This window comes from Protomyctophum bolini (assembly GCF_963924005.1).
Source record: "Protomyctophum bolini genome assembly, chromosome: 17".
In the NCBI taxonomy this organism is placed as follows: Eukaryota; Metazoa; Chordata; class Actinopteri; order Myctophiformes; family Myctophidae; genus Protomyctophum; species Protomyctophum bolini.
In genome coordinates, this window is record NC_137878.1 from 43,014,015 (window position 1) to 43,158,193 (window position 144,179).

Sequence of the window (144,179 nt, forward strand, 5' to 3'; positions counted from 1 at the left end):
GTAAAACATAGTCGACTGACAGCCTGTATGAACATACTATCTGGAAGACATTCATTATGTTAATGTTTTGTTCATGAAGACAACTTGTTTTTTGTCATTTCTGTACCACCTGACTGGTGTATATATATGTATAACACATATCTGTATAATACTTTATATAATGTCTTGTATACTTTAAGAATCAGTCCAGGTACACCAAGCTGACCTTTAACAGTCAATGTGATGTATTTTATGAATTATCAGAAATGTCAGATTCAGATTCAGATACCTTTATTAGCCATTTGTGTATACACACATAGGAATTTGTTTTGACATAACATGAGTGCATTCGATTCTTTTCAGTCCCATTCTTTTCCCATACTGGCAGCAAGAACCAACTGCATGCATCTACATTTCATCATTTTATTGATGGTGCAGGTACTGTATATACTGTACAGTGTACAGTATAATTAGAAAATAAACTCCCAGTATTACATTTTGTAATATTAAACATTTACCCTATATTTAATTTGAATAACTACCAGTGGAGCATTTCTCCAGTCAATAAATAATACAATATTTAATACAACTTTGAATATTTGCCATATTCGTCATCAAAAGGCGTCAATATGGTCACATAAAATATCTTTGAACACATTATTCTGACATTCATAATAGTATTTAATTTAGGGTAGTTTGAATAAACATAAATCATATTTTTAGGGTAGTTTTATAAACATCGTTCCATTCTACCAGTAGCTTCATCCAGCCTGTCATGAATCATGATGGCCACTAGGTGTCAGTATAACCCCATGGTACCAGTGCCGTCCTCCACTAATCCAAACAGATCTGTGGTATTGCGTTTACATAATGAAGGAGCCATTTTTGCCTGTGTGTGCCTTTAACCCGTTTGATGGGCGGGTTCACCATGGGGGGTGTGTGTCACACACGATTGGCATATAGAACACAGGTGCAACAAGCCAGGTTGAATGGTTTGGAAGGTATGGGCACAGAAGGCTAGAGATCACACGGTTTTTACCGTATCATTTTATATTTGCATTATGAAAACTGCTGTATGACAAAAGTGTACAATAAATGGGAACATCTCCCTACAGCAGTCAATGCCTGGACAATATATTACTACGCGTCAAAAACGATTTCTGTATAATGCATGTGCCCAGCCGAGAGGCAAAGTATAGTTTGAGCTTGCCTCTACACAAGTAAAAACCCGATCTTGTGGACAAAGGAAGACAATCCTGTCTCATCTCGTCTCATCTGGAGATTCTGATCTGGAGATCCTGCTCACGACCGCTGAACAACAACAACAACCCTGGATGGAAGAAGAGCTTTGGATCGTTCCCGAACTGGACAACTTCAACATTTGCTCATCTGAGAACGGCGTCTCCCCGGGCCGCCCCCCCCCCTGGGCCCTGTGTGAAAGAAACGGAGCGCACCGATCGTCGACACATGCAAAATGCTGCAGGCTATCGCTGGTTAGTGCATATTCACTCACACATTTATTTTTGTTTGGAGCGGCATCGCGCCGTAAAATGACTTGGATCACGGCCGCTGTTTGATGAACAAACAACTCCCCCCCCCTTCTGCCATACACGCGCACACCAAGACCACAAGAGTGCGTGTCTCTGACAAAACGGCACAACGCACTAACGCAGCATCTTTGCACAATATCCGCACACACACACACATGCCTAACTGGTTCTTATTGTTTGGTTGCAAATGAAAACACTGCATAAGGTCTTATTGTTGTTTGCAAACGAAACTACACTGTTTAAAGGTCTTATCAGAGCCGAAGAGTTCTGATGATCCTCATGGGGGCTCCCCCCAGCGATACGGATGAATGAACGCGCAGAGCGCGACATTTAATGTGAATTGGAATTAATTGATGTCGCAATTAAGCAAGCTTTGTGCAACGCTAAGTTTGGATCTGGAAAATAAGCGCTGCTGTTGTATTCTAAATACGGACGTCACGTCACGTTTTACTGATGTCTGTAAATGAAGCGGATGAATTACTCCAGTATGAAAGAGGCCTGTCCGTGTGTTTGCTAATACAAAAACAGCTTAATTGATATAAGCATCAAAGCAATATTTTAAGTACTTTTTATTAGCAAGTGCATTCCATAGCGCTGGGCCACACATGGACATCATAAACCTGCAGTTCCTATGTAGTAAAAGATTATATGAAAGAAATAAAATATTGAACTGGTTTATATTTTACAATTTTAGTTATAGATGGCAAGTATAATGTTAAGGACTATTTGTCTTATTAGCCAGAGATCCTTTTAAAATGTTCTATTACTGTGAGTGATATGGTCAGCTTCTGATGTCTTTCTTTCTTTCTAGATGTAGATGGAGATGACCGTAGATGCTGCTGGAACACTGAACCTGGTCTCCTGTGTGAACCACCCCATCCTGACTGCTAAGATGTCCATGTGGACATTATGAGCGTTTGTATAGAGAGAAGCATGGCTGAAGAGCTTTGCATATCAGTCGTTTCTTGCTGCTGCCAAAGTCAAATTGTGATATCTGTAGTGTTTAGTTCATGGCCGCTTATGAGATGTAGATATAAGTACACCTGACTGGTGGAATAGCCTTGTGATACATAGCCTACTGGGTGTGCTCTTTGGTCAAAAAACAAAAAAACAAACAAAAGCTTCACAAAATGCCACAAACTCACTAATATCTGCACAAAAATCACACAAATCAAGGGATGTCCGACAGTCAGTGTTGGATATTGTCCAACTCCTAATTGCCGATATCAACAGATACCGATATATATATATTATATGCAGGCTTTTTCCAGTGGTGGAAACATAACTCAAACTTTTTACTTAAATAAAAGTAGGCAATACTGCAATATAGAAATACTCCGTTACAATTCAACATGTACTCGAGTAAAGGTACAAAGGTTTTGGTATAAAATGTACTTAAAATACCAAAAGTAATTATTAATAATTACTCATTATGCAAAATGTCTCATCTAAAATGATCTAAGTTTTCAAATGTATAAAAATATTTTGAAAATAGCAGATCTACAAGCTCACATGTGTCTTATTGTATTGTGAGCTTGTAGATGTTTTTAATGTAAAATAATAAATAAAGTAAAATTAAGGGTTAGGGTATACATTTTATAAAATATCGGACATCCCTAACAAAAACATATATCAAATGTGTCAATACATTTCAAAGAATGCCACAAGTGGCACTAAAACTTCACCAATAAATAAAGAAACATCCACATGTTCCATAAATTAAATGCCACAAAGGTTTCACCATTCGGTGGCCGGTATTTGGGGCAAATGGTCATTACGTGTTCCACAGTCTGTAGTGGATCCTCGCATTCACAGTGGGCACTGTCCGAGATGTCCCACTTCTGCTTTGAGGGTTGTCCACTCCTTGCAGGGGAGGTGCTGGCAAAGAACATATTTGCGGTCCTCGATGTATTCCACTGGTCCCTCAGTTTTGCCTTCACCCAGGATGCCTTGGAGGTGTCAGCTGGTGTTGTGTGGAGCAGTTCCTGGGCCTGTGTGGCAAAGGGGCACAGTGACTTGAGGCACGTGTGCTGTGGCAAAGGTCGCCGTGACTTTGTGTGTGTGTGTGTGTGTGTGTGTGTGTGTGTTGTGGCAAAGGGCACCGTGACTTGAGGCACGTGTGCTGTGGTGTCTCTGACGACCTTGTGGAGGAGATGGCTGGGATTCACTCAGCTGTGCCTTCTCAGTGAGGGCCAGCGTGGCTGCTTCTCGTCTGACCTCTGTTGGATTGATTCCAGCGAGAACAGGCAGGCAGTTTGTTTGGGGTGGCCCATCCGGTGTTGAGGGCAGCATCCAGCTTCTTGACATGAGAGCTACGGCTCCAGACTGGGACACAGTACTCGGGTCGTCTGCATAGCCATACTTCATTGATGTTGTTGCAGGGAGGTCATGGATGTAGCTGTTAGTGTTGAACAGCAGTTACTGGTGTGGAACCGAAAAGCTTCACAAACATGCCAAAAAATTCTAGTTTTGAACCTTTTTAATCTAGTTTATTTTCAAATAAATTTGTTTTTACTGTTTTGTGAAGCAACTTTGGGTACCTTGAAAAGTGCTATATAAATTGTATGTATTATAAAAAAACAGACACACAGCAATTGTCGCCACACAGACATCACAAATTCCTATTGGCAGCAGCAAGTGAGTGATGTGCAAACCATTCATAGACTATAACCACCATGTTTACCTTCCAGATGCTGCGAGGCTCAACCGGAGCCCCTACAGGTGGACATCTGCAGTTCTCGCTGAAGGCGGCTCAAAGTAAGAAACCACTTAGACTTTTCTATTACTGCGAGTGGTATGGTCGGCTTCTGTTTTAAATGTTCTCTATACATTTTGTGTATGATGTGAAAGGACACAATGTACGTATATCTGGCTCTTGGTCACTTAAATTAATCTTTCGTTCTTTCTTTCTTAGGGTGGATGGGTCGTGGTAGACGTCGTGGAAGGACAGAGATCCGTTCCTCTGAGGACTTCTGATGAGCTGTGAGTAGGAATATTTCTTGTTGGGATGGATATCTGTTGTACTGTTATGGTACGAAGTATAGCATGGCAGTATGATTCCTCCTAGTGGCACTGGTTGAATGTCTGTCAGCTCTCCAAGCTAATCAAAGTCTTAATGACACTTTTTTTTAACTACTTCAACCCCAGCATCTCTATTCTGGGGGGAGCGTTCAGCCAAATTAGCAGATCTACAAGCTCACACCGCATTGCAACGTGTTGTGAGCTTGTAGATCTGCTATGTTTGGCAAATCAATTTGTGTAGAGTGAAATCGGAGCATATACCAAATGCTCTCTTTAAAGGTCTGTTTTATCAAATCTATAGAGGGTTTAAGTGGTTCTGAATATGCAGCTCAACAAAACAAAAGCTAATTTAGTCCTTACTTCTTTCTTTCTTAGGACGGAGATCTGTGTAGATGCCGGAGGACTTCGGACCTGGGCCTGCCCGGTGAGGAACCGCACAGTAAGAACCACTCTAGGCCTTTCACGATTATGAGGTTTCTTTTTACTGGACGATTATACGTCTAGGAATTTCAACAATTTAGGCAGTTCTCACATCCAGAGTGACTTACAGTAAGCAACAACACATAGTAATGCATCAAATTCATAAACAATTGTCATCAAGAATAAGAAGTATAGACTATCCAGACTATTGACAGCAACAACAAGGGAGTGATGTGCGAAGCTCTTTTCTATGAAGCCATTCATAGACGATAACGGCCATGTCTTTCTTCCAGATGTACTGCAGGTCTCTCCAGGAATCTGCATTCCTCTGAAGACGACTCAAAGTAAGACCCTGTTAGGGTAAACAACTTCTATAAATAAAAGTTTTATGTATATATGTTGTGACAGGATAGAATATATATCTGGCTCTTGGTCACTCTAATCAATCTTTCTTTGTTAGGATGAAGATCGCGGTAGACGTCGCTGGAACGCGGCTGCTGGACAGGGAGTGCACACACACACACACACACACACACACACACACACACACACACACACACACACACACACACACAGAAAGGCTAAGGCTGTTTTTTTTTCTTTGTTAGAATGGAGATATCGATAGACGATCTGATGTTCCCTGGACAGAGATCCGTTCCAAAGCTCCCCCCCCCGGGGGCTTCCTCAGAGGACTCTGATGAGCTGTGAGTAGAAATAGTTCTTGCTTGTTTCTGAGGATGGATAACTGCTTTTGTACTGTTATGGTACGAAGAATGGCATCATTTACAGTAATCCAAATGTTTTAAATATTTTAGGATAAATCTAAATCTGCACAATAGTTTGAGAGTCAATATCTCATATCATGAGCGTGCCTCTTGGTCTTTGTAACAACTTGAATACAAATTACAAAAGATGTTGAGGACTGTAATGTGTTGATGCCTCCTAGTGGCACTCTGGTTGAATGTCTGTCAGCTTTCCAAGCTAATCAAAGTCTTTGACACTTTTGTTAACCACTTCAACCCCAGCATCCCTATTCCGTTCAGCAAAAATAGCAGATCTACAAGCTCACACTGCAACGTGTTGTGAGCTTGTAGAGCTAATGGTTTCTTTCTCTCTCAGGATGGAGATCATAGACACAGCTGGAGGCTGGAGCCTCTAGAGATGGAGATCTGCAGGTCTGTCCATGGATGGGAGGACGGAGGACGGAGATCTGGGTAGACGCTGGAGGACTTCGGACCTGGGCCTGGATGGATGGGAGGACGGAGGACGGAGATCTGGGTAGACGCTGGAGGACTTCGGACCTGGGCCTGGATGGATGGGAGGACGGAGGACGGAGATCTGGGTAGACGCTGGAGGACTTCGGACCTGGGCCTTCTCAGTGAGGAACTCAACGGTACGAACCGCTTTAGGGTTAGGGCTTTTTTAGGCTTCGTAAAAAGCCAATAATCGTCCGTTGCCGATAATTGGTCGATCCCTATTCTTAAACGTTACTGTAAGTGCATGTGTATGTTGTGACAGGACACGCGCACACACACAGCAAAGCTAATTTGGGCTGTGTTCTTTCGTTCTTTGTTAGAATGGACACATTTAGAGCTTGTAGATCGGTTGCTTGCATTATTTCTTTAAAATGTTTGACAATATATGAACATTTTCAACATGGAGACGATTATGACTCTAAAAAAGTATCTCAAATACTTGGCGATTAGGTAATTGTGACAGGCCTAAATCCTTCTAGTTGTGTTTTTTTATATCATGTTCTGTAATCGGTTAGGGTTGACTATAGACTTTTTTTATGAATCATCATGGAATCATCATTTTTTTAGGATCATCATGCCGGTGAAGAGCACGTTTCTAGCCGATGGAGCAACTATTTCTGATCACCTTTGGAGTTACATCACAGCAAGGTAACTATACAACACATGCACACACACTATGATCATGACATGACATCAGCTTAGTGACTGCAACTTGTTCCTGTTGGCAGATGACTCGGCACTGCTAGTCTCGGACAGGAACAAACTGCAGGTTGAAAAGGCCCTCAGCTCTGAACTCGGTAGAATCTGCACCTGGCTCGCTGATAACAAACTAAGTATCTTTACACCTGGGAAAAACTGAATCCATTCTCTTTGGATCTAATAGTAATCTCAGCAAGGCAAATGGCTTCTTGGTTAGAGTTGGTGACAATGTTATCACACGTAAAGATGAAATTACCTACCTAGGTTCCATCCTGGAGGCTAATCTTTCCGGTGATAAAATGGCCACCAACGTAATCAAAAAAGTCAACCAAAGAACAAGATTCCTTTGCAGGAAATCCTCACTGGTCAACAAAAACACCTTGAAGACCTTAACAGGAGCCCTCGTACAAGGTTTCTTTGACTATGCTTCGATACACCACCAAGATACCCATGTACCTGTCTAGATACTTCCTTTATGTTAACGAAGTCCACACCCACAACACCAGAGGGAGTGCAACGAACCATGTACAACCCAGATTCGGCACAAACAAGGGACTAAATTATTTTCACTCCTATGCCACCAAAATGTGGAACGCCCTACCAACCGTCATTAAGACATGTGAATCCCTTGACTCCCTTTTTCCCCTCACTGTATAAGTTTATTTTCCCTTTTTACCTCCTTTATGATGAATTCCTGTTCTGTTCTTTGACTATATAGAAGTGTCTTATTTGTACGTCTCTAAATGTTTTGATAAATTGAACATGGTGGACCCTCTTGTAAACAAGTGTAATGCTTAATTGGGTCGTCCACTTACAGTTAACAGTCTTTGTATTGAGTTTGTGCTTGACATGTACTGTAATTCTGCAAACTGTTAATAAATATTTCAATCAATATTGTTTTATGAACAAAGTAGTAATGAGCATTTCTTTCTTTTCTTTAGGACGTTGCTGGTCTCCTGTGTGGCTCCATCTGGAGGTCACCAGGGTTCTGAGTCACTCAGATCCTGACTGGTAGTGGTGATATGTAGATGTGATCAATCAGGGCTCTAAACAATAAAATAATAAACCAATATAAATAACTAGATAATAATATAAATAAATGGATAAAACGAACGATAAAAAAATAGATTATAGTAAAATAAAAGTCAATTAAAATAGTAAAATAAAAGTAAATAAAAATTAGTAATACATCAAATAAAATTAGTAATAGCATAATAATGGATAAAATAAATATAATTAGTAATATAGACAATAATACATAAAATAAATTTAATTATCAATATAGTAATGCATAAAATTAGTAATAACAGTAATACATAAAATAAATAAATGCATAAAAAATAAAATTAGTAATAACAGTAATACATAAAACAAATACAATTTTTAATGCATGAAGTAAAATTAGTCATAACATAGTAATACATCAAATAAATACAATTAGTAATATAGTTATACATAAAATTAGTAATAACATAGTAATATATAAAATACAATTAATACATAAAATAAATTCAATTACTTTGTGTTGTTATAGAATGACTTAAAAAAACAAACAAAAAATATCAATCACATCTACATATCACAACCAGGCTATTGCCAGCAGGCAGGTGGACTGTAGACTCACTACAGCTGTCACAATGTGGTATACTTTGTTTTGACCCAACTGGCCTCCAAGGAGAGGCGAGCATGGAGCCGGACATCTGATGATGCACGAGAGAAGACGCCATAGTAAAAAAAAATGTAATAAAAGTAATATGTTTCATGTTGATTGTAATTTATGCATGATGCCATATATCTGTAAATATTCATTATTTTCTTGTTAATAAATTATTGCATTTATACCCGGGTGTCCGTTATGTGTCCATTACCCTTAGATCGCGCTGCCGTGGATTTATTTATTTCCCAAATGGTCTAATGGACAGCAACTGATTAGCCTATTTTGGACGATATGGGTCTTTTCTCGAGTCGGTGTGTAGTCTCACTATAGTCTGTGTAGATTACCCGGCGGTGTTGCTGCCCCTCCCGGGAGTCGCGGCTCATGGCTCTTCACAGACGGCACAGAGACAGCAGTCACTCCGCTGAACGTGTCAGTGTTGCTGCAGTGGTGTGAACCGTGAACCGTGCGGGCACTGGTGGTGGTGCTGAGTTCTGACAGCCGAGTCACAGCTTCTTCTTCTGAATTACTTTATCTTTGCCTTGGAAAATACATTTTGCGTTTTGCTGTTTCCCAAAACAAACCAGCGCGCGCTACTGTTTGCTACAAAGCGACTGGAAGCGGACGAGGTTTACAGACATACCAATAGTAGCCAATCATATGCTGATTAGGCCAGTTGCTGTATAGCCTACCTACCCGATCACCAGGGAGCAGCAACAACACACACACACACACACACACACACACACACTACACACACAATAGCCTTCTATATAATGCTGCGCACATATATTATATATATTTAAAAAAATACCCAGCATAATTTTTGGGAAGGCTAAGCCTTCCCTAGCCTTACACACCCGCCGCCTATGGGCACTGTACTGTAGGCATATAATACCTGGCTAGGTGAAAACAAAAGAAACCTGATTAGCATTTGAGTACTTTTAACACCTCTGAACAGCCGGCGGAGAGGTTCACATTTTCTGAATTTTGCGACAGAGTCACAGAGGTTCAATAATTCCCAGAAAACCTGTAATGTTAATATAAAATGTCCACGAAAATCTTCATGGGGGCTAAAAGGGGCTATTTAATTCTTCATGGGGGCTACAGCCCCATAGCCCCCACAGACTCGACGTCGTATATATATATATATATATATATATATATATGGTGCCCAGGTCTCGTGACATCACGTGACATCAGTGATGAAGATCCCAGATGTCATAGTAAATGTGACCTGCTGTCGCAATTAAGCCCATATATGGAGATCCCTGATGTCATCAATATTTACATTCTCAACAGGTCCGAAAATTAAGGCCCGGCCCTACCTGGGCCCTCATCAAACCCTGTACACTCAAGACTGGCCTCGCTGTCACCCTTAGATCTCCATATATGTAGCTGACCTGTTCTGACATTATGTTGATCTGACCTCATCAAACCCTGTACACTCAAGACACGCTCCTTATATGGCCAGTACAGAATGATCTGACCCCCATTCCAAAGCGCCCCCATTCCAAAGCGCATTCCCAGGCGGATGCGTGCATGCGACCTCGCCCTTTAGGGCCCTCAGGCGACTTAAGGCTCATTCATAGTCTGGCTTGTCGGTGGTGAGCTGAAATAACGTTGAGCGGTGGTGAGTAAAAACAGAGAGAAGGGCTGGGGCGGTGGCGGTGCTTTGCTCTTCACCGCGGCTTGTGATGTCATGTTGTAGTTCTGTGGTCGCCTCAGTGATGTCATGTTGTAGTTCGGTGGTCGCCCCAACACCGAAAATCCAGACTATATGAATGAGCCTTTACTGGTTAGATATAGACAGTGTCTTTTTTGAGTGGTGCAACCACTCCAAGGAACAGCAATGTCAGTGTTCACCTATGTGTTCGCCTATATGTGTCCGCCTATGTATGAGCACCAGAATGACTATTAGTACCAGTAGGGGCCCTGTTTGCCAGAAACAGAGAGAGAGATAGTGCTGCACGTGCTGCACTGTTGCCTTAATGCCTGCTAATGAGAGAGAGAGAGAGAGAGAGAGAGAGAGAGAGAGAAGGGGGGGGGGGAGTTGCACCACTCAGTTCACAGGGGTGTGATTTTTACTGGGACTAGTTTCGAATTGCAGCCAGACTTTCACGCGGGAGACCCGAGGTTGAATCCTGGGCGTTACACACCTTGTATAAAGCCATGCTTGGAGATTGTCCTAAATACATCTGATCTTTTCTGAAGTGGTTTCCCCAAATTCAAGGTATCAAAAGTTAACTCTGAACTTGGTAGATCTGCTTTTGGCTTCTGTGGCCCTAATGCATGGAATGACCTGCAAACTACATTGAAACTGATCACATGGTACCCTTTAGTCGGTCAGCATATACAGACCCCCACAATATGTAACTGTTATTAGATCATTTTGAAATGTGTTTTATAGCTTTTTGTTTTGTCATGTGTTTTTCTATATGATATTGTATTATACTCGACGACACTGAAAATGAGTTTAATTACTCGGTGTAATTTCGAGAATAGACTAAACTTGAATTAATTAATCCCGGAGGAAAATCTTTCCGGTGATAAAATGGCCACCAAAGTAATCAAAAAAGTCAACCAAAGAACAAGATTCCTATACAGGATGTCTCAAAAAGCAGGAGCCCTTGTACAAAGTTTCTACGATGCATGCACCTCTTGGTACCACCGCACCTCAAAGGCCCTTAAACTCACCCCTATACCCACATTGACAGGCTGGAACGGCTTAGGGTTGATGACCGAGAACAGCATCTTGCAATGGGTCACTCTGGTCCACAAGATTCATACCTCTTCACTAATGTCAACGAAGTCCACACCCACAACACCAGAGGGAGTGCAACAAACCGGTGGCCGAACGGTTTGCGGAGCGGTCTTGATATCGGAAGGTCGCTATACCGGTAGTTCGTATCCCCGGACCGGCACATTAAAATTACCACCGCTGAAGTGCCCTTGAGCAAGGCATTGAACCTCTACCATGAAATGTTCTATGAGCAGGGCCTGGCTGTAAACAAGTTACTGAGCTTAGTCCAGTTACCCTGGGTAAACATAGTACCTTTCCTTTCCTTAGTCCAGTTACCCTGGGTAAACATAGTACCTTTCCTTTCCTTAGTCCAGTTACCCTGGGTAAACATGGTACCTTTCCTTTCCTTAGTCCAGTTACCCTGGGTAAACATGGTACCTTTCCTTTCCTTAGTCCAGTTACCCTGGGTAAACATGGTACCTTTCCTTTCCTTAGTCCAGTTACCCTGGGTAAACATAGTACCTTTCCTTTCCTTAGTCCAGTTACCCTGGGTAAACAATAAACATAGTACCTTTCCTTTCCTTAGTCCAGTTACCCTGGGTAAACATAGTAGGCCTAACTTTCCTTTCCTTTATGTGCAACCCAGATTCGGCACAAACAAAGGACTAAATTAATTTCACTCCTATGCCACCAAAATGTGGAACTCCAGTTCCTACTAACTGTCATTAAGAAATGCAAATCCCTTGACTCCTTCAAAACCACTCTCAAAGGGCGCCACCTGCAATTCGAAACTGGCCCCCGTAAAATCTGAACCCCCCCCCCCTCCCTTTCCCCCTCACTGTAGCCTATATGTTTTTGGTTGTTTTCCCCCCTTTTACCTCCTTTATGATGATTTCCTGTTTTGGGCTATAGAAGTTTATATTCGTGTACGTCTCTAAATGTTATGATGAATTGAACATGGTGGACCCTGTTGTAAACAAGTGTAATGCTTTATGGTCCACTCACAGTTAACAGTTTTTGTATTGAGTTGTGCTTGAATGTACTGTAATTCTGCAAACTGTACATACTTCAATCAATCAATCAATCAATCAATCAATCAATCAATCAATCAATCAATCAAAAGCATTACACACTGTACCATTTCATTGTACACTCTCAGAGTTACAGACCTGTAAGGGTTAAGGGTTAACCTGGGGAGAGCCCCGAACTGAGCTCATACTGTGTGTTAAAACTAAACTCAATACAATGTCAAATATTTACAAATCAGCATTTATTGCACTTATATTTAGTGTTGTAGTTAAGAAGATGGAGCTATGAAACTACGTATCCCATCATGCAAGTCGTTCCACGTGACTCTTACGGACCAATCAGCTGGTTGCATGGAGGGCGAGTCGTTCATAAATAGACCGACAGGTCGTCTGGTTTTTCCTCTTCACTTCTCTCTCCTGATCGCTTCGGTTGGTCCACCCTGAGTACCGACCGACCGGTACCGACTCTACGCTCTGATGTCTCTCCTTCACTTCAACAGTTCCTCCCCTGAGACACACGGTACGAGATTACCATTATCCTACTATAATATAACTATTATTATTATTATTATCCTCAACAGTTACTCCTCAAGACAATTATCCTACTATAATATAATGTATAACTATTATTACTTTTCTCGTCAACAGTTCCTCATCTGTGCTTAGTAAGCACAGACGTTAGTAAGCAGTAAGCACTGCTTACTGTAAGCAGTAAGCTTACTGCTTACTGTAAGCACTGCTTACTGCTTACTAACGTCTAAAATATTAATGAGGTATAATACGTTAGTTACACTTGTCTGTCACATTCCTAAAGGACTGTATTAAAGTATTTCTAATGAAGTAACGATTCTGATCTTTAGATCATAAACTTATTATTAATGTTCATTTCCACCATGATTAGGCTACAGTGTAGATGCTTTCAATGAACTAAAATAATACACGTTTTCAAGCATGGAAGCTATTCATAACTGTACTGTGAAATATAAGCTATTCATATCATATTAACTACACTATGTAATATTTCTGCACATGACGGCAGGCTGAATCATTGTTACCGGTACTTTAATTCAGTTAGAAGTTAGAACTGAACTGGTCAGTGTTGCTAAGCTGGGGTCATACGTTCCCTCAGCCCTATGTTCCCAACACGTGGTTCACATGTGGCTCTGAAGTGGGCTAGCATTATGCTAACTACATTATCTAGCTGCAGGATGCTAACGGCAGGATGCCAGTTACAGGGTGCTAGCTGCATGCACGATGCTAGCTGCAGTGTGCTAGCTGCAGCCTGCAGGAATCAGGATGCTAGCTGCATTCACACCAGCAGTGAACGCACAACTATAAATGTTGGCTGTGTCTTTGTATCTCAATGTGGCTGCCATTGATGATGAATGGTAGCCTGTCTGTAGCTTCCAATGTGAACTCAGTAGTTAATTTGTTAATACATAATGAATGGTAGCCTGTCTGTAACTGACAGTGAGAACATTAGTTCATGTTATAATGACTGGTAGCCTGTCTGTAGCTTCCAATGTGAACACTAGTTAATGTTATAATGACTGGTAGCCTGTTTGTAGCTGACAGTGAGAACATTAGTTCATGTTATAATGAATGGTAGCCTGTCTGTAGCTTCCAGTGTGAACACTAGTTAATGTTATATAATGTCTGTTTGTAGCTTCCAATGTGAACACTAGTTAATGTTATAATGACTGGTAGCCTGTCTGTAGCTGACAGTGTGAACACTAGTTGATGTTATAATGACTGGTAGCCTGTCTGTAGCTGACAGTGTGAACACTAGTTAATGTTATATAATGTCTGTTTGTAGCTTCCAATGTGAACTCTGTAGTTGATATGTTAATACATAATGAGACTCTCGTCTCCTAACCAGTGTGAGGTCAGTTGTTGATGAGCTGAATATTTGTGGTTTTTAGCTACTTGGAATCAGTTGACTGACTGACCGCTGTCCATTTCTGTTTCAGGTTGTGGTCTTACCATGTTTTGGACGTCATCTCTTCAGATGTCTTCGTCCTCAGCATGGAGAAAGAAGCTGTGTTCCTGTCTTGACCCCTGAGAACCTGGGGACCCCTCTGATGCGACCCCTGAGAACCTGGGGACCCCTCTGATGAGACCCCTGAGAGACCGCCTGGGGGCCCCTCTGATGCGACTCCTCGGCCCCTGAGAGACCCCTCTGATGAGACCCCTGAGAGACTGCCTGGGGGCCCCTCTGATGCGACCCCTGAGAGACAGCCTGGGGGCTCCTCTGATGTGACCCCTCGGCCCCTGAGAGCACATCACATTCAGGTAAATCAGTGTGTCATTCTCAGCTAGACCATTTGTCATCATGAGGGGAAATCGTGTTTTTAGAGGCTATGGAAAGAGTGAGGGAATATCATGTTTTTGTTTTTTTTAGAGGCTATGGAAGGAGTGAGGGAATATCATGTTTTTAAGACTCATTTGATGAGTGAGGGAAAATCGTGTTTTTAGAGGCTCCTATCGAAGCCGTTCTTTCTCCTATGTAGAAACGAGCGGTCAAAAAGGACGCCTAGAGAAACCCTTTCACCGACGGTCGCTGGTCAGTTCAAAACGTAACTGTTTCAGCAACATTAAGGGGAAGAACAGACTTTACTCTTACAGCAACATTAAGGGGAAGAACAGACTGTCTGTTTCAGCAACATTAAGGGGAAGAACAGACTGACTGTTTCAGCAACATTAAGGGGTTAATGACGTTTGAGCTAATATTTTATATCGTCCTTAAATTGGTTCAACATTGAGCACGCTATGGCTAAATCACACCCATGTGAAGTGAGGGCCGCTCACACCATCATACAACACACTAACTGTTGCCATTAATCCACCATATTGTGTCTGGTCTTCTAGGCATGTCCAAGATGAAGGTGATTCAGGACCAGATGAACGCTTGACTGGTAATTATTTATTTCATCCATGTCACCAATGATAATAAAACATGGCTATGATGATAAACTTGCCCTCACTGAATATGTAATGATCGACTTATTTTACTGAGCCTCGAGGTCTACTGTCAGAACTGTTCTGGCAACATGTTAAGGTCATGTGACCAACATGTTAAGTTTTAAATGTTAATGTTTTTAAACTTTATTTCCAGGTGAGCCGTGGCGATGGAGGCGGTTTCCGTGTCAGGACGAGCTGAACACTTGACCGGTAATTATTTATTTCATCCATGTCACCAATGATAATAAAACATGGCTATGATGATAAACTTGCCCTCACTGAATATGTAATGATCGACTTATTTTACTGAGCCTCGTGTTTTAATGTCTGAACTGTTCTGGCAACATGCTAAGGTCACATGACCCAACGTTAAGTTTTAAATCTTCATTCCAGGTGATCCGTGGTTATGATGGTTGCCATGGCGAGTGACGGGTTGCCATGTCTGAACCACCATGTGAACAACAGGTAAAGTAGACTTTAATTGTCCTACCGCAGTTAATATGTAAATTCTTGCTCTAAATTATTTTCCGATTATTGATAAATGTTATATTAATTAGCATAAAGATGGAGTTTCTTCTGATCGGTGATGAATCATTTTCTAGTGACTGTTTGGATGAAACTAGCGGATATGGGACTGAGATCAGAACCTCCTTAACGTTACCGTTTAAAAGTTATCTTTAATGTAAGTTGCACTAATGTGACGTCTCTGTTCCCATAGGTGGAGAGGAGCTTTTCTGCATCCAGACCCCATTCCACTGAATGACGTTGATCCATTCCGGGAAGGAGTCCAGTTGGACCTTGGGGTTTGTGATAGGTTGGAGTCGCCGGCCACTAAGATGGGGCGTGTCGGTATCCGTGACCACGATTCAATAAAAGCTTTAAATTGACTTCCTTGGATTTTCTCATTCCTCTAATGGACTGTACCTCTATTTATATTAGACTAGATTAAGATGTTTTTATTAACTAATGGACTGTACTCTTATTTATAAAAGACTAGATTAAGATGTTTTTATTAACTAATGGACTATTTATAAAAGACTCTTAAGATGTTTTTATTAGACTAGATTAAGATGTTTATATTAAAGACTAGATTAAGATTCTGTTTTTATTAAAGACTAAATTAACACACTGTATCTATAACAACGTATTTTGCATTGTTCTGGTAAAGAGCTTTATTGGCATGAATATAAAAATCAAAAATATAATAAACCGGTTGAAATGGGGACAGTATATACAGTTTAGCAGCATTTTGTAAACCGCTCTGTTGCATTGCATTATATATTCATACAGGGTATAAAGCTTTTTGAAACTAATGGCACCAATCTTTAAAAGTAGTTTTGATACAAAAAGCTATTTAACCCATTTAGGCCTGAAAAAAATGTCTTCTAAATCCTGACAGTTTTCTGAAATACCTATGTTTCTAGGCCTATATCACTCAATATTTCATGTCAAGGACCCCAAAAATGATCTGTAATTGGCCTCTGACCCCCAGAAGCAAAGATTTGAGTTAAAAACGTTTGTTCTGAAAAAATATATTCCAAATTTGAAGCACATTTTCACGATTAAAAAAAAATAGCAGACCTACAAGCTTGTAGCGCGTGCTATGAACTTGTAGATCTGCTATTTTCAATAGCTAAATTATAATATAATGTTTAAAACGCCAAAAGCGGTGCCCTCCCAAAATGGGTTAAATGGTATACCTTTTTTTTGGCCTCATGTATATGTAGCAGCTGTTTACATGTGTAGTAGGTCTAGGTTATTGTTCCTGTAAATTGCTCTGTGTTAAGAGCGTCTGGAAAATGCCTACACTTTCTAGCAGTCTACTTGGTATGTTGTGATCATCTGTCTCGTGTGTGTGTACTGTATATAGATAGCTAGATAGTCTTGTAGCCTATAGACTAGATAGAGCAACAGGAGTTTCTAAATTAATACATGGAATCTGCCCCAAAAAGGAGTTGTGGATCAGGTCAGCAGTGGTGTGTTGCTGCCCTCTGGTGGAGGAATGTGTGTGCCGGTTTGAGACGTTGCATTATTTCTTTTGTCTTGTGTTTTTTTTATGTGATTGCATTAATTATTTAGAAGGATGCGTTTATATTATTATGCTGATCTGATGAATGAACTGCAGGACATGATGTTCTGTTACTGGACACTAAAGAAATAATACGGTTTAAATTAAAACCAGTGGAATGGTTGTCGTGCCCCCCCCCCCCCACACACACACACACACACACACACACCGTGGTACGACGGGATAGATTATAGAAACCAGACGTCAAAACCGAAAGCGGCTTCAATCACAAGATCAGCTTCTCTGTCGCGTCCGCCATTATTATTATTATATATTATTAGGCTTTTCATTTTTAATAATTAAACACCAGCCGCTCTATCGGCGCAGGAGAGGAGAGCTTACATGGTGTTTAATACAGCTAGAGGAGAGAGGAGAGAAGATGATGGAGGCTTTTGTTTCTCCACAGAAAGACATCGTTTCATCACAATGTTTTCATCCTTAGAATAACATGCTGGTGAGTCTCATATGGATAGATGGATAGGCCTATATCCATTAACTGTATCCGTTCAGAATCCTCCTCGGAGACTCCAGATAGATGCAGTATAGCCTATATTTAGTATAGATAATATAAATAGATCGATCATGGACATATTGTGGCAGTATCAGTTCAGAATCATCCTCCTCGGAGACTCCACGGTAGGGAAGTCTTCTCTCCTCAAACGCTTCACGGATGGAATCTACAGCGACGCGGCAGATCCAACGGTCGGAGTGGATTTCTATGCCCGCTCTGTGGACATCGAACCCGGCGTGAAGATCAAGCTGCAGCTGTGGGACACGGCGGGCCAGGAGAGGTTCAGGTATTATAATTATATTAACATTATGATTATATCATTATTAATAAATATAACCGCTGTGGGACACAGAGGTTCAGGTATAAGATAGCCTACATTACATAGCCTGCCTAATCCTACTTTAGAATGATATTAGACATTATCTATGATTATATTAACAATATAACAGCTGGGGCACCCGCTGGCCTAACGGTCCAGGCGCATGCCATATACTCGCGTGTTCGAGTCCCGTTCATGGCGACCTTTTGCTGCATGCATGTCTCTCCTATGGACCAGAGCTAGTCTCTCAGGGGCTCTGGTCCATAGCTCTAGAGCTATGGATCAGAGCTAGTCTCTCAGGGGCTCTGGTCCATAGCTAGCTCTGGTCCATAGCTCTAGAGCTATGGACCAGAGCTAGTCTCTCAGGGCTCTGTTCCATAGCTCTAATGCCGTTCAGCATTAGAGCTATGGACAGAGCTAGTCTCTCCCTCCTTCCTGTCTGTCTTCACTAACTATCAATAATCAATAAAGGCAGAAAAACAATATAACAGCTGCAGGTATTTCAAAATAACATTATATTAATAGCATTATTATAGGCTACTAATCAATATAACCTCGGGGGGACACGGCAGGACAGGAGAGGTTCAGTACATTAAATCCTGTAGAACTACAATATGACGGGTTCAGTACATTAAATCCTGTAGAACTACAATATGACATGATCTATATGATTATATTAACACTAACATAATAATCCTGCAAAGAAGGCTTTAATAATGAAGAATGCGATGCAACATTTTTGTAATGTAAAGAATTCCAACTGCATTAATTGTTGCAATCTTTTAAGTTGAATCAATGTTACAATATTACGGTGCATTATTGCAATGCAGCATAACAATAATCTATTATGATGTTGCATAACAACTGCTAGCAGCAGGCCTCTTTGTGGGTGTGCGCGTGTGCGTGTGCGTGCATGTGTATGTGTGTGTGGGCGGGCTTGTTTCTAAAGTGTAGTTTATTTCAGATTGTTTCTAAAGTGTAGTTGTTTATTTGGGCTTGTTTCTAAAGTGTAGTTGTTTATTTGGTCTTGTTTCTAAAGTGTAGTTGTTTATTTGGTCTTGTTTCTAAAGTGTAGTTGTTTATTTGGTCTTGTTTCTAAAGTGTAGTTGTTTATTTGGTCTTGTTTCTAAATTGTAGTTGTTTATTTGGTCTTGTTTCTAAATTGTAGTTGTTTATTTCAGCTTGTTTCTAAAGTTATCCATCGACAGATCCATTAACAAATAATCTTTATTGATCCATCAACAGATGATTTAATAACAATCATTTCTATTGGTCCTTGGACAGATCAATCACCACATCGTACTATCGTAACTCTGTGGGCGGGCTCCTGGTGTTCGATCTGACCAATCGCAAGACGTTTGACCACGTGAGGGAGTGGCATAAGGAGGTGAGCCAGCACATCCTGCCTCATCGCATGGTCTTCATCCTGATTGGCCACAAGAGCGACCTGGGCGGAGCCGAGCGCAAGGTGACTAAGTACATTAATATACTTAATTGCAATGTGTAGGTATTTGGCCTCCTGTGTGTGTGTGTGTGTGTGTGTGTGTGTGTGTGTGTGTGTGTATTTGTACTTTACTTAACTTAACTTTGTCTGTTGAAAAATAGGTGAAAATGTGGCTCAAATAATTTCATAGGTTTCCTAGGTTAGTATAGGTTAGTAGGTTACTAGGGTCTCAGGTCTTAACCCATTCTGACCTGAGATCAGATTCTAAAAAAGGTCTGTTTGAAAATGACAGTTTTCTGAAAAAGCTATGTTTCTACGTCAGTCGTTCTTCGATTTTTCAAAAATAGCAGACCTGCAAGCTCGTAGCGCGCCACTCGGTGGCGCGCTACGAGCTTGTAGATCTGCTATTTTTAAATAGCTAAACCATAACGTATAACCATGCACTAACAATGGGTTAACGGGTCAATGTCTCGCCCAGGTGTCCCGCGACGAGGCGGAGTGCCTGGCGGCCGACCTGGGCGTCCGCTACGTGGAGACGTCGGCCAAGTGCAACGTGAACGTGGAGCGGGCGTTCGAGCTGCTGACCCGAGACGTCTACGAGCTGATGAGGATCGGACACATCACGACCCGCGACGGCTGGGACGGCGTGAAGAGCGGCCTGACCGCCAAGGCGCTCTACCCCCACGACCCCCACGACCCCGATGACCTCCTGGTGGCCGCCACGCCCGAGAGGGGGCTCTGTCACTGCTGAGCCCGACTGACCCCTGACCCCTCTGTTTCTACCCCAACGACCAGGATGAGAACGATTTAGTGTCCGCTACGCCGACTGACCCCGACCCCTAAACCCTAAAGCCCTGGACCCCCTCTAATGACCCCTAACCCCTAACCTCTAATGACCTCTAATGACCCCTAACCCCTAACCTTGACCGCCAAGGTCCTCGACCCCAGAGTGTAGAGTAGGAGAGTAGTATAACCTATGGGCTATAGTTCCACACATTCTATCCCATTGAGACAAAGCGGGGTGCTATGGGCTATAGTTCCACACATTCTATCCCATTGAGACAAAGCGGGGTGCTATGGGCTATAGTTCCACACATTCTATCCCATTGAGACAAAGCGGGGTGCTATGGGCTATAGTTCCACACATTCTATCCCATTGAGACAAAGCGGGTGCTATGGGCTATAGTTCCACACATTCTATCCCATTGAGACAAAGCGGGTGCTATGGGCTATAGTTCCACACATTGGAACTATCCCATTGAGACAAAGCGGGGTGCCTATGGGCTATAGTTCCACACATTGGAACTATCCCATTGAGACAAAGCGGGGTGCCTATGGGCTATAGTTCCACACATTGGAACTATCCCATTGAGACAAAGCGGGGTGCTTATGGGCTATAGTTCCACACATTGGAACTATCCCATTGAGACAATGCGGGGTGCTTATGGGCTATAGTTCCACACATTGGAACTATCCCATTGAGACAAAGCGGGGTGCCTATGGGCTATAGTTCCACACATTGCTCCTATGGCTGGAACTATCCCATTGAGATAGAATGAGCACTTCCGCATTCCATTGTTACAATGGGAGTCAACGCTAGTGTCGCCACTCTCTTATTCGATTACTCTGCTTTACCGCAACGACCCCATGTGACCCTGATGACCTAGAGAGGGGGCTCTGTCACTGCTGACTGAGTCTGACCCTAAACCCTGACCATGACCCTGTCCTTTGTTCCTGTCTGTCTGTCCTTCTGTCTGTCTGTCCCACAACCAGCTCCCTGTCTCTCTGTGGTAAAAGTCAGGGTCTCTGAGGTGACTTCACTCCCTCTCCTTGTGCATTGTTGTAGATTCATACTCCTATTTTAGAGCCGAATACAAGTCGGTTCGGCCTACAATGTGACGTCATTTGAAGTTCGGGGTGGGGGGGGGGGGGAGTCTGACCCTAAGCTCCGGTAAAGGTCTATTCATATATAGTCCAGTTTTAGGTGAAGAGATGACCAGTCTGACCACTGAAAATGACAACATGACGTCACTGAGCCGCAGTGATGTCACTGAGCCACGTTTGAGTAAATACGTGCTGTGATTGGCCACCCCCCCCGAAGTGCAACTTAAGCCCCACCCCCTTTGACACTTGCGTATATGAAGCGTCAGAGGACTCAGACTGACGGCTCGAGCAGATCTTGTAGATCTGCTATTTTTCAACAGATGGAGTTTAAAATAATGGTTAAAGAGGTGAAAAGCTACCACTGTGTCTCACAGGTCTAAATGGCCTAAAAGGCACTGTGAAGTGCTTTTGACACGTTGTCAAACTAATTGTCTGATATGTTTTAGTTGTGACTGTACATGACCCCTGACCTCTAACCCTGGCTCTGCACATGACCCCTCCTGACCTCTAACCCTGGCACTGTACATGACCTCTAACCCTGGCTCTGTAAATTATGTATAGAATGTCTTGAACTCGCATTATGTCGCTTTTGAACAGTTGCAGAGAAGAAAAGAATCACGCGATGGAGAGTCAGCCAGTCAGTGAACGGAGGGTGGGTTCACGCCTCTCTCTCATTCAGGATCCTGTTTTAACCCATTTTGTGCGCGAACCCCTTAAGGTGTTAGCATTATATGTTATGCTTTAGCTATTGAAAAATAGCAGTTCTACAAGCTCATAGCGCGCCACCGAGTGGCGCGCTACGAGCTTGTAGGTCTGCTATTTTTTTACACTGTCTACAGTACACTCTCATTCAGGATCCTAGCAGCTGTTTTAGAAGTCCCTACACTCAGCCTCTACAACACTGTCTGCGCTGTCTGCTCTGTCTGCGCTGTCTGTATTCTGCTCTGTCGGTATTCTGCTCTGTCTGCACTGCACTGTCTGCGCTGTCTGCTCTGTCTGCAGGCTCTTGCTCTCCCCCAGTGCGTATTGCGTTGATCATGGACGTTCGATCGGTGAATATATTTCCAAGTCAAACAATAGAAGAAACGGACGAGGAAAGACTAGTGGACAACAATACCAGTGACATCAAACACGTCCATTCACACATTGAGCCCAGAGCCGTTTAGATGAGAGAGTTGAGACAACTCTGTTCACTTCATGGCGCTTCAGTCCAATGGAGGCTCTCCTACATAGACTTCTATTGGCTTCAGTCCAATGGAGGCTCTCCTACATAGACTTCTATTGGCTTCAGTCCAATGGAGGCTCTTCTACATAGACTTCTATTGGCTTCAGTCCAATGGAGGCTCTCCTACATAGACTTCTATTGGCTTCAGTCCAATGGAGGCTCTCCTACATAGACTTCTATTGGCTTCAGTCCAATGGAGGCTCTCCTAGACTTCTATTGGCTTCAGTCCAATGGAGGCTCTCCTACATAGACTTCTATTGGCTTCAGTCCAATGGAGGCTCTCCTACATAGACTTCTATTGGCGAAGAGTGACAAAGTCCTGGACCGGAAGTAGGCAGAAATGCACTGGAAATGCAATGATCTTAAATCCCTTTATTTTAGATTGTTTTTTAGCAATAGTACAACATAAACATTACAGAGACTAATCTGTACTCTGTGTAATCTGAACACTCTTCCTGAGGGCCCCGACGGGCCAGTTGGGCCCAGAGGCCCCTAAACACTCCCCCTGAGGGCCCTAAACACTCCCCCTGAGGCCCCTAACAACTCCTCCTGAGGGCCCTAAACACTCCCCCTGAGGCTCCTATACACTCCCCCTGAGGGCCCTAACCACTCCCCCTGAGGGCCCTAACCACTCCTCCTGAGTGCCCTAACAGGCCTGTTGGGCCCCGGGCCCCTAACCACTCCCCCTGAGGGCCCTAACCACTCCTCCTGAGTGCCCTAACAGGCCTGTTGGGCCCGGGCCCCTAACCACTCCCCCTGAGGGCCCTAACCACTCCTCCTGAGTGCCCTAACAGGCCTGTTGGGCCCCTAACCACTCCCCCTGCTACTGTAATCTGTACTCTGTATGTATTCCGTACTGTACGTGCACTCATGCCAAAATGACTCAAACTGTACATGGTACAAGTAACTGTACATGGTACATGTAACTGTACATGTAACTGTACATGGTACAAGTAACTGTACATTGTACAAGTAACTGTACATGTAACTGTACATGGTACAAGTAACTGTACATGGTACATGTAACTGTACATGGTTGTGTGAAAAGATTATGTCATGTTTTTGTAAAAGAAATATATGTTATTTCTAGTTATTTAAGATTTATAGAATACGGATATAGAACTAGTTATGTAAGGTACCGACAGAGTGTCTAGTCTAAAGTCCAAACCACACCAAAGGGTCGGGTCAACTCATTGGTGTGGTTTACTTTAAAAAACGTTTTGTCCCGACCCGACCATGGTTTTGGGTTTAAGACTAGTTAACCATGAACTAGCATCCCAGCAGAAGATTCATATTAATTATTGCTATTATAATTATGCACCGTAAGTATTAAGTGTTACACTCGCATCTCAGCCGCAGACTTCTTGCCATGGCGATGAATCACGTTCACCTTGATGTCACGAAAGGAATAAAAACTAAATGAAAACACTTGTATATAGTTTTAAACATGTTTTATCATTTTAACCACTTGACAAATGTCATCAGATGGTGGTCCGTGACTCAAATGTGTCTGAGAGGCTATTGTTTCTCTTATCGGGGTCAACTTTGTATGTATTTATAACTTATAAGCCACTATTTAAAGATGCACTGAGTGATATTTGTTTGTTAGAATTACTTGTTTTAGTTTAAGGGTTAGGTTTACATTACTGTATGTTTGCGTAAAGGGGTGGAGCCTACTTTACTGTATGTTTGGTTTGCGTAAAGGGGAGGAGCTACAAATCTACCTTTCACAAATGTCTGTCATCCGAGCAGGTTGACGTTACGTTACGTATGTGTGCTTTAAACAGGTTGACGTTACGTATGTGTGCTTTAAACATTAACTACGGAACTAGTTCTAGAACCAAAGTTATTTTGGTGTGAAAGGGTCTGTAAAATAAAAACACCCTTAAGGGTACATTTGGTTCCATTTGTACACTCAGATTTCAGAGTTGTATAATGTAGATTGGGGGCTGCAGAGACAAGGGTCCATTTGGTTCAGAGTTGTATAATGTAGATTGGGGGCTGCAGAGACAAGGGTCCATTTGGTTCAGAGTTGTATAATGTAGATTGGGGGCTGCAGAGACAAGGGTCCATTTGGTTCAGAGTTGTATAATGTAGATTGGGGGCTGCAGAGACAAGGGTCCATTTGGTTCAGAGTTGTATAATGGGGGCTGCAGAGTATAGTAAATTATATCACATGGGGGTCCCCAGATGATTAGTTTAATGTGCAACATTGCTTTCTCACTCAACAGTTAAAAATAACTATAAGTGTGTATGCAGAGTGAACCCTAACAGACTACTAACTAACTACTAACTAACCCTAAGAGAGTAAATTACTTTTCAGCCCAAGCTGATCCCACAAGTGTTCTGGTTCGGGTTGGTCAGGTCTCCATTGTCCAGAGTTACAGACCCATAAGGGTCCATTTGGTTCCTAACTGTCATTTAGTTGGAGACCCCCTGGAACTATCTCAAGGACCCCTGGGGGTCCCCGGACCCCACTTTGGAAAATAATCATATGTGAACTGGGGACCATCCAAAATAATCACATGTGAACTGGGGACCATCCAAAATGACAAGCACTTTGAATTGAATTGTATGTAGGATTTGAGACATTCTTTTTTTTTTACACCTCAATGTGAAATACAGGCAAAATATAGGCTTTTCTGCCACCTTGTGGTGACAATGGGCAATTACAGAATGCGTCAACATGTCCAGACTGACACTAGTCCAGAAAACAAGATAATAGTTTATAAACACATTTATATTATAACTACAAATAATAATGATAACCAATAATAAATGATGTCTTAAACATGATTAGTTTTATTATATAACGTATATTGTTCATTCATAATGAATCCTACTGGTGTTTTTAAATTATATTAAACCAATAATAAATTAACTTATTGTTCATATTTATATATATATATATATATATATATATATATATATATATATATATATATATATATATATATATATATATTAACAATGAATCATAATGATAGCTAATAATGTTTAAGACATAATAAATTATAGATCGTAAAATAGATTTAAACTCAACGTGTGTCAATGTATTATTTATCATGTACACAACGGGCACGCGCGCCGAAAATAACCGATGCGAGAGCTTGTAGATCGGTTATTTTCGATGACTGCGCAGCCGCAGTACAGTTTAACACACCGGAAGTCTCTATTTCATAACGTGACCGTGGCGTGTTTACATCCGCTAGCCAGCTAGTCACCTAGCTAGCTAGCTTGTCAGATGTAGTAAAACAGAAAAAAATAAGACTGTATTTGTTGTAAAACATTTTTTATTTAATCGACAGCTTGTGTTAATAATCTTCTGTCCTTTAGAACAACATTAAAACATGTAACACGTATTAATATGAATGAAGATCAAATAAAGCTACCAATAGTTAAAGCTAACGCAAGCTGCCACGTTTTAATTTGAAGAGAAAGCGGAAATTCTGCGTTTTACGTCAGAATTCTGATGCTTTTTAACTTGACAAGTAGAACCGTTTTATTTTGAAGAGAAAGCGGAAATGCAGCGTTTTACGTCGGAATTTCAACGCTTTAACTGGACAACGCACATTACCAAAATAACCACCAGATGGCGCTTTTACCCACATTTCACTCATTTTGCATCACAGTGCAGCTCAAAGCAGTGAAGGTTTCGTTGCATCCGCGACGCCCTGTGGGCTTGTAGATCTGCTATTTTCGGCGCTCTGCTCCGTCATACGACGGTTCATAAATGTACCGGGCGAAAGTAAATATTATAAAATTATGTTAATGAATCTATTCTTTTAAATTAGTTAGTTAATTCGTTATTTAGCTATTAGTTTATTAGATGAAAAAACAAAAAGTGAGACACTCAAAGGATAACAGATTGTTTCCTGTTGTGGTCCTATTATTCAATTCATCAATAGACCATACGCGGTAACATAATTTTGATTGATTGATTGATTGATTGAAATATTTATTAACAGTACATTTCAAGCACAAACTCAATACAAAGACTGTTAACTGTGAGTGGACGACTGCATTACACTTGTTTACAACAGGGTCCACCATTCAATTCATCAAAACATTTAGAGACGTACAAATAGACACTTCTATATAGTTAAAGAACAGAACAGGAATTCATCATAAAGGAAGCAAAAAGGGAAAAGAAACATATACAGTGATGGAAGGTTTTGAAGGAGTCATGGGATTCGCATGTCTTAATGACTGTTGGTAGGGCGTTCCACATTTTGGTGGCATAGGAGCGAAAATAATTCAGTCCCTTGTTTGTGCCGAATCTGGGTTGTACATGGTTTGTTGCACTCCCTCTGGTGTTGTGGGTGTGGACTTCGTTTACATTAAGGAAGTATCTAGACAGGTATGGGTATCTTGGTGAAGTATTTAGACAGGTACATATTTAGACAGGTACATGGGTATCTTGGTGGTGTAGTGAATCTTGTGGACCAGACCCATTGCAATATGCTGTACTCTGTCGTCGACCCTAAGCCATCCCAGCCTGTCAAAGTGGGCAGGGGTGAGGTGGGTTCTGACCAGTTTGTTTTGGGAGGTCTGGAGCCTAGTTTTAAGGGCCTTTGAGGTGCTGTGGTACCAGGAGGTGCATGCATAGTCAAATAAACCTTGTACGAGGGCTCCTGTCATACATCCATACTACTACTACTACTAATAATAATAATAATAATAATAATAATAATAATAATAATAATAATAATAATAATAATAATAATAATAATAATAATAATAATAATAATAAGTCAAACAAAGGACAATATTCCTGTAGTGTACAGGATCTTCTCCTCACTGGTAAAAAAACAAACACCTTGAAGTGTGCGTAGGCCTGAGTATATACTCTAAGGCTTAGAGTACATATACTCTAAGGCGTTGGGGACGTTTCACGGTGATAATAAAAAGATCCATGTATAGTTTCTATACTGGTAAAAATAATAAAATGTGTGATAAATAAATATGAAAAAGCTACTCTTGTGGAAGGAAGGTTATCATATATTAATGTACTTATATTGACCCTATAAACTATTCAATCTATGGTTATCATATATAAACCGTTTATATGGCTTTGCCACTCATTTGATAATCATATTCAATATTATTATTTTTGGATATATTTGTTTATATAAACATGTTTTTTCCACTCATTTTAAATGACAGCTCGTTTTATTACATTACTTAATTTCATGTATATTATAATATAAATCACTGCTCATTTTATTACATTATTATTATTTATTTATTTATTTTATGTATTACTTGATATCATATATATTTTAAATAAACATGTTTTCATATATATTCATATCATATATATTTTAAATAAACATGTTTTCATATATATTTTTATCAGGTATTTTAATATAAATCACGGTAACACGGTCGGTGTCGCGCGCCTACAGTTCTCTTAAAGGGACAGGAGAACACCGCAGACCTACAAGCTCTCAGCGCGTCGCTCCTCGACGCGCTGAGAGGTTGTAGATCTGCTGCCTCCTCTAGGCAGGAAGTGTGAACGTCCTACACACAGTGCGCATGCGCTTCAGCCCGTGTGTTGCTGTCCAAGAAGTAAACGGTAAGAAGACGATATTCTTAGAACGATAATAACATTATTTATCTGTTCATACTCATGCACGTCCCACAGCACGCTTCTGACCTAGTGTGCGTGTGTGAGTGCGTGCGTGCGTGACGTGTGCGTGAGGAGGAGGGGGGGGGGGGAGTAGGATAACGGCGTTTTGACGTTAGGGCTGTGTTTTTACGTGCATCACGCAGCACGCACGCACGCCCGCGCACACGAGACGTCGAGACGACTGGCACGTACACACGCACGCACGCACGTAAATACCAGTGGTGGAAAGTAACTAATTACATTTACTCAAGTACTGTTTACTGTTGTGATGAATTGAACATGGTGTACCCTGTCTGTTGTAAACCAGTGTGATGCTCTATCAGTGTGTCGACCAACAGTATTGAGTTGTGCTTGAAATGTGAAATGAACCCATTCTGAAAACTGTTAATCAATACTGTACTGTACTGTACTGTACTGTACTGAGTGGAATAGAGAGTGGCGACACGCGACAAGTGTTCTCAGGAATCGAAATCGAATGTAGTTTTATGATGAGGTTGAATCTAATGTAGTTTTATGATCAAGATTCAAGAGGCTTCAACTTTTTCATGTCAAGGACCCCCAAATTGACACTACTTAGCCTGTGGACCCCCATTTGAAAAGATATGCCAGGGACCCCCATAAGAGAAGACGTACACATTTAGACGTCTACATTTAGACGTCTGTATACATTTAGACGTCTGTATACATTTAGACGTATACATTTAGACGTATACATTTAGACAGTGTCCCCCCGAGTGCCTCCCCAATGCCTCCCCAGTGTGCCCCCCGAGTGCCTTCCCAGTGCCTCCCCAGTGTGCCCCTGAGTGCCTCCCCAGTGTCTCCCCAGTGCCTCCTCAGTGCCTGCCCAGTGTCCCCCAGTGTCCTCCCAGTGTCTCCAATAGCAATACAAGAGCAATAATACAAATTAATCTTAATGTATTAATCTTATTAATTAATGAATCAAATTAATTAATTCATCAAAATTGCGGCCTGTGCCCAGCACCATGCCAAAGCTTTTTCCTGCAGGAAACACTGCTTGTGGTTGTAAATATATTGTTATCCGTGTTGCGAGGATGAGGGGGTACCTGGAAAAATATCTACCCCAAAAGGGGTACCTGGTCCAAAAAAGTTTGGGAACACCTGGTGTAGATGTCCAGCGGTGATGAGGTCATGTTATTATGTTTAGTAACAGACGCAGTGATTGGTTGTGTAGATGTCCAGCGGTGATGAGGTCAGTGTGTCGGTTGGTCAGATGGTGATGATGAAGACTGAGGACGAAGGTGACCCCGGTGACCCTGATGACCCTGATGACCCCGATGACCCCGATGACCCCAACAAGAACCAAGTCATCCTCCAGCTGCAGCCAATCACTGGGTTAGTATTATTATTATTATTATTACTGTTATCGTAAAGTTGTTTTAACAGTTCTAGCAGTTCTGTTAGGGTTCTGTGCCAATCGTTCTTCACTGAATTCAGCAACATGGTATAGACTATACCAGTAAGACGCGCAAACGCGGGAAGCGAACGCAGCTGAGACCCTGCAGATCATGTCTGTCTGTCTGTCTGTCTGTCTGTGTGTCTGTCCCGCTGTTACTGTATATGTGGACCTGGCCCCTTTTGTGCCCATATATGGAGCTGAGTGATTCGTTTGTTGATGCAACACTTTTGAGCTGAGTGATTGTGTTGATGCAACACACTCCATATTTGGACGTATAGCGGGACAGACAGACAGACAGACACACACAGACAGACATGATCTGCTAGGTCTCATAGTAAGTGCTCACTGCATTCGCAACCACACCACTTTACACTGCACTGCACTGCGCTGCACTGCACTGCACTGCACTGCACTGCACTGCACTGCACTGCACTGCAGGTGAAGGTCCATTCATTCATACATTGGGAGGTGAAGTGGTGAACAGTCAACGCCAGCGTCCTCACTTCCCACATTCACACACCGACGGTGGTGAGCTCACCCCACTGGAGGCCAGGTGGGGTTAGGTGTCTTGCCCAAGGACACTCACCCCACTGGAGGCCAGGTGGGGTTAGGTGTCTTGCCCAAGAACACTTTGATTTGAATCCCCCACCCACCCCTTTTCCCCTCACTGTATATTATGTTTATTTTCCCTTTTGACCTTTTTCCCCATTTCTCTAATTGTTTTGATGAATAGAAAATGGTGGACCCTCTTGTAAACAAGTGTAATGCTTTATGGTGTCGTCCACTCACAGTTAACAGTTGTTGTATTGAGTTGTACTGTATTTCTGCAAACTGTTAATAAATCAATCAATCAATCAAATCGACATTGAAAGGAGAAATTAGTTCATATGTCCATTAAATATGACATACATATATGACGTACGTACATGTGTGGAAACACAAACATTAAATATGACGTACATGTGTGGAAACACAAACATTAAATATGACGTACATGTGTGGCAACACAAACATTAAATGCCATTATTGACAAATTGACAATGAAGGGAAAATGTACGTCATGTAGACGAGCTAATCGCCTAACCAATCACATACATTCAGTTATATGTTAAATCCATTGAAGCTAATAATAATAATAATAATAATAATAATAATCTGTGTACAGGAATGAAGCAGAAACAGACGCAGCAGTGATGACCGTTGAATCACATGCAGGTGAGACTTGTATTAATACTGTTGATATAAATATCTACTATATATATCTGCTATATATCTACTATCTATCTACTACAGGTTATACTGTAATAAGGTGAGAATGGACTTTTATTATGTTATTATATTATATCATGTATTAGAATTCATTATAGCCTGGAAACACTAGATCACACAGACCTGCTTCTCTGGAAGGTAACGTGTTACCATGGTAACATGTGATGTGTGTTCTAGAGACCCCATCCCTGGGAGGTATAAACATGTTACCATGGTAACATGTGATGTGTGTTCTAGAGACCCCATCCCTGGGAGGTATAAACATGTTACCATGGTAACATGTGATGTGTGTTCTAGAGACCCCATCCCTGGAAGGAGACGACGTAGAGATCGGTTACCCAATCACGTGTGGAGACAGCAAAGCTCTGCTGCTCGCCAAGAAGTTTGTCTGTCCTGGAATCAACGTCAAGTGTGTGAAGGTACAAACACGCACGCACGTGTGCGCGCACACACACACACACGCACGCACGCACGCATGCACGCACGCTAATGATCCACAGCTGTTCTCAGACGCAAATGTGAATCTGCGTCGCAATCATCAATTTGTAATTAAAGAAAGCTTCTGCAGTCTGAACACACATGTACAACAACAACAACGCCACAGCCAGGGGCCTATTTCACGAATCTTGGATTAACTAATCCAGGATATAGGCCAAAGCGAGGCTTTTTAAATCCTGATCTTTACAGCCTGGTTTATTCCGTTCCACTAAAGCCAAGCGAGGCTCAGAATTGGCGGATTTGGCGAGCCGGGCTCAGCAAGCCTCGCTTACAAGCGCGTGCACGCATTCCTTGAAAAGCCATGATGCCGATCATAGATTTCTTGAGCGAGACCAATCATGAGCGAGGCGAGCAAATCTGCAGGGAGAGCTGCGGCTTTCACCGATGAGGAGCAAGAAAATCTTATGATATACTACGAGGAAGCCATGGAAAAAAGGAAAAAAAAGGGAAATACAAGCGCCATTAACAAGGCGAGGGAGAGAGCGTGGCAAAATATTGCCGACAGATTGAACGCGTAAATTGTAAAGCATATTATATATATATAGGCCTATAGTCGAAGTCCATAAATATATAATTCAGTGAACCTATAGCCCCGAGTTGTGGAGGGTGAGCTATAGTTCCAAACGAGCTTAAACTTTAAGGGCACTTTCTCGAAATAGCGCACTGAGCTCATTTGTGCAATGCAAACGCCAAACTAATAGGCGAGTGCGCTCCGGATTCGGTACGGTATGGAATTATATCCTACTAATCTACATGTATTGTGCGCCATGAAATGTTACATTACATTAAGTCTGTCTGTCTATCTGTCTGCATGCACTGTAGTGTCACGATTGCATGGCATGGCAATACCGATTTTTCAGAATGTATTATTCCATCATAATTTGAGCCTATAAATGAATGGGGTTTCTAGGTGTAAGTATGTAGGACTATGGGTGAAACGTTATAATGGTAATATGTTGTAAAACAATGAGTAATGGTAATATTTAGTGGTTTTCACTTTTACAAAAAAAATAAAAGATAATAATTCTTCTTAACCGTGCACTTGCACGACAGCAAACCTATTCATGGGGAACATTCACCAAAAGCAGCTGATCTACAAGCTCACAAGCTGTCATGATGTTGTGCAGCCTATATATTTTGGTTATTTGATTTTATATAGTGCTTAAATTAGTCCTTTAATGCAGACCGATACAAATAAGGCAACATAAACCCATAATAATTGAATAAATCTGGAAAACATCATTGGTTTGTGATCAGTTTGACTGCTTAATGAACAGTAAAGACATCAGGATTAGGTTAAACCTGGCTGTTAGCCTGGTCCGGAGCAGGCTAAATCCAAAGCATAAATTCCCATGGTAACTTATGTAGCATCCCTTTCATGAAACCGAATCAAGCCTCAACATATCCAGGTTAACTGGTTAAATTAATCTGGCAAGATCAACCAGCTTTCATGAAACCGGTTAAGCACTGATCCAGGATATATTAAGCCAGGATATGTGTTAAAGCCCGGCTTAATCTCTAATCCAAGTTTCGTGAAATAGGCCCCAGGTCTACTGCTTGTGTTTAAAGTCGTTTTCAACCGTTTGACAACTTTCCACAGCCAGCTTTCCTTCTCTCTCTCTCTCTCTCTCTCTCTCTCTCTCTCTCTCTCTCTGCTGTTCTCTGGGATAGAGGCCTCATTTATATTCTGCAGCACGCCTAAAATTGCAGATCCACAAGATCCACGAGTTTGTGGATCTGCATCTACTATGTATTTAAAACGTTTTGGCTAATAATTGCATAATACTGGATTATTTTCATATTATAATAATACAGGCCAGGGTCTTCAATGTTTTTCAGGTCAAGCCAAGGACCCCTTAGCTGAGAGAGAGAGAGAACAAGCAGGGACCCCCCCCCCCCCACACACACTATACATATAGGCTATTATATTATAAAACTGTGTTGCAAATTAAACTAGACATAGCCTATCAGTGTAACCTGTTTTGTTTATTTGTTTCTTTTCTATTTATATGTTAGTAACATTAATCGATGAATGATATTTAATCTATTAAACCTCATATTGACCGTTGAGGTATACAGTATATAATTATATACTATACAAGTAAGACGCGCAAACGCGGGAAGCGAACGCAACGTAGTTATACTTGTTCGTTGGCATGTTCCAGCTTGTTGTGCATTCGAAGCAGGGCCTTGTCCACGTTCCTGCGTTCATCATGGCCCTTGGCTTTGTTGATTTTTTCAAACCGGGTCCATGTGTTGGCCTGAATGTCTGCCGGTCGCAGGCACACGCCATCACACTCATGTCACCATGGCTCAGTTATAACCATATAAGGAGTCCCCAAAGCAGCTCCATATATGGGCACAAAAGCGTGACACACAGACACACGGACACACAGACAGACATGTTCTGCTAGGTCTCATAGTTAGTGCGCAGTGCGTTTGCAATTATGATTAGTAATCTAACAATTCCACAGTAACCAGCAGAGAGCAGCAGAGAGCAGACCCTTTGTTTACTTACAGAATTGTATAAGTTGGGTTGTTTGAGATGCAGAGCTATAATACTAACCTACAGTAACAACAAATTGCTTTGAATTTAATGCATTTTTACATGTTTTAGGGAAATTAACAGAGCTTTAATATAAATCCTTTCTATTGTGTTGAATCGTCATCAAATTGCATCGTATCGCGCAAACACGGTTGGTTAGATAGATCTTTATTTGTCATTGCAACGTGTACAACGGAATTAAAAGTGCCAACCAATCAGTGCATCATATCACAAAACATACAAGCTAAAACAAAAACCACATGACTTCTTGTTATTGCACAACCCCTGCAGCACTAATGCACAAACATGTAATTTGAGCTGTTATCGCACAACAAACCCTTATTGCACTTAAGATAGCAGAAAAAACTAAAATGTGCCGCAGCAACAGATCATTTTTTAGCAGCATTGAGTGCAATTAACTACCGCTGTGGGATAAAAGCTGTTACTGAATCTGTTGGTCTTGATCACTCTGTAGCGTCTGCCTGATGGCAACAGTTCAAACAGTGAGTGAGCGGGGTGGGAAGTGTCTTTCATAATGTTCAGAGTTTTTTTTATGACAGCGGTCTCTGTGTAGTTCTTCCAGTGTGGGGAGAGGGCAGCCAACCATCTTCTGTGCTGTATTTATGACACTCTGGAGCCACTGTACAGCTGGTGTACCACACACATATACAGTATTGTTGTGGCTGATAATAATTACCAATAAATTATTCATGCCGGCAGGCTAAACCTGGGAGCTAAAACAAACTGTAATGACGCGCGATAAAACAATGATAAAATGATTCATATCCAAACAAGCTCAAAGTTTTAAATGTTTATATAGTTCAGTGCACCAAATATTACAATACAATAAATATATATGCAATAAATATGTGCAAAGAATCTAATAAATAACAATCAAAACAGTGAGCAAACAAAACGTGAATGAATCAAACTAATCAAAGTATATGTGCGGTCAACAAAGTGTATCCTCCCAGCTCACCCTGCCTCCAAGTTCAAACAGCCTTAGGAGTGAGCTGGTTCAGACACCCGTATTTGTTGACTACAGGGTCCAACCAAGTGACAATTACTGTAGCTAAGCATTCTTACTGTATTTGTAATTACTGTAGATAAGCATTCTTACTGTATTTGTAATTACTGTAGCTAAGCATTCTTACTGTATTTGTAATTACTGTAGATAAGCATTCTTACTGTATTTGTAATTACTGTAGATAAGCATTCTGTGGCTCCTACAAGTATGTCAATATGCTCTCTATGGAGCACTGATAGAAGGACACCAGCTTCCCCCTGAGCACCCTCAGGGGGAAGATAGGTTGAAGATCAGCTGATCACTGTTCTCTTGTCTGATAGTTGAAGAATGATCATCACATGACCATCATTCTCCCCTCTGATAGGTCGATGATCAGCTGATCAGTCCCAAGCAGTTCGTCCACATGTCGGGTAAAGCTACTCTGAAGGACTGGAAGAGAGCCATACGGATGGGCGGAGTCATGCTCAGGTTAGTGAGGTCACTGTGATGTCACTATAGGAGGAGGCATGATGTCACTTTGATGTCACTATGGGAGGAGTCATGCTCAGGTTAGTGATGTCACTGTGATAGGGCACCGGATTTGCATTAAGGTGGATTTCTCCTCCATCCACTTGCATTAAGACTGCCCTAATTTATCCCAGGCATTCTTCTCATTTGCCGGAAATTCCAAAGAACTTTGAAGACCCATTGCATATTATTTCATAATGTGACAATATCACGAAATGTCTCAAATGAAAGAGGAATCTTTCCTCTTTACTCAGGAAAAATAATTATGTTTGTAGCATTCTTTAGATACAGGCAGTTTTATACAGCTCGGTTTCACTAGGAAAATGCTTTGGTAGTTGGTAGTTATCTTCATTTGTTTGCAGCACACTTCTATTATGCCCATAACATATTCTCTATTATAGTGACAGAGACATATCATATATCAAATGAAAGCTGTAACACTCTACTTTCACCAGGAACAGAGATACAGTTTGTTAGTTTTCAAAATGTACCCATTTGAATGAGCACTTTTCAGTCTCTCGTTTTTGATCATTCATATTACAAGACACATATCATTATGCTGTGTTATATAATACAATACCATGTCATACATCAAATGAAAGCTAGAATCCTCTACTTTCACCAGGAAAAGAGATAACATTTCTATCGTTTTCAGTTTTCAAAATATAGGCTTTTGAATGAGTCCAACACTTTAGAAAAACATCTCAAAGTTTTGACCAGTCACATTTATATACTCATAGCATATTTCTGTAATAATGTGAACATGTCACGGAATGTTATCAGATTCTGTAGAAAGTAACACACACCAAAAATAAGATTTATTGACGTATAATCGTACACACACACACACACACACACACACACACACACACACACACACACACACACACACACACACACACACACACACACAACCACAAAATAAGCTTTATTGATGTATAATCGTTCAACATACGTGTATAGAAACATACACTCATTCAATGATTAGCTTTATCACACACACACACACACACACACACACACACACACACACACGTTCTCTCTGTGTGGCGGTGGCGAGCGACACGACTTTATGATGATCCTCGTTCCACTGCGTCGTGGTTCCCTCGCTCGAGCAGTTTCGGTTTGTGATAACGGGTAGATCGCTCGCCGGCCCCCAAACGGTGAGAGATCTACCCATTATCACCCATTACCGTTTTTGCTGAGTTTATATATATATATATATTTTATGTATAAATATTAAATAAATGTATTGTATTAACAGGAAGATGATGGACTCGGGGCAGCTTGATTTCTACCACCACACGTCCCTGTGCACCAACACGTGTCGAAGCACCAAGTTTGACCTTCTGATCAATAACACACGCTTCCCCCCCGACGGCACCGGGACCGAAACCACACCCACTTCCTGTCCAGGTACTGAAACCACACCCCCTTTCTCTGAAACCACACCCACTAATTCAAACCCCTTAAAATCCATTGTCAATTCTCAACTACCGCTCCAATTGACAGACAGACAGACAGACAGATTGTCTGTCTGTCTGTCTGTCTGTCTGTCTGTCTGTCTGTCTGTCTGTCTGTCTGTCTGTCTGTCTGTCTGTCTGTCTGTCTGTCTGTCTGTCTGCCTGCCTGCCTGCCTGCCTGTCTGCCTGCCTGCCTGTCTGCCTGCCTGCCTGTCTGTCTGCCTGTCTACTCGACAGAGAGCATTTCTAGTTACTTGCGCAAGCAGAGCGCGCAAGTAATAATTTCGCTCGGTCTCTTCAACGTGACAGCGTCAACCACTTTTCTGTGTAAGTAAATCTGTGCCTGGTTTGCTGGGACCAGATTACACAGATGACCATTTCTGACCACGTCATCACTGAGAGCTAGTCATACATATACACACCATGTACTCTGGTCCCAGCTCTCAACGATGACGTAATGTGTAATCTGGTCCCAGCAAACCAGGCACAGATTTGCATACACAAAAAAATGGTTGACGCTGTCACTTTCTGGCACCAAGTAACCACAGTATACTGCTAATCAAATTACAACTACATACAGATATATGTAGTTGTAATTTGAAATTTGTAATTTGTAAATCTGTGCCTGGTTTGCTGGGACCAGATTACACAGATGACCATTTCTCTTACGTAAAAAAGTAGGTAGGTAGCAAATAGTTACACCTAATGATTATACATTTCAAACGTTCCTTCACAGAGATACTGAGATGTGACAGTTTACAGCGGTCGAAAGTACTTGCGCGCTCTGCTTGCGCACTAGTTGGCCATTTATGGCCTACTAGTGTGCAACAAGCAAGTATGCACTCGGCAGAGTGCAGTTCTAGTTATTATTATTATTGTTCTTATTCTTCTAGTGGTTTATTATTATTATCATTATTGTTATTATTCTTCCAGTGGTTTATTATTATTATTGTTCTTATTCTTCCAGTGGTTTCCGGGGGTAACATCTCTCAGACAGATGCAGGAAGCATGGAGTGGAGCTCCACAGCGCCCCTAGAGGCTGCAGAGAAGAAAGACACCTGTGACATCTCAGGTCAGTTCACTGTATCATTACTACACAGACATCTCCATATATGGCCATGTCCCTAGAGGTCACTGTATCATTACTACACAGACATCTCCATATATGGAGCAGTAAATGGCCATTTATGATGATGTACAATAAGAGCGCCCCTCATTTCACATGGGTGTGATTTTTTTTTACTTTCTACTTGCATGCTTGAGACGTTTCCTTTCCCAGTTGAAAACTATGTTTTTGTTTAAGTTACAAGTTATGTAAATACTAGCATTTTATTTTAATAATGAGAACATTAGAGGTAGCTCTCTTAGTTGTTCTTCGATACGGAGGACCCTGGAGGTGCCACTTTCACAACCTACATGGCACGCTGCTTACTATGAGCATGAGATGAGTGAGACAACCATTAAACAACCACGTTCTGAAAACACAATAACAAGCCAACCAGTGATTATATTGTTGAGACTTGGCAGCCTGGCAGGCATTGATGTGTGCACGTTCACTTTGTGGTTCAACGGTGTCGACTCGTGTGCCGAAAACAGACGATCCACAAGCTCACGGCACATCGCCCAAGCGTTCTGAACTTCAGAAGCATGACACATTCTGGGCGCAACACCGCCTTAGAGCCGATTCATACTCCTATTTTACCGCTGTTTCGGTCAGAAATTTTCAGTAGCACCGAAGAGTCGACTTTAGGACGGTACCCGCCCCCCCCCGAACCTAAAATGATGTCACATTGTAGGCTCTACAGCGCCGAACCCACTTTTATTCGGCTCTAAAATAGGAGTATGAATCGGCCCTTACGATGCAGCATCTTAACACACCTTTTAAGTTAACTTTATTGGCGAGGCGGGTTAGAGCGGGTTAAATAAAGCAATAAAGCATAATGGGATTTAACTTGTCCTCCTGCGAGGAAGTTTGGTAATCATGCGCCTACCGTGTTGTGGAGCTGCATGCTCAGCTGGGCTTCATTATTCACCGACGCTGTTGTCATCAATAAATCCAAAAAGCTGACATTTTGGCATATGATTCAAGATTCAATAATTTATTTGCCATGTCAACAAGTTGATAGGAATTTGTCTTGGTTCATACTCAACATATACACAAACAAGAAGGACAGTACAATACAAAAAACCAGCAGCATATGAAATTACATTCAGTTTTTTTAAAGTGCTATATGCATATACTGTACTAGGAGTTCAGATGTCTAATGGCTACTGGGTAAGTGCTATCCCTGAAGCGACATGTGGAGCTCTGGATACTTCTATATCTCCTGCCTGATGGGAGGAGATTGAAGAGGTTGTGCAGGATGGGAGTTGTCTGCAATGATTTTATTTGCCTTCCTAATTATTCTGGTGGAATAGAGTGAGGAAAGTGTAGGGAGGCTGCATCCTATGTTTTTTGATGCGCGACGTACTACTCTTTCCAGCTTTGATTTGTCTTGAGAGGTTGTGTGACCAAACCAGACAAGCATGGAGAAGGTGAGAACACTTTCAATAGTGGCCCTATAGAAGTGAGTCATGGCTGCTTGGCTGACTTTGAACTTCTTAAGCTGCCGCAGGAAATAGAGACGCTGGTGTGATTTGCTTATTATGAGACTGGTGTTAAGATCCCATGATAAGGATTCATGGATGGTGGTCCCTAGGAACCGGAAGGAGGAAACTCTTTCTACCTCTTCCCCATTGATGAAGAGGGGGGGGAGGGGACACGATTTCTTTTTCCTGAAATCTATGAACATCTCTTTGGTTTTAGAGATGTTTAGGATTAAGTTGTAACTCTCACACCATCTCACCAGCTCCTCTACTGCTCTGCGGTAGTCGGTTTCCACCTCGTTGGTAATAAGACCTACTAAGGATGTGTCATCAGCAAACTTATACATCATAACTGTACTAAAGTGAGATTGACAGAAATGAGTGTATAAAGAGTACAGAAGTGGAGAAAGGACGCACCCCTGGGGGGCCCCAGTGTTTAGGAGCCTCGACAGCGAGACGAGATCACCTATTTTGACCACCTGTTTCCTGTCACATAGAAAATTAAAGATCCATTTACATAGAGGTGTACTGACGCCTAGCTCCTGTAGGGTTGAAATCAGCTTCCCAGGCACTATTGTGTTAAATGCGGAGCTAAAATCAACAAAAAGTACACGAGCATAGGTGGATCTGGATTCTAGATGTTGAGTGATATTGTGCAGACAGAGGGACACTGCATCATCTACACTCCTATTTGCTCTGTAGGCAAATTGGTGGGGATCTAGTGCTATGCTGGACAGGTGTTTACATACCAGTCGCTCAAAGACTTTCATAATGACAGATGTTAGGGCAACAGGCCTATAGTCATTAAGACAGGTGATATTATTTTTCTTTGGGACAGGAATGATAACCGCAGATTTAAAGCAAGCAGGCACAGTACAGAGTTCAAGTGACCAGTTGAAAATGGAAGTGAGGACAGGTGCAAGTTGGTCGGCACAGTGCTTTAGTGTGGCAGATGACACGCCATCAGGCCCTGCCGCCTTTCTGGGGTTTTGCTGACGGAGCAACAGTCTGACATCATACATGTTCATGTATGTTGGGTGGAGAGTCACCCTGCTCTCTTGGAAAAGAGGGGGACTGATGGTCTTCACTGTCGAACCGACAATAAAAATCATTAAGCCTCCCAGGAAGGGAGGGGTCCAGATCTGGAACATGGTGCTTGGTTTTATAGTCAGTGATGTCCTGCAAACCCTGCCATACACCTTTGATGTCATTTGCTTGCAGTTTGTTTTCAAGCTTCACTTTGTAGGAGGCCTTAGCCTTAGACACGGCACGCTGAAATTCATATTTCAGTCTCTTATAATTCCCCATATCTCCACGTTTATAAGCAGCATGTGAGGGGGGGGGGGGGGGGTGAAGGAAGGAAGACAGGTTCTCAACCACACGCAATTCACGTGCACAGTTGACGTGCACTGTGAGAATACATGGGCTTCAAAATATAAGCAATGCGGTTTTAGTCCACCCATATGATGAAATAACATTTCATCATGTCAGCACTCGGTGAGTAATTGCTAATAATATTAACATTGTTAAGGTTAGGTTTAAGGTTTAAGGCAGCACAGTGATCAGTGTAGCACACAGCCGCTCATTGTTAAGGTTAGGTTTAAGGTTTAAGGCAGCACAGTGATCAGTGTAGCACACAGCCGCTCATTGTTAAGGTTAGGTTTAAGGTTTAAGGCAGCACAGTGATCAGTGTAGCACACAGCCGCTCATTGTTAAGGTTAGGTTTAAGGTTTAAGGCAGCACAGTGATCAGTGTAGCACACAGCCGCTCATTGTTAAGGTTAGGTTTAAGGTTTAAGGCAGCACAGTGATCAGTGTAGCACACAGCCGCTCATTGTTAAGGTTAGGTTTAAGGTTTAAGGCAGCACAGTGATCAGTGTAGCACACAGCCGCTCATTGTTAAGGTTAGGTTTAAGGTTTAAGGCAGCACAGTGATCAGTGTAGCACACAGCCGCTCATTGTTAAGGTTAGGTTTAAGGTTTAAGGCAGCACAGTGATCAGTGTAGCACACAGCCGCTCATTGTTAAGGTTAGGTTTAAGGTTTAAGGCAGCACAGTGATCAGTGTAGCACACAGCCGCTCATTGTTAAGGTTAGGTTTAAGGTTTAAGGCAGCACAGTTATCAGTGTAGCACACAGCCGCTCATTGTTAAGGTTAGGTTTAAGGTTTAAGGCAGCACAGTGATCAGTGTAGCACACAGCCGCTCATTGTTAAGGTTAGGTTTAAGGTTTAAGGCAGCACAGTTATCAGTGTAGCACACAGCCGCTCATTGTTAAGGTTAGGTTTAAGGTTTAAGGCAGCACAGTTATCAGTGTAGCACACAGCCGCTCATTGTTAAGGTTAGGTTTAAGGTTTAAGGCAGCACAGTGATCAGTGTAGCACACAGCCGCTCATTGTTAAGGTTAGGTTTAAGGTTTAAGGCAGCACAGTTATCAGTGTAGCACACAGCCGCTCATTGTTAAGGTTAGGTTTAAGGTTTAAGGCAGCACAGTGATCAGTGTAGCACACAGCCGCTCATTGTTAAGGTTAGGTTTAAGGTTTAAGGCAGCACAGTGATCAGTGTAGCACACAGCCGCTCATTGTTAAGGTTAGGTTTAAGGTTTAAGGCAGCACAGTGATCAGTGTAGCACACAGCCGCTCATTGTTAAGGTTAGGTTTAAGGTTTAAGGCAGCACAGTGATCAGTGTAGCACACAGCCGCTCATTGTTAAGGTTAGGTTTAAGGTTTAAGGCAGCACAGTGATCAGTGTAGCACACAGCCGCTCATTGTTAAGGTTAGGTTTAAGGTTTAAGGCAGCACAGTGATCAGTGTAGCACACAGCCGCTCATTGTTAAGGTTAGGTTTAAGGTTTAAGGCAGCACAGTGATCAGTGTAGCACACAGCCGCTCATTGTTAAGGTTAGGTTTAAGGTTTAAGGCAGCACAGTTATCAGTGTAGCACACAGCCGCTCATTGTTAAGGTTAGGTTTAAGGTTTAAGGCAGCACAGTGATCAGTGTAGCACACAGCCGCTCATTGTTAAGGTTAGGTTTAAGGTTTAAGGCAGCACAGTGATCGGTGTAGCACACAGCCGCTCATTGTTAAGGTTAGGTTTAAGGTTTAAGGCAGCACAGTGATCAGTGTAGCACACAGCCGCTCATTGTTAAGGTTAGGTTTAAGGTTTAAGGCAGCACAGTGATCAGGGGCGGCGGTGGCTCAGGGGTAGAGTGCCTGGATGGGAACCGCAAGGTTGCCAGTTCGAACCCGGGCTCCCCCAGAGTTACTGTCGAAGTGTCCTTGAGCAAGACACTGAACCCCTAATTGCTCCTGATGTGCTAGTTGGTGCCTTGCATGGTTACCGCTGCCATCGGTGTACATCGGTGCACAATCTATGTAAAGCGCCTTGGATAAAGGCGCTTTATGATTTTTTTGAACTGCTGCCATCAGGCAGACGGTACAGAGTGATCAAGTCCAAGACCAACAGATTCAGTAATAGCTTCTATCCCACAGCGGTAGTTGCACTCAACGCTGCTAAAAAATGATCTGTTACTGCGACACTTTTAGTTTTTTTTATCTGCTATCTTAAAGTACAATAAGGGTTTGTTGTTGTGCGATAATAGATGGAATTACATGTTTGTGCATTATGCTGCTGGGGTTGTACAATAACAAGAAGTCATGTGTGTTTTGTTTTAGCTTGTATAGGTTGTTTGTGATATAATGCACTGATTGGTTGGCACTTTTAATTTCGTTGTACACGTTGCAATGACAAATAAAGATCTATCTATATAAATGCACCATTTACCATTTACCATCAGTGTAGCACACAGCCGCTCATTGTTAAGGTTAGGTTTAAGGTTTAAGGCAGCACAGTGATCAGTGTAGCACACAGCACAGTGATCAGTGTAGCACAGCACAGTGATCAGTGTAGCACAGCACAGTGATCAGTGTAGCACAGCACAGTGATCAGTGTAGCACAGCACAGTGATCAGTGTAGCACAGCACAGTGATCAGTGTAGCACACAGCCGCTCACAAGTCACAAACCAAACGACTCAGGGATCAGTCTATGGACTGTTTGTTTATGGTACTACAAACAGTGAGGCAAGTACAGTGGGCACAGTACAGTGGGCACAGTACAGTGGGCACAGTACAGTGGGCACAGTACAGTGGGACGTCATTAATCTAATCACCATCAAGGTCAGACCTGGGCATTGTACGGCCCGCGGGCCGGTCAGAGTTAGCCGGCGGGGCTGTACAATTTACTCTTATTATTTACTAAATATGTACTCTATTTCTACTTAATGTGTTGTTGTTGTTCTGGGAGAGACGTGGGTTTAACCCTATTCACAGACGTCTGATGACCCTGACCTTTACCTTTAACCTCTGACCTGTTCTATCTAGAGGAGACCTTGTCCTTCTGGAAGGGCATCGCTGACGTGGGTCTGATGGGGGAAGTGGTGACCAACATCAGCACTGAACTGCTGCAGCTGCTGACCGGAGTCCAGCTCCGCACCGAGCAGTCTGCCGCCCAGGACTCTGGTACGTTACCCTAACCCTAACCCTTATACTTAAACCCTAACCCTAATACTTAACCCCTAACCCTAATACTTAACCCCTAAACCTAAACCTAACACTTATACTTAACCCCTAACCCTAACCCTGACAGGAGTCCAGCTCTTCACCGAGCAGTCTGCTGCCCAGGACTCCTCATGTATCAACGGAAGTGGAAGTGATGGAAGTGGCTGTTCTATATTTATCTACATGTATCTATATCTATAGAATGCCTGGTGGAAGTGGCTGTTCTCAGTAACTGATATGTTTATCTACATGTATCTATATCTATAGAATGCCTGGTGGAAGTGGCTGTTCTCAGTAACTGATATGTTTATCTACATGTATCTATATCTATAGAATGCCTGGTGGAAGTGGCTGTTCTCAGTAACTGATATGTTTATCTACATGTATCTATATCTATAGAATGCCTGGTGGAAGTGGCTGTTCTCAGTAACTGATATGTTTATCTACATGTATCTATATCTATAGAATGCCTGGTGGAAGTGGCTGTTCTCAGTAACCTGGCTCAGGTCTTTGGTCTTCTGGATTCTGTCAAGAAGATCCTGGAGAGAAGAAAACTGCAGATAAACCCTGGACAGGAAGACTTCCTGAGCACGCTCAATAGTGAGTACTAAACACTAGTGAACAAACATCCTCAATAGTGAGTACCGGTAGTCACATATAAAAATATATGATCACATATAAAACGTGTTTATTATCACATATAAAACACGTATATTATCACATATAAAACACGTATATTATCACATATAAAACACGTTTATTATCACATATAAAACACGTTTATTATCACATATAAAACACGTTTATTATCACATATAAAACACGTTTATTATCACATATAAAACATGTTTATTATCACATATAAAACATGTATATTATCACATATAAAACACGTATATGATCACATATAAAACGTGTTTATTATCACATATAAAACACGTATATTATCACATATAAAACACGTTTATTATCACATATAAAACACGTTTATTATCACATATAAAACACGTTTATTATCACATATAAAACATGTTTATTATCACATATAAAACATGTATATTATCACATATAAAACATGTATATTATCACATATAAAACACGTTTATTATCACATATAAAACACGTTTATTATCACATATAAAACATGTATATTATCACATATAAAACATACATATATAGATCTAATGCATCATAAACGCTGTGGTCTTACAGATCTAGAGGAACAGCTGGAGGAACAGAGCCGGCAGCAGCAGGTCCGAGCGGTGCTCTCCTCGAACCCTCAGCCGGTCGTTAAGAACAAACCAACAGCCAATAAGAGGCAGCAGACCAAGAGGCCACGCCTCCAGAGGCCGGCCTCCACCACCGCGCTGCTCAACCAGCAGGTGGCGCTACAGACACAGCAGCAGCAGTTCACCGTTCTGTCGCCCATATCTCTGTCTTCTATGGGGCAGTCCTTCACGTCTATGGGGCAGTCCTTCACGTCTATGGGGCAGACCTACACCCTGGTCCAACAGCCACAGGTAACCCTGAACCTATCCCTAAACCTTCCCCATATCTCTGTCTTCTATGGGACAGTCCTTCACTTGTGTTTATTGTCATGATTTGTCACGACAAGATGGATGAGTTGTCTTTGTCCGCGGTGTAACCGTCTTTAAATAAATACTTTTTAAAAAGTCTATGAGGAAAATTAACGGGGAATTCTTTCCCCGGTCTCTCGAGGGGGCGGGACTGCGACGCTCTATACCAGGGTTCCCCAATTAATTTTCCTTAAGGGCCATATTTTGACTACGGTACCAGGCTGGGGGCCGAGTCGGTACCAGGCTGGGGGCCGAGTCGGTACCAGGCTGGGGGCCCAGTCGGTACCAGGCTGGGGGCCGAGTCGGTACCAGGCTGGGGGCCGAGTCGGTACCAGGCTGGGGGCCGAGTCGGTACCAGGCTGGGGGCCGAGTCGGTACCAGGCTGGGGGCCGAGTCGGCACGCGCGAGGTCGAGGTCTTGCCCTGAAATTAATGTTCAGGGCAAAAGACCCCATTTGAAAAGGACCCCCAGTTTGACATGCAGAGGCTACTGACCCCCATTTAATGCCATTTATATCTAGTACCCCAAAATGGGCCCGCGGGCCGGTCTGATGTTGACACCGATGGTTTAGGTAAACATGCTTAACCCATTCTGACCTGAGATCAGATTCTAAAAGTGTCTTCGATTTTTCAAAAAGAGCAGACCTACAAGCTCATAGCGCGCCACTCGGTGGCCCGCTATGAGCTTGTAGAACTGCTATTTTTCAATAGCTAAAGCATAACATAATGCTAACACTAAAACACATTAAGCATTGACCTCCAGTAACCTCAGAGGTTAATACGCCAGACTAAATCTAAATATAAGATTTAGAAACTGTTAGTAATTCTAGTAAGACTAAATCATATTGGCCCAGACTCTTCTTCAACAAACGAAAGCAAACATTATTTGTTCTGTACTTATACATACCATTGTATGGTACAAAACACTGAAGTCCTTACACCAGAAACCTAAACTAAAATACTATGTTTTTGTTGTGTGGAATTTAGCAATTTTAAGAAGACAAAATAAAAAGAGGGGTTTAATTACTTAGTTCAATATGTATTGTCCAGAGAATCACTGTTTACTTATTTATATCCAAACCTGCACTATCCACATGTTTCACACAGATATAACTTGATTTGATTTGATTTATTTAGAAAAGCAATCATAAAACAATTATAATCAGCGATTCAAGGATTACACATAAAGTCCAAAGACTTATTTCCACTGGGGTCCTCTCACACTGAACAATACTTTAAAATACATCACAAATACATAACAGTACATATACATTACATACACAACACAACAAGTACATCCCTATCCATCCCTCTAAGATGACCCTTTATAGGGGAACCTTTTCCAGTAGCCATTTTTTAGTCTTCTGTTTAAATGTCCTCAAATTGGAGGTCAGTTTAACACTGGATTCCAGGTTATTCCACTGTGTGGCTCCTATATAAATGAATGAGCCTTTGCCCACTTTACTTTTAAAAGCAGGGAGCACCACATCTGCAATACTGGCTCTGGTGAAATGGTTGTGTACCTCGTTTACCTGAAACATGTTCTTAAAACTTCTGGGACCTCTCCGTATTTAATTGTATGGACCATGTTTAGTCTAGCCATTGTAACCTTTGATTCTACTGGGAGCCAGTTCAGCTCTCTGAACTGGTTCCTTCCTATATGGGTTCTGGGTTCCATCCCTAGTGTAACCCTGATCAGTCTATTTTGAGCTGACTGTAGCTTTGTTTTAAAAGACTTAATCAAGCCCTCGAACCACGATGTACACGCAAAATCAAAGTGGCACAGGATAAGGGAGTTGGCCAACACTCATTTTGTCTCCCTATCCATGTATCTTGCTGTTCGAGCTAGAAACTTAGTCAGTCCGGAGACCTTGTTTAGCACCTTGCTTACTAGGACCTGCAACTTCTTTGCTAAATAGTTACTGTATCGATTTTAAATCATTGAATCGTGTTGCTCCGTCATAAAACGATGCATCGACTCAACTTCAATTTACAATTTAGGCATTTAGCAGACGCTCTTAATCCAGAGCGACTTACATTAAGCATGAACAAAAAACCATGGGAATACATCACATAAAAAGCATTTATCATGAAACATGCATAAGCTAAGAACGTAACAGTGGAATAACTATATAATGAAACTATACATATAAACTATACATATATACTACTATGCTATACATATGTACATATGTACTATGACGTGCTATGACTACATACAATGGAATTTTAGTGCTGTCTACATAACATGCTATAAGTCTGTATCAAATTCTATCTAAGTCTACAGAAATGCTATCTAAGGGGGTAGGGTAAGTGCTATGGGCCATGATGGAGTCTGAAAAGGTGGGTTTTCAGACTACAGAGGAAGATTGGGAGTGATGCTGCAGTTCTGACTGCATTCCACAGTTTTGGAGCCAGAAGGGAGAATAGTTTGGGAGGTGTGGAGCGTTGTCCCGGCGTTTTTAGTGAGGGTACTTCCAGCTTCCCTGCGTTGGCTGATCTGAGTGCGCGGGAGGGTTTGTAGGGTTCAATGATACAAATTCAATTCAAATTCAATTCAAATTCAAATTCATACAAATTCAATCATTGAGAGCTGGGACCAGAGTACATGGTGTGTAGTGTATATGTATGACTAGCTCTCAATGATGACGTAAGAGAAATGGTCATCTGTGTAATCTGGTCCCAGCAAACCAGGCACAGATTTGCTTACACAGAAAAGTGGTTGACGGCTGTCACGTTGAAGAGACCGGGCGAAATGATTACTTGCGCGCTCTGCTTGCGCAAGTAATTATAATAATACTGTAGCTTCTCTGCCTCTGCAGTGATTGACAGGTGCTAACTGACAGTGATGACAGTGGTCATCTGTCGACATAGTTGATAACTTCAAATTCCTGGGCATACACATCACAGACACATTCACACGGTCACTCAACATCATACACATCACAGACACATTCACATGGTCACTCAACACCATACACATCACAGACACATTCACATGGTCACTCAACACCATACACATCACAGACACATTCACACGGTCACTCAACACCATACACATCACAGACACATTCACATGGTCACTCAACACCATACACATCACAGACACATTCACACGGTCACTCAACATCATACACATCACAGACACATTCACATGGTCACTCAACACCATACACATCACAGACACATTCACATGGTCACTCAACACCATACACATCACAGACACATTCACATGGTCACTCAACACCATACACATCACAGACACATTCACACGGTCACTCAACACCATACACATCACAGACACATTCACATGGTCACTCAACATCATACACATCACAGACACATTCACACGGTCACTCAACACCATACACATCACAGACACATTCACACGGTCACTCAACACCATACACATCACAGACACATTCACATGGTCACTCAACACCATACACATCACAGACACATTCACACGGTCACTCAACACCATACACATCACAGACACATTCACATGGTCACTCAACAACGAGTACATCCTCAAGAAGGCACAGCAGCGACTGTACTTTCTGAGGCGCCTTAAAAAATTAGTACAAAACACTAGTGAACTTTTATCGCTGTATAATTGAAAGTGTCTTAACTGGCTGTATCACAGTGTGGTACGGTAACACAACCGCTCAGGACTGCAACAGGTTGCAGAGGACCGTTAAAACAGCAGCTAAAATCATCGGCAGCACAGAATGACCCAGTCTCCATAACATCTACACCACTCGCTGTATGAAAAAAGCCCACAACATCATGGAAGACACCAGCCACCCCGCGCAAATACCCTGTTCAAACCACTCCCTTCCAAAGAACGCTACCAGAGCATAAAATCTCGCACCACCGTCTCAGTAACAGTTTCTACCCCCAGGGGGCAGTCAGGCTGCTGAACAGCTGACCTTGAACTGTATTGCACTGTTTTGTCACTTGCAGTTTTTTTGTATTTTTCTTGCACTATAGATGTTGTTTATGTCCTGTGTATGTAAGACTGAGAGTGCTCTAAGCAAAATAATTTTCATTGTATTTATACTCTGTATCTACACAAATGACAAATAAACCTGAACCTGATTAATTGACAGCTTGTCTGCCTCTGCAGTGATTGACAGGTGCTAACTGACAGTGATTGATTGACAGCTTGTCTGCCTCTGCAGTGATTGACAGGTGCTAACTGACAGTGATTGATTGACAGCTTGTCTGCCTCTGCAGTGATTGACAGGTGCTAACTGACAGTGATTGATTGACAGGTGTTCACGCTCCACCCGTCGTCAGGCCTGACCCTGGTTGACCCCACGATGACCTCCATGACCCTGGTTGACCCCATGATGACCTCTATGGAGCTGGTGCAGCTCAGCCAGCAGAATGAGGCCCAGGTAAACTCCTCCCACATTATGACATCATCTGTGAGGGCCACGGTAAACTCCTCCCACATTATGACATCATATGTGAGGGCCAGGTAAACTCCTCCCACATTATGACATATGTGAGGGCCAGGTAAACTCCTCCCACATTATGACATAATCTGTGAGGGCCAGGTAAACTCCTCCCACATTATGACATAATCTGTGAGGGCCAGGTAAACTCCTCCCACATTATTTCATTTCATATTTATTTATTTCAGTTATGGTTTTACATGATTATATTCATTTTACTTTGTACTTACTTTTTTACATATTCCATAGCAGAAAAGAAAAGGAGCAGGAAGAAGATAAATCTTATTTATACCTGCCCCTATCATTGAAAACAACATCTAAATGATGCTGCTACCAACCATACATTTTATATCACCATGATTACATCAAATAAAAAAGAAAGAAAACAACAGAGACAAAAGAACAACAAGAGAACAAACAAACCCAATGCTGAGGGAACAAAATAACACTTATATCTAACCTTCTAATTCATATTTTATCATTTTTTCCTTTTTAAACACTTTCTTAAACTGAAACCCTGTTGTACAACTCTTCAACTTCTGGTTTTGTGAATTCCATAACTTTATACCTGTAACAGAAGTGCACATTTGTTTTAGTGTAGTCCGAGCGAACAGATGTTTAAAATCATGTCTTCTTCTATGGTCCTCATCCTCTGAGCTAAACACAAATGACTTCTGTAACTGTGTTGGTAATGATCTGTTTTTCGCTCTGAACACCACCAATAATGTTCGTAATTCAACACCTGATAACATAAAAAGCCTATTGGTGTGTGCTCTGAAATCTTCTTTATACATGATTCTTAACGCTCTTTTATGTAACATAATCAAGGGAGTCATATTACTCTTGAATGAGTTGCCCCATACTTCCAAACAGTAAATAAAATATGGTAAAACCAGTGTACAATACAACATCCTCAATAAATTCGTATCCAAATCATATTTTACTTTGTTCAAAATAAAAATACTTTTTGCCACCTTGGCTTTAATATATGCTATATGATTTTTCCATGATAATTTCTCATCTAATATAACACCCAAAAACCTAAATTCATTCACTCTTTCAATATTCACTCCATCTATAGAGAGAATAATTTCATCCTAGCTTTTCATATTAGAGAAAATCATAAACTTGTTTTATTTTTTCAAATTCAATGATAACTTATTTTTATTAAACCATATTTTTAATTTATCCATTTAATTTGTAATGCTTTCTGCTACACTTTATGACATCATCTGTGAGGGCCAGGTAAACTCCTCCCACTTTATGACATGATCTGTGAGGCCCAAGGTCTTTTTAGAGAGGTCTGAAAGCCAAGACGCACACACACACACACACACACTTATTATTGATTCTTTCTGCTCACTAGAACCGATTATGAGAACTTCTGTCTTATCCTCATCCAGCATTTGATGCTAGACAGACAGACAGACAGACAGACAGACAGGTCAACAGCGGGTCTAAAGCACAGGGATCATCTATATAGCAGAGGTTACTATGGTTACCAAGGTGCTCTGTGTTAAACCCCCCCCCCCCCCCCAGGTGATGGATGGTACAGTGCTGGTGCACCAGGAAGTGATGTCAGAAGGTCAGACGGAGGCGGGACAGGAGCACACGGTCATCCAGATAGACCCCGCCCCCATGGGAGGAGGGGGAGGAGTCATCCAGATAGACTCCGCCCCCATGGGAGGGGGAGGGGTGAAGGAGGAGCCGGAGGGGGTGGAGCTCCATCAGGTATGTTAATTAAGTCTTTGGCGTTCGATGAGTTTGACAACAACAACAAATCATGTTCACATGCTTTATCTTCACCAGGACGGGTTGGAGATGACTGTGGAGGAGGCAGAGGGCAGAGGAGGTCAGGAGGAGCAGCAGGAGACACAGGACCAGGAGGAGCAGGAGATTCAGGAGGTTCAGGAGGAGAACATGCACACGGAGGAGGTACAGGCAAACCAGGAGATCCAGGAGATCCAGGAGGTTCAGGGACTGACGCTGGACGCCAGCGGACATATTTCTGGAGTTCAGATCGTTGTGATGGAGGAGAGTTCCGTAGTCCCTAACCCCTAATTCCTAGTAGCCAACCCCTAGCCCCTAAATCCTAGTCCCTAACCCTAACTCCTACCCCCTAACTCCTGCCCCTAACTCCTGGCCCCTAATTCCTAGTCCTTTACTTTGCTCAGTCTTTGCTAAATGTGTTCAAGGAAATGCTTTTCCGTTCATTGTTCTTACTTTATTGTGTGAAAAACCTTCAATGTAAATAATAATAATAATTATTATTATTCTTTATTGTGTGAAAAACCTTCAATGTAAATAATAAAGACAGATTAGATCAGTCTACCCCCCCCCCATCATTTCTTCAGAATGCAGGCACGAAAAGAAACATAACATACAGTAGGCGTGTGCGTGTGTGTGTGTGTGTGTGTGTGTGTGTGTGTGTGTGTGTGTTATTAGATATTTAACTCTTGATTGTGTAAAATGTTGTTAAACATCTGCATTACTTAATTTACCACAATGATGGGTACAGTTTAAACCATTTTTAAATGATGGGTACAGTTTAAACCATTTTTAAATGATGGGTACAATTTCAACCATTTTACAATGATGGGTGCAGTTTCAACCATTTTAAAATGATGGGTACAATTTCAACCATTTTAAAATGATTAGTACAGTTTCAAACCATTAAGATGCTAAATGTAAGCCTACAGAAATGTATTTGATGACTGAAGCAAATCAAGCAATGTAAGACACTGGGGGTTCTGGCACAGGGTCTCAATGTGAACACTGATGCCTGTCAGTCACAATGTGGGACAGACAGGGTCTCAATGTGAACACTGATGCCTGTCAGTCACAATGTGATTTAAAGACGTTTACGCTGCGGACAAAGACAACTGGAGTTGTGACAAATCATGACAACAAACACAATGTTTTGGGCCGAACAAATAATTAGTAAGAAGAAAAAATGGCAGGTTGTTTTGTTATCTTACAAATTATTTGATCGGCCCAAAACATTGTGTTTATTGTCATGTACACCCCTCGGTTGACATCATTGGCCACAATTAGGAGACTCAAATGGCGCTTACAGTAGATAAAACTAATAGGAGATATAACAGATCTACATCTAGATGTATGCTATGTATGTCCATAGATAAAACTAATAGGAGAGATATCAGATAATGTATGGTGAGACATCTAGATATGTGATATACTGTATAATGTTCCCAGACTAATAGGAGAGATAACAGATCTACATCTAGATGGATGCTATGTATGTAAATCTAGATAAAATGTGTATAATGTGATATAGCTCAAGGACTGATAAGATAATAGAGGGTATGCACGCCATGTGACATCATCATCATAACTGTAAGTTATGCAGGAATGCCCACTGCCCCACTGAGTGGCAAAAAACTACTTTCTGGCCTTGACAGCCCATACATCCAAACAGAAAAGTCCTATTTGATTGCATTAAATAACTTTAAACAACATTAAATTAACTTTGTCACTCAATTTTCCACTCTATTTGCCATTCACTTTATGCATGTGCATACCCTCTATAAGAGATAGTGGGCAAACTTTGATCAAAATAACAATTCACTTCTTGTAAATGGACTTGCAGAAATGCAGACACATACACATTCAATTAATCTTAATGTATTAATCTTATTAATTAATGAATCAAATTAATTAATTAATCAAAATTGCGGCCTGTGCCCAGCACCATGCCAAAGCTTTTTTCCTGCAGGAAACACTGCTTGTGGTTGTAAATATATTGTTATCCGTGTTGCGAGGATGAGGGGGTACCTGGACAAATATCTACCCCAAAAGGGGTACCTGGTCCAAAAAAGTTTGGGAACACCTGGACTAGATAATGCCTGTCTGTTTGTTTGTGTCAGACTCTTCTTATCTAAACCAACCAATCATGGATTTCTTTCCAGGGATTTTTTTCCCCCACAAAACTTTATTTAACAGTCAATTTGTAACTTTTGTAGCTTTTGTTGAAAGCTACGTCACTACTTGGGTCTAAAAATAGCTACACTACAAAAAACGCTACTTGGTTCAAAAGGAGTGAAGCTACCATCAAGCTACTGATAAATGTAGTAAGCTATGTAGCTTCGCTACTTGTAGCTAGCTACTGCCCAACACTGGCAATACTTAACTTTAACGATGAATCTACAGCTTTTATAATGAGAGAAAATGAACGTTATAATGTTTATAGTTTTATAAGTTCCTAAACATCATCGATAATCGGTATTTTAAATGTTTTATAAGTTATTAAAAGCAGTAACGCTGTTGTACCGTAAACCTCCTCAGACAGACAGAAGCAGACATTGGAGTAGGAACTGATCTGTTTCAAGTGTTTCCGTCCGGGCCTCTTTTAAACGCTGCACACCGGATGCTGACGGCTTGTGGTGGAAAAACTTTAGCAAAGACATTGATTTTGCTGTTAATAATAAATGATACCGTAGCAGGAAATATGTTACATATATTGAACCGAGTCGTCTTGTCTGAACGAGCGGGTCCATTTGGTTCCATTGCCAAAGTTAAATTACGTTACGTGTCTCTACAGCCAGCAGCGAAACTAAAGGGACTTTTCATGTTATTTTTACCACCAACGCTGTTCTGAGAATGGAACGACTGGAAGTGTTAACAGTCTTAAGGTCAGTTTACACCTCATTCACACACACACACACACACACACACACACACACACACACACACACACACACACACACACACACACACACACAGAGAGACCATTCCATTCAGGTCAGTTTACAATTTACAATTTAGGCATTTAGCAGACGCTCTTAATCCAGAGCGATTTACATTAAGCAAGAACAAAAAAGCATGGGAATACATCACATAAAAAGCATTTATCATGAAACATGCGTAAGCTAAGAAAGTAACAGTGGAATATATATATAATGAAACTATACATATAAACTATACATATATACTATACTATGCTATACATATGTACTATGACGTGCTATGACTACGTACAGTGCAATTATAGTGCTGTCTTCATAACATGCTATAAGTCTGTATCAAATGCTATCTAAGGGGGTGGGGTAAGTGCTATGGGCCATGATGGAGTCTGAAAAGGTGGGTTTATCTCAAAATACCCCACTTTATCTCTGAATGAGTCACATGTTCAGTCAGTGACTGAATGAACAGTGAATTAATTATCTATCATCTCTGAGTGTGAAATTAATACAGTATGTTCTGTCAACAATGAGTAGTAGCCTATGAATGATTATACAGACTGTGTGTGTGTGTGTGTGTGTGTGTGTGTTACCCTTTTACAGTCTATATCAGTCTGAGCAAGTAGGCAAGGCAATTTTATTTATATACCACCTTTCATACACGTTCAAACATTCAAAGTACAGTACAGCTCATTTAAAGCCCAGATTATACCAGGCTATCTATCAAGCCTAGTTGATAGACTAGCAGCAATTTGCAACTCTAGATTTTTTTATAATGGGATGAATCTAGAGTTGCAATACCCTCCATTGACTCCCCATTCATCCAATTTGCGTTTGCGATCTGCTTGTCTTAAACGACATTAAACTCACCAACATTGCAGCTGTAGGCCAAGCTTGAATTATCCTCTTTCAATCTGCCGAGCTTGTGTGTCATAAAAATCCACCGTAGACATGTTGTTATTGTTAATATGAGCTACTTTCTGTCAAGACATTTTTTCTAAGTGTTGCAGTTTGGAAGCACTCGTTTTTATTAACGGGGCGCACTGCTGCCTCCTGCATTATGTGCAAATTCGAAACAGGTGGTGCGCAGGGTGACTTTGACGTGCGCTTCCAAACTCCTGCACATAATTTCTTGACGGAAAGTATTATTGTACAAGTACATTGTCTTACTGTCCTGCTGTCTCTCCTCCTGCAGATAAACCAAGATGGGAGCGTAGTCGGCGTACAAATACATGCAGGAGTTGTGGCGCAAGAAGCAGTCGGACGTGATGCGTTTCCTGCTGCAGTACCGCCAGCTGTCCAACCTCTACAGAGCCCCCCGACCCACCAGGCCCGACAAGGACCGCAGGCCTAGCAGGGTGAGTGTTTACTGGGTCTGTAGGCTGGGCTACAAGGCCTAGCAGGGTGAGTGTTTACTGGGTCTGTAGGGTCTGTAGGCTGGGCTACAGGCGGCTTGTGTTATTACTAGAAAGCCTACTTTCCACTCTGAGCTCCCCACCACTTGTATAAAATGCATTTATTTTGGCCAGAAAGGGATTTTTTTATATCTGCAGGGGCGCAGTGGAGTAACAAAGTATTTTTTATTTCCGGTAGGAAAAAGATTCCTTTCTGGCCAAAACATGCATTTTCTACGTGTGATGAGGGGCTGATCCAAACGATATCCTCTCCCTGAAGACGGGGAGGAACTGTGATCATCTCCGTGCAATCAGTACATTGGCCCCCTTCAGTCTGCATACCAGGTTTGATGATGTCATCTATTCTACATGCTAAACAAGGCATTCACACACTTTGACACCCTGGGCAATACAGTTAGAATCATGCTGTTTTTAAACTTCTCCAGTGTCTTCAAAACTATCCGGTCACAACTGCTTGCAGAAGCTTGTGTTGAAGGGGGGGGGGGCATGGTTTGGTGGCATGGATCTAAGATCCAAGAACCTCTGGGGCAGACTGCAGTATGTGAGACTGCAGGGTTGTCTGTTCGGAGGTGCTGGTGTACATCACAGGCACTCCCCAGGGCTCAGTGCTGTCACCTTTCCTGCTCACCCTATAAACATCTGACATCCGCTTCAACTACAAGACATGCAGTGGTCAGCTGATCCCTCCATCTCAGGGCACAGCACTGTGTGTATGTTTCAGTGTGCTGGGTGCCATTTACGTTAGTTGAAGCGTTTTTCTTTTTTTACAAATGTGCTACATTTCATGATCTAGATCAGGGGTAACCAACCTGGGGTTCGCGATCTACCAGTAGCTCGCGGGAACCTTTCGAGTCGATCGCGAAGTGCTCAGACCCATTGGAATAATGTCAGTGCCGCTCGTCACATACAAATTAATTTTGAGCAGAGCGCTGTGGCTCTGAGTTTGAGAATAGACCCCATCGTCCAAGGGTGTGTGTGTGTGTGCGTGTGTGTGGTGGGGGGGTGGTATCTTAGCAACACTGAATGATCTGTCCCATTGGTCGTGTGCTCGTATCATGAGCCAATGGCTGCAGCTCTGAGCTTCCCAGACCCAGGTTCCCATTACGTCATGCCGTAAAGAGAACTGACAGCCACACGGCTGCTACCATATTAGCAGCTGTGAGCGCTCTTCTCTTCTCGTGAAGAAAGCAGGACAGAGTGGTCAAATAAATCCCGCCGTCATTCATACTGTATTTATTCTCCGACCCGACATTAAAATACGGAACAACGTGCTCACGGGGCCTCGTGACAGGCTGCAGACACTTCGAGTTGGGACTACTAGCCGATAGCGCCGCTGCTCCTTCAGTTTTCGTTGTTCGTTGTTATATTTTTTATTATTGGGATTTGATCATTGATGCAAATTCTAAACATATGGATGCAGCTGCAGAAGTTGTGTTGCTTAAAGGAATGCATAGTCTCGTTCTCCTCAAACAAAAATATAAAAATGAGACAAATATACTGAATATACCAGTCTGCAATGCAAACTAATAGGCGAGTGCACTCCAGGGCATATGCAAAGGGAAAGAAATAAAGAATGACTTCTGTCCGTGACAATAATCAATGCTACAGTTTGAAATCTGTACACACGCACACATAGAGCAAAAGATATGATAAATATGAAATATGAAAACTTGTTGAAGTACAACGCATGAGTCAAGTAGCTGCTTTTGTATCAAATCCTATTTACTGAGCCTACTGTCATTGAACTGCTGTCCGATACTTATGTGAAATGGCCTTTTCACAAATGAAAATAATAAAATCCAAGTTTAGAACTCGTATGACTGACTCACATCTTAATGACACCCTCAGACTGGCAATCACTAAATATGAACCAGATTTCAAAACGCTTGCAGATAACACAGCAGTCTCATTAAAGGTGGGCTGACCCTGAGAGTATGTCACCATATCTGTGCAAATATATATGGTCATGTTATGCCTATGTCATTTGAACATCTGCCAATGTGAATATTCATTGAAATGAGAAACAAAATATTTCTAATACTAATTATTTCTAATTTGTCTTAATATTATTTGACATTGATAATATAACAAACTTACTATAAGTATTTATTCTAATTTAAGCTTTAGTCTTTGTGTGGATGTGTGCACATGCATTGAGTCTGTCAGAAATAGCAAAAAAACAAGTGTTTTTTCTAACACGTTTTAGTGGTAGATCTTGGCTTACAATTGGGAATAAAATGGGCTCTTGGGCTTGAAAAGGTTGGTTACCACTGATCTAGATTAACGTATGAGTAAACTAAGGCACCAGTACTTGTTTTAGATGTTAGGTATATGTAAGATGTTAGGTATATGTATTTATGACATTTGAGAAAGATTTTGTGTTGCCGAAATCAATATAACACATTTTACAAGCAAAAACAGCAGCACTGTGTTCTATTCCAACAGGCTACGTCATTAGCGTATGTTTACGTCATTATCATATCTTTTTTTGTTTCAACAGGCTACGTCATCTATCGTATCCGTGTGCGGCGTGATGGTCGTGAACGCCCCGTACCGAAGGGAGCCACCTACGGAAAGCCCGTTCACCACGGAGTCAACCAGATCATGTTCGCCCTGCAGCCTGCAGTCCACCGCTGAGGTGAGTCCGACCCTAACCTGGGATAGTGTACAGTAGTAGTGTGGACTAGGGCTGACCCAAAAAAATTGATTAATCGACGTTCAATTGATACGCACGGGAATCGATTTTAACATTTTGAATCGAATAGTCATTAAAAAAGCGTCCGCTTTTGGTCCGAGACGGCCCCATGCTTGCGCCTCGCAGCACCTCGCAACGCCTCCTCTTTCCCCGTGTTAACAAGGAAGTCAACTGAACAAGTGCAGCTGCAGTCCCAGGAGCCAGGAAAAATAAATCGAAAGTGTGGTTGCATTTTAAAATACCCTATTTGAATAAAGGTTGTAGGCTACACGAGAGTGAAAATGACCGCTGGGAAAATCCCTAATTGAGAGTGTAGGCAAGCGCACCACAGCTCAGTGGACATTAAATATAGGCTACCATGTTTGATAAGTCATATAAAAACATTACTTACACCCAAATGAAAATATAAACTCACAGATTATAGATCACTTGGAATTATAACAATCTGTTGAGTATTGCCTGAATAATGCCACTATAAAATCCCAACTTTTATCGATGCGCCATTGCGCTGAGAACCTTGTGGAGCCTGGCGGTGTACATTATACTTGTGCGCGCACCGGAAATTCGAAGATCTGCAATATCATGCGCTGCGTTGTGCATATTGGCTGAGAGTATAATGGCACAAATGAAACTAGGCCTATATTTTTATTTTGGCGATGCAGAGAATTGATTTTGCCGTTGCCAGCGATATCTTTTTTTTTTCTTGTCTGAAGACTGACCTGTTCCATCACTGTGAACTCCCATGCAGCAGAGCAGCTCCTACATACCCAGACCAAAACACCTTTTCTCTTTGGCATTTAATTGCACCTGATCATATTATTGTAATTATGTAGCCTATACTATTTGCCTGTGTTTTTTCTTTTAATTATGCTTTTTTTTGTGCTCCACTTGTTTCAGCCTGTAGGCCTACAGCAATTTGGTCAGCTTTTATTGTTTTAAATGTGCTATATAAATAAAGTTCGATTTAGGCCTTTATTGGAGCAGGTGCTGGCAAATAACTAATTACTGTAATGCCATGCAGTGAAGTTGCGCAAATGTCAACTCAATTAGCAAGCGGAGCTGCTCTCATGCAGCACAATGACTGCAGATCTCTTCTTAATGTTTACTTATTATGGTTTACTTTCAACCATAAACCATAATATGATTGACAAACCTTGGATTATAATTCTTCATCGGTAATTTAACTATGTGGGATTTCTCCATCGGCATCGCATGTCGATAAAAAATGGGATTTCACCAGTGGCATTATTCAGGCAATACTCAACAGATTGTTATAATTCCAAGTGATCTATAATCTGTGAAGTTTATATATTTTTCCCATACACACACTCACAGTCACGTTAACTTTATGATCAATCAAATCAACCGTGGTTGATTTTATTTCTGACAAGTGTCTTGAAGAGTTCATTCATGTTACCGTTCGTTTACAATTGACAGAGGAGTTTGGATTATATATATTTTTATTTGATGGAGAGGTAATGCCTGGTTCAGGCGCTGTTTAATTGTTAAATAAAAGACCAATCCAATATGCGCTCCTCTATCTTCTGCAGCTATATCGCCGTTTTATTTTAAGCCAAATTCATTGTGCGTCAGCGTCACTGCTCGTCTCGCGCCCCCACCCAGTTTATAAGATGCCCCACAACTTTTGTAAAAAGCCTCTTTATATTGAATCTTTCACTGATAGACATCTCAGGGGCAGGTACTGTAGACACAGTAATGATCATCATCTCAGATCCCAGTCCTTAAGTAACATGACATATTAAAGCTAATACAAAAGATTCTATTTTTGAGGGGCGCTGGCCCCTCCTATGTTTAATTTAATTAAGTTTGTCTTGTCTAGACAAACATTCAAAACGCCATTGACAATGGACAGAGTTTAATGTTTGTCTTGTCCATTGACAATGGACAGAGTTTAATGTTTGTTTTGTCACTAACACAAACATTTAATGCCATTAACACCCGAGCGGCAAGGACGGAGTTCTCCGTCCTATCAATTAGTAACACTCGTCGCCCAGGACTGAGATCAATAAAAGGACGGTGATGTATTGATATCAAAACCCATCGCATCGCTCCACAGGCTGGCGTGAATCTAAATCTAAATAATTCCGTCCAATTCTAAGCAAAGATTATGTGTTAGACGGCCCACCGCTAGTCGCGTTAGAATTAATCATACCTCCTGTTGTTGTCGATCTATAGTATGTCAGTGGTGCTCAACTTTCTTCATGTCAAGGACCTCCAGAATTATCTGTATTTGGCCGCGGGACCCCTATCTGTTCCAGAGACCCCCCAGAAGCAAAGATTGAAGTTAAAAACGTCCACAGGGAAAGAATATATATTCAAAGATTCACGCCACATTTTCACAATTTTTCTACAAGCTCGTAGCGCGGCACTTAGTGCCGCACTATGAGCTTGTAAATCTGCTATTTTTCAATAGCTAAAGCATAACATAATCCCAAAAGGGGTTCCCGTCCTTGAATGGGTTAATGTAATAAATACCCCCGGGCGTTTAACTTAACAATGAACAGTGTCTGTTTTGTCTGTCACTGAGCAAATCGACATATATATGTTATGTTATGATATCGTCATGATGTGAGATGATAAGGGTTGGTAAAAAGCCCCTCACTTCACACAGGAGTGATTTTTTTCAAACAATGCGATGCTGCCTCATCAGAGTTTGTGTATATATTGTCAGTTACTTGCATTAGAGGAGCTAACTTTCTGTTTCTATATCTCAGACACGAGGAGCTGCCATGTGGATGAAACAGCAGACGCAGGACATCGACTCTGCTTCGGACACAGAGAGCAAAGACCTGCAGCCGCCGTCTGCGTCTGTGAGCCATCACCAACACCACTGAGGGGAGGAGATTGTGTTTTCAGCCAGGTTGGCATTTAATGCTCCTCCCACCTCCGGTGAACTCTCACATTTCTGACATTGAGGCACAGGAACACTTTGGTCACTTTTTTTATTTTTTATATGAAGTATATTTAATGGTTTTTCACTTGGGTGACTTTGTGAGTGTGTGTTGGTGTTTCTCGCTTATCAAATCCAGAATTGATTGATTGATTGAAATATTTATTAACAGTTTGCATTACACTTGTTTACAACAGGGTCCACCATGTTCAATTCATCAAAACATTTAGAGACGTACAAATAGACACTTCTATATAGTTAAAGAACAGAACAGGAATTAATCATAAAGGAAGCAAAAATGGAAAAGAAACGTATACAGTGAGGGGAAAAATGGGGGAAGCAAATATGAGTTAAAAATGTTCCCTCTGAAAGAATATATATTCAAAGATTTGTGCCACATTTTCACGATTTTTCAAAAATATCAGACCTACAAGCTTGTAGTGTGGCACTCGGTGCTGCGCTATGAGCTTTAGATCTGCTATTTTTCAACAGCTAAAGCATGACAATGCTTAAAACACCAAAATGGGTTCCCGCCCAAAATGGGTTAAATATTGGCTGTGATGCGTGGTCCGGGTTGCACAGCTCACGGGACATACAATTTAATTTCAGCTATGAACATTTGTTATTTTAAATAATAAATGTTTTATGTATTTAAATTAAATACATATTTTATTGTTTGAATTAAAGAATATAACATTATTTGATACAACTATAATACATTTCAACATTTTATTGTTGAACTAAATGATAGAACATTATTTATATAAATAATGAGCATTTTTAAGCACAAGATAAATTGGGCTACAGTACCGTTCAGTGACGAGCACTTTGTTATTTTAGTTTGCTTTAAGCACAAGATAAATTGGGCTACAGTACCGTTCAGTGACGAGCACTTTGTTATTTTAGTTTGCTTTAAGCACAAGATAAATTGGGCTACAGTACCGTTCAGTGACGAGCACTTTGTTATTTTATTTTGCTTTCCATTCAGTCTTGTGTCGAAGCACTTCAATCTATATTTGCTTCATATTTAATATTGTAAGGCAGTGATTCGCCACCAGTGGTCCGGTTCCAGGTGGTCCCCATACAGCTAAATGATATCAGTTGGTAACCAAATGGACCCTTATTAGATCTTCAAGTCTTGAGAGTGTAAAATGAAGGCAATCGGCATCAAATGAAGCACAGCTTGACACTGACAAAAATGAACCGATCTACAAGCTCACAGCGTGCTGCAGAGTAAGGGCCGATTCATACTCCTATTTTTACCGCTGTTTCGGCGCTGTAGTGCCGAAATGATTTCGGCTCGTCAGAAATTTTCAGTAGCACCGAAGAGCCGACTTTAGGACGGTACCCGCCCCACCCCCCCCGAACCTCAAATGACGTCAAATTGTAGGCTCTACAGAGCCGAACCGACTTTTATTCGGCTCTAAAATAGGAGTATGAATCGGCCCTTATCCTATGTCCTAGGAGAGGTGGTGTAGAAAAACATTAGGCAACATTTGGAATAGAATGATCCGATCATACCGTTCTATAGTCTATGCTTTATTGTTGCTACACTGCCTGTCTTTGGGCATTGTTGCACATAGGAGTAAGAGACTCATCATTGCACTGAATTGTTATATTCCTGGAAATTGGGTTCTGTAAATTCATTGGTAAAAATGTGTGGGAATCCTGTGAAGCGATCATAGTGCCCTTAAATTATTTGATCTGTGTTTATTACTGCAGTCGAGTGCTGATGTTTTATCCAGTGTTTTATTGTCCACTAATTGTCTACCACATCAGTAGATTAGTGTAATGTTTTTTTTAACTTGTAGTCAGCTCAATGAATGAACTGGTTGGTGGTGACGTGTGATAAGTCTGTCAGGGACACCTATGGGTGTAGTGGTGAAATATTAAAGTTCCTCTCCACCTGTAAACAAGTCCAAATACACTATTTCCACAGCTATTGTTTGGTGAAAGCGCTCCTTGGCGTTGCTGAAATGGTGAATATTTTCAGCTCCATCCATAGTTTTAAAGAATTAAATGTTTCTTCTGTATTCTCTTTTTTTCATAGCTTGTTGTGCAGAGTCTGGTGTTCATAAGAAAATAATAACAACATGCTTCTTTCTCTGTTGGTGTCAACAAACACAAGAAACAAGCAGCCTAAATTGCAATGGGTTCAATATGAACTAACCTTCAGTAATTAAATATTGTAACTATAACTCATGGGTTAATTATTATCCATTTTAAGTTATTTCAAAGTACATTGTGTGGTCTGTTATATATTTATGTTATAGATATTTTTTTAACCCTATTTTCAAATATAACTTTACTCAACTCAACCCTACAAAAGGTAATTCATTTAAGGCAGCAGAGGAAACATACTGTGGTTCTAGGCCTGTTACTGATTTTGTCCACTTGAGGGCGACAGAGACCGTAGAATAAAAACGGATTCAGCTCTGTTGAGGCTGAGCTGCGGTGGGATCCATAATAACGCACGTGCATGTATTTAAGTCATCAGGTCGTGCGTGCCACCTCTTGCACACCACCACCACACACAGTCACTGACACGCCCAAACAAGCACGCTGCTAGTGTTTGTTACAAGACGTTTGTTTTAATATTAAACACCTCGGAATGTAACTTTCATTGACATGAACAGTGTTTTTTACCAGCTGGCGGAAAACTAAAACAAAGAAGCACTATATAGTCTTAGTCTTAGTCAAATACATTTTAGGTTTGAACATGCAATACAGACATATATTTAGTTTTAATATGAAAAATGTCTCATTTTATTTTTAGTAACAAAACAATGTACATCATGACCATGATCGTATCATGGTCTGCCCTACTCTCCCTGAAAAGTGCATGACTAACAGTGCATACTGCAGATATGACATTCATTCAATTACAATGTTCATGGAAACTAAAGGGATGGAGACTAGAGGAATGGAGTTAATCAATGATAATATTTTATTTGTGGATATAAATTATATATTTCCCCTCAAATATCTTAGTTTTACCAACATTGTTAATGTGAAATAGTTTCTATATGCTTATTTATTTAGATTGTGTAAATTGCTATAGCTATTGGAGCTCTGGTGGTCCCAGACAGACAGGGGACGTAAAGAGGAAATTATGCCCGGGTAGAAGGCTTCATGACTGGGGGAGACTGGGAGGAGTGACTGGTGTTGACATCGCGGATCGTCTGACTCTGCCAAAATGGAACAGTTGCCATTAAAAAAAACACATCCATTCAGTTTCATTGTAACAAAGATTTTCGATCATAATTCATATTTTTGGTGGTGTTACAGCGTGACAGACAGACAGACACACAGACAGACAGACATGTTCTGCTAGGTCTCATAGTTAGTGCTCACTGCGTTCGCAAAAAGAAAGACAAAGTGTAGTGTGCCTGCACACAACACCATGCGTTGATGCCATGTGTGCATATGTGCAGGCACCCAACACCACGTCCATGGCACCACTCAGTTCACACGGGTGTGATTTTTTTTTTTTTATAATTAATGAAAATATGTACATCTTTCATGCACAGGAAATACTCTCCTGTCAAACCAGCAATTTATCAATATTTATTTTGTCATAAGGTTTGCATTTTATAGCTTAATTTAGGCTACAGCTAATAATATTATCCATGTCATGTTGTGTTTGACCTCCTCCAGGAGGCGCTATGCCATTATATAATATTATCCATGTCATGTTGTGTTCCTCCTCCAGGAGGCGCTATGCCATTATGAGACAGAGTCTGATCCAGTTCCGTTCAACGGTCAACATGTATGTCAACCGCAAAAGATACTGCAAGGTACAGTACAGTACAGTACAGTACGCTATTTTGATCCTTTTATTAACTGGATATTTCACTTTCAAACATGCTCGGGGTCATTTGATCATATTAGGCCTACTCAGGCTTTTGAGAGCACGGCCACACCGTTTATACATTTCTTGTTTCAATTAGATATTTGATATTCCTTTTATCAGACTTTATCCCTTTCCTATTAAAGAAAAGCTTTATTAAAAATACATGAAAAAAGTAATTGAAAAAAACACTCATTAGAAGGCCTGTTTTCAATGAATCTAACATGGTTAAAATGGAGTTTGAAGTTACAATGGGTTTATAGAGGAATTTAATATCAAATGAATACTGAATGAAACAACTTAAAAACTGTCTTGGGTGCTCACAATGCCCAAATAGACTTTAAAATGTCCACAACACCAACGAGGTTTTTATTGATTGATTGAAATATGTATTAACAGTTTGTAGAATTACAGTACATTTCAAGCACAAACTCAATACAGAGACTGTTAACTGTGAGTGGACGACCCAATTAAGCATTACACTTGTTTACAACAGGGTCAACATTGTTCAATTCATCAAAACATATACAGACATACAAATAGACACTTCTATGTAGTTAAAGAACAGAACAGGAATTCATCATATATAAGCAAAAAAGGGAAAAGATCCCTTTTGAAGGAGATTTTAAAATGTTGCATATACAGTACCTCAACCCTCTTCCACCAATTCTCCCTTTTGACCATAAGAAACAACAGTAAACACGATGATTCAATGCCGGTTTTCAAAGCAACATACAGCCTAGCTTTCCTTACTTGTGCTTATCCAAGGGCCATTTTTTGGGGTTCACGATAGTTCTTCTACAGTGATGTTACAGTTATTTTAAATTGTTGTTTGCTGTTTACAGGTGCGTTGGGATGACCGCAGGCGAAGAGACAGGGTAAGGATCAAACCTTTGTGTCATCTGTGCATACTGTAAATACTGTACATACATACACAGACCAACAGATGGAAGCTAAACCCTAATACTTGTGTCATCTGTGCATACATACACAGACCAACACATGGAAGCTAAACTAAACCAAAAGACAAGATACATGTCGTCACTGCCGTACCTAACCCTATAGCCTGCCCTGTATGGAATCACGGCACTCCATCTTTAAATAGCTCTACCGTACCACCTAATCCCTACAGCCCATCATCACTGCTACTGGGGATGCATTTGAAATTGTTCTGTAATGCATTTGTGTATTCTATGTACAGTAATGATGTTTTTATTGTTCTATACTGACTGACAGTGTGCCAAAGCAGGTCATGATGGACACAGTGTTCTCAGGATTTTGCTGGAAATGGAAAATAACCTCCCTTTTTCTTACAAAAACAGGGACTCACACACTTTCAGGCACGCACACACACACACACACACACACACACACACACACACACACACACACACACACACACACACACACACACACACACACACACACACACATTGATGTTCTCTCTCTCTCTCTTCCAGGAGCTGATGAAGAGAGAGGTGGTGAATGTCACACACCTGGTGATTCCTGCCGAGCTGGGAGCCTTACTGCAGACCGCACTAAGTCAGTGGCCGCGGTTACATCATGAGGGCTTTTCATTCAGAATAAAACCTTCAGATTAAAATAATTCGGAAGTAATGTCTCTCTCTCTCCCCCCCACTCTCTCTCTCTCTCTCTCTCCCTCTCTCTCTCTCTCCCTCTCCCTCCCTCCCTCTCTCTCTCTCTCTCTCCCTCTCTCTCTCTCCCCCCCACTCTCTCTCTCCCTCTCTCTCTCCCCCCTCCCTCTCTCTCTCCAGGTGGTAAGGTGTTGCATTCTGACTGCCTGGCCATGCTCCAGGCTCCTCACATCAGGGAGGAGGCTCAGCACACTCTGCCTCTGGACATCAACAACTACCCCTTCTACCGCTACGCACAGGCCTACTTTCAGGGTCCGTTACACCTTATTATAGAACACCCTTCTACCGCTACGCACAGGCCTACTTCAGGGTCCGTTACACCTTATTATAGAACACCCTTCTACCGCTACGCACAGGCCTACTTCAGGGTCCGTTACACCTTATTATAGAACACCCTTCTACCGCTACGCACAGGCCTACTTCAGGGTCCGTTACACCTTATTATAGTACACCCTTCTACCGCTACGCACAGGCCTACTTCAGGGTCCGTTACACCTTATTATAGTACACTAACATATCCTTCTACCGCTACGCACAGGCCTACTTCAGGGTCCGTTACACCTTATTATAGAACACCCTTCTACCGCTACGCACAGGCCTACTTCAGGGTCCGTTACACCTTATTATAGAACACCCTTCTACCGCTACGCACAGGCCTACTTCAGGGTCCGTTACACCTTATTATAGTACACTAACATATCCTTCTACCGCTATGCACAGGCCTACTTCAGGGTCCGTTACACCTTATTATAGAACACCCTTCTACCGCTACGCACAGGCCTACTTCAGGGTCCGTTACACCTTATTATAGAACACCCTTCTACCGCTACGCACAGGCCTACTTCAGGGTCCGTTACACCTTATTATAGTGCACTAACATATCCTTCTACCGCTACGCACAGGCCTACTTCAGGGTCCGTTACACCTTATTATAGAACACCCTTCTACCGCTACGCACAGGCCTACTTCAGGGTCCGTTACACCATATTATAGTACACTAACATATCCTTCTAGTGCCTTCTATGTTGGTTTTCTCTTGCATTTGGTGGTGAGTGTGGGAAAGAAGGGCCAGGTCAAATGGCATCCAGTGGACACCTTGGACACAGTTAGATGACCTTGATTTTGCTGACGCTCTATTTGGGTGTACGGTTAATAAGATGTACCTCCTCTTGTACCTCTCCCTATCCATGTAGGAACCAAAGTTTGGAATGCTGATGGTTCCTATTGAGGCGCCACTGACCCGGATAGACGAGGACCTCCGAGAAGAAGCCCTGGGACTTTTCATCATGGTGGGACCTCATCTGTGCTCTCACTTCCTCCTCTTGTGAACTAGTGTTCCAAAAGGCCTTTGTTTCGTCTGTGAACCTGTCCCTTGACCCCGTTATGTTTGTCATCTTCTAAAAGAGTTACAGATACAAAGCCTGATTTGTTGACTCTGTTTAGATTCATTGAGGTTAGAGTCTAACATCAGCTGTGGATGAGCTGTGCAAACGTTTGAAATAAGCCTGGCATTCATCATGAAGCTATATAGAGGGTATGCACATCATGCATATATATTTTTTTAAACATATGTTTATTCAATTTCTTTACAGTACAAATAAGTATATTCAAAACAATTGACATATATTTTTTACCCCCCCCCACATCCCCATGGCAGCACAAATACAAACAAAATCTCATCACAAAATGTTTTGACAATAAATACAGAACAAAAATAAATAAATAATGACAAAACGAAAAATAAAACGAAAATAAAACACATTACATACAGTTAAACAAACAAAATACACAATGTCCGTCACAGTTCCCTACCCCCACCCCACTCAGTTCATCATGCATAGTTTGAGTGTCAAATCGAGTGGCAGGGTGAGTTGCAAAGTGAGTTTAACCTTGTTTAATGCAATTCAATTCAAAGGGCTTTATTGGCATGAGAAAACATACGTTTACATTGCCAAAGCAGAAAGAACAATACAACAATACAGCAATACAATCAAAACAAAGATTATGTACTTTGAAGGTCAGAATCATCAATAGATCAACTTCTGTGTACCAAGATCACTCAATGCAGGTATAGTGCAGGAATATACACAATGATTAGTCTTTAGGGTGGTTGTGTTCCATTTGATATCCTTCTCCTATCACAGCAACTCACAAATCTTGCTGCTGTGTTTGCACATTGTTGTACTTCAGCCCAGCAGATATGGGAGTATTTTGTCATTGGTCATGTTTTCAAAATCTCCGTGTGTGGTTGTAATCTGTGGGAAGTATGTGTCTCTGATGTCTTGGTACAATGGACAGATGGTTAGGAAGTGTAGCTCGGTTTCCACTTAATGCAACCACACAGGACTTTTCTGTTTGGATGTATGTAGGATGATGATGTCACACGCATACCCTCTATATTGGCCAGTCTTACACCAAGATAAGACCTTTATGGCTTCCGCTGTTGAAAATCAGGCGCCAAAGACAGTACAGTAATTAAACGAGCCTCATCTCACCCAAGCACGGTGAAATAACAAGGACTGGCAAAACTCCCCCACAACATTATCTACGATAGTACCTTTCCTTTCCTTAGTCCAGTTACCCTGGGTAAACATAGTACATTTCCTTTCCTTAGTCCAGTTACCCTGGGTAAACATAGTACATTTCCTTTCCTTAGTCTGGTTACCCTGGGTAAACATAGTACCTTTCCTTTCCTTAGTCCAGTTACCCTGGGTAAACATAGTACCTTTCCTTTCCTTAGTCCAGTTACCCTGGGTAAACATAGTACCTTTCCTTTCTTTAGTCCAGTTACCCTGGGTAAACATAGTACCTTTCCTTTCCTTAGTCCAGTTACCCTGGGTAAACATAGTACCTTTCCTTTCCTTAGTCCAGTTACCCTGGGTAAACATAGTACCTTTCCTTTCCTTAGTCCGGTTACCCTGGGTAAACATAGTACCTTTCCTTTCCTTAGTCCAGTTACCCTGGGTAAACATAGTACCTTTCCTTTCCTTAGTCCAGTTACCCTGGGTAAACATAGTATCTTTCCTTTCCTTAGTCCAGTTACCCTGGGTAAACATAGTACCTTTCCTTTCCTTAGTCCAGTTACCCTGGGTAAACATAGTACCTTTCTTTTCCTTTCCCTGTAGGTGTTGAGGTTCATGGGCGACCCCCACCTGAACGGCGCTCCCGAGAACCTGTTCGGGAACTACATCATCCAGCGCGGCCTCTCCTCGCCGGGCTTGAGGGACGAGATCATGTCCCAGGTGGCCAATCAGGTGTGGCGGAACTTCAACCCCCACAACGCCGACCGGGGCTGGCTGCTGCTGCTGGCCTGCGCCTGCGCCTTCGCACCGTCGCCCAAGCTGGAGAAACACCTGCTGAAGTGAGTGTTACGGCGCGCATGCATGCGCGCCGCGGGCACACAGACTGAATAACTCTTCCTATTAGGGCTGGGACTAATTGCGATTAATTTAGATTAATTAACTACAGAAAAAATTATTGCGATTAACTACAGATAAATTAATCGCACCTTTTTTTTCACCGCGGAACGTTTCTCACTGGGCGCTTTACTATAGTACTGAAAACTGGAAATAATAAAAAGTCACCCCATTTTGTGTTGCCTAGAACTGGAGGTCTGACAAAAAACAGTAACAATATGAAGTAAGTACAGCTTTGTGATGTCACTGAGATGTACTTGTTACTGTTACTATTTTTTTTCAGACCTCCAGTTCTAGGCAACACAGAATGGGGTGACTTTTTATTATTATTTCCACAACAGGTATATTAATGACAGTAAAATGTTGAAAATGAGTGGTATCCTGTAGTCACTAATTCATTGATTCACTGGGATATCAAAAAACATTAAAAAAGGTTTCTCGCTGTTCTCAGGTTGAATTTTGATATGCGATTAAAATGCGATTAATCTAGATTAATTAACTACAAAGCCTCTGATTAATTAGATTTTTTTTTTTAATCGAGTCCCATCTCTACTTCCTACTAATGACACTCGTCTCACGTTACCAGGCGGTTGCCTCTCGCAAATTTCCAAATGCTTCCGTCATACAGTCTGGAGCAACGGAAGAGCTATTCATGAGTAAGCGATAAAGCGGAAGTGGAGCCTCCTCCCCACTTCCGTTTCGTCTTTACAGTCGCGCACATTTATTTTAATCATCTAAGCATAATATAGCTTGTTGCTTAGCATCTTATAAGGATATTTTTTTTAATATATTTTCGTGAATGGAAATGGCAGCTTCCTTACTCGGCTTATGGGGGCTATTTTTTCGGCTTAGGTCTTGAGGTTGTGTCTTTGTTTTGTTATTATATTATACTTGTTGTGTTCTATTGTATTGTGTGTGTGTGTGTGTGTGTGTGTGTGTGTGTGTGTGTGTGTTTGTCGTCTGTTGTGGTGTGTGTGTGTGTGTGTGTGTGTGTCTGTTGTAGTGTGTGTGTGTCTTGTAACACTGTATGCGGTAAGTAACAAATATGGCATGCAATGAGTGAGGACATTCAAAGGCATCATAATGATCTACTTGACCTTACTTAACTACTGAATAAATCTAATGCTTCCCTTGACCCTTGACCTGTGTCTCTACAGGTTTGTGTCTGACCATGCCCCCGTTGGTTGCCAGGCGCTGCTGCAACACAGACTCATCCAGGCCAATCAGAAGTCCCAGTTGAGTGCAGGCCCCGCCCTCGAGACCGCACGGACCTACCCGCTGTCCCTGCTGGAGTGGACGGCCAATAGGAAGAAGGCTAACATGGTGCTGCAGGTGTATTGCTTAGACGGTGAGCTTCTCTCTCTCTCTAGGAGATTTAGGTCACATTCTCACCTGATACTTCGGTAGACTTGATGCGTATGGGCGGGGAAATTGAACCAAAAGTGTCAAATAATGTTTTATGAGCTGTTTCTCAACAACCAAAAGTGTCAAATAATGTTTTAGGAGCTGTTTCTCAACAACCAAAAGTGTCAAATAATGTTTTAGGAGCTGTTTCTCAACAACCAAAAGTGTCAAAAGTTGACAAAATAATTTGACAAAATAATTTGACAAAATAATTTGACAAAATAATTTGACAAAATAATTTGACAAAATAATTTGACAAAATAATTTGACAAAATAATTTGACAAAATAATTTGACAAAATAATTTGACAAAATAATTTGACAAAATAATTTGACAAAATAATTTGACAAAATAATTTGACAAAATAATTTGACAAAATAATTTGACAAAATAATTTGACAAAATAATTTGACAAAATAATTTGACAAAATAATTTGACAAAATAATTTGACAAAATAATTTGACAAAATAATTTGACAAAATAATTTGACAAAATAATTTGACAAAATAATTTGACAAAATAATTTGACAAAATAATTTGACAAAATAATTTGACAAAAAGTATTTGACAAAAAGTATTTGACAAAAAGTATTTGACAAAAAGTATTTTGTAAAAAGTATTTTGTAAAAAGTATTTTGTAAAAAGTATTTTGTAAAAAGTATTTTGTAAAAAGTATTTTGTAAAAAGTATTTTGTAAAAAGTATTTTGTCAAATTTGACAAAAAATTTGACAATAATTTGCCTGCAAAATAATTTGCCTGCAAAATAATTTGCCTGCAAAATAATTTGCCTGCAAAATAATTTGCCAAAACCCTAATTTGCCAAAACCCTAATTTGCCTGCAAAATAATTTGCCTGCAAAATAATTTGCCTGCAAAATAATTTGCCTGCAAAATAATTTGACAAAATAATTTGACAAAATAATTTGACAAAATAATTTGACAAAATAATTTGACAAAGTATTTTGTAAAAAGTATTTTGTAAAAAGTATTTTGTAAAAAGTATTTTGTAAAAAGTATTTTGTAAAAAGTATTTTGTAAAAAGTATTATATTATAATATAAATAATTTGACAAAATAATTTGACAAAATAATTTGACAAAATAATTTGACAAAATAATTTGACAAAATAATTTGACAAAATAATTTGACAAAATAATTTGACAAAATAATTTGACAAAATAATTTGACAAAATAATTTGACAAAATAATTTGACAAAATAATTTGACAAAATAATTTGACAAAATAATTTGACAAAATAATTTGACAAAATAATTTGACAAAATAATTTGACAAAATAATTTGACAAAATAATTTGACAAAATAATTTGACAAAATAATTTGACAAAATAATTTGACAAAATAATTTGACAAAATAATTTGACAAAATAATTTGACAAAATAATTTGACAAAATAATTTGACAAAATAATTTGACAAAATAATTTGACAAAATAATTTGACAAAATAATTTGACAAAATAATTTGACAAAATAATTTGACAAAATAATTTGACAAAATAATTTGACAAAATAATTTGACAAAATAATTTGACAAAATAATTTGACAAAATAATTTGACAAAATAATTTGACAAAATAATTTGACAAAATAATTTGACAAAATAATTTGACAAAATAATTTGACAAAATAATTTGACAAAATAATTTGACAAAATAATTTGACAAAATAATTTGCCCCCCAAAATAATTTGACAAAATAATTTGACAAAATAATTTGACAAAATAATTTGACAAAATAATTTGACAAAATAATTTGACAAAATAATTTGACAAAATAATTTGACAAAATAATTTGACAAAATAATTTGACAAAATAATTTGACAAAATAATTTGACAAAATAATTTGACAAAATAATTTGACAAAATAATTTGACAAAATAATTTGACAAAATAATTTGACAAAATAATTTGACAAAATAATTTGACAAAATAATTTGACAAAATAATTTGACAAAATAATTTGACAAAATAATTTGACAAAATAATTTGACAAAATAATTTGACAAAATAATTTGACAAAATAATTTGACAAAATAATTTGACAAAATAATTTGACAAAATAATTTGACAAAATAATTTGACAAAATAATTTGACAAAATAATTTGACAAAATAATTTGACAAAATAATTTGACAAAATAAAGGGTTTTTTCAAAATAATTTGACAAAATAATTTGACAAAATAATTTGACAAAATAATTTGACAAAAAGTATTTGACAAAAAGTATTTGACAAAAAGTATTTTGTAAAATATTTTGTAAAAAGTATTTTGTAAAAAGTATTTTGTAAAAAGTATTTTGTAAAAAGTATTTTGTAAAGTATTTTGTCAAATTTGACAAAAAAATTGACAAAATAATTTGCCTGCAAAATAATTTGCCTGCAAAATAATTTGCCTGCAAAATAATTTGCCTGCTAAATAATTTGCCTGCTAAATAATTTGCCTGCTAAATAATTTGCCAAAACCCTAATTTGCCAAAACCCTAATTTGCCAAAACCCTAATTTGCCTGCAAAATAATTTGCCTGCTAAATAATTTGCCTGCTAAATAATTTGCCTGCTAAATAATTTGCCTGCAAAATAATTTGCCAAAACCCTAATTTGCCAAAACCCTAATTTGCCTGCAAAATAATTTGTTCCCACTTTGTTCCCACTTTTTACAAAATACTTTTTACAAAATACTTTTTACAAAATACTTTTTACAAAATACTTTTTACAAAATAATTTGACAAAATAATTTGACAAAATAATTTGACAAAAAGTATTTTGTAAAAAGTATTTTGTGAAAAGTATTTTGTAAAAAGTATTTTGTAAAAAGTATTTTGTAAAAAGTATTTTGTAAAAACACTTATTTTGCCAAAACCCTAATTTGCCAAAACCCTAATTTGCCAAAACCCTAATTTGCCTGCAAAATAATTTGCCTGCAAAATAATTTGCCTGCTAAATAATTTGCCTGCTAAATAATTTGCCAAAACCCTAATTTGCCAAAACCCTAATTTGCCTGCAAAATAATTTGTTCCCACTTTGTTCCCACTTTTTACAAAATACTTTTTACAAAATACTTTTTACAAAATACTTTTTACAAAATACTTTTTACAAAATAATTTGACAAAATAATTTGACAAAATAATTTGACAAAAAGTATTTTGTAAAAAGTATTTTGTGAAAAGTATTTTGTGAAAAGTATTTTGTAAAAAGTATTTTGTAAAAAGTATTTTGTAAAAAGTATTTTGTAAAAAGTATTTTGTAAAAAGTATTTTGTAAAAAGTATTTTGTAAAAAGTATTTTGTAAAAAGTATTTTGTAAAAAGTATTTTGTAAAATTTGACAAAATAATTTGACAAAACCCTAATAATTTGCCTAACCCTAACCCTAACCCTAACCCTGCAAAATAATTTGCCTGCAAAATAATTTGCCTGCAAAATAATTTACCTGCAAAATAATTTGCCTGCTAAATAATTTGCCAAAACCCTAATTTGCCAAAACCCTAATTTGCCTGCAAAATAATTTGCCTGCAAAATAATTTGCCTGCAAAATAATTTGCCTGCTAAATAATTTGCCTGCTAAATAATTTGCCTGCAAAATAATTTGCCAAAACCCTAATTTGCCTGCAAAATAATTTGCCTGCAAAATAATTTGCCTGCTAAATAATTTGCCTGCTAAATAATTTGCCTGCAAAATAATTTGTTCCCACTTTGTTCCCACTTTTTACAAAATACTCTTTACAAAATACTTTTTACAAAATACTTTTTACAAAATACTTTTTACAAAATAATTTGACAAAATAATTTGACAAAACCCTAATTTGACAAAACCCTAATTTGACAAAACCCTAATTTGCCTGCAAAATAATTTGCCTGCAAAATAATTTGCCTGCAAAATAATTTGCCTGCAAAATAATTTGCCTGCTAAATAATTTGCCTGCAAAATGATTTGCCTGCTAAATAATTTGCCAAAACCCTAATTTGCCAAAACCCTAATTTGCCAAAACCCTAATTTGCCAAAACCCTAATTTGCCTGCAAAATAATTTGCCTGCAAAATAATTTGCCTGCAAAATAATTTGCCCCCCAAAATAATTTGACAAAATAATTTGACAAAATAATTTGACAAAATAATTTGACAAAAAGTATTTGACAAAAAGTATTTTGTAAAAAGTATTTTGTAAAATATTTTGTAAAAAGTATTTTGTAAAAAGTATTTTGTAAAAAGTATTTTGTAAAAAGTATTTTGTAAAAAGTATTTTGTAAAAAGTATTTTGTCAAATTTGACAAAAAAATTGACAAAATAATTTGCCTGCAAAATAATTTGCCTGCAAAATAATTTGCCTGCTAAATAATTTGCCTGCTAAATAATTTGCCAAAACCCTAATTTGCCAAAACCCTAATTTGCCTGCAAAATAATTTGCCTGCTAAATAATTTGCCTGCTAAATAATTTGCCAAAACCCTAATTTGCCAAAACCCTAATTTGCCTGCAAAATAATTTGCCTGCAAAATAATTTGCCTGCAAAATAATTTGCCTGCAAAATAATTTGCCTGCTAAATAATTTGCCTGCAAAATAATTTGCCTGCTAAATAATTTGCCTGCAAAATGATTTGCCTGCTAAATAATTTGCCAAAACCCTAATTTGCCAAAACCCTAATTTGCCAAAACCCTAATTTGCCTGCAAAATAATTTTCCTGCAAAATAATTTTCCTGCAAAATAATTTTCCTGCAAAATAATTTGCCTGCAAAATAATTTGCCTGCTAAATAATTTGCCTGCAAAACAATTTGCCTGCAAAATAATTTGCCTGCAAAATAATTTGCCTGCAAAATAATTTGCCAAAACCCTAATTTGCCTGCAAAATAATTTGCCTGCAAAATAATTTGCCTGCTAAATAATTTGCCTGCAAAATAATTTGCCTGCTAAATAATTTGCCAAAACCCTAATTTGCCAAAACCCTAATTTGCCAAAACCCTAATTTGCCAAAACCCTAATTTGCCTGCAAAATAATTTTCCTGCAAAATAATTTTCCTGCAAAATAATTTTCCTGCTAAATAATTTGCCTGCTAAATAATTTGCCTGCAAAACAATTTGCCTGCAAAACAATTTGCCTGCAAAACAATTTGCCTGCAAAACAATTTGCCTGCAAAATAATTTGCCTGCAAAATAATTTGCCAAAACCCTAATTTGCCTGCAAAATTATTTGCCTGCAAAATTATTTGCCTGCAAAATAATTTTCCAAAACCCTAATTTGCCAAAACCCTAATTTGCCAAAACCCTAATTTGCCTGCAAAATAATTTGCCCCCCAAAATAATTTGACAAAATAATTTGACAAATACAAAATATTTTACAAAATACTTTTTACAAAATACTTTTTGTCAAATACTTTTTGTCAAATTATTTTGTCAAATTATTTTGTCAAATTACAAAATAATTTGACAAAATAATTTGACAAAAAGTATTTTTGACCTAACCCTAAGCCTAACCCTAACCCTATATGGGCTATAGACCACGGTCCAAAATGATGAGAAACGAGGCTAACTTTTTTTTTCAAAATTTCAAAAAACATGGGCTATAACCCACCGTTTTTTTCATTTTTCATTTTTTTCAAATCCTCAAAAATGATGAAAAACGGCGTGCCATAGTATGCCGTACGATATGGGCTATAGCCCACGGTCCAAAATGATGAGAAACGAGGCTAACTTTTTTTTTCAAAATTTCAAAAAACATGGGCTATAACCCACCGTTTTTTTAATTTTTAATTTTTTTCAAATCCTCAAAAATGATGAAAAACGGCGTGCCATAGTATGCCGTACGATATGGGCTATAGCCCACGGTCCAAAATGATGAGAAACGAGGCTAACTTTTTTTTTCAAAATTTCAAAAAACATGGGCTATAACCCACCGTTTTTTTCATTTTTCATTTTTTTCAAATCCTCAAAAATGATGAAAAACGGCGTGCCATAGTATGCCGTACGATATGGGCTATAGCCCACGGTCCAAAATGATGAGAAACGAGGCTAACTTTTTTTTCCAAAATTTCAAAAAACATGGGCTATAACCCACCGTTTTTTTCATTTTTAATTTTTTTCAAATCCTCAAAAATGATGAAAAACGGCGTGCCATAGTATGCCGTACGATATGGGCTATAGCCCACGGTCCAAAATGATGAGAAACGAGGCTAACTTTTTTTTTCAAAATTTCAAAAGACATGGGCTATAACCCACCGTTTTTTTCATTTTTATTTTTTTTCAAATCCTCAAAAATGATGAAAAACGGCGTGCCATAGTATGCCGTACGATATGGGCTATAGCCCACGGTCCAAAATGATGAGAAACGAGGCTAACTTTTTTTTTCAAAATTTCAAAAAACATGGGCTATAACCCACCGTTTTTTTCATTTTTCATTTTTTTCAAATCCTCAAAAATGATGAAAAACGGAGTGCCATAGTATGCCGTACGATATGGGCTATAGCCCACGGTCCAAAATGATGAGAAACGAGGCTAACTTTTTTTTCCAACATTTCAAAAAACATGGGCTATAACCCACCGTTTTTTTCATTTTTAATTTTTTTCAAATCCTCAAAAATGATGAAAAACGGCGTGCCATAGTATGCCGTACGATATGGGCTATAGCCCACGGTCCAAAATGATGAGAAACGAGGCTAACTTTTTTTTTCAAAATTAAAAAAAACATGGGCTATAACCCACCGTTTTTTTCATTTTTCATTTTTTTCAAATCCTCAAAAATGATGAAAAACGGCGTGCCATAGTATGCCGTACGATATGGGCTATAGCCCACGGTCCAAAATGATGAGAAACGAGGCTAACTTTTTTTTCCAAAATTTCAAAAAACATGGGCTATAACCCACCGTTTTTTTAATTTTTAATTTTTTTCAAATCCTCAAAAATGATGAAAAACGGCGTGCCATAGTATGCCGTACGATATGGGCTATAGCCCACGGTCCAAAATGATGAGAAACGAGGCTAACTTTTTTTTCCAAAATTTCAAAAAACATGGGCTATAACCCACCGTTTTTTTCATTTTTCATTTTTTTCAAATCCTCAAAAATGATGAAAAACGGCGTGCCATAGTATGCCGTACGATATGGGCTATAGCCCACGGTCCAAAATGATGAGAAACGAGGCTAACTTTTTTTTTCAAAATTTCAAAAAACATGGGCTATAACCCACCGTTTTTTTCATTTTTAATTTTTTTCAAATCCTCAAAAATGATGAAAAACGGCGTGCCATAGTATGCCGTACGATATGGGCTATAGCCCACGGTCCAAAATGATGAGAAACGAGGCTAACTTTTTTTTTCAAAATTTAAAAAAACATGGGCTATAACCCACCGTTTTTTTCATTTTTCATTTTTTTCAAATCCTCAAAAATGATGAAAAACGGCGTGCCATAGTATGCCGTACGATATGGGCTATAGCCCACGGTCCAAAATGATGAGAAACGAGGCTAACTTTTTTTTCCAAAATTTCAAAAGACATGGGCTATAACCCACCGTTTTTTTCATTTTTAATTTTTTTCAAATCCTCAAAATGATGAGAAACGAGGCTAACTTTTTTTTTCAAAATTTCAAAAAACATGGGCTATAACCCACCGTTTTTTTCATTTTTAATTTTTTTCAAATCCTCAAAAATGATGAAAAACGGCATGCCATAGTATGCCGTACGATATGGGCTATAGCCCACGGTCCAAAATGATGAGAAACGAGGCTAACTTTTTTTTCCAAAATTTCAAAAAACATGGGCTATAACCCACCGTTTTTTTCATTTTTAATTTTTTTCAAATCCTCAAAAATGATGAAAAACGGCGTGCCATAGTATGCCGTACGATATGGGCTATAGCCCACGGTCCAAAATGATGAGAAACGAGGCTAACCTTTTTTTTTCAAAATAAAAAAAAACATGGGCTATAACCCACCGTTTTTTTCATTTTTCATTTTTTTCAAATCCTCAAAAATGATGAAAAACGGCGTGCCATAGTATGCCGTACGATATGGGCTATAGCCCACGGTCCAAAATGATGAGAAACGAGGCTAACTTTTTTTTCCAAAATTTCAAAAAACATGGGCTATAACCCACCGTTTTTTTCATTTTTAATTTTTTTCAAATCCTCAAAAATGATGAAAAACGGCGTGCCATAGTATGCCGTACGATATGGGCTATAGCCCACGGTCCAAAATGATGAGAAACGAGGCTAACTTTTTTTTTCAAAATTTCAAAAAACATGGGCTATAACCCACCGTTTTTTTCATTTTTCATTTTTTTCAAATCCTCAAAAATGATGAAAAACGGCGTGCCATAGTATGCCGTACGATATGGGCTAGAGCCCACGGTCCAAAATGATGAGAAACGAGGCTAACTTTTTTTTTCAAAATTTCAAAAAACATGGGCTATAACCCACCGTTTTTTTCATTTTTCATTTTTTTCAAATCCTCAAAAATGATGAAAAACGGCGTGCCATAGTATGCCGTACGATATGGGCTATAGCCCACGGTCCAAAATGATGATAAACGAGGCTAACTTTTTTTTCCAAAATTTCAAAAAACATGGGCTATAACCCACCGTTTTTTTCATTTTTAATTTTTTTCAAATCCTCAAAAATGATGAAAAACGGCGTGCCATAGTATGCCGTACGATATGGGCTATAGCCCACGGTCCAAAATGATGAGAAACGAGGCTAACTTTTTTTTCCAAAATTTCAAAAAACATGGGCTATAACCCACCGTTTTTTTCATTTTTAATTTTTTTCAAATCCTCAAAAATGATGAAAAACGGCGTGCCATAGTATGCCGTACGATATGGGCTATAGCCCACGGTCCAAAATGATGAGAAACGAGGCTAACCTTTTTTTTTCAAAATAAAAAAAAACATGGGCTATAACCCACCGTTTTTTTCATTTTTCATTTTTTTCAAATCCTCAAAAATGATGAAAAACGGCGTGCCATAGTATGCCGTACGATATGGGCTATAGCCCACGGTCCAAAATGATGAGAAACGAGGCTAACTTTTTTTTCCAAAATTTCAAAAAACATGGGCTATAACCCACCGTTTTTTTCATTTTTAATTTTTTTCAAATCCTCAAAAATGATGAAAAACGGCGTGCCATAGTATGCCGTACGATATGGGCTATAGCCCACGGTCCAAAATGATGAGAAACGAGGCTAACTTTTTTTTTCAAAATTTCAAAAAACATGGGCTATAACCCACCGTTTTTTTCATTTTTCATTTTTTTCAAATCCTCAAAAATGATGAAAAACGGCGTGCCATAGTATGCCGTACGATATGGGCTATAGCCCACGGTCCAAAATGATGAGAAACGAGGCTAACTTTTTTTTTCAAAATTTCAAAAAACATGGGCTATAACCCACCGTTTTTTTCATTTTTCATTTTTTTCAAATCCTCAAAAATGATGAAAAACGGCGTGCCATAGTATGCCGTACGATATGGGCTATAGCCCACGGTCCAAAATGATGAGAAACGAGGCTAACTTTTTTTTTCAAAATTTCAAAAAACATGGGCTATAACCCACCGTTTTTTTAATTTTTAATTTTTTTCAAATCCTCAAAAATGATGAAAAACGGCGTGCCATAGTATGCCGTACGATATGGGCTATAGCCCACGGTCCAAAATGATGATAAACGAGGCTAACTTTTTTTTCCAAAATTTCAAAAAACATGGGCTATAACCCACCGTTTTTTTCATTTTTAATTTTTTTCAAATCCTCAAAAATGATGAAAAACGGCGTGCCATAGTATGCCGTACGATATGGGCTATAGCCCACGGTCCAAAATGATGAGAAACGAGGCTAACTTTTTTTTTCAAAATTTCAAAAAACATGGGCTATAACCCACCGTTTTTTTTATTTTTCATTTTTTTCAAATCCTCAAAAATGATGAAAAACGGCGTGCCATAGTATGCCGTACGATATGGGCTATAGCCCACGGTCCAAAATGATGAGAAACGAGGCTAACTTTTTTTTTCAAAATTTCAAAAAACATGGGCTATAACCCACCGTTTTTTTCATTTTTCATTTTTTTCAAATCCTCAAAAATGATGAAAAACGGCGTGCCATAGTATGCCGTACGATATGGGCTATAGCCCACGGTCCAAAATGATGAGAAACGAGGCTAACTTTTTTTTTCAAAATTTCAAAAAACATGGGCTATAACCCACCGTTTTTTTAATTTTTAATTTTTTTCAAATCCTCAAAAATGATGAAAAACGGCGTGCCATATTATGCCGTACGATATGGGCTATAGCCCACGGTCCAAAATGATGAGAAACGAGGCTAACTTTTTTTTTCAAAATTTCAAAAAACATGGGCTATAACCCACCGTTTTTTTCATTTTTCATTTTTTTCAAATCCTCAAAAATGATGAAAAACGGCGTGCCATAGTATGCCGTACGATATGGGCTATAGCCCACGGTCCAAAATGATGAGAAACGAGGCTAACTTTTTTTTCCAAAATTTCAAAAAACATGGGCTATAACCCACCGTTTTTTTCATTTTTCATTTTTTTCAAATCCTCAAAAATGATGAAAAACGGCGTGCCATAGTATGCCGTACGATATGGGCTATAGACCACGGTCCAAAATGATGAGAAACGAGGCTAACTTTTTTTTTCAAAATTTCAAAAAACATGGGCTATAACCCACCGTTTTTTTCATTTTTCATTTTTTTCAAATCCTCAAAAATGATGAAAAACGGCGTGCCATAGTATGCCGTACGATATGGGCTATAGCCCACGGTCCAAAATGATGAGAAACGAGGCTAACTTTTTTTTTCAAAATTTCAAAAAACATGGGCTATAACCCACCGTTTTTTTAATTTTTAATTTTTTTCAAATCCTCAAAAATGATGAAAAACGGCGTGCCATAGTATGCCGTACGATATGGGCTATAGCCCACGGTCCAAAATGATGAGAAACGAGGCTAACTTTTTTTTTCAAAATTTCAAAAAACATGGGCTATAACCCACCGTTTTTTTCATTTTTCATTTTTTTCAAATCCTCAAAAATGATGAAAAACGGCGTGCCATAGTATGCCGTACGATATGGGCTATAGCCCACGGTCCAAAATGATGAGAAACGAGGCTAACTTTTTTTTCCAAAATTTCAAAAAACATGGGCTATAACCCACCGTTTTTTTCATTTTTAATTTTTTTCAAATCCTCAAAAATGATGAAAAACGGCGTGCCATAGTATGCCGTACGATATGGGCTATAGCCCACGGTCCAAAATGATGAGAAACGAGGCTAACTTTTTTTTTCAAAATTTCAAAAGACATGGGCTATAACCCACCGTTTTTTTCATTTTAAATTTTTTTCAAATCCTCAAAAATGATGAAAAACGGCGTGCCATAGTATGCCGTACGATATGGGCTATAGCCCACGGTCCAAAATGATGAGAAACGAGGCTAACTTTTTTTTTCAAAATTTCAAAAAACATGGGCTATAACCCACCGTTTTTTTCATTTTTCATTTTTTTCAAATCCTCAAAAATGATGAAAAACGGCGTGCCATAGTATGCCGTACGATATGGGCTATAGCCCACGGTCCAAAATGATGAGAAACGAGGCTAACTTTTTTTTCCAAAATTTCAAAAAACATGGGCTATAACCCACCGTTTTTTTCATTTTTAATTTTTTTCAAATCCTCAAAAATGATGAAAAACGGCGTGCCATAGTATGCCGTACGATATGGGCTATAGCCCACGGTCCAAAATGATGAGAAACGAGGCTAACTTTTTTTTCAAAATTAAAAAAAACATGGGCTATAACCCACCGTTTTTTTCATTTTTCATTTTTTTCAAATCCTCAAAAATGATGAAAAACGGCGTGCCATAGTATGCCGTACGATATGGGCTATAGCCCACGGTCCAAAATGATGAGAAACGAGGCTAACTTTTTTTTCCAAAATTTCAAAAAACATGGGCTATAACCCACCGTTTTTTTAATTTTTAATTTTTTTCAAATCCTCAAAAATGATGAAAAACGGCGTGCCATAGTATGCCGTACGATATGGGCTATAGCCCACGGTCCAAAATGATGAGAAACGAGGCTAACTTTTTTTTCCAAAATTTCAAAAAACATGGGCTATAACCCACCGTTTTTTTCATTTTTAATTTTTTTCAAATCCTCAAAAATGATGAAAAACGGCGTGGCATAGTATGCCGTACGATATGGGCTATAGCCCACGGTCCAAAATGATGAGAAACGAGGCTAACTTTTTTTTTCAAAATTTCAAAAAACATGGGCTATAACCCACCGTTTTTTTCATTTTTCATTTTTTTCAAATCCTCAAAAATGATGAAAAACGGCGTGCCATAGTATGCCGTACGATATGGGCTATAGCCCACGGTCCAAAATGATGAGAAACGAGGCTAACTTTTTTTTTCAAAATTTCAAAAAACATGGGCTATAACCCACCGTTTTTTTCATTTTTCATTTTTTTCAAATCCTCAAAAATGATGAAAAACGGCGTGCCATAGTATGCCGTACGATATGGGCTATAGCCCACGGTCCAAAATGATGAGAAACGAGGCTAACTTTTTTTTTCAAAATTTCAAAAAACATGGGCTATAACCCACCGTTTTTTTCATTTTTCATTTTTTTCAAATCCTCAAAAATGATGAAAAACGGCGTGCCATAGTATGCCGTACGATATGGGCTATAGCCCACGGTCCAAAATGATGAGAAACGAGGCTAACTTTTTTTTTCAAAATTTCAAAAAACATGGGCTATAACCCACCGTTTTTTTAATTTTTAATTTTTTTCAAATCCTCAAAAATGATGAAAAACGGCGTGCCATAGTATGCCGTACGATATGGGCTTTAGCCCACGGTCCAAAATGATGAGAAACGAGGCTAACTTTTTTTTTCAAAATTTCAAAAAACATGGGCTATAACCCACCGTTTTTTTCATTTTTCATTTTTTTCAAATCCTCAAAAATGATGAAAAACGGCGTGCCATAGTATGCCGTACGATATGGGCTATAGCCCACGGTCCAAAATGATGAGAAACGAGGCTAACTTTTTTTTCCAAAATTTCAAAAAACATGGGCTATAACCCACCGTTTATTTCATTTTTAATTTTTTTCAAATCCTCAAAAATGATGAAAAACGGCGTGCCATAGTATGCCGTACGATATGGGCTATAGCCCACGGTCCAAAATGATGAGAAACGAGGCTAACTTTTTTTTTCAAAATTTAAAAAAACATGGGCTATAACCCACCGTTTTTTTCATTTTTCATTTTTTTCAAATCCTCAAAAATGATGAAAAACGGCGTGCCATAGTATGCCGTACGATATGGGCTATAGCCCACGGTCCAAAATGATGAGAAACGAGGCTAACTTTTTTTTTCAAAATTTCAAAAAACATGGGCCATAACCCACAGTTTTTTTCATTTTTCATTTTTTTCAAATCCTCAAAAATGATGAAAAACGGCGTGCCATAGTATGCCGTACGATATGGGCTATAGCCCACGGTCCAAAATGATGAGAAACGAGGCTAACTTTTTTTTTCAAAATTTCAAAAAACATGGGCTATAACCCATCGTTTTTTTAATTTTTAATTTTTTTCAAATTCTCAAAAATGATGAAAAACGGCGTGCCATAGTATGCCGTACGATATGGGCTATAGCCCACGGTCCAAAATGATGAGAAACGAGGCTAACTTTTTTTTCAAAATTTCAAAAAACATGGGCTATAACCCACCGTTTTTTTCATTTTTAATTTTTTTCAAATCCTCAAAAATGATGAAAAACGGCGTGCCATAGTATGCCGTACGATATGGGCTATAGCCCACGGTCCAAAATGATGAGAAACGAGGCTAACTTTTTTTTCCAAAATTTCAAAAAACATGGGCTATAACCCACCGTTTTTTTCATTTTTAATTTTTTTCAAATCCTCAAAAATGATGAAAAACGGCGTGCCATAGTATGCCGTACGATATGGGCTATAGCCCACGGTCCAAAATGATGAGAAACGAGGCTAACTTTTTTTTTCAAAATTTAAAAAAACATGGGCTATAACCCACCGTTTTTTTCATTTTTCATTTTTTTCAAATCCTCAAAAATGATGAAAAACGGCGTGCCATAGTATGCCGTACGATATGGGCTATAGCCCACGGTCCAAAATGATGAGAAACGAGGCTAACTTTTTTTTTCAAAATTTCAAAAAACATGGGCTATAACCCACAGTTTTTTTCATTTTTCATTTTTTTCAAATCCTCAAAAATGATGAAAAACGGCGTGCCATAGTATGCCGTACGATATGGGCTATAGCCCACGGTCCAAAATGATGAGAAACGAGGCTAACTTTTTTTTTCAAAATTTCAAAAAACATGGGCTATAACCCATCGTTTTTTTAATTTTTAATTTTTTTCAAATTCTCAAAAATGATGAAAAACGGCGTGCCATAGTATGCCGTACGATATGGGCTATAGCCCACGGTCCAAAATGATGAGAAACGAGGCTAACTTTTTTTTCAAAATTTCAAAAAACATGGGCTATAACCCACCGTTTTTTTCATTTTTAATTTTTTTCAAATCCTCAAAAATGATGAAAAACGGCGTGCCATAGTATGCCGTACGATATGGGCTATAGCCCACGGTCCAAAATGATGAGAAACGAGGCTAACTTTTTTTTTCAAAATTTAAAAAAACATGGGCTATAACCCACCGTTTTTTTCATTTTTCATTTTTTTCAAATCCTCAAAAATGATGAAAAACGGCGTGCCATAGTATGCCGTACGATATGGGCTATAGCCCACGGTCCAAAATGATGAGAAACGAGGCTAACTTTTTTTTTCAAAATTTCAAAAAACATGGGCTATAACCCACAGTTTTTTTCATTTTTCATTTTTGAATTTTGAAATGAACGGCCATGTGCTCATGTACCCCCTGTCTATTAGGTCAGAAAAGTAATATTTAAACAGTAAATAAGACATTTTTGGCGAATGCAATGTAGTCTATATGTTTTGTGGGAGTGTGCAGGTTTTATTTTGCATAGAGAGATGTGTGGTGGAAGTGTGGTTTGGTCGGAAATAGAGCACGAATGAACGGCCATGTGCTCATGTACCCCCTGTCTATTAGGGTAGCAGGATATGAAGCTGTGAGGATCCTTATATAACTGAGAAACTGCTGTTTTGTTGTCAAACATTTCCATATCATCCTGAACATATTTCTGCTGTTAGTTTGAGACAGATTCACACAACAAGGATATTATTATTATCTATTACTATTTTTTGTTATTATTATTATTATTTGCAGTAGTAGTAATAATAATATGAACAACTAAAACGCCAAATCATTTCTCCTCATTTTACAGCTCAGTTTACAATATATAGGCAACAATATAGGCTTTGCTGCCACTCTGTGGTGATAACGACACATTACACAATACATGGTGTATTTAACCTCAACGCTTGTTTTAAAGCAATAATTAACTTTAACGATGAATCTACAGCTTTTATAATGAGAGAAAATGAACGTTATAATGTTTATAGTTTTATAAGTTCCTAAACATCATCGATAATCGGTATTTTAAATGTTTTATAAGTTATTAAAAGCAGTAACGCTGTTGTACCGTAAACCTCCTCAGACAGACAGAAGCAGACATTGGAGTAGGAACTGATCTGTTTCAAGTGTTTCCGTCCGGGCCTCTTTTAAACGCTGCACACCGGATGCTGACGGCTTGTGGTGGAAAAACTTTAGCAAAGACATTGACAAAGACAATTTGTTATTGTTAATAATAAATGATACCGTAGCAGGAAATATGTTACATATATTGAACCGAGTCGTCTTGTCTGAACGAGCGGGTCCATTTGGTTCCATTGCCAAAGTTAAATTACGTTACGTGTCTCTACAGCCAGCAGCGAAACTAAAGGGACTTTTCATGTTATTTTTACCAACCAACGCTGTTCTGAGAATGGAACGACTGGAAGTGTTAACAGTCTTAAGGTCAGTTTACACCTCATTCACACACACACACACACACACACACACACACACACACACACACACACACACACACACACAGAGAGAGATATTCACACAGAGAGAGAGAACATTCCATTCAGGTCAGTCAGTTTACAATTTAGGCATTTAGCAGACGCTCTTAATCCAGAGCGATTTACATTAAGCAAGAACAAAAAAGCATGGGAATACATCACATAAAAAGCATTTATCATGAAACATGCGTAAGCTAAGAAAGTAACAGTGGAATATATATATAATGAAACTATACATATAAACTATACATATATACTATACTATACTATGCTATACATATGTACTATGACGTGCTATGACTACAATAGTAGTCATAGCAATTATAGTGCAATTATAGTGCTGTCTTCATAACATGCTATAAGTCTGTATCAAATGCTATCTAAGGGGGTGGGGTAAGTGCTATGGGCCATGATGGAGTCTGAAAAGGTGGGTTTACGTCAAAATACCCCACTTTATCTCTGAATGAGTCACATGTTCAGTCAGTGACTGAATGAACAGTGAATTAATTATCTATCATCTCTGAGTGTGAAATTAATACAGTATGTTCTGTCAACAATGAGTAGTAGCCTATGAATGATTATACAGACTGTGTGTGTGTGTGTGTGTGTGTGTGTGTGTTACCCTTTTACAGTCTATATCAGTCTGAGCAAGTAGGCAAGGCAATTTTATTTATATACCACCTTTCATACACGTTCAAACATTCAAAGTACAGTACAGCTCATTTAAAGCCCAGATTATACCAGGCTATCTATCAAGCCTAGTTGATAGACTAGCAGCAATTTGCAACTCTAGATTTTTTTATAATGGGATGAATCTAGAGTTGCAATACCCTCCATTGACTCCCCATTCATCCAATTTGCGTTTGCGATCTGCTTGTCTTAAACGACATTAAACTCACCAACATTGCAGCTGTAGGCCAAGCTTGAATTATCCTCTTTCAATCTGCCGAGCTTGTGTGTCATAAAAATCCACTGTAGACATGTTGTTATTGTTAATATGAGCTACTTTCTGTCAAGACATTCTGTGCAGGTGATTCTTTTTCTAAGTGTTGCAGTTTGGAAGCACTCGTTTTTATTAACGGGGCGCACTGCTGCCTCCTGCATTATGTGCAAATTCGAAACAGGTGGTGCGCAGGGTGACTTTGACGTGCGCTTCCAAACTCCTGCACATAATTTCTTGACGGAAAGTATTATTGTACAAGTACATTGTCTTACTGTCCTGCTGTCTCTCCTCCTGCAGATACACCAAGATGGGAGCGTAGTCGGCGTACAAATACATGCAGGAGTTGTGGCGCAAGAAGCAGTCGGACGTGATGCGTTTCCTGCTGCAGTACCGCCAGCTGTCCAACCTCTACAGAGCCCCCCGACCCACCAGGCCCGACAAGGACCGCAGGCCTAGCAGGGTGAGTGTTTACTGGGTCTGTAGGCTGGGCTACAAGGCCTAGCAGGGTGAGTGTTTACTGGGTCTGTAGGGTCTGTAGGCTGGGCTACAGGCGGCTTGTGTTATTACTAGAAAGCCTACTTTCCACTCTGAGCTCCCCACCACTTGTATAAAATGCATTTATTTTGGCCAGAAAGGGATTTTTTTATATCTGCAGGGGCGCAGTGGAGTAACAAAGTATTTTTTATTTCCGGTAGGTAAAAGATTCCTTTCTGGCCAAAACATGCATTTTCTACGTGTTATGAGGGGCTGATCCAAACGATATCCTCTCCCTGAAGACGGGGAGGAACTGTGATCATCTCCGTGCAATCAGTACATTGGCCCCCTTCAGTCTGCATACCAGGTTTGATGATGTCATCTATTCTACATGCTAAACAAGGCATTCACACACTTTGACACCCTGGGCAATACAGTTAGAATCATGCTGTTTTTAAACTTCTCCAGTGTCTTCAAAACTATCCGGTCACAACTGCTTGCAGAAGCTTGTGTTGAAGGGGGGGGGGGGGGGGGGGGGGGGCATGGTTTGGTGGCATGGATCTAAGATCCAAGAACCTCTGGGGCAGACTGCAGTATGTGAGACTGCAGGGTTGTCTGTTCGGAGGTGCTGGTGTACATCACAGGCACTCCCCAGGGCTCAGTGCTGTCACCTTTCCTGCTCACCCTATAAACATCTGACATCCGCTTCAACTACAAGACATGCAGTGGTCAGCTGATCCCTCCATCTCAGGGCACAGCACTGTGTGTATGTTTCAGTGTGCTGGGTGCCATTTACGTTAGTTGAAGCGTTTTTCTTTTTTTACAAATGTGCTACATTTCATGATCTAGATCAGGGGTAACCAACCTGGGGTTCGCGATCTACCAGTAGCTCGCGGGAACCTTTCGAGTCGATCGCGAAGTGCTCAGACCCATTGGAATAATGTCAGTGCCGCTCGTCACATACAAATTAATTTTGAGCAGAGCGCTGTGGCTCTGAGTTTGAGAATAGACCCCATCGTCCAAGGGTGTGTGTGTGTGTGTGCGTGTGTGTGGTGGGGGGGTGGTATCTTAGCAACACTGAATGATCTGTCCCATTGGTCGTGTGCTCGTATCATGAGCCAATGGCTGCAGCTCTGAGCTTCCCAGACCCAGGTTCCCATTACGTCATGCCGTAAAGAGAACTGACAGCCACACGGCTGCTACCATATTAGCAGCTGTGAGCGCTCTTCTCTTCTCGTGAAGAAAGCAGGACAGAGTGGTCAAATAAATCCCGCCGTCATTCATACTGTATTTATTCTCCGACCCGACATTAAAATACGGAACAACGTGCTCACGGGGCCTCGTGACAGGCTGCAGACACTTCGAGTTGGGACTACTAGCCGATAGCGCCGCTGCTCCTTCAGTTTTCGTTGTTCGTTGTTATATTTTTTATTATTGGGATTTGATCATTGATGCAAATTCTAAACATATGGATGCAGCTGCAGAAGTTGTGTTGCTTAAAGGAATGCATAGTCTCGTTCTCCTCAAACACAAATATAAAAATGAGACAAATATACTGCATATACCAGTCTGCAATGCAAACTAATAGGCGAGTGCACTCCAGGGCATATGCAAAGGGAAAGAAATAAAGAATGACTTCTGTCCGTGACAATAATCAATGCTACAGTTTGAAATCTGTACACACGCACACATAGAGCAAAAGATATGATAAATATGAAATATGAAAACTTGTTGAAGTACAACGCATGAGTCAAGTAGCTGCTTTTGTATCAAATCCTATTTACTGAGCCTACTGTCATTGAACTGCTGTCCGATACTTATGTGAAATGGCCTTTTCACAAATGAAAATAATAAAATCCAAGTTTAGAACTCGTATGACTGACTCACATCTTAATGACACCCTCAGACTGGCAATCACTAAATATGAACCAGATTTCAAAACGCTTGCAGATAACACAGCAGTCTCATTAAAGGTGGGCTGACCCTGAGAGTATGTCACCATATCTGTGCAAATATATATGGTCATGTTATGCCTATGTCATTTGAACATCTGCCAATGTGAATATTCATTGAAATGAGAAACAAAATATTTCTAATACTAATTATTTCTAATTTGTCTTAATATTATTTGACATTGATAATATAACAAACTTACTATAAGTATTTATTCTAATTTAAGCTTTAGTCTTTGTGTGGATGTGTGCACATGCATTGAGTCTGTCAGAAATAGCAAAAAAACAAGTGTTTTTTCTAACACGTTTTAGTGGTAGATCTTGGCTTACAATTGGGAATAAAATGGGCTCTTGGGCTTGAAAAGGTTGGTTACCACTGATCTAGATTAACGTATGAGTAAACTAAGGCACCAGTACTTGTTTTAGATGTTAGGTATATGTAAGATGTTAGGTATATGTATTTATGACATTTGAGAAAGATTTTGTGTTGCCGAAATCAATATAACACATTTTACAAGCAAAAACAGCAGCACTGTGTTCTATTCCAACAGGCTACGTCATTAGCGTATGTTTACGTCATTATCATATCTTTTTTTGTTTCAACAGGCTACGTCATCTATCGTATCCGTGTGCGGCGTGATGGTCGTGAACGCCCCGTACCGAAGGGAGCCACCTACGGAAAGCCCGTTCACCACGGAGTCAACCAGATCATGTTCGCCCTGCAGCCTGCAGTCCACCGCTGAGGTGAGTCCGACCCTAACCTGGGATAGTGTACAGTAGTAGTGTGGACTAGGGCTGACCCAAAAAAATTGATTAATCGACGTTCAATTGATACGCACGGGAATCGATTTTAACATTTTGAATCGAATAGTCATTAAAAAAGCGTCCGCTTTTGGTCCGAGACGGCCCCATGCTTGCGCCTCGCAGCACCTCGCAACGCCTCCTCTTTCCCCGTGTTAACAAGGAAGTCAACTGAACAAGTGCAGCTGCAGTCCCAGGAGCCAGGAAAAATAAATCGAAAGTGTGGTTGCATTTTAAAATACCCTATTTGAATAAAGGTTGTAGGCTACACGAGAGTGAAAATGACCGCTGGGAAAATCCCTAATTGAGAGTGTAGGCAAGCGCACCACAGCTCAGTGGACATTAAATATAGGCTACCATGTTTGATAAGTCATATAAAAACATTACTTACACCCAAATGAAAATATAAACTCACAGATTATAGATCACTTGGAATTATAACAATCTGTTGAGTATTGCCTGAATAATGCCACTATAAAATCCCAACTTTTATCGATGCGCCATTGCGCTGAGAACCTTGTGGAGCCTGGCGGTGTACATTATACTTGTGCGCGCACCGGAAATTCGAAGATCTGCAATATCATGCGCTGCGTTGTGCATATTGGCTGAGAGTATAATGGCACAAATGAAACTAGGCCTATATTTTTATTTTGGCGATGCAGAGAATTGATTTTGCCGTTGCCAGCGATATCTTTTTTTTTTCTTGTCTGAAGACTGACCTGTTCCATCACTGTGAACTCCCATGCAGCAGAGCAGCTCCTACATACCCAGACCAAAACACCTTTTCTCTTTGGCATTTAATTGCACCTGATCATATTATTGTAATTATGTAGCCTATACTATTTGCCTGTGTTTTTTCTTTTAATTATGCTTTTTTTTGTGCTCCACTTGTTTCAGCCTGTAGGCCTACAGCAATTTGGTCAGCTTTTATTGTTTTAAATGTGCTATATAAATAAAGTTCGATTTAGGCCTTTATTGGAGCAGGTGCTGGCAAATAACTAATTACTGTAATGCCATGCAGTGAAGTTGCGCAAATGTCAACTCAATTAGCAAGCGGAGCTGCTCTCATGCAGCACAATGACTGCAGATCTCTTCTTAATGTTTACTTATTATGGTTTACTTTCAACCATAAACCATAATATGATTGACAAACCTTGGATTATAATTCTTCATCGGTAATTTAACTATGTGGGATTTCTCCATCGGCATCGCATGTCGATAAAAAATGGGATTTCACCAGTGGCATTATTCAGGCAATACTCAACAGATTGTTATAATTCCAAGTGATCTATAATCTGTGAAGTTTATATATTTTTCCCATACACACACTCACAGTCACGTTAACTTTATGATCAATCAAATCAACCGTGGTTGATTTTATTTCTGACAAGTGTCTTGAAGAGTTCATTCATGTTACCGTTCGTTTACAATTGACAGAGGAGTTTGGATTATATATATTTTTATTTGATGGAGAGGTAATGCCTGGTTCAGGCGCTGTTTAATTGTTAAATAAAAGACCAATCCAATATGCGCTCCTCTATCTTCTGCAGCTATATCGCCGTTTTATTTTAAGCCAAATTCATTGTGCGTCAGCGTCACTGCTCGTCTCGCGCCCCCACCCAGTTTATAAGATGCCCCACAACTTTTGTAAAAAGCCTCTTTATATTGAATCTTTCACTGATAGACATCTCAGGGGCAGGTACTGTAGACACAGTAATGATCATCATCTCAGATCCCAGTCCTTAAGTAACATGACATATTAAAGCTAATACAAAAGATTCTATTTTTGAGGGGCGCTGGCCCCTCCTATGTTTAATTTAATTAAGTTTGTCTTGTCTAGACAAACATTCAAAACGCCATTGACAATGGACAGAGTTTAATGTTTGTCTTGTCCATTGACAATGGACAGAGTTTAATGTTTGTTTTGTCACTAACACAAACATTTAATGCCATTAACACCCGAGCGGCAAGGACGGAGTTCTCCGTCCTATCAATTAGTAACACTCGTCGCCCAGGACTGAGATCAATAAAAGGACGGTGATGTATTGATATCAAAACCCATCGCATCGCTCCACAGGCTGGCGTGAATCTAAATCTAAATAATTCCGTCCAATTCTAAGCAAAGATTATGTGTTAGACGGCCCACCGCTAGTCGCGTTAGAATTAATCATACCTCCTGTTGTTGTCGATCTATAGTATGTCAGTGGTGCTCAACTTTCTTCATGTCAAGGACCTCCAGAATTATCTGTATTTGGCCGCGGGACCCCTATCTGTTCCAGAGACCCCCCAGAAGCAAAGATTGAAGTTAAAAACGTCCACAGGGAAAGAATATATATTCAAAGATTCACGCCACATTTTCACAATTTTTCTACAAGCTCGTAGCGCGGCACTTAGTGCCGCACTATGAGCTTGTAAATCTGCTATTTTTCAATAGCTAAAGCATAACATAATCCCAAAAGGGGTTCCCGTCCTTGAATGGGTTAATGTAATAAATACCCCCGGGCGTTTAACTTAACAATGAACAGTGTCTGTTTTGTCTGTCACTGAGCAAATCGACATATATATGTTATGTTATGATATCGTCATGATGTGAGATGATAAGGGTTGGTAAAAAGCCCCTCACTTCACACAGGAGTGATTTTTTTCAAACAATGCGATGCTGCCTCATCAGAGTTTGTGTATATATTGTCAGTTACTTGCATTAGAGGAGCTAACTTTCTGTTTCTATATCTCAGACACGAGGAGCTGCCATGTGGATGAAACAGCAGACGCAGGACATCGACTCTGCTTCGGACACAGAGAGCAAAGACCTGCAGCCGCCGTCTGCGTCTGTGAGCCATCACCAACACCACTGAGGGGAGGAGATTGTGTTTTCAGCCAGGTTGGCATTTAATGCTCCTCCCACCTCCGGTGAACTCTCACATTTCTGACATTGAGGCACAGGAACACTTTGGTCACTTTTTTTATTTTTTATATGAAGTATATTTAATGGTTTTTCACTTGGGTGACTTTGTGAGTGTGTGTTGGTGTTTCTCGCTTATCAAATCCAGAATTGATTGATTGATTGAAATATTTATTAACAGTTTGCATTACACTTGTTTACAACAGGGTCCACCATGTTCAATTCATCAAAACATTTAGAGACGTACAAATAGACACTTCTATATAGTTAAAGAACAGAACAGGAATTAATCATAAAGGAAGCAAAAATGGAAAAGAAACGTATACAGTGAGGGGAAAAATGGGGGAAGCAAATATGAGTTAAAAATGTTCCCTCTGAAAGAATATATATTCAAAGATTTGTGCCACATTTTCACGATTTTTCAAAAATATCAGACCTACAAGCTTGTAGTGTGGCACTCGGTGCTGCGCTATGAGCTTTAGATCTGCTATTTTTCAACAGCTAAAGCATGACAATGCTTAAAACACCAAAATGGGTTCCCGCCCAAAATGGGTTAAATATTGGCTGTGATGCGTGGTCCGGGTTGCACAGCTCACGGGACATACAATTTAATTTCAGCTATGAACATTTGTTATTTTAAATAATAAATGTTTTATGTATTTAAATTAAATACATATTTTATTGTTTGAATTAAAGAATATAACATTATTTGATACAACTATAATACATTTCAACATTTTATTGTTGAACTAAATGATAGAACATTATTTATATAAATAATGAGCATTTTTAAGCACAAGATAAATTGGGCTACAGTACCGTTCAGTGACGAGCACTTTGTTATTTTAGTTTGCTTTAAGCACAAGATAAATTGGGCTACAGTACCGTTCAGTGACGAGCACTTTGTTATTTTAGTTTGCTTTAAGCACAAGATAAATTGGGCTACAGTACCGTTCAGTGACGAGCACTTTGTTATTTTATTTTGGTTTCCATTCAGTCTTGTGTCGAAGCACTTCAATCTATATTTGCTTCATATTTAATATTGTAAGGCAGTGATTCGCCACCAGTGGTCCGGTTCCAGGTGGTCCCCATACAGCTAAATGATATCAGTTGGTAACCAAATGGACCCTTATTAGATCTTCAAGTCTTGAGAGTGTAAAATGAAGGCAATCAGCATCAAATGAAGCACAGCTTGACACTGACAAAAATGAACCGATCTACAAGCTCACAGCGTGCTGCAGAGTAAGGGCCGATTCATACTCCTATTTTTACCGCTGTTTCGGCGCTGTAGTGCCGAAATGATTTCGGCTCGTCAGAAATTTTCAGTAGCACCGAAGAGCCGACTTTAGGACGGTACCCGCCCCACCCCCCCCGAACCTCAAATGACGTCAAATTGTAGGCTCTACAGAGCCGAACCGACTTTTATTCGGCTCTAAAATAGGAGTATGAATCGGCCCTTATCCTATGTCCTAGGAGAGGTGGTGTAGAAAAACATTAGGCAACATTTGGAATAGAATGATCCGATCATACCGTTCTATAGTCTATGCTTTATTGTTGCTACACTGCCTGTCTTTGGGCATTGTTGCACATAGGAGTAAGAGACTCATCATTGCACTGAATTGTTATATTCCTGGAAATTGGGTTCTGTAAATTCATTGGTAAAAATGTGTGGGAATCCTGTGAAGCGATCATAGTGCCCTTAAATTATTTGATCTGTGTTTATTACTGCAGTCGAGTGCTGATGTTTTATCCAGTGTTTTATTGTCCACTAATTGTCTACCACATCAGTAGATTAGTGTAATGTTTTTTTTAACTTGTAGTCAGCTCAATGAATGAACTGGTTGGTGGTGACGTGTGATAAGTCTGTCAGGGACACCTATGGGTGTAGTGGTGAAATATTAAAGTTCCTCTCCACCTGTAAACAAGTCCAAATACACTATTTCCACAGCTATTGTTTGGTGAAAGCGCTCCTTGGCGTTGCTGAAATGGTGAATATTTTCAGCTCCATCCATAGTTTTAAAGAATTAAATGTTTCTTCTGTATTCTCTTTTTTTCATAGCTTGTTGTGCAGAGTCTGGTGTTCATAAGAAAATAATAACAACATGCTTCTTTCTCTGTTGGTGTCAACAAACACAAGAAACAAGCAGCCTAAATTGCAATGGGTTCAATATGAACTAACCTTCAGTAATTAAATATTGTAACTATAACTCATGGGTTAATTATTATCCATTTTAAGTTATTTCAAAGTACATTGTGTGGTCTGTTATATATTTATGTTATAGATATTTTTTTAACCCTATTTTCAAATATAACTTTACTCAACTCAACCCTACAAAAGGTAATTCATTTAAGGCAGCAGAGGAAACATACTGTGGTTCTAGGCCTGTTACTGATTTTGTCCACTTGAGGGCGACAGAGACCGTAGAATAAAAACGGATTCAGCTCTGTTGAGGCTGAGCTGCGGTGGGATCCATAATAACGCACGTGCATGTATTTAAGTCATCAGGTCGTGCGTGCCACCTCTTGCACACCACCACCACACACAGTCACTGACACGCCCAAACAAGCACGCTGCTAGTGTTTGTTACAAGACGTTTGTTTTAATATTAAACACCTCGGAATGTAACTTTCATTGACATGAACAGTGTTTTTTACCAGCTGGCGGAAAACTAAAACAAAGAAGCACTATATAGTCTTAGTCTTAGTCAAATACATTTTAGGTTTGAACATGCAATACAGACATATATTTAGTTTTAATATGAAAAATGTCTCATTTTATTTTTAGTAACAAAACAATGTACATCATGACCATGATCGTATCATGGTCTGCCCTACTCTCCCTGAAAAGTGCATGACTAACAGTGCATACTGCAGATATGACATTCATTCAATTACAATGTTCATGGAAACTAAAGGGATGGAGACTAGAGGAATGGAGTTAATCAATGATAATATTTTATTTGTGGATATAAATTATATATTTCCCCTCAAATATCTTAGTTTTACCAACATTGTTAATGTGAAATAGTTTCTATATGCTTATTTATTTAGATTGTGTAAATTGCTATAGCTATTGGAGCTCTGGTGGTCCCAGACAGACAGGGGACGTAAAGAGGAAATTATGCCCGGGTAGAAGGCTTCATGACTGGGGGAGACTGGGAGGAGTGACTGGTGTTGACATCGCGGATCGTCTGACTCTGCCAAAATGGAACAGTTGCCATTAAAAAAAACACATCCATTCAGTTTCATTGTAACAAAGATTTTCGATCATAATTCATATTTTTGGTGGTGTTACAGCGTGACAGACAGACAGACACACAGACAGACAGACATGTTCTGCTAGGTCTCATAGTTAGTGCTCACTGCGTTCGCAAAAAGAAAGACAAAGTGTAGTGTGCCTGCACACAACACCATGCGTTGATGCCATGTGTGCATATGTGCAGGCACCCAACACCACGTCCATGGCACCACTCAGTTCACACGGGTGTGATTTTTTTTTTTTTATAATTAATGAAAATATGTACATCTTTCATGCACAGGAAATACTCTCCTGTCAAACCAGCAACTTATCAATATTTATTTTGTCATAAGGTTTGCATTTTATAGCTTAATTTAGGCTACAGCTAATAATATTATCCATGTCATGTTGTGTTTGACCTCCTCCAGGAGGCGCTATGCCATTATATAATATTATCCATGTCATGTTGTGTTCCTCCTCCAGGAGGCGCTATGCCATTATGAGACAGAGTCTGATCCAGTTCCGTTCAACGGTCAACATGTATGTCAACCGCAAAAGATACTGCAAGGTACAGTACAGTACAGTACAGTACGCTATTTTGATCCTTTTATTAACTGGATATTTCACTTTCAAACATGCTCGGGGTCATTTGATCATATTAGGCCTACTCAGGCTTTTGAGAGCACGGCCACACCGTTTATACATTTCTTGTTTCAATTAGATATTTGATATTCCTTTTATCAGACTTTATCCCTTTCCTATTAAAGAAAAGCTTTATTAAAAATACATGAAAAAAGTAATTGAAAAAAACACTCATTAGAAGGCCTGTTTTCAATGAATCTAACATGGTTAAAATGGAGTTTGAAGTTACAATGGGTTTATAGAGGAATTTAATATCAAATGAATACTGAATGAAACAACTTAAAAACTGTCTTGGGTGCTCACAATGCCCAAATAGACTTTAAAATGTCCACAACACCAACGAGGTTTTTATTGATTGATTGAAATATGTATTAACAGTTTGTAGAATTACAGTACATTTCAAGCACAAACTCAATACAGAGACTGTTAACTGTGAGTGGACGACCCAATTAAGCATTACACTTGTTTACAACAGGGTCAACATTGTTCAATTCATCAAAACATATACAGACATACAAATAGACACTTCTATGTAGTTAAAGAACAGAACAGGAATTCATCATATATAAGCAAAAAAGGGAAAAGATCCCTTTTGAAGGAGATTTTAAAATGTTGCATATACAGTACCTCAACCCTCTTCCACCAATTCTCCCTTTTGACCATAAGAAACAACAGTAAACACGATGATTCAATGCCGGTTTTCAAAGCAACATACAGCCTAGCTTTCCTTACTTGTGCTTATCCAAGGGCCATTTTTTGGGGTTCACGATAGTTCTTCTACAGTGATGTTACAGTTATTTTAAATTGTTGTTTGCTGTTTACAGGTGCGTTGGGATGACCGCAGGCGAAGAGACAGGGTAAGGATCAAACCTTTGTGTCATCTGTGCATACTGTAAATACTGTACATACATACACAGACCAACAGATGGAAGCTAAACCCTAATACTTGTGTCATCTGTGCATACATACACAGACCAACACATGGAAGCTAAACTAAACCAAAAGACAAGATACATGTCGTCACTGCCGTACCTAACCCTATAGCCTGCCCTGTATGGAATCACGGCACTCCATCTTTAAATAGCTCTACCGTACCACCTAATCCCTACAGCCCATCATCACTGCTACTGGGGATGCATTTGAAATTGTTCTGTAATGCATTTGTGTATTCTATGTACAGTAATGATGTTTTTATTGTTCTATACTGACTGACAGTGTGCCAAAGCAGGTCATGATGGACACAGTGTTCTCAGGATTTTGCTGGAAATGGAAAATAACCTCCCTTTTTCTTACAAAAACAGGGACTCACACACTTTCAGGCACGCACACACACACACACACACACACACACACACACACACACACACACACACACACACACACACACACACACACACACATTGATGTTCTCTCTCTCTCTCTTCCAGGAGCTGATGAAGAGAGAGGTGGTGAATGTCACACACCTGGTGATTCCTGCCGAGCTGGGAGCCTTACTGCAGACCGCACTAAGTCAGTGGCCGCGGTTACATCATGAGGGCTTTTCATTCAGAATAAAACCTTCAGATTAAAATAATTCGGAAGTAATGTCTCTCTCTCTCCCCCCCACTCTCTCTCTCTCTCTCTCCCTCTCTCTCTCTCTCTCTCTCTCTCTCTCCCTCTCCCTCCCTCCCTCTCTCTCTCTCTCTCTCCCTCTCTCTCTCTCCCCCCCACTCTCTCTCTCCCTCTCTCTCTCCCCCCTCCCTCTCTCTCTCCAGGTGGTAAGGTGTTGCATTCTGACTGCCTGGCCATGCTCCAGGCTCCTCACATCAGGGAGGAGGCTCAGCACACTCTGCCTCTGGACATCAACAACTACCCCTTCTACCGCTACGCACAGGCCTACTTTCAGGGTCCGTTACACCTTATTATAGAACACCCTTCTACCGCTACGCACAGGCCTACTTCAGGGTCCGTTACACCTTATTATAGAACACCCTTCTACCGCTACGCACAGGCCTACTTCAGGGTCCGTTACACCTTATTATAGAACACCCTTCTACCGCTACGCACAGGCCTACTTCAGGGTCCGTTACACCTTATTATAGTACACCCTTCTACCGCTACGCACAGGCCTACTTCAGGGTCCGTTACACCTTATTATAGTACACTAACATATCCTTCTACCGCTACGCACAGGCCTACTTCAGGGTCCGTTACACCTTATTATAGAACACCCTTCTACCGCTACGCACAGGCCTACTTCAGGGTCCGTTACACCTTATTATAGAACACCCTTCTACCGCTACGCACAGGCCTACTTCAGGGTCCGTTACACCTTATTATAGTACACTAACATATCCTTCTACCGCTATGCACAGGCCTACTTCAGGGTCCGTTACACCTTATTATAGAACACCCTTCTACCGCTACGCACAGGCCTACTTCAGGGTCCGTTACACCTTATTATAGAACACCCTTCTACCGCTACGCACAGGCCTACTTCAGGGTCCGTTACACCTTATTATAGTGCACTAACATATCCTTCTACCGCTACGCACAGGCCTACTTCAGGGTCCGTTACACCTTATTATAGAACACCCTTCTACCGCTACGCACAGGCCTACTTCAGGGTCCGTTACACCATATTATAGTACACTAACATATCCTTCTAGTGCCTTCTATGTTGGTTTTCTCTTGCATTTGGTGGTGAGTGTGGGAAAGAAGGGCCAGGTCAAATGGCATCCAGTGGACACCTTGGACACAGTTAGATGACCTTGATTTTGCTGACGCTCTATTTGGGTGTACGGTTAATAAGATGTACCTCCTCTTGTACCTCTCCCTATCCATGTAGGAACCAAAGTTTGGAATGCTGATGGTTCCTATTGAGGCGCCACTGACCCGGATAGACGAGGACCTCCGAGAAGAAGCCCTGGGACTTTTCATCATGGTGGGACCTCATCTGTGCTCTCACTTCCTCCTCTTGTGAACTAGTGTTCCAAAAGGCCTTTGTTTCGTCTGTGAACCTGTCCCTTGACCCCGTTATGTTTGTCATCTTCTAAAAGAGTTACAGATACAAAGCCTGATTTGTTGACTCTGTTTAGATTCATTGAGGTTAGAGTCTAACATCAGCTGTGGATGAGCTGTGCAAACGTTTGAAATAAGCCTGGCATTCATCATGAAGCTATATAGAGGGTATGCACATCATGCATATATATTTTTTTAAACATATGTTTATTCAATTTCTTTACAGTACAAATAAGTATATTCAAAACAATTGACATATATTTTTTACCCCCCCCCACATCCCCATGGCAGCACAAATACAAACAAAATCTCATCACAAAATGTTTTGACAATAAATACAGAACAAAAATAAATAAATAATGACAAAACGAAAAATAAAACGAAAATAAAACACATTACATACAGTTAAACAAACAAAATACACAATGTCCGTCACAGTTCCCTACCCCCACCCCACTCAGTTCATCATGCATAGTTTGAGTGTCAAATCGAGTGGCAGGGTGAGTTGCAAAGTGAGTTTAACCTTGTTTAATGCAATTCAATTCAAAGGGCTTTATTGGCATGAGAAAACATACGTTTACATTGCCAAAGCAGAAAGAACAATACAACAATACAGCAATACAATCAAAACAAAAATTATGTACTTTGAAGGTCAGAATCATCAATAGATCAACTTCTGTGTACCAAGATCACTCAATGCAGGTATAGTGCAGGAATATACACAATGATTAGTCTTTAGGGTGGTTGTGTTCCATTTGATATCCTTCTCCTATCACAGCAACTCACAAATCTTGCTGCTGTGTTTGCACATTGTTGTACTTCAGCCCAGCAGATATGGGAGTATTTTGTCATTGGTCATGTTTTCAAAATCTCCGTGTGTGGTTGTAATCTGTGGGAAGTATGTGTCTCTGATGTCTTGGTACAATGGACAGATGGTTAGGAAGTGTAGCTCGGTTTCCACTTAATGCAACCACACAGGACTTTTCTGTTTGGATGTATGTAGGATGATGATGTCACACGCATACCCTCTATATTGGCCAGTCTTACACCAAGATAAGACCTTTATGGCTTCCGCTGTTGAAAATCAGGCGCCAAAGACAGTACAGTAATTAAACGAGCCTCATCTCACCCAAGCACGGTGAAATAACAAGGACTGGCAAAACTCCCCCACAACATTATCTACGATAGTACCTTTCCTTTCCTTAGTCCAGTTACCCTGGGTAAACATAGTACATTTCCTTTCCTTAGTCCAGTTACCCTGGGTAAACATAGTACATTTCCTTTCCTTAGTCTGGTTACCCTGGGTAAACATAGTACCTTTCCTTTCCTTAGTCCAGTTACCCTGGGTAAACATAGTACCTTTCCTTTCCTTAGTCCAGTTACCCTGGGTAAACATAGTACCTTTCCTTTCTTTAGTCCAGTTACCCTGGGTAAACATAGTACATTTCCTTTCCTTAGTCTGGTTACCCTGGGTAAACATAGTACCTTTCCTTTCCTTAGTCCAGTTACCCTGGGTAAACATAGTACCTTTCCTTTCCTTAGTCCAGTTACCCTGGGTAAACATAGTACCTTTCCTTTCTTTAGTCCAGTTACCCTGGGTAAACATAGTACCTTTCCTTTCCTTAGTCCAGTTACCCTGGGTAAACATAGTACCTTTCCTTTCCTTAGTCCAGTTACCCTGGGTAAACATAGTACCTTTCCTTTCCTTAGTCCGGTTACCCTGGGTAAACATAGTACCTTTCCTTTCCTTAGTCCAGTTACCCTGGGTAAACATAGTACCTTTCCTTTCCTTAGTCCAGTTACCCTGGGTAAACATAGTATCTTTCCTTTCCTTAGTCCAGTTACCCTGGGTAAACATAGTACCTTTCCTTTCCTTAGTCCAGTTACCCTGGGTAAACATAGTACCTTTCTTTTCCTTTCCCTGTAGGTGTTGAGGTTCATGGGCGACCCCCACCTGAACGGCGCTCCCGAGAACCTGTTCGGGAACTACATCATCCAGCGCGGCCTCTCCTCGCCGGGCTTGAGGGACGAGATCATGTCCCAGGTGGCCAATCAGGTGTGGCGGAACTTCAACCCCCACAACGCCGACCGGGGCTGGCTGCTGCTGCTGGCCTGCGCCTGCGCCTTCGCACCGTCGCCCAAGCTGGAGAAACACCTGCTGAAGTGAGTGTTACGGCGCGCATGCATGCGCGCCGCGGGCACACAGACTGAATAACTCTTCCTATTAGGGCTGGGACTAATTGCGATTAATTTAGATTAATTAACTACAGAAAAAATTATTGCGATTAACTACAGATAAATTAATCGCACCTTTTTTTTCACCGCGGAACGTTTCTCACTGGGCGCTTTACTATAGTACTGAAAACTGGAAATAATAAAAAGTCACCCCATTTTGTGTTGCCTAGAACTGGAGGTCTGACAAAAAACAGTAACAATATGAAGTAAGTACAGCTTTGTGATGTCACTGAGATGTACTTGTTACTGTTACTATTTTTTTTTCAGACCTCCAGTTCTAGGCAACACAGAATGGGGTGACTTTTTATTATTATTTCCACAACAGGTATATTAATGACAGTAAAATGTTGAAAATGAGTGGTATCCTGTAGTCACTAATTCATTGATTCACTGGGATATCAAAAAACATTAAAAAAGGTTTCTCGCTGTTCTCAGGTTGAATTTTGATATGCGATTAAAATGCGATTAATCTAGATTAATTAACTACAAAGCCTCTGATTAATTAGATTTTTTTTTTTAATCGAGTCCCATCTCTACTTCCTACTAATGACACTCGTCTCACGTTACCAGGCGGTTGCCTCTCGCAAATTTCCAAATGCTTCCGTCATACAGTCTGGAGCAACGGAAGAGCTATTCATGAGTAAGCGATAAAGCGGAAGTGGAGCCTCCTCCCCACTTCCGTTTCGTCTTTACAGTCGCGCACATTTATTTTAATCATCTAAGCATAATATAGCTTGTTGCTTAGCATCTTATAAGCATATTTTTTTTAATATATTTTCGTGAATGGAAATGGCAGCTTCCTTACTCGGCTTATGGGGGCTATTTTTTCGGCTTAGGTCTTGAGGTTGTGTCTTTGTTTTGTTATTATATTATACTTGTTGTGTTCTATTGTATTGTGTGTGTGTGTGTGTGTGTGTGTGTGTGTGTGTGTGTGTGTTTGTCGTCTGTTGTGGTGTGTGTGTGTGTGTGTGTGTGTGTGTGTGTCTGTTGTAGTGTGTGTGTGTCTTGTAACACTGTATGCGGTAAGTAACAAATATGGCATGCAATGAGTGAGGACATTCAAAGGCATCATAATGATCTACTTGACCTTACTTAACTACTGAATAAATCTAATGCTTCCCTTGACCCTTGACCTGTGTCTCTACAGGTTTGTGTCTGACCATGCCCCCGTTGGTTGCCAGGCGCTGCTGCAACACAGACTCATCCAGGCCAATCAGAAGTCCCAGTTGAGTGCAGGCCCCGCCCTCGAGACCGCACGGACCTACCCGCTGTCCCTGCTGGAGTGGACGGCCAATAGGAAGAAGGCTAACATGGTGCTGCAGGTGTATTGCTTAGACGGTGAGCTTCTCTCTCTCTCTAGGAGATTTAGGTCACATTCTCACCTGATACTTCGGTAGACTTGATGCGTATGGGCGGGGAAATTGAACCAAAAGTGTCAAATAATGTTTTATGAGCTGTTTCTCAACAACCAAAAGTGTCAAATAATGTTTTAGGAGCTGTTTCTCAACAACCAAAAGTGTCAAATAATGTTTTAGGAGCTGTTTCTCAACAACCAAAAGTGTCAAAAGTTGACAAAATAATTTGACAAAATAATTTGACAAAATAATTTGACAAAATAATTTGACAAAATAATTTGACAAAATAATTTGACAAAATAATTTGACAAAATAATTTGACAAAAAGTATTTGACAAAAAGTATTTGACAAAAAGTATTTTGTAAAAAGTATTTTGTAAAAAGTATTTTGTAAAAAGTATTTTGTAAAAAGTATTTTTTTAAAAGTATTTTGTCAAATTTGACAAAAAATTTGACAAAATAATTTGCCTGCAAAATAATTTGCCTGCAAAATAATTTGCCTGCAAAATAATTTGCCAAAACCCTAATTTGCCAAAACCCTAATTTGCCAAAACCCTAATTTGCCTGCAAAATAATTTGCCTGCAAAATAATTTGCCTGCAAAATAATTTGACAAAATAATTTGACAAAATAATTTGACAAAATAATTTGACAAAATAATTTGACAAAGTATTTTGTAAAAAGTATTTTGTAAAAAGTATTTTGTAAAAAGTATTTTGTAAAAAGTATTTTGTAAAAAGTATTTTGTAAAAAGTATTTTGTAAAAAGTATTATATTATAATATAAATAATTTGACAAAATAATTTGACAAAATAATTTGACAAAATAATTTGACAAAATAATTTGACAAAATAATTTGACAAAATAATTTGACAAAATAATTTGACAAAATAATTTGACAAAATAATTTGACAAAATAATTTGACAAAATAATTTGACAAAATAATTTGACAAAATAATTTGACAAAATAATTTGACAAAATAATTTGACAAAATAATTTGACAAAATAATTTGACAAAATAATTTGACAAAATAATTTGACAAAATAATTTGACAAAATAATTTGACAAAATAATTTGACAAAATAATTTGACAAAATAATTTGACAAAATAATTTGACAAAATAATTTGACAAAATAATTTGACAAAATAATTTGACAAAATAATTTGACAAAATAATTTGACAAAATAATTTGACAAAATAATTTGACAAAATAATTTGACAAAATAATTTGACAAAATAATTTGACAAAATAATTTGACAAAATAATTTGACAAAATAATTTGACAAAATAATTTGACAAAATAATTTGACAAAATAATTTGACAAAATAATTTGACAAAATAATTTGACAAAATAATTTGACAAAATAATTTGACAAAATAATTTGACAAAATAATTTGACAAAATAATTTGACAAAATAATTTGACAAAATAATTTGACAAAATAATTTGACAAAATAATTTGACAAAATAATTTGACAAAATAATTTGACAAAATAATTTGACTAAATAATTTGACTAAATAATTTGACTAAATAATTTGACTAAATAATTTGACAAAATAATTTGACAAAATAATTTGACAAAATAATTTGACAAAATAATTTGACAAAATAATTTGACAAAATAATTTGACAAAATAATTTGACAAAATAATTTGACAAAATAATTTGACAAAATAATTTGACAAAATAATTTGACAAAATAATTTGACAAAATAATTTGACCCCCAAAATAATTTGACCCCCAAAATAATTTGACCCCCAAAATAATTTGCCCCCCAAAATAATTTGCCCCCCAAAATAATTTGCCCCCCAAAATAATTTGACAAAATAATTTGACAAAATAATTTGACAAAATAATTTGACAAAATAATTTGACAAAATAATTTGACAAAATAATTTGACAAAATAATTTGACCCCCAAAATAATTTGCCCCCCAAAATAATTTGCCCCCCAAAATAATTTGCCCCCCAAAATAATTTGACAAAATAATTTGACAAAATAATTTGACAAAATAATTTGACAAAATAATTTGACAAAATAATTTGACAAAATAATTTGACAAAATAATTTGACAAAATAATTTGACAAAATAATTTGACAAAATAATTTGACAAAATAATTTGACAAAATAATTTGACAAAATAATTTGACAAAATAATTTGACAAAATAATTTGACAAAATAATTTGACAAAATAATTTGACAAAATAATTTGACAAAATAATTTGACAAAATAATTTGACAAAATAATTTGACAAAATAATTTGACAAAATAATTTGACAAAATAATTTGACAAAATAATTTGACAAAATAATTTGACAAAATAATTTGACAAAATAATTTGACAAAATAATTTGACAAAATAATTTGACAAAATAATTTGACAAAATAATTTGACAAAATAATTTGACAAAATAATTTGACAAAATAATTTGACAAAATAATTTGACAAAATAATTTGACAAAATAATTTGACAAAATAATTTGACAAAATAATTTGACAAAATAATTTGACAAAATAATTTGACAAAATAATTTGACAAAATAATTTGACAAAATAATTTGACAAAATAATTTGACAAAATAATTTGACAAAATAATTTGACAAAATAATTTGACAAAATAATTTGACAAAATAATTTGACAAAATAATTTGACAAAATAATTTGACAAAATAATTTGACAAAATAATTTGACAAAATAATTTGACAAAATAATTTGACAAAATAATTTGACAAAATAATTTGACAAAATAATTTGACAAAATAATTTGACTAAATAATTTGACTAAATAATTTGACTAAATAATTTGACAAAATAATTTGACAAAATAATTTGACAAAATAATTTGACAAAATAATTTGACAAAATAATTTGACAAAATAATTTGACAAAATAATTTGACAAAATAATTTGACAAAATAATTTGACAAAATAATTTGACAAAATAATTTGACAAAATAATTTGACAAAATAATTTGACAAAATAATTTGACCCCCAAAATAATTTGACCCCCAAAATAATTTGACCCCCAAAATAATTTGCCCCCCAAAATAATTTGCCCCCCAAAATAATTTGCCCCCCAAAATAATTTGACAAAATAATTTGACAAAATAATTTGACAAAATAATTTGACAAAATAATTTGACAAAATAATTTGACAAAATAATTTGACAAAATAATTTGACAAAATAATTTGACCCCCAAAATAATTTGCCCCCCAAAATAATTTGCCCCCCAAAATAATTTGACAAAATAATTTGACAAAATAATTTGACAAAATAATTTGACAAAATAATTTGACAAAATAATTTGACAAAATAATTTGACAAAATAATTTGACAAAATAATTTGACAAAATAATTTGACAAAATAATTTGACAAAATAATTTGACAAAATAATTTGACAAAATAATTTGACAAAATAATTTGACAAAATAATTTGACAAAATAATTTGACAAAATAATTTGACAAAATAATTTGACAAAATAATTTGACAAAATAATTTGACAAAATAATTTGACAAAATAATTTGACAAAATAATTTGACAAAATAATTATTTGACAAAATAATTATTTGACAAAATAATTATTTGACAAAATAATTTGACAAAATAATTTGACAAAATAATTTGACAAAATAATTTGACAAAACCCTAATTTGACAAAACCCTAATTTGACAAAACCCTAATTTGACAAAACCCTAATTTGACAAAACCCTAATTTGACAAAACCCTAATTTGACAAAACCCTAATTTGACAAAACCCTAATTTGACAAAATCCTAATTTGACAAAACCCTAATTTGACAAAACCCTAATTTGCCTGCAAAATAATTTGCCTGCAAAATAATTTTCCTGCTAAATAATTTGCCTGCTAAATAATTTGCCTGCAAAATAATTTGCCTGCTAAATAATTTGCCTGCAAAATAATTTGCCTGCAAAATAATTTGCCTGCAAAATAATTTGCCTGCAAAATAATTTGTTCCCACTTTGTTCCCACTTTTTACAAAATACTTTTTACAAAATACTTTTAACAAAATACTTTTTACAAAATAATTTGACAAAATAATTTGACAAAATAATTTGACAAAATAATTTGACAAAATAATTTGACAAAAAGTATTTTGTAAAAAGTATTTTGTAAAAAGTATTTTGTAAAAAGTATTTTGTAAAAAGTATTTTGTAAAAAGTATTTTGTAAAAAGTATTTTGTAAAAAGTATTTTGTAAAAAGTATTTTGTAAAAAGTATTTTGTAAAAAGTATTTTGTAAAATTTGACAAAATAATTTGACAAAATAATTTGCCTGCAAAATAATTTGCCTGCAAAATAATTTGCCTGCAAAATAATTTGCCTGCAAAATAATTTGTTCCCACTTTGTTCCCACTTTTTACAAAATACTTTTTACAAAATACTTTTTACAAAATACTTTTTACAAAATACTTTTTACAAAATACTTTTTACAAAATACTTTTTACAAAATACTTTTTACAAAATACTTTTTACAAAATAATTTGACAAAATAAAAAGTATTTTGCGAAAAGTATTTTGTAAAGTATTTTTTAAAGTATTTTGTAAAAAGTATTTTGTAAAAAGTATTTTGTAAAAAGTATTTTGTAAAAAGTATTTTGTAAAAAGTATTTTGTAAAAAGTATTTTGTAAAAAGTATTTTGTAAAATTTGACAAAATAATTTGACAAAACAATTTGACAAAACCCTAATAATTTGCCTGCAAAATAATTTGCCTGCAAAATAATTTGCCAAAACCCTAATTTGCCAAAACCCTAATTTGCCAAAACCCTAATTTGCCTGCAAAATAATTTGCCTGCAAAATAATTTGCCTGCTAAATAATTTGCCTGCAAAATAATTTGCCTGCTAAATAATTTGCCTGCAAAATAATTTGCCTGCTAAATAATTTGCCTGCAAAATGATTTGCCTGCTAAATAATTTGCCAAAACCCTAATTTGCCAAAACCCTAATTTGCCAAAACCCTAATTTGCCTGCAAAATAATTTGCCTGCAAAATAATTTGCCTGCAAAATAATTTGCCTGCAAAATAATTTGCCCCCCAAAATAATTTGACAAAATAATTTGACAAAATAATTTGACAAAATAATTTGACAAAATAATTTGACAAAATAATTTGACAAAATAATTTGACAAAAAGTATTTGACAAAAAGTATTTTGTAAAAAGTATTTTGTAAAATATTTTGTAAAAAGTATTTTGTAAAAAGTATTTTGTAAAAAGTATTTTGTAAAATATTTTGTAAAAAGTATTTTGTAAAAAGTATTTTGTAAAAAGTATTTTGTAAAAAGTATTTTGTAAAAAGTATTTTGTAAAAAGTATTTTGTAAAAAGTATTTTGTCAAATTTGACAAAAAAATTGACAAAATAATTTGCCTGCAAAATAATTTGCCTGCTAAATAATTTGCCTGCTAAATAATTTGCCAAAACCCTAATTTGCCAAAACCCTAATTTGCCTGCAAAATAATTTGCCTGCAAAATAATTTGCCTGCTAAATAATTTGCCAAAACCCTAATTTGCCAAAACCCTAATTTGCCTGCAAAATAATTTGCCTGCAAAATAATTTGCCTGCAAAATAATTTGCCTGCAAAATAATTTGCCTGCTAAATAATTTGCCTGCAAAATAATTTGCCTGCTAAATAATTTGCCTGCTAAATAATTTGCCAAAACCCTAATTTGCCAAAACCCTAATTTGCCAAAACCCTAATTTGCCTGCAAAATAAATTTCCTGCAAAATAATTTGCCTGCAAAATAATTTGCCTGCAAAATAATTTGCCTGCTAAATAATTTGCCTGCAAAACAATTTGCCTGCAAAACAATTTGCCTGCAAAATAATTTGCCTGCAAAATAATTTGCCTGCAAAATAATTTGCCTGCAAAATAATTTGCCAAAACCCTAATTTGCCTGCAAAATAATTTGCCTGCAAAATAATTTGCCTGCTAAATAATTTGCCTGCAAAATAATTTGCCTGCTAAATAATTTGCCTGCAAAATGATTTGCCTGCTAAATAATTTGCCTGCTAAATAATTTGCCTGCAAAATAATTTGCCTGCAAAATAATTTGCCAAAACCCTAATTTGCCTGCAAAATAATTTGCCAAAACCCTAATTTGCCTGCAAAATAATTTGCCTGCAAAATAATTTGCCTGCTAAATAATTTGCCTGCAAAATAATTTGTTCCCACTTATTTTACAAAATACTTTTTCAATTTGCCTGCAAAATAATTTGCCTGCAAAATAATTTGCCTGCAAAATAATTTGCCTGCTAAATAATTTGCCTGCAAAATAATTTGCCCCCCAAAATAATTTGACAAAATAATTTGACAAAATAATTTGACAAAATAATTTGACAAAATAATTTGACAAAATAATTTGACAAAATTATTTGCCCCCAAAAATAATTTGCCCCCAAAAATAATTTGCCCCCCAAAATAATTTGCCCCCCAAAATAATTTGACAAAATAATTTGACAAAATAATTTGACAAAATAATTTGACAAAATAATTTGACAAAATAATTTGACAAAATAATTTGACAAAATAATTTGACAAAACCCTAATTTGACAAAACCCTAATTTGACAAAACCCTAATTTGACAAAACCCTAATTTGACAAAACCCTAATTTGACAAAACCCTAATTTGACAAAACCCTAATTTGACAAAACCCTAATTTGCCTGCAAAATAATTTTCCTGCAAAATAATTTTCCTGCAAAATAATTTGCCTGCTAAATAATTTGTCTGCAAAATAATTTGCCTGCTAAATAATTTGCCTGCAAAATAATTTGCCTGCAAAATAATTTGCCTGCAAAATAATTTGCCTGCAAAATAATTTGCCTGCAAAATAATTTGTTCCCACTTTGTTCCCACTTTTTACAAAATACTTTTTACAAAATACTTTTTACAAAATACTTTTTACAAAATACTTTTTACAAAATACTTTTTACAAAATACTTTTTACAAAATAATTTGACAAAATAATTTGACAAAATAATTTGACAAAAAGTATTTTGTAAAAAGTATTTTGTAAAAAGTATTTTGTAAAAAGTATTTTGTAAAAAGTATTTTGTAAAAAGTATTTTGTAAAAAGTATTTTGTAAAAAGTATTTTGTAAAAAGTATTTTGTAAAAAGTATTTTGTAAAAAGTATTTTGTAAAAAGTATTTTGTAAAATTTGACAAAATAATTTGACAAAATAATTTGCCTGCAAAATAATTTGCCTGCAAAATAATTTGCCTGCAAAATAATTTGCCTGCAAAATAATTTGTTCCCACTTTGTTCCCACTTTTTACAAAATACTTTTTACAAAATACTTTTTACAAAATACTTTTTACAAAATACTTTTTACAAAATACTTTTTACAAAATACTTTTTACAAAATACTTTTTTCAAAATACTTTACAAAATACTTTACAAAATACTTTTCGCAAAATACTTTTTGTCAAATTATTTTGTCAAAGTATTTTGTAAAGTATTTTGTAAAGTATTTTGTAAAGTATTTTGTAAAGTATTTTGTAAAAAGTATTTTGTAAAAAGTATTTTGTAAAAAGTATTTTGTAAAATTTGACAAAATAATTTGACAAAACAATTTGACAAAACCCTAATAATTTGCCTGCAAAATAATTTGCCTGCAAAATAATTTGCCAAAACCCTAATTTGCCAAAACCCTAATTTGCCAAAACCCTAATTTGCCTGCAAAATAATTTGCCTGCAAAATAATTTGCCTGCTAAATAATTTGCCTGCAAAATAATTTGCCTGCTAAATAATTTGCCTGCAAAATAATTTGCCTGCTAAATAATTTGCCTGCAAAATGATTTGCCTGCTAAATAATTTGCCAAAACCCTAATTTGCCAAAACCCTAATTTGCCAAAACCCTAATTTGCCTGCAAAATAATTTGCCTGCTAAATAATTTGCCTGCAAAATAATTTGCCTGCAAAATAATTTGCCCCCCAAAATAATTTGACAAAATAATTTGACAAAATAATTTGACAAAATAATTTGACAAAATAATTTGACAAAATAATTTGACAAAATAATTTGACAAAATAATTTGACAAAATAATTTGACAAAATAATTTGACAAAATAATTTGACAAAAAGTATTTGACAAAAAGTATTTTGTAAAAAGTATTTTGTAAAATATTTTGTAAAAAGTATTTTGTAAAAAGTATTTTGTAAAAAGTATTTTGTAAAAAGTATTTTGTTAAAAGTATTTTGTAAAAAGTATTTTGTAAAAAGTATTTTGTAAAAAGTATTTTGTAAAAAGTATTTTGTCAAATTTGACAAAAAAATTGACAAAATAATTTGCCTGCAAAATAATTTGCCTGCTAAATAATTTGCCAAAACCCTAATTTGCCAAAACCCTAATTTGCCTGCAAAATAATTTGCCTGCAAAATAATTTGCCTGCTAAATAATTTGCCAAAACCCTAATTTGCCAAAACCCTAATTTGCCAAAACCCTAATTTGCCTGCAAAATAATTTGCCTGCAAAATAATTTGCCTGCAAAATAATTTGCCTGCAAAATAATTTGCCTGCAAAATAATTTGCCTGCAAAATAATTTGCCTGCTAAATAATTTGCCTGCAAAATGATTTTCCTGCTAAATAATTTGCCTGCTAAATAATTTGCCTGCAAAATAATTTGCCTGCAAAATAATTTGCCAAAACCCTAATTTGCCTGCAAAATAATTTGCCAAAACCCTAATTTGCCTGCAAAATAATTTGCCTGCAAAATAATTTGCCTGCAAAATAATTTGCCTGCTAAATAATTTGCCTGCAAAATAATTTGTTCCCACTTTGTTCCCACTTTTTACAAAATACTTTTTACAAAATACTTTTTACAAAATACTTTTTACAAAATACTTTTTACAAAATACTTTTTACAAAATACTTTTTACAAAATACTTTTTACAAAATAATTTGCCAAAACCCTAATTTGCCAAAACCCTAATTTGCCAAAACCCTAATTTGCCTGCAAAATAATTTGCCTGCAAAATAATTTGCCTGCAAAATAATTTGCCTGCAAAATAATTTGCCCCCCAAAATAATTTGACAAAATAATTTGACAAAATAATTTGACAAAATAATTTGACAAAATAATTTGACAAAATAATTTGACAAAATAATTTGACCCCAAAAATAATTTGACCCCAAAAATAATTTGACCCCAAAAATAATTTGACCCCCAAAATAATTTGACCCCCAAAATAATTTGCCCCCCAAAATAATTTGACAAAATAATTTGACAAAATAATTTGACAAAATAATTTGACAAAATAATTTGACAAAATAATTTGACAAAATAATTTGACAAAATAATTTGACAAAATAATTTGACAAAATAATTTGACAAAATAATTTGACAAAACCCTAATTTGACAAAACCCTAATTTGACAAAACCCTAATTTGACAAAACCCTAATTTGACAAAACCCTAATTTGACAAAACCCTAATTTGACAAAACCCTAATTTGACAAAACCCTAATTTGCCTGCAAAATAATTTTCCTGCAAAATAATTTTCCTGCAAAATAATTTGCCTGCTAAATAATTTGCCTGCAAAATAATTTGCCTGCTAAATAATTTGCCTGCAAAATAATTTGCCTGCAAAATAATTTGCCTGCAAAATAATTTGCCTGCAAAATAATTTGTTCCCACTTTGTTCCCACTTTTTACAAAATACTTTTTACAAAATACTTTTAACAAAATACTTTTTACAAAATACTTTTTACAAAATAATTTGACAAAATAATTTGACAAAATAATTTGACAAAATAATTTGACAAAATAATTTGACAAAAAGTATTTTGTAAAAAGTATTTTGTAAAAAGTATTTTGTAAAAAGTATTTTGTAAAAAGTATTTTGTAAAAAGTATTTTGTAAAAAGTATTTTGTAAAAAGTATTTTGTAAAAAGTATTTTGTAAAAAGTATTTTGTAAAAAGTATTTTGTAAAAAGTATTTTGTAAAATTTGACAAAATAATTTGACAAAATAATTTGCCTGCAAAATAATTTGCCTGCAAAATAATTTGCCTGCAAAATAATTTGCCTGCAAAATAATTTGTTCCCACTTTGTTCCCACTTTTTACAAAATACTTTTTACAAAATACTTTTTACAAAATACTTTTTACAAAATACTTTTTACAAAATAATTTTTACAAAATACTTTTTACAAAATACTTTTTACAAAATACTTTTTACAAAATACTTTTTACAAAATAATTTGACAAAATAAAAAGTATTTTGCGAAAAGTATTTTGTAAAGTATTTTTTAAAGTATTTTGTAAAAAGTATTTTGTAAAAAGTATTTTGTAAAAAGTATTTTGTAAAAAGTATTTTGTAAAATTTGACAAAATAATTTGACAAAACAATTTGACAAAACCCTAATAATTTGCCTGCAAAATAATTTGCCTGCAAAATAATTTGCCAAAACCCTAATTTGCCAAAACCCTAATTTGCCAAAACCCTAATTTGCCTGCAAAATAATTTGCCTGCAAAATAATTTGCCTGCTAAATAATTTGCCTGCAAAATAATTTGCCTGCTAAATAATTTGCCTGCAAAATAATTTGCCTGCTAAATAATTTGCCTGCAAAATGATTTGCCTGCTAAATAATTTGCCAAAACCCTAATTTGCCAAAACCCTAATTTGCCAAAACCCTAATTTGCCTGCAAAATAATTTGCCTGCAAAATAATTTGCCTGCAAAATAATTTGCCTGCAAAATAATTTGCCCCCCAAAATAATTTGACAAAATAATTTGACAAAATAATTTGACAAAATAATTTGACAAAATAATTTGACAAAAAGTATTTGACAAAAAGTATTTGACAAAAAGTATTTTGTAAAAAGTATTTTGTAAAATATTTTGTAAAAAGTATTTTGTAAAAAGTATTTTGTAAAAAGTATTTTGTAAAAAGTATTTTGTAAAAAGTATTTTGTAAAAAGTATTTTGTAAAAAGTATTTTGTAAAAAGTATTTTGTAAAAAGTATTTTGTAAAAAGTATTTTGTAAAAAGTATTTTGTCAAATTTGACAAAAAAATTGACAAAATAATTTGCCTGCAAAATAATTTGCCTGCTAAATAATTTGCCAAAACCCTAATTTGCCAAAACCCTAATTTGCCTGCAAAATAATTTGCCTGCAAAATAATTTGCCTGCTAAATAATTTGCCAAAACCCTAATTTGCCAAAACCCTAATTTGCCAAAACCCTAATTTGCCTGCAAAATAATTTGCCTGCAAAATAATTTGCCTGCAAAATAATTTGCCTGCAAAATAATTTGCCTGCTAAATAATTTGCCAAAACCCTAATTTGCCAAAACCCTAATTTGCCAAAACCCTAATTTGCCTGCAAAATAAATTTCCTGCAAAATAATTTTCCTGCAAAATAATTTGCCTGCAAAATAATTTGCCTGCAAAATAATTTGCCTGCTAAATAATTTGCCTGCAAAACAATTTGCCTGCAAAACAATTTGCCTGCAAAATAATTTGCCTGCAAAATAATTTGCCTGCAAAATAATTTGCCTGCAAAATAATTTGCCAAAACCCTAATTTGCCTGCAAAATAATTTGCCTGCAAAATAATTTGCCTGCAAAATAATTTGCCTGCAAAATAATTTGCCTGCTAAATAATTTGCCTGCTAAATGATTTGCCTGCTAAATAATTTGTTCCCACTTTGTTCCCACTTTTTACAAAATACTTTTTACAAAATACTTTTTACAAAATACTTTTTACAAAATACTTTTTACAAAATACTTTTTACAAAATACTTTTTACAAAATACTTTTTACAAAATACTTTTTACAAAATACTTTTTACAAAATACTTTTTACAAAATAATTTGACAAAATAATTTGACAAAAAGTATTTTGTAAAAAGTATTTTGTAAAAAGTATTTTGTAAAAAGTATTTTGTAAAAAGTATTTTGTAAAATTTGACAAAACAATTTGACAAAACAATTTGACAAAACCCTAATAATTTGCCTGCAAAATAATTTGCCTGCAAAATAATTTGCCAAAACCCTAATTTGCCAAAACCCTAATTTGCCTGCAAAATAATTTTCCTGCAAAATAATTTGCCTGCTAAATAATTTGCCTGCTAAATAATTTGCCTGCAAAATGATTTGCCTGCTAAATAATTTGCCAAAACCCTAATTTGCCAAAACCCTAATTTGCCAAAACCCTAATTTGCCTGCAAAATAATTTGCCTGCAAAATAATTTGCCTGCAAAATAATTTGTTCCCACTTTGTTCCCACTTTTTACAAAATACTTTTTACAAAATACTTTTTACAAAATACTTTTTACAAAATACTTTTTACAAAATACTTTTTACAAAATACTTTTTACAAAATACTTTTTTCAAAATACTTTACAAAATACTTTACAAAATACTTTTCGCAAAATACTTTTTGTCAAATTATTTTGTCAAAGTATTTTGTAAAGTATTTTGTAAAGTATTTTGTAAAGTATTTTGTAAAGTATTTTGTAAAAAGTATTTTGTAAAAAGTATTTTGTAAAAAGTATTTTGTAAAATTTGACAAAATAATTTGACAAAACAATTTGACAAAACCCTAATAATTTGCCTGCAAAATAATTTGCCTGCAAAATAATTTGCCAAAACCCTAATTTGCCAAAACCCTAATTTGCCAAAACCCTAATTTGCCTGCAAAATAATTTGCCTGCAAAATAATTTGCCTGCTAAATAATTTGCCTGCAAAATAATTTGCCTGCTAAATAATTTGCCTGCAAAATAATTTGCCTGCTAAATAATTTGCCTGCAAAATGATTTGCCTGCTAAATAATTTGCCAAAACCCTAATTTGCCAAAACCCTAATTTGCCAAAACCCTAATTTGCCTGCAAAATAATTTGCCTGCTAAATAATTTGCCTGCAAAATAATTTGCCTGCAAAATAATTTGCCCCCCAAAATAATTTGACAAAATAATTTGACAAAATAATTTGACAAAATAATTTGACAAAATAATTTGACAAAATAATTTGACAAAATAATTTGACAAAATAATTTGACAAAATAATTTGACAAAATAATTTGACAAAATAATTTGACAAAAAGTATTTGACAAAAAGTATTTTGTAAAAAGTATTTTGTAAAATATTTTGTAAAAAGTATTTTGTAAAAAGTATTTTGTAAAAAGTATTTTGTAAAAAGTATTTTGTTAAAAGTATTTTGTAAAAAGTATTTTGTAAAAAGTATTTTGTAAAAAGTATTTTGTAAAAAGTATTTTGTCAAATTTGACAAAAAAATTGACAAAATAATTTGCCTGCAAAATAATTTGCCTGCTAAATAATTTGCCAAAACCCTAATTTGCCAAAACCCTAATTTGCCTGCAAAATAATTTGCCTGCAAAATAATTTGCCTGCTAAATAATTTGCCAAAACCCTAATTTGCCAAAACCCTAATTTGCCAAAACCCTAATTTGCCTGCAAAATAATTTGCCTGCAAAATAATTTGCCTGCAAAATAATTTGCCTGCAAAATAATTTGCCTGCAAAATAATTTGCCTGCAAAATAATTTGCCTGCTAAATAATTTGCCTGCAAAATGATTTTCCTGCTAAATAATTTGCCTGCTAAATAATTTGCCTGCAAAATAATTTGCCTGCAAAATAATTTGCCAAAACCCTAATTTGCCTGCAAAATAATTTGCCAAAACCCTAATTTGCCTGCAAAATAATTTGCCTGCAAAATAATTTGCCTGCAAAATAATTTGCCTGCTAAATAATTTGCCTGCAAAATAATTTGTTCCCACTTTGTTCCCACTTTTTACAAAATACTTTTTACAAAATACTTTTTACAAAATACTTTTTACAAAATACTTTTTACAAAATACTTTTTACAAAATACTTTTTACAAAATACTTTTTACAAAATAATTTGCCAAAACCCTAATTTGCCAAAACCCTAATTTGCCAAAACCCTAATTTGCCTGCAAAATAATTTGCCTGCAAAATAATTTGCCTGCAAAATAATTTGCCTGCAAAATAATTTGCCCCCCAAAATAATTTGACAAAATAATTTGACAAAATAATTTGACAAAATAATTTGACAAAATAATTTGACAAAATAATTTGACAAAATAATTTGACCCCAAAAATAATTTGACCCCAAAAATAATTTGACCCCAAAAATAATTTGACCCCCAAAATAATTTGACCCCCAAAATAATTTGCCCCCCAAAATAATTTGACAAAATAATTTGACAAAATAATTTGACAAAATAATTTGACAAAATAATTTGACAAAATAATTTGACAAAATAATTTGACAAAATAATTTGACAAAATAATTTGACAAAATAATTTGACAAAATAATTTGACAAAACCCTAATTTGACAAAACCCTAATTTGACAAAACCCTAATTTGACAAAACCCTAATTTGACAAAACCCTAATTTGACAAAACCCTAATTTGACAAAACCCTAATTTGACAAAACCCTAATTTGCCTGCAAAATAATTTTCCTGCAAAATAATTTTCCTGCAAAATAATTTGCCTGCTAAATAATTTGCCTGCAAAATAATTTGCCTGCTAAATAATTTGCCTGCAAAATAATTTGCCTGCAAAATAATTTGCCTGCAAAATAATTTGCCTGCAAAATAATTTGTTCCCACTTTGTTCCCACTTTTTACAAAATACTTTTTACAAAATACTTTTAACAAAATACTTTTTACAAAATACTTTTTACAAAATAATTTGACAAAATAATTTGACAAAATAATTTGACAAAATAATTTGACAAAATAATTTGACAAAAAGTATTTTGTAAAAAGTATTTTGTAAAAAGTATTTTGTAAAAAGTATTTTGTAAAAAGTATTTTGTAAAAAGTATTTTGTAAAAAGTATTTTGTAAAAAGTATTTTGTAAAAAGTATTTTGTAAAAAGTATTTTGTAAAATTTGACAAAATAATTTGACAAAATAATTTGCCTGCAAAATAATTTGCCTGCAAAATAATTTGCCTGCAAAATAATTTGCCTGCAAAATAATTTGTTCCCACTTTGTTCCCACTTTTTACAAAATACTTTTTACAAAATACTTTTTACAAAATACTTTTTACAAAATACTTTTTACAAAATAATTTTTACAAAATACTTTTTACAAAATACTTTTTACAAAATACTTTTTACAAAATACTTTTTACAAAATAATTTGACAAAATAAAAAGTATTTTGCGAAAAGTATTTTGTAAAGTATTTTTTAAAGTATTTTGTAAAAAGTATTTTGTAAAAAGTATTTTGTAAAAAGTATTTTGTAAAAAGTATTTTGTAAAATTTGACAAAATAATTTGACAAAACAATTTGACAAAACCCTAATAATTTGCCTGCAAAATAATTTGCCTGCAAAATAATTTGCCAAAACCCTAATTTGCCAAAACCCTAATTTGCCAAAACCCTAATTTGCCTGCAAAATAATTTGCCTGCAAAATAATTTGCCTGCTAAATAATTTGCCTGCAAAATAATTTGCCTGCTAAATAATTTGCCTGCAAAATAATTTGCCTGCTAAATAATTTGCCTGCAAAATGATTTGCCTGCTAAATAATTTGCCAAAACCCTAATTTGCCAAAACCCTAATTTGCCAAAACCCTAATTTGCCTGCAAAATAATTTGCCTGCAAAATAATTTGCCTGCAAAATAATTTGCCTGCAAAATAATTTGCCCCCCAAAATAATTTGACAAAATAATTTGACAAAATAATTTGACAAAATAATTTGACAAAATAATTTGACAAAAAGTATTTGACAAAAAGTATTTGACAAAAAGTATTTTGTAAAAAGTATTTTGTAAAATATTTTGTAAAAAGTATTTTGTAAAAAGTATTTTGTAAAAAGTATTTTGTAAAAAGTATTTTGTAAAAAGTATTTTGTAAAAAGTATTTTGTAAAAAGTATTTTGTAAAAAGTATTTTGTAAAAAGTATTTTGTAAAAAGTATTTTGTAAAAAGTATTTTGTCAAATTTGACAAAAAAATTGACAAAATAATTTGCCTGCAAAATAATTTGCCTGCTAAATAATTTGCCAAAACCCTAATTTGCCAAAACCCTAATTTGCCTGCAAAATAATTTGCCTGCAAAATAATTTGCCTGCTAAATAATTTGCCAAAACCCTAATTTGCCAAAACCCTAATTTGCCAAAACCCTAATTTGCCTGCAAAATAATTTGCCTGCAAAATAATTTGCCTGCAAAATAATTTGCCTGCAAAATAATTTGCCTGCTAAATAATTTGCCAAAACCCTAATTTGCCAAAACCCTAATTTGCCAAAACCCTAATTTGCCTGCAAAATAAATTTCCTGCAAAATAATTTTCCTGCAAAATAATTTGCCTGCAAAATAATTTGCCTGCAAAATAATTTGCCTGCTAAATAATTTGCCTGCAAAACAATTTGCCTGCAAAACAATTTGCCTGCAAAATAATTTGCCTGCAAAATAATTTGCCTGCAAAATAATTTGCCTGCAAAATAATTTGCCAAAACCCTAATTTGCCTGCAAAATAATTTGCCTGCAAAATAATTTGCCTGCAAAATAATTTGCCTGCAAAATAATTTGCCTGCTAAATAATTTGCCTGCTAAATGATTTGCCTGCTAAATAATTTGTTCCCACTTTGTTCCCACTTTTTACAAAATACTTTTTACAAAATACTTTTTACAAAATACTTTTTACAAAATACTTTTTACAAAATACTTTTTACAAAATACTTTTTACAAAATACTTTTTACAAAATACTTTTTACAAAATACTTTTTACAAAATACTTTTTACAAAATAATTTGACAAAATAATTTGACAAAAAGTATTTTGTAAAAAGTATTTTGTAAAAAGTATTTTGTAAAAAGTATTTTGTAAAAAGTATTTTGTAAAATTTGACAAAACAATTTGACAAAACAATTTGACAAAACCCTAATAATTTGCCTGCAAAATAATTTGCCTGCAAAATAATTTGCCAAAACCCTAATTTGCCAAAACCCTAATTTGCCTGCAAAATAATTTTCCTGCAAAATAATTTGCCTGCTAAATAATTTGCCTGCTAAATAATTTGCCTGCAAAATGATTTGCCTGCTAAATAATTTGCCAAAACCCTAATTTGCCAAAACCCTAATTTGCCAAAACCCTAATTTGCCTGCAAAATAATTTTCCTGCAAAAATTTTTTCCTGCAAAATAATTTGCCTGCAAAATAATTTGCCTGCTAAATAATTTGCCTGCAAAACAATTTGCCTGCAAAACAATTTGCCTGCAAAATAATTTGCCTGCAAAATAATTTGCCTGCAAAATAATTTGCCTGCAAAATAATTTGCCAAAACCCTAATTTGCCTGCAAAATAATTTGCCTGCAAAATAATTTGCCTGCAAAATAATTTGCCAAAACCCTAATTTGCCAAAACCCTAATTTGCCAAAACCCTAATTTGCCTGCAAAATAATTTGCCTGCAAAATAATTTGCCTGAAAAATAATTTGCCTGCAAAATAATTTGCCTGCAAAATAATTTGCCTGCAAAATAATTTGCCAAAACCCTAATTTGCCTGCTAAATAATTTGCCTGCAAAACAATTTGCCTGCAAAACAATTTGCCTGCAAAACAATTTGCCTGCTAAATAATTTGCCTGCTAAATAATTTGCCTGCAAAATAATTTGCCTGCAAAATAATTTGCCAAAACCCTAATTTGCCAAAACCCTAATTTGCCTGCAAAATAATTTGCCTGCTAAATAATTTGCCTGCTAAATAATTTGTTCCCACTTTGTTCCCACTTTTTACAAAATACTTTTTACAAAATACTTTTTACAAAATACTTTTTACAAAATACTTTTTACAAAATAATTTGACAAAATAATTTGACAAAAAGTATTTTGTAAAACGTATTTTGTGAAAAGTATTTTGTGAAAAGTATTTTGTAAAAAGTATTTTGTAAAAAGTATTTTGTAAAAAGTATTTTGTAAAAAGTATTTTGTAAAAAGTATTTTGTAAAATTTGACAAAATAATTTGACAAAACAATTTGACAAAACCCTAAGCCTGCAAAATAATTTGCCAAAACCCTAATTTGCCAAAACCCTAATTTGCCAAAACCCTAATTTGCCTGCAAAATAATTTGCCTGCAAAATAATTTGCCTGCAAAATAATTGGCCTGCTAAATAATTTGCCTGCAAAACAATTTGCCTGCAAAATAATTTGCCTGCTAAATAATTTGCCTGCAAAATAATTTGCCAAAACCCTAATTTGCCTGCAAAATAATTTGCCTGCAAAATAATTTGCCTGCAAAATAATTTGCCAAAACCCTAATTTGCCAAAACCCTAATTTGCCTGCAAAATAATTTGCCTGCTAAATAATTTGCCTGCAAAATAATTTGCCTGCAAAATAATTTGCCCCCCAAAATAATTTGACAAAATAATTTGACAAAATAATTTGACAAAGGTATTTTGTAAAATATTTTGTAAAGTATTTTGTAAAAAGTATTTTGTAAAAAGTATTTTGTAAAAAGTATTTTGTAAAAAGTATTTTGTAAAAAGTATTTTGTAAAAAGTATTTTGTAAAAAGTATTTTGTAAAAAGTATTTTGTCAAATTTGACAAAAAATTTGACAAAATAATTTGCCTGCAAAATAATTTGCCTGCAAAATTTGCCTGCAAAATAATTTGCCAAAACCCTAATTTGCCAAAACCCTAATTTGCCTGCAAAATAATTTGCCTGCAAAATAATTTGCCAAAACCCTAATTTGCCAAAACCCTAATTTGCCTGCAAAATAATTTGCCTGCAAAATAATTTGCCTGCAAAATAATTTGCCTGCAAAATAATTTGCCTTCAAAATAATTTGCCTGCAAAATAATTTGCCTGCTAAATAATTTGCCTGCAAAATAATTTGCCTGCAAAATAATTTGCCTGCAAAATAATTTGACAAAATAATTTGACCTGCAAAATAATTTGCCTGCAAAATAATTTGCCTGCAAAATAATTTGCCTGCAAAATAATTTGCCCCCCAAAATAATTTGACAAAATAATTTGACAAAATAATTTGACAAAATAATTTGACAAAATAATTTGACAAAATAATTTGACAAAATAATTTGACAAAAAGTATTTGACAAAAAGTATTTTGTAAAATATTTTGTAAAAAGTATTTTGTAAAAAGTATTTTGTAAAAAGTATTTTGTAAAAAGTATTTTGTCAAATTTGACAAAAAATTTGACAAAATAATTTGCCTGCAAAATAATTTTTCTGCAAAATAATTTGCCTGCTAAATAATTTGCCTGCTAAATAATTTGCCAAAACCCTAATTTGCCAAAACCCTAATTTGCCTGCAAAATAATTTGCCTGCAAAATAATTTGCCTGCTAAATAATTTGCCAAAACCCTAATTTGCCAAAACCCTAATTTGCCTGCAAAATAATTTGCCTGCAAAATAATTTGCCTGCAAAATAATTTGCCTGCTAAATAATTTGCCTGCTAAATAATTTGCCTGCTAAATAATTTGCCTGCAAAATAATTTGCCAAAACCCTAATTTGCCTGCAAAATAATTTGCCTGCAAAATAATTTGCCTGCAAAATAGTTTGCCTGCAAAATAATTTGCCTGCTAAATAATTTGCCAAAACCCTAATTTGCCAAAACCCTAATTTGCCAAAACCCTAATTTGCCTGCAAAATAATTTGCCTGCAAAATAATTTGCCTGCAAAATAATTTGCCAAAACCCTAATTTGCCAAAACCCTAATTTGCCTGCAAAATAATTTGTTCCCACTTTGTTCCCACTTTTTACAAAATACTTTTTACAAAATACTTTTTACAAAATAATTTGACAAAATAATTTGACAAAATAATTTGACAAAAAGTATTTGACAAAAAGTATTTTGTAAAAAGTATTTTGTCAAATTTGACAAAAAATTTGACAAAATAATTTGCCTGCAAAATAATTTGCCTGCAAAATAATTTGCCAAAACCCTAATTTGCCAAAACCCTAATTTGCCTGCAAAATAATTTGCCTGCAAAATAGTTTGCCTGCAAAATAATTTGCCTGCTAAATAATTTGCCAAAACCCTAATTTGCCAAAACCCTAATTTGCCAAAACCCTAATTTGCCTGCAAAATAATTTGCCTGCAAAATAATTTGCCTGCTAAATAATTTGCCTGCAAAATAATTTGCCTGCAAAATAATTTGCCTGCTAAATAATTTGCCTGCAAAATAATTTGTTCCCACTTTGTTCCCACTTTTTACAAAATACTTTTTACAAAATACTTTTTACAAAATACTTTTTACAAAATACTTTTTACAAAATACTTTTTACAAAATACTTTTTGTCAAATTATTTTGTCAAATTATTTTGTCAAATTATTTAGTAAAAAGTATTTTGTAAAAAGTATTTTGTAAAAATACTTTTTTTAAATACTTTTAAAAAAAAAAAACTTTTTACAAAAAACTTTTTACAAAATACTTTTTACAAAATACTTTTTACAAAATACTTTTTACAAAATAATTTGACAAAATAATTTGACAAAATAATTTGACAAAATGATTTGACAATAATTTGACAAAATAATTTGACAAAAAGTATTTTGTAAAAAGTATTTTGTAAAAAGTATTTTGTAAAAAGTATTTTTTAAAAAGTATTTTGTAAAAAGTATTTTGTAAAAAGTATTTTGTAAAAAGTATTTTGTAAAAAGTATTTTCTAAAAAGTATTTTCTAAAAAGTATTTTGTAAAAAGTATTTTGTAAAAAGTATTTTGTAAAAAGTATTTTGTCAAATTTGACAAAAAAATTGACAAAATAATTTGCCTGCAAAATAATTTGCCTGCAAAATAATTTGCCTGCTAAATAATTTGCCTGCTAAATAATTTGCCAAAACCCTAATTTGCCAAAACCCTAATTTGCCTGCAAAATAATTTGCCTGCAAAATAATTTGCCTGCTAAATAATTTGCCTGCTAAATAATTTGCCAAAACCCTAATTTGCCAAAACCCTAATTTGCCAAAACCCTAATTTGCCTGCAAAATAATTTGCCAAAACCCTAATTTGCCAAAACCCTAATTTGCCAAAACCCTAATTTGCCTGCAAAATAATTTGCCTGCAAAATAATTTGCCTGCTAAATAATTTGCCTGCTAAATAATTTGCCTGCTAAATAATTTGCCTGCAAAATAATTTGCCAAAAACCTAATTTGCCTGCAAAATAATTTGCCTGCAAAATAATTTGACAAAAAGTATTTTGTAAAAAGTATTTTGTAAAAAGTATTTTGTGAAAAGTATTTTGTAAAAAGTATTTTGTAAAAAGTATTTTGTAAAAAGTATTTTGTAAAAAGTATTTTGTAAAAAGTATTTTGTAAAAAGTATTTTGTAAAAAGTATTTTGTAAAAAGTATTTTGTAAAATTTGACAAAATAATTTGACAAAACAATTTGACAAAACCCTAATAATTTGCCTGCAAAATAATTTGCCTGCAAAATAATTTGCCTGCAAAATAATTTGCCAAAACCCTAATTTGCCAAAACCCTAATTTGCCAAAACCCTAATTTGCCTGCAAAATAATTTGCCTGCAAAATAATTTGCCTGCAAAATAATTTGCCTGCTAAATAATTTGCCTGCAAAATAATTTGCCTGCAAAATAATTTGCCTGCTAAATAATTTGCCTGCTAAATAATTTGCCAAAACCCTAATTTGCCAAAACCCTAATTTGCCTGCAAAATAATTTGCCTGCAAAATAATTTGCCTGCTAAATAATTTGCCAAAACCCTAATTTGCCAAAACCCTAATTTGCCAAAACCCTAATTTGCCTGCAAAATAATTTGCCTGCAAAATAATTTGCCTGCAAAATAATTTGCCAAAACCCTAATTTGCCTGCAAAATAATTTGCCTGCAAAATAATTTGCCTGCAAAATAATTTGCCAAAACCCTAATTTGCCTGCAAAATAATTTGCCTGCTAAATAATTTGCCTGCAAAATAATTTGTTCCCACTTTGTTCCCACTTTTTACAAAATACTTTTTTCAAAATACTTTTTTCAAAATACTTTTTTCAAAATACTTTTTACAAAATACTTTTTACAAAATACTTTTTACAAAATACTTTTTACAAAATACTTTTGACAAAATACTTTTGACAAAATAATTTGACAAAACCCTAATTTGCCAAAACCCTAATTTGCCTGCAAAATAATTTGCCCCCCAAAATAATTTGACAAAATAATTTGACAAAATAATTTGACAAAATAATTTGACAAAATAATTTGACAAAATAATTTGACAAAATAATTTGACAAAAAGTATTTGACAAAGTATTTTGTAAAAAGTATTTTGTAAAATATTTTGTAAAAAGTATTTTGTAAAAAGTATTTTGTAAAAAGTATTTTGTAAAAAGTATTTTGTAAAAAGTATTTTGTAAAAAGTATTTTGTAAAAAGTATTTTGTAAAAAGTATTTTGTCAAATTTGACAAAAAAATTGACAAAATAATTTGCCTGCAAAATAATTTGCCTGCTAAATAATTTGCCTGCTAAATAATTTGCCAAAACCCTAATTTGCCAAAACCCTAATTTGCCTGCAAAATAATTTGCCTGCAAAATAATTTGCCTGCAAAATAATTTGCCAAAACCCTAATTTGCCAAAACCCTAATTTGCCAAAACCCTAATTTGCCTGCAAAATAATTTGCCTGCAAAATAATTTGCCTGCAAAAAAATTTGCCTGCAAAATAATTTGCCTGCTAAATAATTTGCCTGCAAAATAATTTGCCTGCTAAATAATTTGCCTGCAAAATAATTTGCCTGCTAAATAATTTGCCTGCAAAATAATTTGTTCCCACTTTGTTCCCACTTTTTACAAAATACTTTTTACAAAATACTTTTTACAAAATACTTTTTACAAAATACTTTTTACAAAATACTTTTTACAAAATACTTTTTACAAAATACTTTTTACAAAATACTTTTTACAAAATAATTTGACAAAATAATTTTACAAAAAGTATTTTGTAAAAAGTATTTTGTGAAAAGTATTTTGTGAAAAGTATATTGTAAAAAGTATTTTGTAAAAAGTATTTTGTAAAAAGTATTTTGTAAAAAGTATTTTGTAAAATTTGACAAAATAATTTGACAAAACAATTTGACAAAACCCTAATAATTTGCCTGCAAAATAATTTGCCTGCAAAATAATTTGCCTGCAAAATAATTTGCCTGCAAAATAATTTGCCCCCCAAAATAATTTGACAAAATAATTTGACAAAATAATTTGACAAAATAATTTGACAAAATAATTTGACAAAATAATTTGACAAAATAATTTGACAAAATAATTTGACAAAATAATTTGACAAAAAGTATTTGACAAAAAGTATTTTGTAAAAAGTATTTTGTAAAAAGTATTTTGTAAAAAGTATTTTGTAAAAAGTATTTTGTAAAAAGTATTTTGTAAAAAGTATTTTGTAAAAAGTATTTTGTAAAAAGTATTTTGTCAAATTTGACAAAAAAATTGACAAAAAAATTTGCCTGCAAAATAATTTGCCTGCTAAATAATTTGCCTGCTAAATAATTTGCCTGCTAAATAATTTGCCAAAACCCTAATTTGCCAAAACCCTAATTTGCCTGCAAAATAATTTGCCTGCAAAATAATTTGCCTGCAAAATAATTTGCCTGCTAAATAATTTGCCAAAACCCTAATTTGCCAAAACCCTAATTTGCCAAAACCCTAATTTGCCTGCAAAATAATTTGCCTGCTAAATAATTTGCCTGCTAAATAATTTGCCTGCAAAATAATTTGCCAAAACCCTAATTTGCCTGCAAAATAATTTGCCTGCAAAATAATTTGCCAAAACCCTAATTTGCCTGCAAAATAATTTGCCTGCAAAATAATTTGACAAAATAATTTGACAAAAAGTATTTTGTAAAAAGTATTTTGTAAAAAGTATTTTGTGAAAAGTATTTTGTAAAAAGTATTTTGTAAAGTATTTTGTAAAAAGTATTTTGTAAAAAGTATTTTGTAAAAAGTATTTTGTAAAAAGTATTTTGTAAAAAGTATTTTGTAAAAAGTATTTTGTAAAAAGTATTTTGTAAAAAGTATTTTGTAAAATTTGACAAAATAATTTGACAAAACAATTTGACAAAACCCTAATAATTTGCCTGCAAAATAATTTGCCTGCAAAATAATTTGCCAAAACCCTAATTTGCCAAAACCCTAATTTGCCAAAACCCTAATTTGCCTGCAAAATAATTTGCCTGCAAAATAATTTGCCTGCTAAATAATTTGCCTGCTAAATAATTTGCCTGCAAAATAATTTGCCTGCAAAATAATTTGCCTGCTAAATAATTTGCCTGCAAAATAATTTGCCTGCAAAATAATTTGCCTGCAAAATAATTTGCCTGCAAAATAATTTGCCTGCAAAATAATTTGCCTGCTAAATAATTTGCCTGCTAAATAATTTGCCTGCAAAATAATTTGCCAAAACCCTAATTTGCCTGCAAAATAATTTGCCTGCAAAATAATTTGCCAAAACCCTAATTTGCCTGCAAAATAATTTGCCTGCTAAATAATTTGCCTGCTAAATAATTTGCCTGCAAAATAATTTGTTCCCACTTTGTTCCCACTTTTTACAAAATACTTTTTACAAAATACTTTTTACAAAATACTTTTTACAAAATACTTTTTACAAAATACTTTTTACAAAATACTTTTTACAAAATACTTTTTACAAAATACTTTTTACAAAATACTTTTTACAAAATACTTTTTACAAAATACTTTTTACAAAATAATTTGACAAAATAATTTGACAAAACCCTAATTTGCCAAAACCCTAATTTGCCTGCAAAATAATTTGCCTGCAAAATAATTTGCCTGCAAAATAATTTGCCTGCAAAATAATTTGCCTGCAAAATAATTTGCCTGCTAAATAATTTGCCTGCAAAATGATTTGCCTGCTAAATAATTTGCCAAAACCCTAATTTGCCAAAACCCTAATTTGCCTGCAAAATAATTTTCCTGCAAAATAATTTTCCTGCAAAATAATTTTCCTGCTAAATAATTTGCCTGCAAAATAATTTGCCTGCTAAATAATTTGCCTGCAAAACAATTTGCCTGCAAAACAATTTGCCTGCAAAATAATTTGCCTGCAAAATAATTTGCCTGCAAAATAATTTGCCAAAACCCTAATTTGCCTGCAAAATAATTTGCCTGCAAAATAATTTGCCAAAACCCTAATTTGCCAAAACCCTAATTTGCCTGCAAAATAATTTGCCTGCTAAATAATTTGCCTGCTAAATAATTTGTTCCCACTTTGTTCCCACTTTTTACAAAATACTTTTTACAAAATACTTTTTACAAAATACTTTTTACAAAATACTTTTTACAAAATACTTTTTACAAAATACTTTTTACAAAATACTTTTTACAAAATAATTTGACAAAATAATTTGACAAAAAGTATTTTGTAAAACGTATTTTGTGAAAAGTATTTTGTGAAAAGTATTTTGTAAAAAGTATTTTGTAAAAAGTATTTTGTAAAAAGTATTTTGTAAAAAGTATTTTGTAAAATTTGACAAAATAATTTGACAAAACAATTTGACAAAACCCTAAGCCTGCAAAATAATTTGCCAAAACCCTAATTTGCCAAAACCCTAATTTGCCAAAACCCTAATTTGCCAAAACCCTAATTTGCCTGCAAAATAATTTGCCTGCAAAATAATTTGACAAAATAATTTGACAAAAAGTATTTTGTAAAAAGTATTTTGTAAAAAGTATTTTGTGAAAAGTATTTTGTAAAAAGTATTTTGTAAAAAGTATTTTGTAAAAAGTATTTTGTAAAAAGTATTTTGTAAAAAGTATTTTGTAAAAAGTATTTTGTAAAAAGTATTTTGTAAAAAGTATTTTGTAAAAAGTATTTTGTAAAATTTGACAAAATAATTTGACAAAACAATTTGACAAAACCCTAATAATTTGCCTGCAAAATAATTTGCCTGCAAAATAATTTGCCAAAACCCTAATTTGCCAAAACCCTAATTTGCCAAAACCCTAATTTGCCAAAACCCTAATTTGCCTGCAAAATAATTTGCCTGCAAAATAATTTGCCTGCAAAATAATTTGCCTGCTAAATAATTTGCCAAAACCCTAATTTGCCAAAACCCTAATTTGCCAAAACCCTAATTTGCCTGCAAAATAATTTGCCTGCAAAATAATTTGCCTGCAAAATAATTTGCCTGCTAAATAATTTGCCTGCTAAATAATTTGCCTGCAAAATAATTTGCCTGCAAAATAATTTGCCAAAACCCTAATTTGCCTGCAAAATAATTTGCCAAAACCCTAATTTGCCTGCAAAATAATTTGCCTGCAAAATAATTTGCCTGCTAAATAATTTGCCTGCAAAATAATTTGTTCCCACTTTGTTCCCACTTTTTACAAAATACTTTTTACAAAATACTTTTTACAAAATACTTTTTACAAAATACTTTTTACAAAATACTTTTTACAAAATACTTTTTACAAAATACTTTTTACAAAATAATTTGACAAAATAATTTTACAAAAAGTATTTTGTAAAAAGTATTTTGTGAAAAGTATTTTGTGAAAATTATATTGTAAAAAGTATTTTGTAAAAAGTATTTTGTAAAAAGTATTTTGTAAAAAGTATTTTGTAAAATTTGACAAAATAATTTGACAAAACAATTTGACAAAACCCTAATAATTTGCCTGCAAAATAATTTGCCTGCAAAATAATTTGCCTGCAAAATAATTTGCCTGCAAAATAATTTGCCTGCAAAATAATTTGCCCCCCAAAATAATTTGCCCCCCAAAATAATTTGACAAAATAATTTGACAAAATAATTTGACAAAATAATTTGACAAAATAATTTGACAAAATAATTTGACAAAATAATTTGACAAAATAATTTGACAAAAAGTATTTGACAAAAAGTATTTTGTAAAAAGTATTTTGTAAAAAGTATTTTGTAAAAAGTATTTTGTAAAAAGTATTTTGTAAAAAGTATTTTGTAAAAAGTATTTTGTAAAAAGTATTTTGTAAAAAGTATTTTGTCAAATTTGACAAAAAAATTGACAAAAAAATTTGCCTGCAAAATAATTTGCCTGCTAAATAATTTGCCTGCTAAATAATTTGCCTGCTAAATAATTTGCCAAAACCCTAATTTGCCAAAACCCTAATTTGCCTGCAAAATAATTTGCCTGCAAAATAATTTGCCTGCAAAATAATTTGCCTGCTAAATAATTTGCCAAAACCCTAATTTGCCAAAACCCTAATTTGCCTGCAAAATAATAATTTGCCTGCAAAATAATTTGCCTGCTAAATAATTTGCCTGCTAAATAATTTGCCTGCAAAATAATTTGCCAAAACCCTAATTTGCCTGCAAAATAATTTGCCTGCAAAATAATTTGCCAAAACCCTAATTTGCCTGCAAAATAATTTGCCTGCAAAATAATTTGACAAAATAATTTGACAAAAAGTATTTTGTAAAAAGTATTTTGTAAAAAGTATTTTGTGAAAAGTATTTTGTAAAAAGTATTTTGTAAAGTATTTTGTAAAAAGTATTTTGTAAAAAGTATTTTGTAAAAAGTATTTTGTAAAAAGTATTTTGTAAAATTTGACAAAATAATTTGACAAAACAATTTGACAAAACCCTAATAATTTGCCTGCAAAATAATTTGCCTGCAAAATAATTTGCCAAAACCCTAATTTGCCAAAACCCTAATTTGCCAAAACCCTAATTTGCCTGCAAAATAATTTGCCTGCAAAATAATTTGCCTGCAAAATAATTTGCCTGCTAAATAATTTGCCTGCAAAATAATTTGCCTGCAAAATAATTTGCCTGCTAAATAATTTGCCTGCTAAATAATTTGCCAAAACCCTAATTTGCCAAAACCCTAATTTGCCAAAACCCTAATTTGCCTGCAAAATAATTTGCCTGCAAAATAATTTGCCTGCAAAATAATTTGCCTGCAAAATAATTTGCCTGCTAAATAATTTGCCTGCTAAATAATTTGCCTGCAAAATAATTTGCCAAAACCCTAATTTGCCTGCAAAATAATTTGCCTGCAAAATAATTTGCCAAAACCCTAATTTGCCTGCAAAATAATTTGCCTGCTAAATAATTTGCCTGCTAAATAATTTGCCTGCTAAATAATTTGCCTGCAAAATAATTTGTTCCCACTTTGTTCCCACTTTTTACAAAATACTTTTTACAAAATACTTTTTACAAAATACTTTTTACAAAATACTTTTTACAAAATACTTTTTACAAAATACTTTTTACAAAATACTTTTTACAAAATACTTTTTACAAAATACTTTTTACAAAATACTTTTTACAAAATACTTTTTACAAAATACTTTTTACAAAATACTTTTTACAAAATACTTTTTACAAAATACTTTTTACAAAATAATTTGACAAAATAATTTGACAAAACCCTAATTTGCCAAAACCCTAATTTGCCTGCAAAATAATTTGCCTGCAAAATAATTTGCCTGCAAAATAATTTGCCTGCAAAATAATTTGCCTGCTAAATAATTTGCCTGCAAAATGATTTGCCTGCTAAATAATTTGCCAAAACCCTAATTTGCCAAAACCCTAATTTGCCTGCAAAATAATTTTCCTGCAAAATAATTTTCCTGCAAAATAATTTTCCTGCAAAATAATTTTCCTGCAAAATAATTTGCCTGCAAAATAATTTGCCTGCTAAATAATTTGCCTGCAAAACAATTTGCCTGCAAAACAATTTGCCTGCAAAATAATTTGCCTGCAAAATAATTTGCCTGCAAAATAATTTGCCAAAACCCTAATTTGCCTGCAAAATAATTTGCCTGCAAAATAATTTGCCAAAACCCTAATTTGCCAAAACCCTAATTTGCCAAAACCCTAATTTGCCAAAACCCTAATTTGCCTGCAAAATAATTTGCCTGCAAAATAATTTGCCCCCCAAAATAATTTGACAAAATAATTTGACAAAATAATTTGACAAAATAATTTGACAAAATAATTTGACAAAATAATTTGACAAAATAATTTGACAAAATAATTTGACAAAATAATTTGACAAAATAATTTGACAAAATAATTTGCCTGCTAAATAATTTGCCTGCTAAATAATTTGCCTGCTAAATAATTTGCCTGCTAAATAATTTGCCAAAACCCTAATTTGCCAAAACCCTAATTTGCCAAAACCCTAATTTGCCTGCAAAATAATTTGCCTGCAAAATAATTTGCCTGCTAAATAATTTGCCAAAACCCTAATTTGCCAAAACCCTAATTTGCCAAAACCCTAATTTGCCTGCAAAATAATTTGCCTGCAAAATAATTTGCCTGCAAAATAATTTGCCTGCTAAATAATTTGCCTGCTAAATAATTTGCCTGCAAAATAATTTGCCAAAACCCTAATTTGCCTGCAAAATAATTTGCCTGCAAAATAATTTGCCAAAACCCTAATTTGCCTGCAAAATAATTTGCCTGCAAAATAATTTGCCTGCAAAATAATTTGACAAAAAGTATTTTGTAAAAAGTATTTTGTAAAAAGTATTTTGTGAAAAGTATTTTGTAAAAAGTATTTTGTAAAAAGTATTTTGTAAAAAGTATTTTGTAAAAAGTATTTTGTAAAAAGTATTTTGTAAAAAGTATTTTGTAAAAAGTATTTTGTAAAAAGTATTTTGTAAAATTTGACAAAATAATTTGACAAAACAATTTGACAAAACCCTAATAATTTGCCTGCAAAATAATTTGCCTGCAAAATAATTTGCCAAAACCCTAATTTGCCAAAACCCTAATTTGCCAAAACCCTAATTTGCCTGCAAAATAATTTGCCTGCAAAATAATTTGCCTGCTAAATAATTTGCCTGCAAAATAATTTGCCTGCAAAATAATTTGCCTGCTAAATAATTTGCCTGCAAAATAATTTGCCTGCAAAATAATTTGCCTGCTAAATAATTTGCCTGCTAAATAATTTGCCAAAACCCTAATTTGCCAAAACCCTAATTTGCCTGCAAAATAATTTGCCTGCAAAATAATTTGCCTGCAAAATAATTTGCCTGCAAAATAATTTGCCAAAACCCTAATTTGCCAAAACCCTAATTTGCCAAAACCCTAATTTGCCTGCAAAATAATTTGCCTGCAAAATAATTTGCCTGCAAAATAATTTGCCTGCAAAATAATTTGCCTGCTAAATAATTTGCCTGCTAAATAATTTGCCTGCAAAATAATTTGCCAAAACCCTAATTTGCCTGCAAAATAATTTGCCTGCAAAATAATTTGCCAAAACCCTAATTTGCCTGCAAAATAATTTGCCTGCTAAATAATTTGCCTGCTAAATAATTTGCCTGCAAAATAATTTGTTCCCACTTTGTTCCCACTTTTTACAAAATACTTTTTACAAAATACTTTTTACAAAATACTTTTTACAAAATACTTTTTACAAAATACTTTTTACAAAATACTTTTTACAAAATACTTTTTACAAAATACTTTTTACAAAATACTTTTTACAAAATAATTTGACAAAATAATTTGACAAAACCCTAATTTGCCAAAACCCTAATTTGCCTGCAAAATAATTTGCCTGCAAAATAATTTGCCTGCTAAATAATTTGCCTGCTAAATAATTTGCCTGCAAAATGATTTGCCTGCTAAATAATTTGCCAAAACCCTAATTTGCCAAAACCCTAATTTGCCAAAACCCTAATTTGCCTGCAAAATAATTTGCCTGCAAAATAATTTGCCTGCAAAATAATTTGCCTGCAAAATAATTTGCCTGCTAAATAATTTGCCTGCAAAATAATTTGCCTGCAAAATAATTTGCCTGCTAAATAATTTGCCTGCTAAATAATTTGCCAAAACCCTAATTTGCCAAAACCCTAATTTGCCTGCAAAATAATTTGCCTGCAAAATAATTTGCCTGCAAAATAATTTGCCTGCAAAATAATTTGCCAAAACCCTAATTTGCCAAAACCCTAATTTGCCAAAACCCTAATTTGCCTGCAAAATAATTTGCCTGCAAAATAATTTGCCTGCAAAATAATTTGCCTGCAAAATAATTTGCCTGCTAAATAATTTGCCTGCTAAATAATTTGCCTGCAAAATAATTTGCCAAAACCCTAATTTGCCTGCAAAATAATTTGCCTGCAAAATAATTTGCCAAAACCCTAATTTGCCTGCAAAATAATTTGCCTGCTAAATAATTTGCCTGCTAAATAATTTGCCTGCAAAATAATTTGTTCCCACTTTGTTCCCACTTTTTACAAAATACTTTTTACAAAATACTTTTTACAAAATACTTTTTACAAAATACTTTTTACAAAATACTTTTTACAAAATACTTTTTAAAAAATACTTTTTACAAAATACTTTTTACAAAATACTTTTTACAAAATACTTTTTACAAAATACTTTTTACAAAATACTTTTTACAAAATACTTTTTACAAAATAATTTGACAAAATAATTTGACAAAACCCTAATTTGCCAAAACCCTAATTTGCCTGCAAAATAATTTGCCTGCAAAATAATTTGCCTGCAAAATAATTTGCCTGCAAAATAATTTGCCTGCTAAATAATTTGCCTGCAAAATGATTTGCCTGCTAAATAATTTGCCAAAACCCTAATTTGCCAAAACCCTAATTTGCCTGCAAAATAATTTTCCTGCAAAATAATTTTCCTGCAAAATAATTTGCCTGCTAAATAATTTGCCTGCAAAACAATTTGCCTGCAAAACAATTTGCCTGCAAAATAATTTGCCTGCAAAATAATTTGCCTGCAAAATAATTTGCCAAAACCCTAATTTGCCTGCAAAATAATTTGCCTGCAAAATAATTTGCCTGCAAAATAATTTGCCTGCTAAATAATTTGCCTGCTAAATAATTTGCCTGCAAAATAATTTGCCAAAACCCTAATTTGCCTGCAAAATAATTTGCCTGCAAAATAATTTGCCAAAACCCTAATTTGCCTGCAAAATAATTTGCCTGCAAAATAATTTGACAAAATAATTTGACAAAAAGTATTTTGTAAAAAGTATTTTGTAAAAAGTATTTTGTGAAAAGTATTTTGTAAAAAGTATTTTGTAAAAAGTATTTTGTAAAAAGTATTTTGTAAAAAGTATTTTGTAAAAAGTATTTTGTAAAAAGTATTTTGTAAAAAGTATTTTGTAAAAAGTATTTTGTAAAATTTGACAAAATAATTTGACAAAACAATTTGCCAAAACCCTAATTTGCCTGCAAAATAATTTGCCTGCAAAATAATTTGCCTGCTAAATAATTTGCCTGCAAAATAATTTGTTCCCACTTTGTTCCCACTTTTTACAAAATACTTTTTACAAAATACTTTTTACAAAATAATTTGACAAAATAATTTGACAAAAAGTATTTTGTAAAAAGTATTTTGTAAAAAGTATTTTGTGAAAAGTATTTTGTGAAAAGTATTTTGTAAAAAGTATTTTGTAAAAAGTATTTTGTAAAAAGTATTTTGTAAAAAGTATTTTGTAAAAAGTATTTTCTAAAAAGTATTTTCTAAAAAGTATTTTCTAAAAAGTATTTTGTAAAATTTGACAAAATAATTTGACAAAACAATTTGACAAAACCCTAATAATTTGCCTGCAAAATAATTTGCCTGCTAAATAATTTGCCAAAACCCTAATTTGCCAAAACCCTAATTTGCCAAAACCCTAATTTGCCTGCAAAATAATTTGCCTGCAAAATAATTTGCCTGCTAAATAATTTGCCTGCAAAATGATTTGCCTGCTAAATAATTTGCCTGCAAAATGATTTGCCTGCTAAATAATTTGCCAAAACCCTAATTTGCCAAAACCCTAATTTGCCAAAACCCTAATTTGCTTGCAAAATAATTTTCCTGCAAAAATTTTTTCCTGCAAAATAATTTGCCTGCAAAATAATTTGCCTGCAAAATAATTTGCCTGCAAAATAATTTGCCTGCAAAATAATTTGCCAAAACCCTAATTTGCCTGCAAAATAATTTGCCTGCAAAATAATTTGCCTGCAAAATAATTTGCCAAAACCCTAATTTGCCAAAACCCTAATTTGCCAAAACCCTAATTTGCCTGCAAAATAATTTGCCTGCAAAATAATTTGCCTGCAAAATAATTTGCCTGCAAAATAATTTGCCAAAACCCTAATTTGCCTGCTAAAAAATTTGCCTGCAAAACAATTTGCCTGCAAAACAATTTGCCTGCAAAACAATTTGCCTGCAAAATAATTTGCCTGCTAAATAATTTGCCTGCAAAATAATTTGCCTGCAAAATAATTTGCCAAAACCCTAATTTGCCAAAACCCTAATTTGCCTGCAAAATAATTTGCCTGCAAAATAATTTGCCTGCTAAATAATTTGCCTGCAAAATAATTTGTTCCCACTTTGTTCCCAAATTCTTTTTTCATTTTTTTCATTTTTTTCAAATCCTCAAAAATGATGAAAAACGGCGTGCCATAGTATGCCGTACGATATGGGCTATAGCCCACGGTCCAAAATGATGAGAAACGAGGCTAACTTTTTTTTTCAAAATTTCAAAAAACATGGGCTATAACCCACCGTTTTTTTCATTTTTCATTTTTTTCAAATCCTCAAAAATGATGAAAAACGGCGTGCCATAGTATGCCGTACGATATGGGCTATAGCCCACGGTCCAAAATGATGAGAAACGAGGCTAACTTTTTTTTTCAAAATTTAAAAAAACATGGGCTATAACCCACCGTTCTTTTCATTTTTAATTTTTTTCAAATCCTCAAAAATGATGAAAAACGGCGTGCCATAGTATGCCGTACGATATGGGCTATAGCCCACGGTCCAAAATGATGAGAAACGAGGCTAACTTTTTTTTTCAAAATTTCAAAAAACATGGGCTATAACCCACCGTTTTTTTCATTTTTCATTTTTTTCAAATCCTCAAAAATGATGAAAAACGGCGTGCCATAGTATGCCGTACGATATGGGCTATAGCCCACGGTCCAAAATGATGAGAAACGAGGCTAACTTTTTTTTCCAAAATTTCAAAAAACATGGGCTATAACCCACCGTTTTTTTAATTTTTAATTTTTTTCAAATCCTCAAAAATGATGAAAAACGGCGTGCCATAGTATGCCGTACGATATGGGCTATAGCCCACGGTCCAAAATGATGAGAAACGAGGCTAACTTTTTTTTTCAAAATTAAAAAAAACATGGGCTATAACCCACCGTTTTTTTCATTTTTCATTTTTTTCAAATCCTCAAAAATGATGAAAAACGGCGTGCCATAGTATGCCGTACGATATGGGCTATAGCCCACGGTCCAAAATGATGAGAAACGAGGCTAACTTTTTTTTTCAAAATTTCAAAAAACATGGGCTATAACCCACCGTTTTTTTCATTTTTCATTTTTTTCAAATCCTCAAAAATGATGAAAAACGGCGTGCCATAGTATGCCGTACGATATGGGCTATAGCCCACGGTCCAAAATGATGAGAAACGAGGCTAACTTTTTTTTCCAAAATTTCAAAAAACATGGGCTATAACCCACCGTTTTTTTAATTTTTAATTTTTTTCAAATCCTCAAAAATGATGAAAAACGGCGTGCCATAGTATGCCGTACGATATGGGCTATAGCCCACGGTCCAAAATGATGAGAAACGAGGCTAACTTTTTTTTTCAAAATTAAAAAAAACATGGGCTATAACCCACCGTTTTTTTCATTTTTCATTTTTTTCAAATCCTCAAAAATGATGAAAAACGGCGTGCCATAGTATGCCGTACGATATGGGCTATAGCCCACGGTCCAAAATGATGAGAAACGAGGCTAACTTTTTTTTCCAAAATTTCAAAAAACATGGGCTATAACCCACCGTTTTTTTAATTTTTAATTTTTTTCAAATCCTCAAAAATGATGAAAAACGGCGTGCCATAGTATGCCGTACGATATGGGCTATAGCCCACGGTCCAAAATGATGAGAAACGAGGCTAACTTTTTTTTTCAAAATTTCAAAAAACATGGGCTATAACCCACCGTTTTTTTCATTTTTCATTTTTTTTCAAATCCTCAAAAATGATGAAAAACGGCGTGCCATAGTATGCCGTACGATATGGGCTATAGCCCACGGTCCAAAATGATGAGAAACGAGGCTAACTTTTTTTTTCAAAATTTAAAAAAACATGGGCTATAACCCACCGTTTTTTTCATTTTTCATTTTTTTCAAATCCTCAAAAATGATGAAAAACGGCGTGCCATAGTATGCCGTACGATATGGGCTATAGCCCACGGTCCAAAATGATGAGAAACGAGGCTAACTTTTTTTTTCAAAATTTCAAAAAACATGGGCTATAACCCACCGTTTTTTTCATTTTTCATTTTTTTCAAATCCTCAAAAATGATGAAAAACGGCGTGCCATAGTATGCCGTACGATATGGGCTATAGCCCACGGTCCAAAATGATGAGAAACGAGGCTAACTTTTTTTTTCAAAATTTCAAAAGACATGGGCTATAACCCACCGTTTTTTTCATTTTTAATTTTTTTAAAATCCTCAAAAATGATGAAAAACGGCGTGCCATAGTATGCCGTACGATATGGGCTATAGCCCACGGTCCAAAATGATGAGAAACGAGGCTAACTTTTTTTTTCAAAATTTCAAAAAACATGGGCTATAACCCACCGTTTTTTTCATTTTTCATTTTTTTCAAATCCTCAAAAATGATGAAAAACGACGTGCCATAGTATGCCGTACGATATGGGCTATAGCCCACGGTCCAAAATGATGAGAAACGAGGCTAACTGTTTTTTTCCAAAATTTCAAAAAACATGGGCTATAACCCACCGTTTTTTTCATTTTTAATTTCTTTCAAATCCTCAAAAATGATGAAAAACGGCGTGCCATAGTATGCCGTACGATATGGGCTATAGCCCACGGTCCAAAATGATGAGAAACGAGGCTAACTTTTTTTTTCAAAATTAAAAAAAACATGGGCTATAACCCACCGTTTTTTTCATTTTTCATTTTTTTCAAATCCTCAAAAATGATGAAAAACGGCGTGCCATAGTATGCCGTACGATATGGGCTATAGCCCACGGTCCAAAATGATGAGAAACGAGGCTAACTTTTTTTTCCAAAATTTCAAAAAACATGGGCTATAACCCACCGTTTTTTTCATTTTTATTTTTTTTCAAATCCTCAAAAATGATGAAAAACGGCGTGCCATAGTATGCCGTACGATATGGGCTATAGCCCATGGTCCAAAATGATGAGAAACGAGGCTAACTTTTTTTTTCAAAATTTCAAAAAACATGGGCTATAACCCACCGTTTTTTTCATTTTTCATTTTTTTCAAATCCTCAAAAATGATGAAAAACGGCGTGCCATAGTATGCCGTACGATATGGGCTATAGCCCACGGTCCAAAATGATGAGAAACGAGGCTAACTTTTTTTTCCAAAATTTCAAAAAACATGGGCTATAACCCACCGTTTTTTTAATTTTTAATTTTTTTCAAATCCTCAAAAATGATGAAAAACGGCGTGCCATAGTATGCCGTACGATATGGGCTATAGCCCACGGTCCAAAATGATGAGAAACGAGGCTAACTTTTTTTTCCAAAATTTCAAAAAACATGGGCTATAACCCACCGTTTTTTTCATTTTTAATTTTTTTCAAATCCTCAAAAATGATGAAAAACGGCGTGCCATAGTATGCCGTACGATATGGGCTATAGCCCACGGTCCAAAATGATGAGAAACGAGGCTAACCTTTTTTTTTCAAAATAAAAAAAAACATGGGCTATAACCCACCGTTTTTTTCATTTTTCATTTTTTTCAAATCCTCAAAAATGATGAAAAACGGCGTGCCATAGTATGCCGTACGATATGGGCTATAGCCCACGGTCCAAAATGATGAGAAACGAGGCTAACTTTTTTTTCCAAAATTTCAAAAAACTTGGGCTATAACCCACCGTTTTTTTCATTTTTAATTTTTTTCAAATCCTCAAAAATGATGAAAAACGGCGTGCCATAGTATGCCGTACGATATGGGCTATAGCCCACGGTCCAAAATGATGAGAAACGAGGCTAACTTTTTTTTCCAAAATTTCAAAAAACATGGGCTATAACCCACCGTTTTTTTCATTTTTATTTTTTTTCAAATCCTCAAAAATGATGAAAAACGGCGTGCCATAGTATGCCGTACGATATGGGCTATAGCCCACGGTCCAAAATGATGAGAAACGAGGCTAACTTTTTTTTTCAAAATTTCAAAAAACATGGGCTATAACCCACCGTTTTTTTCATTTTTCATTTTTTTCAAATCCTCAAAAATGATGAAAAACGGCGTGCCATAGTATGCCGTACGATATGGGCTATAGCCCACGGTCCAAAATGATGAGAAACGAGGCTAACTTTTTTTTCCAAAATTTCAAAAAACATGGGCTATAACCCACCGTTTTTTTAATTTTTAATTTTTTTCAAATCCTCAAAAATGATGAAAAACGGCGTGCCATAGTATGCCGTACGATATGGGCTATAGCCCACGGTCCAAAATGATGAGAAACGAGGCTAACTTTTTTTTCCAAAATTTCAAAAAACATGGGCTATAACCCACCGTTTTTTTCATTTTTAATTTTTTTCAAATCCTCAAAAATGATGAAAAACGGCGTGCCATAGTATGCCGTACGATATGGGCTATAGCCCACGGTCCAAAATGATGAGAAACGAGGCTAACCTTTTTTTTTCAAAATAAAAAAAAACATGGGCTATAACCCACCGTTTTTTTCATTTTTCATTTTTTTCAAATCCTCAAAAATGATGAAAAACGGCGTGCCATAGTATGCCGTACGATATGGGCTATAGCCCACGGTCCAAAATGATGAGAAACGAGGCTAACTTTTTTTTCCAAAATTTCAAAAAACATGGGCTATAACCCACCGTTTTTTTCATTTTTAATTTTTTTCAAATCCTCAAAAATGATGAAAAACGGCGTGCCATAGTATGCCGTACGATATGGGCTATAGCCCACGGTCCAAAATGATGAGAAACGAGGCTAACTTTTTTTTTCAAAATTTCAAAAAACATGGGCTATAACCCACCGTTTTTTTCATTTTTCATTTTTTTCAAATCCTCAAAAATGATGAAAAACGGCGTGCCATAGTATGCCGTACGATATGGACTATAGCCCACGGTCCAAAATGATGAGAAACGAGGCTAACTTTTTTTTTCAAAATTTCAAAAAACATGGGCTATAACCCACCGTTTTTTTCATTTTTCATTTTTTTCAAATCCTCAAAAATGATGAAAAACGGCGTGCCATAGTATGCCGTAC

The 144,179-nt window shown here is 36.5% G+C and overlaps 5 protein-coding genes and 2 long non-coding RNA genes across 10 annotated transcripts; all 7 read left to right on the forward strand.

Annotated features, from left to right (window-relative positions):
- The first annotated feature begins 4,443 nt into the window (after positions 1–4,443).
- On the forward strand, positions 4,444–8,699 carry LOC308332461. 2 transcript variants are annotated; one of them, XR_013965714.1, is made up of 7 exons: positions 4,444–4,511; positions 4,926–4,989; positions 5,264–5,314; positions 5,431–5,674; positions 6,090–6,363; positions 6,794–6,874; positions 7,867–8,698. It is a non-coding gene; the product is annotated as an uncharacterized lncRNA (long non-coding RNA). The 2 variants fall into 2 exon arrangements; XR_013965715.1 differs by having other exon boundaries at positions 4,456–4,511; positions 4,926–4,974; positions 7,867–8,699.
- Positions 8,700–12,757: 4,058 nt separating this feature from the next.
- On the forward strand, positions 12,758–16,279 carry LOC308331966. The gene is made up of 6 exons (XR_013965644.1): positions 12,758–12,870; positions 14,321–14,642; positions 15,219–15,265; positions 15,466–15,521; positions 15,705–15,776; positions 16,030–16,279. It is a non-coding gene; the product is annotated as an uncharacterized lncRNA (long non-coding RNA).
- A 1,322-nt stretch (positions 16,280–17,601) lies between these two features.
- Positions 17,602–24,196, forward strand: rab42a (RAB42, member RAS oncogene family a). Of its 2 annotated transcripts, XR_013965623.1 has the most exons (4): positions 17,602–18,176; positions 19,494–19,677; positions 20,132–23,294; positions 23,383–24,196. XR_013965623.1 is itself a non-coding variant. In XM_080787318.1 (3 exons), exons 1-3 carry the CDS (start codon positions 17,962–17,964, stop codon positions 20,402–20,404), a joined length of 672 nt encoding a protein of 223 aa, XP_080643444.1. In that variant the 5' UTR covers positions 17,602–17,961; the 3' UTR covers positions 20,405–24,196. The 2 variants fall into 2 exon arrangements, 1 of the variants encoding a protein (XP_080643444.1); XM_080787318.1 differs by having other exon boundaries at positions 20,132–24,196.
- A 4,104-nt stretch (positions 24,197–28,300) lies between these two features.
- On the forward strand, positions 28,301–52,567 carry gmeb1 (glucocorticoid modulatory element binding protein 1). 2 transcript variants are annotated; one of them, XM_080787366.1, is made up of 13 exons: positions 28,301–28,340; positions 29,587–29,747; positions 30,977–31,026; positions 31,378–31,499; positions 35,515–35,618; positions 36,922–37,073; positions 38,088–38,192; positions 44,081–44,218; positions 44,723–44,857; positions 45,470–45,777; positions 50,111–50,236; positions 51,836–52,027; positions 52,106–52,567. In XM_080787366.1, exons 2-13 carry the CDS (start codon positions 29,587–29,589, stop codon positions 52,355–52,357), a joined length of 1,845 nt encoding a protein of 614 aa, XP_080643492.1. In that variant the 5' UTR covers positions 28,301–28,340; the 3' UTR covers positions 52,358–52,567. The 2 variants fall into 2 exon arrangements, with proteins under 2 accessions (XP_080643492.1, XP_080643493.1); XM_080787367.1 differs by having other exon boundaries at positions 28,302–28,340; positions 29,560–29,747.
- A 2,143-nt stretch (positions 52,568–54,710) lies between these two features.
- LOC308332382 (uncharacterized protein) lies at positions 54,711–97,481 on the forward strand. Its single transcript, XM_080788263.1, has 5 exons — positions 54,711–54,948; positions 56,192–56,354; positions 58,912–59,049; positions 92,343–92,480; positions 95,273–97,481. The coding sequence occupies exons 2-5, from the start codon at positions 56,229–56,231 to the stop codon at positions 95,390–95,392; spliced, it is 522 nt and encodes a 173-aa protein (XP_080644389.1). The 5' UTR covers positions 54,711–54,948; positions 56,192–56,228; the 3' UTR covers positions 95,393–97,481.
- On the forward strand, positions 61,857–87,455 carry LOC308332473 (unconventional myosin-XV-like; the record flags this gene model as incomplete). Its single annotated transcript, XM_080788379.1, has 9 exons — positions 61,857–61,933; positions 65,730–65,814; positions 66,713–66,745; positions 67,328–67,409; positions 67,643–67,890; positions 68,716–68,811; positions 70,648–70,883; positions 72,096–72,286; positions 87,451–87,455. The coding sequence occupies 9 exons, from the start codon at positions 61,857–61,859 to the stop codon at positions 87,453–87,455; spliced, it is 1,053 nt and encodes a 350-aa protein (XP_080644505.1).
- Positions 97,482–98,234: 753 nt separating the features above from the next.
- On the forward strand, positions 98,235–105,892 carry LOC308331800 (unconventional myosin-XV-like; the record flags this gene model as incomplete). Its single annotated transcript, XM_080787293.1, has 8 exons — positions 98,235–98,263; positions 99,161–99,245; positions 100,144–100,176; positions 100,747–100,828; positions 101,074–101,321; positions 102,147–102,242; positions 104,247–104,482; positions 105,702–105,892. Coding segments are annotated over 8 exons (1,000 nt in total), but the record flags the coding sequence as incomplete, so codon positions are not given.
- Positions 105,893–144,179: the final 38,287 nt, after the last annotated feature.

What these genes read in the sequence shown, in the direction of transcription:
- LOC308332382 (XM_080788263.1), top strand. Translation starts at nt 56,229, where the DNA reads ATGCAGGAGTTGTGGCGCAAGAAGCAGTCGGACGTGATGCGTTTCCTG. An exon ending in GCCTGCAGTCCACCGCTGAG is followed by an intron (nt 59,050 to 92,342) that starts GTGAGTCCGACC and finishes TTGTTTCAACAG; the next exon opens with GCTACGTCATCTATCGTATC. An exon ending in GCCTGCAGTCCACCGCTGAG is followed by an intron (nt 92,481 to 95,272) that starts GTGAGTCCGACC and finishes TCTATATCTCAG; the next exon opens with ACACGAGGAGCTGCCATGTG.
- gmeb1 (XM_080787366.1), top strand. Translation starts at nt 29,587, where the DNA reads ATGTCCAGCGGTGATGAGGTCAGTGTGTCGGTTGGTCAGATGGTGATG. An exon ending in ATGGGCGGAGTCATGCTCAG is followed by an intron (nt 35,619 to 36,921) that starts GTTAGTGAGGTC and finishes TTGTATTAACAG; the next exon opens with GAAGATGATGGACTCGGGGC. An exon ending in CCCTGGTCCAACAGCCACAG is followed by an intron (nt 45,778 to 50,110) that starts GTAACCCTGAAC and finishes ATTGATTGACAG; the next exon opens with GTGTTCACGCTCCACCCGTC.
- rab42a (XM_080787318.1), top strand. Translation starts at nt 17,962, where the DNA reads ATGGACATATTGTGGCAGTATCAGTTCAGAATCATCCTCCTCGGAGAC. An exon ending in GCGGGCCAGGAGAGGTTCAG is followed by an intron (nt 18,177 to 19,493) that starts GTATTATAATTA and finishes GTCCTTGGACAG; the next exon opens with ATCAATCACCACATCGTACT. An exon ending in TGGGCGGAGCCGAGCGCAAG is followed by an intron (nt 19,678 to 20,131) that starts GTGACTAAGTAC and finishes TGTCTCGCCCAG; the next exon opens with GTGTCCCGCGACGAGGCGGA.